The sequence below is a fragment of the Cervus canadensis genome, chromosome 5 (genome assembly GCF_019320065.1).
Source record: "Cervus canadensis isolate Bull #8, Minnesota chromosome 5, ASM1932006v1, whole genome shotgun sequence".
NCBI lineage: Eukaryota > Metazoa > Chordata > Mammalia > Artiodactyla > Cervidae > Cervus > Cervus canadensis.
In genome coordinates this window covers 20,253,582-20,397,760 of record NC_057390.1, presented here as the reverse complement: position 1 = coordinate 20,397,760, position 144,179 = coordinate 20,253,582, and the positions used below count along the sequence as shown (strand labels likewise).

The 144,179-nt window shown below is 40.5% G+C and overlaps 2 protein-coding genes, 2 non-coding genes and 1 pseudogene across 4 annotated transcripts; 2 read left to right on the top strand and 3 right to left on the bottom strand.

Annotated features, from left to right (window-relative positions):
- Positions 1-23,161: 23,161 nt before the first annotated feature.
- LOC122442739 lies at positions 23,162-23,268 on the bottom strand. The gene has a single exon (XR_006269735.1). It is a non-coding gene; the product is annotated as a U6 spliceosomal RNA (small nuclear RNA).
- Positions 23,269-31,099: 7,831 nt separating this feature from the next.
- Positions 31,100-69,768, top strand: HNRNPLL (heterogeneous nuclear ribonucleoprotein L like). Its single transcript, XM_043468364.1, has 13 exons — positions 31,100-31,652; positions 43,661-43,779; positions 49,360-49,597; positions 51,027-51,112; positions 52,862-52,958; positions 53,048-53,120; positions 57,354-57,425; positions 61,664-61,881; positions 64,646-64,767; positions 65,239-65,440; positions 66,100-66,157; positions 66,250-66,348; positions 69,046-69,768. Exons 1-13 carry the CDS (start codon positions 31,467-31,469, stop codon positions 69,099-69,101), a joined length of 1,626 nt encoding a protein of 541 aa, XP_043324299.1. The 5' UTR covers positions 31,100-31,466; the 3' UTR covers positions 69,102-69,768.
- LOC122441583 (male-enhanced antigen 1-like) lies at positions 47,297-48,095 on the bottom strand. The gene has a single exon (XM_043468365.1). The coding sequence runs from the start codon at positions 48,063-48,065 to the stop codon at positions 47,541-47,543; it is 525 nt and encodes a 174-aa protein (XP_043324300.1). The 5' UTR covers positions 48,066-48,095; the 3' UTR covers positions 47,297-47,540.
- Positions 66,567-66,673, top strand: LOC122442834. Its single transcript, XR_006269808.1, has one exon. It is a non-coding gene; the product is annotated as a U6 spliceosomal RNA (small nuclear RNA).
- A 33,189-nt stretch (positions 69,769-102,957) lies between the features above and the next one.
- Positions 102,958-117,441, bottom strand: LOC122441662 (annotated as a pseudogene).
- Between the last annotated feature and the right edge of the window lie 26,738 nt (positions 117,442-144,179).

The following is a 144,179-nucleotide window of genomic DNA, read 5'->3' as shown; positions in this document are numbered from 1 at the left end:
TATAAGCCTTGTTAAATAATAGATAATTACACTTTGGAATATTACACAGTTATTGAAAAGAATGAGTACATGCTTTTTGTATTGATTTAGAAAGATCTTCAAGATACATTAAATGAAAAAAATCAAGCTGCTGGGAAAATGTTTATAGTATTTTATTATTCATGTAAACAATGTAAGAGGACAGAGAATACATGTTGTCTTCTACCCGAAACAATTCTTTGTAAGTCTAAACAAGAAACTTCTAAAATCAATGACTTGTGCTATGGTTAGGGCTGGGAACCAAAGATCTGGGACTGAATGGAAGTGAGACTTTCTACTGTGTACATTTTTATGCTTGTTTGATGTTTGGAAAATGTGAATATATTATTAACATTAAAATAGAAATAAGAATGTGCTATCCTTTGTTTGTCTGTATATTATTGATTCACCATTAGTATGAATTCTATTTTTAGTTTAACAGTGATACATTTAGCATGAATCATGATACCACATTTCTTCCATTCTAAGATGTAATTTTTCCATGTATGAAAATTTCTGAAATGAGTAATTCCCTTCTCCTATTGCATATAAATATAAATACTTTACTTTGCTATTTGACTTTCATTGGATTTTTTTGTTTTTTGGGTTTTTTTGCTATTTAATTTTCACTAGACATTTAGGTTGCTTTCAGTTTTTTCTTTCATTTTTTCCCCATGAATAATTGTCTCACTCTGTTATTGAATCATTAACAATATTTTGTTTTGACAATCAGAAACAATACTATAGTATAATGTGGCAGTTAAAAATATGGGCCCTAGAGGCACACTGCCTGGGTTTGAATCCTGGCCCAAGTACATCTAGGCTGAGTAATCTGAGTAGTGATTTAGCCCAACTCAGCTGTTTGTGATGGGGATTACAAAACTACATGTTTCATATGGTTTAGCACCATACTTGGCACGTGGCATAAATATTCAGTAAATATTATTCACTTTGTAATGAAAATATTTGTGGATATATAAGAATTACTTCTATAGAACAGCTTCCTGTAAATGGTATTATTTAACCAAAGAGTAGAAACACTTTTAAACTGTTTTTTGTTTTTTTAATTTGAGAGATGATAGTATTTAAATATTCAATTTTAGGGTTTTTTCTTTTTACTACTTAGTTTGATGGAAGTTGTTTTCTTTTTTTAACCCCATATGTTTAACTGCTATTTATATTTCTTGTTTGAATTTGTCTATTCTTGACTTGTCCTTTTCCAACACAATATTTATCTGATTAATTTATATGAATTTTATATAATAGTGATGCTTTAACCTTATTATTTATGCATTTTCAAATTTTAACCTAATGATTTTTAAAATGAACTCAGAAAAAAAGGATCAGATGGCCTTCTAAATTAAAAATATAAAGATACTCAAACAAAAGAATATATGTTGCACATTTTTACAATATAAAACTTTGTAATAAATTGAACACCTCTGTATCCCCATTCAATTTGAGAAACTATTTTTTATGACACCTGTGTAAAACTCTCCAATCTTATCCTCCCTAAGCCCTGGGGTTGTCAAAGTTTGAATTTTGGTTCTTACTTTTTAAAATAGTTTTACCAGGTAATCCCTAAATAATGTACTGCTTGATTTTGTCTATTTTCAACTTCTTTTTTTCAATGTAGTCATACTGTATTCATGTTTCTGTAACTTGTTGCCTTGCCAGTTCTATTATATATTAGATTTCCATGTGTAAATCTATTTCTGTGTCACCTAATCTATTCTGTTGGTCTATTTGTTTCTGAGCTAACACCACAAAACTCTACAATAAATCTTTTTTAAAAACTTCTACTTATCTATTTTATTTCTGGCTGCTCTGGGTCATTTCCTCCTTCGGGAGATCTTTCCGACCCAGGGACCAAACCCAGGTCTCCCACATTGAGGGCAGACACTTTATTGTCTGAGCCACCAGCAAAGCCATGTCTTTGTTGCTGCTGGTAGGCTTTCTCTGACTGCGGAGAGTGGGGGCTACCCTCTCATTGTGATGCCCAGGCTTCTCATTGCAGTGGCTTCTCCTGTTGCGGAGCACAGGCTACAGGGCTCAAGGGCTTCAGTAGTTGTGGCACATGGGCCCAGTAGTTGCGGCTCCTGGGCTCTAGAGCACAGGCTTAATAGTTGTGGCACATGGGCTTAGCTGCTTTGAGGCATATGGGATCCTCCTGGATCAAGGATCAAACCCGTGTTTCCTGCATTGGCAGGTGGATTCTTTACCGCTGAGCCACAAGGGAAGCCCCTGCTGTGACTCTAACAATGTGGAAACCCAGTAGGTATTGTTTCCTTCTCTCAGATTAACATGGTAGTTAAGAACGCTGGCTCTGGAGTCAGAAAGACCAGGATTCTAATCTAACCTCAAGGGCTGGAGAATATACCTTTTGGGAAGTCTGCCCAGACCACAAGCCTCCTTCTCTGAGAACTTCCCCTAGGAGTGTGCCCTATACTCGTGTTTGCATTATGTGACTGCCTGACTGGACATATTCGATTGCATCAGAAGAGAAGAAGACAAGGTTAATTGGATTTCCTCTTCTAATGTTTAGAATTATGACCACTTGAATTTAGAACAAGTAAACTTGCAGGCTGGGGGGCAACTATACTTGGCCATGCACACGTAGAGAAGGAGAGCAAATGCCTGGGGCATACAAAAGAAGGAGACAGAGGAAGAAGATATACAGAGAAAGAAGCAAGAAACCTTGAGGAAGGAAGATGATATTAAGGAAGAAAGAGAGATGGGGATGAACTAACCACAAAAGTACCCTCATATGAATTCCAGGCATTTGTACTGCCTCTAACAGATTTCCATTTCTTGATTCAAGTCCATCTTGGTGCCTGATGTTATTTCCTGACTCTTGGGTTCCTGGTAACAACCCTCTGTTCTTAAATTTCCTTTTTGTGTAGGAGGGGGAGTTTTATTTAGCTCAAATCTTACTGGTTTCCATAGTGGCTTTTTTTTTTTCCCCCTTTCTTTCTTTTTTGGTTTACGTTCTTACCAACAGTGCACAAGGATTCTCTTCTCCATATCCTTGTCCCTACTTGTAATCTCTTGTCATTTTGATAACCATTCTAATAGGTATGGTATCTCACTGTGGTTTTGATTTGCATTTCTCTGATGATGTTCAGTATCTTTTCATGTATCTGTTAGTCATTTGCATGTCTTTTTTTTTCTTTTAATGTCTATTCAGATCTCCTGCCCATTTAAAACAATTTTTGGATAGGCTATTGAGTTGTGTTAGTTCCTTATATTTTTTGGATATTAACCCCTTATTAGATAGATGGTTTGCAAATATTTTCTTTATAAATTGCCTTTTCATTTTGTTGATTGCTTCTTTTGCTGTGCAAAAACTTTAGTTTGATGTAGTACCACTTGTTTATTTTTGCTTCTGTTGCTTGTGCTTTTGGTGTCATACCTAAAAAATCGTTGCCAAGACCAATGTTAAAGAGCTTTGTCCTTATATTTTCTTCTAGAAGTTATACGGTTTCAGGTCTTTTCTTTAAGTCTTTAATCTCCATCGCCATTCCTTTCTCCAGGAAGTCTTTAATTTATTTCAAGTTAATTTTGTGACTGGTGTAAGATACAAATCCAACTTAATTCTTTTGCATGAGATTACCCAGTTTTCTGGGCTTCCCAGGTAGCAGTAGGGGCAAAGAACTGGCCTGCCAATGCAGGAGAGATAGAAATGCAGGTTTGATCCCTGGGTTTGGAAGATACCCTGGAAGAGGTCATGGCAACCCACTCCAGTATTCTTGCCTGGAGAATCCTGTGGACAGAGGAGCCAGGCAGACTATAGTCCATAGGATTACAAAGGGTCAGACACAACTGAAGCGACTTAGCACACATGCATACAGTTTTCCAACACCATTTATTGAAGAGACTATCCTTTCCCCATTGAGTATTCTTGGCTATCTTGTAAATTATTAGTTGTGGGTGGGTATGTGCGTGCTAAGTTGCTTCAGTCATCTCTGACTCTATGCAACCTCATTAACTGCAGCCTGCCAGACTCCTCTGTCCATGGGATTCTCCAGGCAAGAATACTGCAGTGGGTTGCCATGTCCCCCTCTAAGGAATCTTCCCAACTCAGGGAACAAACCAGCATCTCTTATTTCTCCCTCATTGGCAGGCAGGTTATTTACCACTAGCGCCACCTGAGAAGCCCATTAGTTGTCCATATATGCATGATTTTGGGAGAAGGGGACTCTTGATTCTGTTCTGTTGTCCATTTTTATGATAGTACCACACTCTTTTGATTACTATAACTTTGTGATATCATTTGAAATCAGGATGTGTGATTTCTCCAGCTTTGTTCTTCTTTCCAGGATTGCTTTGGCTTTTGAAGATATTTTGTGGTTCATACAAATTTTCGATTATTTGCTCTATTTCTATGAAAATGTTACTGAAATTTTGATGGAGAGTGCATTGAAGCTGTAGATGGCTTTGGGTAGTATGGACGTTTTAATAATATTAATTTTTTGATCCATGAACACAGTATATCTTTCCATTTAATTGTTTCTTTCAATTTCTTTCCTCAAAGTCTTAGAGTTTTCAGTGTACAGTTCTTTCACCTCTTTGGTTAAATGTATTACTATTTAATTGTTTTTGATGTTTTTAGAAATGAGATTTTTTTCATTTCTTTTTCAGATATTCTGTTGTTGGTATATAGAAAGGCAATTGATTTTTGTATAATTTTGTAACCTGAACACATCATTTTTCCAAAGGTGTAACAATTACCATTTTAAACAGTATTTCATGTTGTATATAATACATAAAACACTCTCAAATTGTTTAAAAAAAATGTTGCTATGAATGTAAAGCTGGCAGTGTTCTGTGGGATCTTACGGAATTCTCAGATTCTCAGGAGATTAATTTGGAGATGAACTGGGCTAACTTGGGAATCAGTCTCTGGAGCTAGGTTGTTGACAACAATTTCTAGCCTTTTTCCTTTAAACCAGGGATCCCCAACCTCCAGGCCATGAACTGATAACTCCTGTCAGATAAGCAGTGGCATTAGATTAGAAATAAAGTTATGGAATAAATATAATGCACTTGAATTATCCCCAAACCATCTCTTCCACCCTCCTTCTGTGGAAAAATTGTCTTCTATGAAACCAGTCCCCGGCACCAAAAAGTTTGGGAACCACTGCTTTAAACACAAAAAATTCATAAACTTCATGGTAATGCAAGTCAAAACCATTGGGGAAATTTCATCACCCTAACATATTTCATCACCCTAACAAGTGAACTGGCAACCCACTCCAGTACTCTTGCCTGGAAAACCCCATGGACGAAGGAGCATGATAGGCTACAGTCCATGGGTCGCAAAGAGTCAGACATGACTGAGTGACTTCAGTCACTCACTCACCCAACAAATGAACCATATTCACTTTTACATGTTTAGTCCATATGTCTTTTAATGGTGATTGACACATACCCTTGAAATTACAAATTGGCAACACAAATACAGATTGCTTTTGAGCTATGAGAGATGCTTGCATAGCATTTGAGGGGTAACACCACACAAGAGGTTTCATTGTCTTTAAAAACTTTTCTGACACTTATAGCAACATTAAAAAAGATCATAATCTGGAGCTGCCCTGGTGGCTCAGTAGTAAAGACTCCATCTGCCAATGCAGAAAACCCAAGTTCCATCCCTGGTACGGGAAGATTCCACATGCTGTGGGGCAAATAACCCCGTGTGCCACAATTATTGAGCCTGTGCTCTAGAGCCTGGGAGCTGCAACTACTGAGCTTACATGCCTCAACTACTGAGGCCACACACCCTAGAGTCATTCTCTGCAACAAGAGAAGCCACTCCAATGAGAAGCTCATGCACATCAACTAGAGTATAGGTCCTGTTGCCCACAACTAGAGAAAAGCCTGAACAGCAATGAAGACCCACCACAGCTAAAATGAATAAATAATTTTTAAAATGTGCTTATTAAAAGAAACATAGTCTGTGTACACATCTCCTGTTGGAGATTACAGTCTCAGAGAACAAATGAAGATCACGGTTTGTTCACTACTGTGTACCTTGTACATAAAGGACAATATCTGTTGGAAAAGTGAATGAGATTGATAAAGATGGGCGTCTGACTACTGGAGACCGAGACCAAGAGGGAAAGGAAAGTTAGCTATTCTCCAAGCTTCTCTCTGACCTGACTAGTGACAGTCTTGCATGAGAAGGGGTATAAAGGGGTAGCTATAGGAGACCACCATGAATTTACTCAGTGTAACTCTCTGGAGTCCTTGTCCACTTCTGGCCACCTAAGGCTCTCATCTCCACTTATCTAGAGACCAGAGGAAGAAACACGGTGAGAGTTTTGAGAAGTCCTATTCTTTCACAGTCGCCAGAGATTCAAGAAGGTCTATAGCAGACCAGGGTAACAGGCTGGTCCACAAGAGTTGCCCTAGGGAGCACCCTGAGCAGTTAGGGGTCTGAGGACCTGAGGTAATTTGGAGACAGCCGGTTGTTAAATGTTTAGCCTCACACCACTGGGTAGAGGTCTGTGCTGGGACAAAGAGCTCTGTGGAGACTTCATGACTGAAAACAAATGGACAAAACCATCAACTCCCTCAGTGGTAACAGCACAATATCTTAAATGGCAGAGAGGAAGAAAACATATGAGCTAAAAGTTCCTCACCAAGGGATAAGACCAAACATCCTTCCAGAACAGTGACTAAGAAGGATCCTGGACACCCCCTAGATTGCAGGCTCTTCCCCTTACGCCCCAGCATTCTACAGTTCCTATCACTGAGCCAGTATCCTCTCAAAGTCACTGAGCATCTATCTACCCTCATTACTGAGTCATTCAAGAGACTTTAAAAGCCAAGACTGAGAGACTTTTGATCATTTAATTCAGCATTTTACAAAGTCTAACTAAAAAACATAGAGCTTTACAAAATCTCCTTGTAAAGTGGGAAAACGAATTTATTTATTTGGGCCCAGCTCCAGGGCATGTGGGGAAGAAAGGGGAGGGGTATCTTAATTCCTCTACCAGGGATTGAACCCATGTCCCCATATAGCAAAAGGAGTGAGTCTTAACCATCAGATGGCTAGGGAAATTCAGGAAAATGAGTTTGTTAGACCTGGCATTTTTGTATCAATATTTATAGAAAAAGGAGAAAAGTTTTTTAAAAATGGTGAGAAACACTGTTTTACACTAGAGTATAGATACTTCTATTTTCTGTACACCTCATGATTATGCTATTCTTGATCTGGTATATATTAGACTCTGATTGAGGAGGGACTATATAAATAAAAAAACTAACAAAAAATAAATAAGCAGGATGTTATTCTCAGTTCCAAAAAAGTCATCATTAAATTTGGAAATGGTGTCTTAGTAATAGTTCTGATAGGGGTGGGCCAAAGTTAAGTGTGTCTATTGCATTCATACTTGGAGCTTTTTTAAAATAGTGATTTCACATTTATATACGGCAATTCTGACCTGGTTACATCAAAGTGACTTTAAAAATGCACTGTTTCAGACCTGTGTCCTAAATGACCTTCTATCTTCACCATTCTACTCCCTCCTTAAACATTCAGCGTAAAGAAGACAGGAGCTTTGCCAATGACAGTGGTCACTAATGTCTTCATTCATAAACAACCATGACCACATGCTTTATACAGGTAGTAGGAGTAGAGGTAAATAAAGTCTATGCAAATTCTTTTTCTTCATCATATTTTTGGGGGTATGGTAAAAACAATTCTAAGCATCAGCTACCTCTTTATGGTTGAAAATACCCTTTTGCCAGCTGCACAATGTGAAAATACTACAGCATAGAATAGGAACTAGGCAGCAGTTCTATCTTTTGCAGTCAAGTTCCTCATATGCCTGACATGTGGTGGTTTTCTTCTGCAAAAGTAGTAGGAGGTAGAGTAGGAAAGCAAGAAGAAAAGAGGGAAGTCAGGAGAGTCATTCGTTAAATTAATATTTATTGAGCCCTACTATATTCCAACTGTTGTTCTAGGCACTGTTGATAGAAACAAAGCCAGGATCCTTGCAAAGATCCTGCTTTGAGCTTGAGTTCTAACGAGATAGAAATGAATAAAGTTTTATCACAGAGTATGTTGCACATGAGTATGGGAGCTATTTTTGCACAATGACAGGCTCACATTTAAGCCTACTGTATGCTTTTTGTAGCCATGTTTGGAACTTACTGTAGATATTAATTACATGTACCCACCAATGAGAACTCTTACAGAAATTGTGATGTTATTTTAAACTTATTTATTTATTTTTGGCTATGCTGGGTCTTTATTGCTGTTCAGGCTTTTCTCTAGTTGTGGTGAGTTGAGGTGTGCACTCTCTAGTTGAGGTGTGCGGGCTTCTCATTGTGGTGGCTCCTCTTGTTGCAGAGCACCAGCTCAGGCGTTGTGGCTCCCAGGCTCTAGAGCTGCAGGCTCAATAGTTGTAGTGCATGGGCTTAGTTGCTCTGCCGCATGTGGGATCTTTCTGGACCAGGGATGGAACCCATGTCTCCTGCATTGGGAGGCAGATTCTTTAGGTATATGTTTGGTTGCTGGCATTCAGGGAGCAGGAAAGGGACATGGCTAGGGCTTCTGTGGTTCAGCATATAGCTTCTTATACAATACACCAGTTTTCAAATCAATGACTTGTCCTTGCCCTGTGTGTGGCTTGGTCTCCAAGTTCAGAGCCTTTTGGGTTAATTTCTCCAGAGTACGAACATCCATTCTCCTGAGCAGTGGTGAGTAGAGAGCGGGAATATCTACCTGGCTGCTTAGAGTTGGAAGGGGACCCAGGACTAGGGATCCAACCATTTCCCACACTTGTCCTCCAATCCCACTAATTTTAAAGTCACATCTTCACTTCACCTTTTGTGGTACTTGCTACCTCCAAACACTGAGACTTTCAGTATTAGCTCATTCATTGAAATTCCCCTCTGAAATGCTTAGATTTCCACTTCCTCTGCTCTATTATCTTAGTTATTACTACATTCACTTTCCATCTTCTGTAAGTTTGTTGAATATTTTTGGTTTCTGTTTCCCCTCCAACTTGTATTTCTTTACTGTTATTTTATTGGTGCTTGAGAGGAGGAATAGACGTGTGGTCACTCTGCCATGTCTTTCTTCCTTTATCTAGTTAACTTGATTTTTAATCCCAGGCATTATGACAGTTAGCATCCCAATAATTGGCTGTAGTAATAAAAACTCCCAGGAAAGGTTTAACAGTTGAGCAGGTTGTTGAAGGAGCTTGAGTCATTTTTTAGTTGTTTTAAATATTCATTTATTTGGCTGTGCCAAGTCTTAGTTGTGGCACGTGGAATCTTCGACCTTCACTGCTGCTTTGTGAGATCCTTAGTTGCAGCATGTGAACTCTTAGTTGCAGGATGTGGGATCTATTTCCCTGACCAGGGATTGAATCCAGAACCCCTGCACTGGTAGCATGGAGTATAGACACTGAACCACCAGGGAAGTCCTTGAGTCACTTTTTAGTGAAAGAAACCCTGTGCAAACAGGCTCAAGCAAAACAAGAACTGGTTGGCTCATGCCAGTTGGGAGATTCAGGGAACTGAAAGAACAATTTTGGTCTAAAAGAGAAATTCAGAGAAATAATCTATTATATAGGAGGAACATAAGCTATCTATATTAATTAGTATACGTAAAATAAGTTAATAAATTCAAGACAAAGTAAACATGTCAGCTAGAAGTTTTGGAAGGAGACAAACAAGAAAAACAGGTAGGAATTGCAGAATTTCTATATTTTTGTGAACACAAAAGCAAGTGCAGTGAAGAACACAGTGGAAATAAGTCTGGTGTGGTTCAAGCTTCACTCAAGTGATATGTACGCTCCTTCCCCACAGTAGTTCTAGCAATAGAACATACTCTTTATCATAATGACAAAGACCACATGCACATTAAGTAAATAACTGTAGGGCAAAGTCATAGGTAGTCTCACTAGCTGAACCTTGGGGAACTATCTAGAGAGGAATTTTGGAAATGATTGGAAGTGTTTGACCGCAGATACAAGGGTAGTATCATAAAGAAAATAATTTGCTTGTGAAAAGGATTATCTAGACCCTATGGACTTGAGAGAGCTTCTAGGTAATTCCAACCTGGTATCTTTCTCCCTGACTTTGGTCAAAGTTAATGAAGACAATAAATCATGTGCTTGCATGTTCTAATTGTCTCAACAGTTGTTTCATTCACACAAATGCCTGAAGGAAATTCTAGGAATCCAGGATTGGGAAATAGTGAGACTTTTTACTCCTGCTGAGCTGGGCAAGGGCATCCGTGGTGGCTCAGACAGTAAAGAATCTGCCTGCAATGCAGGAAACTCAGGTAAATAAGTCTGGGACTGGAGCAATTGAACCTACTGCTTCAGAGCAGATGGTAGGAGAGAAAAAGGAGTTAACACGGAGTGGGCTTTAGATATTACTGGATCCAGGGGCTCAAATGATGTCATCAGGGCTGTTTCCCTACCTCCTAGCTCTGCTCATCTCTTGCAGTTTCATTCTGGGTTTCTCAAGTCCCAGATGTTTATGCTTCCAGCTTAGCAAATCCAGAAAAGAGGGAAGCCTTTCCCAATAGCTCTGACGAAAAATTCCTGAAGGTGATTCTGATGTTCTGCTGGGATACCGGTACATCTCTGAAACAAGAAATGACACTCAGGAAATGGGTAACTCTGGTTGGCCTCATCTGGCCACTTGTGCTCTCTTGTGATGATGGTCATGTGACCCTCAAAGCTCAGCCCCAACTAAGATACCTGCATTGAGTTCCTAACAGGAAAGAAGAGCTAGTCTAAGGGGAAGGAAACAGACTATTAAAAATAAATGATGTCCATTACAGATTCACTCAGTACCTGTGAAGTAGAATCTTATCCTGTGTGCTAGCAAGCATGGTCCCCAACAGAGATTATGTCATTTGACATAAAACATTCCAAGCTTTTAGAATAAACATGGAATTGACTTGTTCTAAGAAATAATTAAGTAAAATTTAACTTAGTGTGATGACCATAGTACCTGTAGAAAGGTTGCTATTACAGCCTCATTTATTAGGCTTCATAAATATGAGCTTAAAAACTTGCTAGCTGTGAACATGGAGACCATGGCAGCGGCTAACAGAGGAGGAATAATTTTAGAGGAGATAATATGCCCCTACTGACTTGTCAATGCCCAGACTTCAACCTAGTCTTCGTCTCAATGTTCTTATCAAGTTTTTAATCTGATTTTTTCCTGACTGAAAAAGAATATAATGGTTTCATGTGTGTAAATTATACCTAAAAATGGTTACTTATAAGAAAAAAAGAATTTTACCAACTTTTCTGAAGTATTTATTTTATAAAGTGAGGAATACCTAGCAAATATAAAACTGGAACTGCAAGATATTTTTTATTAATCAGATATAGTCTGAATGTTCTCATACCTATTAGCCTATGGGAACCAAAAGAGTCACATCAATAATAAACGCGTACCCAAAAGACTGCAATAACTTCCTCTCACAAAATCTTCACCAGTTAATTTGGGAGTTGTGACTGGGTATTTTGCACGCACTTAGGAATAAATCTGCTCATTTCCTGTCTTGTTCTAATCTCCTGGTGGAAGTCCCTTGTTCAAAATCTGCTTGAAGGAGTCACCAACCCTGTTGCTGGAACTCACCAGATAAATTCTGCTTTTTGTCTGCTGAATTCCACACAGCACTTATTGTACTTGCTTTGCTCCACTCATGCAGAAATGAAGACGATATCCCCAGTCCACTCTGTTCTTTGTTACTTGGGTCTGACAGATTCTTGTTCACAATCTGCTCTCTTTTCCTTTCTTTCTCAGTTTTCAAGTCACCCAAACCGCCAGCCAACACCTTTGTTTGTTTACAGATTCAAATATATGCCCCAGAACCATCATTCTCTTTGCCAAAGTGGAGGTCCACTGGATGGATCACCTGCTTTTCAGATAGAATGCTTTTCAGAATAATGTCATTGAGACTTCCAAAATTAGCTTTTAATCATCCCGTAGTAATGGAGCGGGGAACAGAATGGCTATGTAAATGATGACAATAGTCTTATTCTTTCCTAATCCTACAGTGGTTGAATAGCCTACACTCTTTGTTCTATGTTCTATACTGGCCGTGTTGCTCAGCACACATTCATAAATGGAAGTTCTATTTCTTGGGCTCATTTCCATTAAATGATAGAATGAACACTGTAAGTTCGGTTCATTCAGTTTCTCAGTCATGTCCAACTCTTTGCAATCCCATGGACTGCATCATGCCAGGCTTCTCTGTCCATCACCAACTACTGTAGCTTGCTCAAACTCATGCCCATCAAACTCATGACCATCGAGTCAGTGATGCCAACCATCTCATCCTCTGTTGTCCCCTTCTCCTCCTGCCTTCAATCTTTCCTAGCATCAGAGTCTTTTCCAAGGAGTCAGTTCTTCGCATCAGGTGGCCAAAGTATTGGAGTTTCAGCTTTAGCATCAGTCCTTCCAATGAGTATTCAGGACTGATTTCCTTTAGGATTAACTGGTTTGATCTCCTTGCAGTCCAAGGGACTCTCAAGAGTCTTCTCCAACACCACAGTTCAAAAGCATCAATTCTTGGGCACTCAGCCTTCTTTATGGTCCAACTCTCACATTCATATGTGACTACTTGAAAAACCATAGCTTTGACTATATAGATCTTTGGCAGCAGAGTGACGTCTCTGCTTTTTAATATGTTGTCTAGGTTTGTCATAGCTTTTCTTCCAAGGAGCAAGCATCTTTTATTTTCATGACTGCAGTCACCATCTGCAATGGTTTTGGAGCCAAAGAAAATGAAGTCTGTCATTGTTTCCATTGTTTCCCCATTTATTCTGCAAGTGTTATATGCTATAATCCCTAATACCTTTTTTTTTTTTTTTTTTACAAAATTGGGCATTGTCAAAATGTTTTCAGTAACTTTCTCATTGAAGTCAAACATATATTAAGTTCTTACTCAAATCCAGTGATGGAGATTGGTGATGGAATAATTCTGAGTTCACTTTTTTCTTGTATGAAGTTCCTTTCCTTTGAAATTGTGACAACTCTGAATGTGGACTAACTCAAGAAGCATTCTGCAGAATAAGAGTCACATCCAGTATTAATGAGTCATTGTGTCCTTCTTCCTCATCTGAATCACATATCAATTTGGCTTTATGAGTTTTTTAAAAATGATTTTGTAACCATCTAAATAAAGTTTCTTTTGATGATATGTTTGTAGTGGGGAGATAAACATTATTTCTAATAGTGAAATGTATCAATATAATAATCTTTAAAGATTTAAATTCCTTAGAAGATTTTGTAAATCATAACAGTCCTTAATTTTAACACTCTTAATATTTTCATTTCAAAAATATTAAAGAGAATGTTTAAAAGCTTCAGAAACTTCATCATCCTATTAAAAATGCTTTTAAAAATCTTCCAAATTTCCTTCCAGCTTTGTCTCTATGTGCATATGTTTTACATAACTGTGATCACAGAAATATATACTATATATGTAGTTCATCTAATAAGGATTCTCAACAAGAGGTGATTCCCACCCCCCCGGGAGACAATTGGAAATGTCTGGAGACATTTTTGATTGTCTTTACTAGGGGCAGGAGTGCACTACTGGCATCTCATGGGTAGAAGCCAGGGATGCTGCTAAACATACTACAAAGTATAGGCCCCTCTCAAAAAAATGAATGATCCAGTCCAAAATGTCAATAGTCCCAAGATTAAGAAACCCTTGTACATACACACACATTTGTATTATGCTTTTCAAAACTGTTAAATAATACATCCTTTTTTGTAACAAGATTCTCAGAGTTATTCCTCATTTTATCTATTTGACAATCATAATTTATGTAAATGATTCCCCGCTCTCAGATATAGATAATGTGAGCACCTTCATGTACATAGCTTTTAAATTTGTTTGGATTAAACCTAAATTATTATGAGTAAAACTACTTTGATAAATGGTATTATTTTATGGCTCAAACTTGGTATAGGGACCTTATAAACATTAACTTAGCAAAACACATTCATTATTAATAGCTTATTAATGAGAATTGAAGTTTGCCTTTAATTACAGTTTCTAATGCTCTGATTTTGTAAGTGGGAAGTAATGGTGCTGGGTGAAGATTTTATCTGACAGTTTCAGCCTTTGAATAGGCAATGTGATTTCAGGAGCAGAGGATTTCTCTTTCCCCATATTACCTTCCTCACTGTTTTATGAAATATCACGTAAGTCCATGGGAGGAAAAGAACCATGTGCCTTAGCCTTCTCTAAAATATAAGTACTTGGACTCCTCTCATGGTTCAGTGGTTAAGACTCCACGCTTCCACTGCAGGGTTTCAATCCCTGGTCAGGGAGCTAAGATCCTACATGCCACATGTTGGTCAAAAAAAAAGAAACACACACCTATATATATATACACACTGACATGGATCCAGAGAGAGCTGTGATGGTGTCTTATTCATCTTCGTATCTTTAGTGCCCACCACAACTTCAGGTTGAAAAGGTACATTATTATAAACATTTGTTGAACGGTCAGAGAGGGGTAAGAGCAGTAACACATGAAGTGACTAACTGAATGTGTCTGACTTTGCTGGGGCTGATGATAGCATATAAAGTTTGGTGTTCCCATAAAACCATTAGCATTCGTGTTATGATTCGTTCTTATACTTATCATTATACTTAATGATTTAAGAATTGTTGCCCTTGCTATCAGACTCTGCTAGAAATATCTGCTAAGGCTGGTGGTAGAAGCCAACATTTTAAAGATCTGGGAACAAATACATTCTTCTTCCTCTCCGCCAGGATGTAAAAGCACTCTCTAGCAAGATAACATTGGTTTTTGTTTAGCAGGGACACAAAGGCATTAAAAATTAATTAACTGATTGATGAATTTTTAATAACTAGGGAATACATATACACAGCACAAAAGCAGAAAAGTATAAAAGAATATATAAAATATTTTTTCAAATTGGGATTTCCAGCAATCCAGTTTCCCTCCCTGGAGGGTCTAACATGGATATGCTAGGTTTAGTCTAGAAACTGCCATAGACAACAGGTCACCAAATAAAGTACACAAGCAAAATATGAGTTTGCCTCTGTCATGTAACAGTCTGTAAGTTCATAGGGGTGGCGCTGCTCTACAAAAACCATTCCAAGACCAGGTGCCTTTAATTTGCTATTCTGCTCTTTTGGTGTTGTGCATGGTGAAAGCTAACTTGGCAGCACATCTGTACTCCAGCCATATAGGAAAAAGAAAGAAAGGTCATGAAAGTCAAACAATTTCTTTTTAAACCAATGGTGCAGAAGTTGCACCATCATTTCTACTTATATTCCACTGGTAAGAATTTTCTCATGTGGCCATGTTTAGCTACAAGGGATGCTGGGAAGTGAAGTCTTTAGCTAGGTGGCTGTATGCCTAGCTGAAAATGCAGAAGAGAACTGAATTTATAGTTACGAGTGTCTATAAATAAGAATTCTTTCCAAATGTGGCAGTAGTATCAACTGGATTATGAATCAATGAATCTGTCCCACTACTGAACTATGAAGTCTGGCATGTCAGAACTTGATCCCTCTAAAATACCAGGAGATAAACAGCAATCAGTAAATACTTGATGATTCTATCCATGTCATTTGTAGATTGTTTTCTTTAACCCATTCTTCTCTTTCTTATTTGAATCTCTAAGACTGTTGTTATTCAGTCGCTCAGTCAGGTCTGACTTTTTGCAACCCCATGCACTGCAGCACACCAGGCTTCCCTGTCCTTCACTATTTCCCGGAGTTTGCTAAAACCCATGTCCATTGAATCAGTGATGCCATCCAACCATCTCGTCCTCTGTTGTCCCCTTCTCCTCCTACTTCCAGTCTTTCCCAGCATCAGGGTCTTTTCCAATGAGTCAGCTCTTCACATCAGGTGGCTGTAGAGCTTTAAGAGCACTAGAGGTCACTCACTGGCAAGCCAACATTCCTTCTCCACTACAACAGCGGGCAGAGTTAATCTTTTAAAGTTGTGAAGTAGGGGAAATCTGTCTTTGGCAATCTTAGCTTTCTTTGCCCTTCTTCCCTGGGCATACAATACCCAAGGGGCCCTGACCATTCAGAACCCCACAGCATGGTACATACAAGACAGCTTTCCATGTAAGGTTGTGATTATAAAATTCCCTTCTTTGCTCACCCAGCAATTACCCCTTTATTACTCCACCTCTAGCTGGTTGATAGGTTTGAGAAATGTGGTATAAAAGGGTTGTTTAAGGAGTAGTTGAAATGTTACCACTTGTGAAAAGAACTCAATTTGATTAGGTAGAATGGTTGCCTTACCTAGTTTAAAATGACTAAAGTCTGTCTTACTGTTTGCAGGACAAAACCAAAAAACAAAACAAAACAAAAACCTCAAACAACCTCCCCCCAAAACCACAAAAACAAAACCCCCAAACATATACACATAAAATGTCTTCATTATAGATTACACATTGGAATTTGTGGAGAAACCATTTTTACAAATTTTCACTTCTTTTCTGCAAAAAGCATTGTACTATGGAAATAATCAAGCAGATTGACTTTCTTCTCCCTTCCTGTGGTCATTTTGGTGTCATTGGCAGAACAGCTGAGACCATCTTAAAACTGCTTTTGGACAAAGATAACTTGCTATATTAATATATTCTTTTCTCACTGTAAACATTACAAAATATAAATCAACTATACCTCAATAGAAAAGGAAAATCTTTATTACAAGAGTTGATTTGGTGATACATAAGTTGATTATATTTTTAGTTTTATTAATTTGTTGAAAGAATATTTAATATTTAAAAAACTACCGGTGACTCAGGTTCCAAAATGAGGATACATATTGGTCAATACTTGACCAAGATTCAATAATGGAAATGCTTATTCAAGCATTTATTCAAATGCTTCCCACATCACAGTATAGGTAGAAAATATTAATATGTGTATTGCACAATGATGTAAGGTGGAGCCATCTAACCTGGAGGCTCTGCCTGCACCTGGCCTAACCTAACTGCCCCCAGGGATTGAAGGGAATCATCTCAGCATACTCCATTCAATGGGCAACCTGGTTGGAGAGGATAAAATGCTATTCAAAATATAGCCTTCACATCAGCAGCAGCAGCATCACCTGGGAGCTTGTTAGAAATGCAGAATCACAGCTCTATCCCAATTTACTGAATCAGAATCTGCATTATTATAAGATTCCCAGGTGATTTACGTGCACATTAAAATTTGAGAGCACTGATCTAGAAAATAGTGGATAATATTACTAGACTGCTTGGAGGCAAAACAGATAATCATTAACATGTTTTTTACCTCGCAAGAAGTTGTGCATTTCCTGCCTGGGATCTGAGATTTGATCTTGTAACTTTTCTGGCAGCATGGAGCTCTCTCTATATATAGAAAGTATATATAGAGTATTATATATATATATATATGTATTCAGTATTCTGTGAAATGTGCAGCACAAAAATGTATGGTCTACTTAAACCAAACATTCTTTTGAGTATGGAAGATAAACAAGCTTGCACCTAACAGTCATCTCCTTCAAGCTTCAAATATGCTTCCTTATGGCAGAGGACTGGTAGGCCAAGATCACATTCTCTAGAATCTGTTGCAGCTCTTATATTATGGAAGTATGTAGGTTTCAACAAACCCTTTATGTAAGATTTGGAAAGCTGTTTCTCTGAAAGGTACAGATGTGGAAGCAATTTTTTCTTCTGTAGCAGAGTTACCAGAGGTGTCATTGTTCAGTCATTAGTTTTGTGAACATTAGGAAGCATGGGTGGTGCATCCATTTTGCTGGTTCAGATTGCAGGTGGTATGGTGTGATTCTGGAGCTTGCTGAGGAGGGGGCAGCTTCTTGATTCTGGTAGCTTCCAGACAGTGGCCGAAGTGCTGTAGTTCTGAAGATGTCAAGCTTCTCAAAAAGGAAGAGCATAGCTCTTTTGGTGTTAGCTCTGAGGTGTGGTTTTGAGAATTGCTCCCTTAATATTCTCAATTATTCTTGTCAAGTGTATTACTAACTGGAGTATATTCTGTTCTCTACAGCCTAACTTTGACTGATATAATCTGCTCAATTTGTTTTTAGGACCACGCATTTTTCATTGATTTAACAAATATTTATTGAAGGCCTTTTCTGAAACAAGTGATGAGATATATATATATACATATATTTTTTTTTCAGATGTGTCAAACAATAGTTTTAGATCACAGAAATTATATGTTGTTTTACAAATTATATTTCCAGCAAAGTAGTTCCATCTAAATAGAGCATAGAAATTAAAAGTTCCATTTCCAATCTAATCACCACAGATAGTTCATGTGTCCTCACTGGTATAATGAAAAGATTATGGGAATTTAGAGACAAAAGATTAGTCTTTCCGAACTTCATCTGACAAATGGAGGCAGTAAGGACCTGTCCTACCTCATAAGGTTTCTGTGAGAATCAAATGATGCCTTGTTTCTTGATGTAAGCCTGTAATGCTATGAACCTTCCCCTTAGCACTGCTTTTACAGTGTCCCATAGGTTTTGGGTTGTTGTGTTTTCATTTTCATTCATTTCTATACATATTTTGATTTCTTTTTTGATTTCTTCTATGATTTGTTGGTTATTCAGAAGCGTGTTATTTAGCCTCCATATGTTTGAATTTTTAACAATTTTTTTCCTGTAATTGAGATCTAATCTTACTGCACTGTGGTCAGAAAAGATGACTGGAATGATTTCAATTTTTTTGAATTTTCCAAGACCAGATTTATGGCCCAGGATGTGATCTATTCTGGAGAAGGTTCCGTGTGCACTTGAGAAAAAGGTGAAGTTGATTGTTTTGGGGTGAAATGTCCTATAGATATCAATTAGGTCTAGCTGGTCCATTGTGTCATTTAAGGTTTGTGTTTCCTTGTTAATTTTCTGTTTAGTTGATCTATCCATAGTTGTGAGTGGGGTATTAAAGTCTCCCACTATTATTGTGTTACTATTAATTTCCTCTTTCATACTCGTTAGTGTTTGCCGTACATATTGCGGTGCTCCTATGTTGGGTGCATATATATTTATAATTGTTATATCTTCTTCTTGGATTGATCCTTTGATCATTATATAGTGTCCTTCTTTGTCTCTTTTCACATTCACCATTGCAACAAAAAGAATAAAATACTTAGGAGTATATCTACCTAAAGAAACAAAAGACCTATACATAGAAAACTATAAAACACTGATGAAAGAAATCAAAGAGGACACAAACAGATGGAGAAACATACCGTGTTCATGGATTGGAAGAATCAATATTGTCAAAATGGCTATTCTACCTAAAGCAATCTATAGATTCAATGCAATCCCTATCAAGCTACCAACGGTATTTTTCACAGAACTAGACCAAAGAATTTCACAATTTGTATGGAAATACAAAAAACCTCGAATAGCCAAAGTAATCTTGAGAAAGAAGAATGGAACTGGAGGAATCAACCTGCCTGACTTCAGACTCTACTACAAAGCCACAGTCATCAAGACAGTATGGTACTGGCACAAAGACAGAAATATAGATCAATGGAACAGAATAGAAAGCCCAGAGATAAATCCACGAACCTATGGACACCTTATCTTTGACAAAGGAGGCAAGGATATACAATGGAAAAAAGACAACCTCTTTAACAAGTGGTGCTGGGAAAACTGGTCAACCACTTGTAAAAGAATGAAACTAGAACACTTTCTAACACCATACACAAAAATAAACTCAAAATGGATTAAAGATCTAAATGTAAGACCAGAAACTATAAAACTCCTAGAGGAGAACATAGGCAAAACACTCTCCGACATAAATCACAGCAAGATCCTCTATGACCCACCTCCCAGAATATTGGAAATAAAAGCAAAACTAAACAAATGGGACCTAATGAAACTTAAAAGCTTTTGCACTACAAAGGAAACTATAAGTAAGGTGAAAAGACAGCCCTCAGATTGGGAGAAAATAATAGCAAATGAAGAAACAGACAAAGGATTAATCTCAAAAATATACAAGCAACTCCTGCAGCTCAATTCCAGAAAAATAAATGACCCAATCAAAAAATGGGCCAAAGAACTAAACAGACATTTCTCCAAAGAAGACATACAGATGGCTAACAAACACATGAAAAGATGCTCAACATCACTCATTATCAGAGAAATGCAAATCAAAACCACAATGAGGTACCATTACACGCCAGTCAGGATGGCTGCTATCCAAAAGTCTACAAGCAATAAATGCTGGAGAGGGTGTGGAGAAAAGGGAACCCTCTTACACTGTTGGTGGGAATGCAAACTAGTACAGCCGCTATGGAGAACAGTGTGGAGATTTCTTAAAAAACTGGAAATAGAACTGCCATATGACCCAGCAATCCCACTTCTGGGCATACACACCAAGGAAACCAGATCTGAAAGAGACACGTGCACCCCAATGTTCATCGCAGCACTGTTTATAATAGCCAGGACATGGAAGCAACCTAGATGCCCATCAGCAGATGAATGGATAAGGAAGCTGTGGTACATATACACCATGGAATATTACTCAGCCGTTAAAAAGAATTCATTTGAATCAGTCCTAATGAGATGGATGAAACTGGAGCCCCTTATACAGAGTGAAGTAAGCCAGAAAGATAAAGAACATTACAGCATACTAACACATATATATGGAATTTAGAAAGATGGTAACGATAACCCTATATGCAAAACGGAAAAAGAGACACAGAAATACAGAACAGACTTTTGAACTCTGTGGGAGAATGTGAGGGTGGGATATTTCAAAAGAACAGCATGTATACTATTTATGGTGAAACAGATCACCAGCCCAGGTGGGATGCATGAGACAAGTGCTCGGGCCTGGTGCACTGGGAAGACCCAGAGGAATCGGGTGGAGAGGGAGGTGGGAGGGGGGATCGGGACGGGGAATACGTGTAAATCTATGGCTGATTCATATCAATGTATGACAAAAAAAAATAAATTAAAAAAAAAATGATGCCAAGTATGTGAAACTGCGTTATACACAGCAAAGTGCTACACAGTGCTGAGTGTTTATAATTAATAATAATAATTTTATCCTACAAGGGTTTCAACATTGGATGCTTATGAGAGCACCTTTAGAGAGAACTATTTTTGTTTGCCTAATTCTCAATTCAGTACAAATCCTGATTTTCATATAAAGGTATTCTGAAAGATAAATCATAGAGTGACTACTCATTTGGGGAGAGGAATTTTCTACTTCTGAAAAAAATCCACAATAGGAAACCTTTTACTAAAATATGCCTCTCTCACATTTAATACAATTGTTGCTTTACACATTTAATACACATCTTGGTACATTCAGTGCACAAAATAAGCTAATTGTTTAGTTGTTTGAAAAACAGAGTTATATCTTACAAATGATCTCATTTCAAATATGGGTGAAGAGCACATCAAATTATAAATCAGTCTTTGAGACACCAGCATAGTCATAATTTGCAAAGTTCACATGTTTTATGTGTTTCTTTTTCATGAGCTATGTGAAAGAGAAGCTTGATTTAGATCAAGAAATGTCTAGTTAGTTAGTGCCTCCTACCTACCAGGCAATGTTTTAGGTTTTAAAGACACAAAGATGAAAAAGACACAGTCATCTTCTATGTTACACTTCAGTCCAGTACTGTCTAAAGCTGCAGCCAATTGTACTTGTGGTCATTGATTACTTAAGTATGGCTGGTATGACTCAGAAACTGAACCTTATATTTATCTATTTAAATTAAATAGCTGTGCGTCACTAGTGACTGCTGTGTTGGACAGCATAGGTCTAAGCCAAACACAACAGCTGACCTGTGGTTCCTGAGGGTGTAGTGCAGGGGGGATGATGTATTGGCAAGACCCTTTTCTTTTGTCTTAAAATAAAGGTGGCCTATTAATTTTCTGGTCTTATAGGTGGGGTTGGGGAAAGTGGTGCAATGGTTTGGAAAAATAAACAGCAACAAGAGAAACAGTTATACAATTCTGTTTAAAATCTGTTCTATTTTATTAAAATGTCCCCTAACATATGACTGCAGCCATGAAATTCAAAGATGCTTACTCCTTGGAAAAAAAACTATAATAAACCTAGATGGCATATTAAAAAGCAGAAACATCACTTTGCTGACAAAGGTGTGTATAGTCAAAGCTATGGTTTTTCCAGTAGTCATGTTTGGATGTAAGAGCTGGACATTAAAGAAGGCTGAGTGCCAAAGAATTGATGCTTTTAAATTGTGGTGCTGGAGAAGACTCCTGAGAAGTTCCTTGGACAGCAACGAGATCAAACCAATTGATCCTAAAGGAAATCAACCCTGAATATTCACTGGAAGTGCTGATGCTGCAGCTCCACTACTTTGGCCACGTGATGTAAAGAGCTGATTCACTGGAAAAGATCCTGATGCTGGGCAAGATTGACGGCAGGAGGAGAAGGGGGCAACAGAGGATGAGATGGTTGGGTGGCATCACTGACTCAATGGACATGACTTTGAGCAAATTCCAGGAGATATAAAAGACAGGAAAGCCTGGCATGCTGCAGTCTATGGGGGTCACATAAGAGTCGGACACTACTTAGCGACTGAATAATGTTTAGAATGAAAGACATTGCCAGGCTAAGAAAGCTAGACAGCAAAGGTCAAAAAACTGAGGTCTAAAAAGTCTAGTTTAGGGACATCCCTGGTGGGCCCATGCTTAAGACTTTGAGCTACCATTGCAGGGTGCATGGATTCAATCCCTGGATGGGGAACTAAAGTCTCACATGCCACACGGTAAGGTCAAAAACAAACAAACAAACAAAACCGTCAAAAAATCTAGTTTATGTGTTATTGTTAGCATTTCTTGTCATTTTATATCGGCCATCAAAGATCAGAAAAGGATGAGGTTATTAGTAAATTCCTTATGAAAAATTTCCTTGATGGGGTGGGGTGGGCCATATCCAAGATATCTGTTAGATGAGAACTCATATTTAACAAAAAGGTATTACATGCTACGGGTCACAAACTATTGGGGTGATCTGTAGCACTTAATACCATTTTGTTAAATGTTAACAGCCACTGGTTAAATTTTTTAAAATTCATTTATTTTTTAATTGAAGAATAATTGCTTTACCATATGGTGTGGTTTTCTGCCATACATCAACATGAATCAGTCATAGGTATACATATGTCCACTCTCTCAAAAATACGGAATGCTTCGTGAATTTGCATGTTATCCTTGCTCAGGGGCTATGTTAATCTTCTCTGTATGGTTCCAACTTTAGTGTATGTGCTGCCGAAGTGAGCACCTGGTTAATTTTGCTTTACCTCTATTTTCATATGCAAGATGAATTTATTTTGATAAATTCTATTTATTCTAAACAGTGAACAGATGCTATGATTTTACTCTATTTATTACAGTTATTTTTAAAGATGTCTAAACACTATCAGTTCACATGAGTCAGACAGGAAGGTAAAAATAATGTCAATATTGTTGCTAAGACTAGGGGTAAGTGGCTATAACTGATAACAAGAATATGACCTGTCACTGTCTGGTCATATACCACATATCGTTCTAGGGTCAATGTATTCATTTTGCAGATTTGTCACAAATTACTGTTTTGTTTTTTTTTGAAGAGACCAAACACAGTGGCAGCTCCGGCCCAAAGCAGAATGTGCTGGGTGACAGCATCTGAAATAGAATACCATTGTGGTTACACTTGACTGCACAGTTAGGTAATAGTGCTTTGATGCACTTCCTGCAGGGCGCATCCTCCTGGAACGGTGGTTTCTTTTCACCAAAACTAACCAAATGTGGACTGAATTAAAGGGGTTAGTTTTGGTAATAGCACCATAGTGCTCATTCTTGGTGATCTCATACAAGGAAAATGGTATCACAAACAATATACTCTGGATTTGACAAACTTTCATAGGAACTATTAATAATTGAAATATTTCTGAATGGACTTTGTTTGAAGCTGGAAGTGAAAGTTGCTCAGTTGTGTCTGACTCTTTGCGACCCCGTGGACTATACAGTCCACGGAATTCTCCAGGCCAGAATACTGGAGTGGGTAGCTGTTCCCTTCTCCAGGGGATCTTCCTGACCCAGGAATTGAACCGGGGTCCCCTGCATTGCAGGCAGATTCTTTACCAGCTGAGCTACCAGAGAATCCCTTCATGTTAAATATGTCTTATTTAAAACACATCTCTAGGGTTACAATCCTTTGGATAATATTGTTCACAGGTAAGATGAAGGCTTTGATTTTTGCAGAAGCTAAGGCAGGAAACAAAATTTTGTGTATTCAGCAAAACAGCAATATTGAAAATTGAGTTTGGGCATAAAATCTTATCATTTGTATCTCTAGTTGTTCAAAGCAATGCATCCATCAGAAGATGGTGAGACTTTATGATTTCTGGGCCTTGTCTATAGAAATTACATTTTAAAATGAATACTAAAACAGTATATTTGTAATTTCCTATGGAAGCTAATTGAATTTCCTTATACCAGTGAAAAAGGTGATAAATCTATTTATGCCTTCCCAGAGTTACAGGTATAAGCCCTGTTAGAAATTAGTGAATGAATAAGTATCATGATAAGTGACTCTAAATTTGATCTGTATGTCCGTGGCAGTAAATAACACTTAAATCATCATTCTTCTTGATGAAAGTACTGGCTCTGGAATCAGATTCTTGGGTTCCAGTCTTGGCTTTCCAGTTTACTAATTGTGACTCTAGGGCAGGTCTCTTAACTTCTCCTCGACTTTCTTTAATTGTACCATGGCCACAGCAATAATAATGCCTCTGTTAGGGGGTTTCTGTCAGAACTTAACTGACATGACCCTTGCAGTGGTTAGCACAGCATACAGCATGCTAAGTGGCTGCTGTGATTACATGTATGTTAGATGTGCTTGGTGGGGCTTCCCTGGTGACTCAGATGGTAAAGAATCTGCCCACAATGCTGGAGACCCAGGTCATTGATCCCTGGATCTGGAGAATCCCCTGGAGAATCAATGGCAACCCACTCCAGTGTTCTTACCCAGAGAATTTCATGGCCAGAGAAGCCTGGAAGGCTACAGGCCATGAGGCCACAAAGAGTCAGACACGATTGAATGACTTACACTTTAGATGTGCCTTGTAGTCTCTCCTGAGTATATGCCTTGTTTCCTCAATTTAACTGCAAGCTTTGAGAAGACAGAAACCAGCTCATATAGTTTTCTAGTCCCTTCATCGTCCAGCAAAATATCTTATAAATTATTTTATATAGGTCAGCAATGAGATTTAAAACTAAAAGGCAATTTGGGGCTAAAGGACCTTGACTATCAGTTTCCTGAGACTGTCCATGAACTTCTCTCCCACTCTAGGATAACCCTGTAGTCCCCTGTGAGTTGTGTCAATGGGAATTCATGGCTGCTGCCTACACCAATCAACAACAGTCAATCCAATCAAGCAGACAATTTGTCAAAGGCCTGAGGCTATATGCACAAAGTAGTGCAAAAGAGATTCCAGTTGAGTTAAATAACTGATTATTTGCGTGAATTACAAAGTATTTCTGAGTTTTAAAGGCATTTCTGGCTAACCAGGAAGTGTGTAGTTTCTTTATCTCACCTAAGTTAAATTATGCAGAATATAATTTATGCCTTCCTTCTTTAGCTCTTCTCATGTTTTAGTGCAGGCTAATTAGCATTTTCTGTATCTAAGAACTTACTGTCGCTGAACAACTCATCTGCAGTAAGCTCAAAGGTCACTCACAGTGAACTTAAAAACCTATGTCTTTTTAAACATGCTTCCTGAGTTTTACTTCTCAATCTTTTAAAAAATATTTATTTATTTGGCTGCACCAGATCTTAGTTGTAGTACATGGGATCTTCAATCTTCATTGCCATATGTGGGATCTTACAGTTATGGCATGTGGGATCTAGTTCCCTGACCAGGTAGCGAACCCAGGACCCCTACATTGGGAGCACTGAGTCTCAGTCATTGAACCACCAGGAAATCCCTACCTCTTAAGTCATTTAAATTAACAGTTTGATTTGAGCTGTCCAAAGAAAGAATTAAGTTTAATACTAGTACATATTGACTCTAACCTACTATAAGTTAAGTAAACCATGAGTATAGTAGCAATGTTCAGCAAGGCTGGGTTTCCTTACCAACTGAGGGGTGTGAGAGCTGCATTTTAACTTGGTATAATCCATAGTTGGGCTTCCCTGGTGGCTCAGATGGTAAAACGTCTGCCTACAATGCAGGTGACCTGGGTTCAATCCCTGGGTTGGGAAGATCTCCTGGAGAAGGAAATGGCAACCCACTCCGATATTCTTGCCTGGAAAATCCCATGGGTGGAGGAACCTGGTAGGCTTCAATCCATGGGGTTGCATCACAGAAAACTAACCAATCTAATGACATGTACCACAGCCCTGTCTAACTCAGTGAAACTATGAGCCAAGCCATGTAGGGCCACCCAAGATGGATGGGTCATGGTGGAGAGTTCTGACAAAATGTGGTCCACTAGAGAAGAGAATGGCAAACCACTTCAGTATTCCTGCCTTGAGAACCCCATGAACAGTATGAAAAGGCAAAAAGATAGGAGACTGAAAGATGAACTCCACAGGTTGGTAGGTGCCCAATATGCTACTGGAGATCAGTGGAGAAATAACTCCAGAAAGAACAAAGACATGGAGCCAAAGCAAAAACAACACCCAGTTGTGGATGTGACTGGTGATGGACGCAAGGTCTGATGCTATAAAGAGCAATATTGCATAGGAACCTGGAATGCTAGGTCCATGAATCAAGGCAGGTGGAAATGATCAAACAGGAGATGGCAAGAGTGAATGTTGACATTTTAGGAATCAGCGAACTAAAACGGACAGGAATGGGTGAATTTAACTCAGATGACCATTATATCTACTACTGTGGGCAAGAATCCCTTAGAAGAAATGGAGTAGCCATCATACTCAACAAAAGAGTCCGAAATGCAGTACTTGCATGCAGTCTCAAAAATGACAGAACGATCTGTTTGTCTCCAAGGCAAATCATTCAATATCACAGTAATCCAAGTCTATGCCCTGACCAGTAATGCTGAAGAAGCTGAACAGTTCTATGAAGACCTACAAGACCTTTTAGAACACCCCCAAAAGATGTCCTTTTCATTATAGGGGACTGGAATGCAAAAGCAGGAAGTCAAGAAACACCTGGAGTAACAGGCAAATTTGGCCTTGGAGTACAGAATGAAGCAGAGCAAAGGCTAATAGAGTTCTGCAAAGAGAATGCACTGGTCATAGCAAACACCCTCTTCCAACAACACAGGAGAAGACTCTACACATGGACATCACCAGATGGCCAACACCGAATTCAGATTGATTACATTCTTTGCAGCCAAAGATGGAGAAGCTCTATACAGTCAGCAAAAACAAGACCAGGAGCTGACTGTGGCTCAGATCATGAACATCTTGTTGCCAAATTCAGACTTACATTGAAGAAAGTAGGGAAAACCACTACACGATTTGGGTATGACTGAATCAAATCCCTTATGATTATACAGTGGAAGGGAGAAATAGATTTAAGGGACTAGATCTGATAGAGTGCCTGATGAACTATGGTCGGAGGTTCGTGACATTGTACAGGAGACAGGGATCAAGACCATCTCCAAGAAAAAAGCAAAACAGCTGTCTGAGGAGGCCTTACAAATAGCTATGAAAAGAAGAGAAGCAAAAAGCAAAGGAGAAAAGGAAAGCTATACCCATTTGAGTGCAGAGTTCCAAAGAATAACATGGAGAGATAAGAAAGCCTTCCTCAGTGATCAATGCAAAGATATAGAGGAAAACAAAAGAATGGGAAAGACTAGAGAGCTCTTAAGAAAATTAGAGATACCAGGGAATATTTCATGCAAAGATGGGCTCAATAAAGGACAGAAATGATATGGCCCTAATAGAAGCAGAAGATATTAAGAAGAGGTGGCAAGAATACACAGAAGAACTGTACAAAAAAGATCTTCACGACCCAGATAATCATGATGGTGTGATCACTCACCTAGAGCCAGACATCCTGGAATGTGAAGTCAAGTGGGCCTTAGGAAGCATCACTATGAAAAAAGCTAGTGGAGGTGATGGAATTCGAGTTGAGCTATCTCAAATCCTAAAAGATGATGCTGTCAAAGTGCTGCACTCAATATGTCAGCAAATCTGGAAAACTCAGCAGTGGCCAAAGGACTGGAAAAGGTCAGTTTTCATTCCAATCCCAAAGAAAGGCAATGCCAAAGAAGGTTCAAACTACTGCACAGTTGCACTCATCTCACATGCTAGCAAAGTAATGCTCAAAATTCTCCAAGCCAGGCTTCAACAATATGTGAACCGTGAACTTCCAGATGTTCAAGCTGGTTTTAGAAAAGGCAGAGGAACCAGAGATCAAATTGCCAACATCTGTTGGATCATTGAAAAAGCAAGAGAGTTCCAGAAAAACATCTATTTTTACTTTATTGACTATGCCAAAGCCTTTGACTGTGTGGATCACAATAAACTGTGGAAAATTCTTCAAGAGATGGGGATACCAGACCACCTGACCTGCCTCCTGAGAAATCTGTATGCAGGTCAGGAAGCAACAGTTAGAACTGGACATGGAACAACAGACTGGTTGCAAATAGGAAAAGGAGTACGTCAAGGCTGTATGTTGTCATCCTGCTTGTTTAACTTATATGCAGAGTACACGATGAGAAATGCTGGGGTGGATGAAGCACAAGCTGGAAGCAAGATTGCTGGGAGAAATATCAATAACCTCAGATACGCAGATGACACTACCCTTATAGCAGAAAGTGAAGAACTAAAGACCCTCTTGATGAAAGTGAAAGAGGAGAGTGAAAAAGTTGGCTTAAAACCGAACATTCAGAAAACTAAGATCATGGCATCTGGTCCCATCACTTCATGGCAAATAGATGGAGAAACAGTGGAAACAGTGGCTGACTTTATTTTTGGGGGCTCCAAAATCACTAGAGACTGCAGCCATGAAATAAAAAGACGCTTACTCCTTGGAAGAAAAGTTATGACCAACTTAGCATATTAAAAAACAGAGACATTACTTTGGCAACAGAGGTCCATCTAGTCAAGGCTATGGTTTTTCCATAGTCATGTACGGATGTGAAAGTTGGACTATAAAGAAAGCTGAGCACCAAAGAATTGATGCTTTTGAACTGTGGTGTTGGAGAAGACTCTTGAGAGTCCCTTGGACTGCAAGGAGATCCAACCAGTCCATCCTAAAGGAACTCAGTCCTGAATATTCATTGGAAGGACTGATGTTGAAGCTGAAACTCCAATACTTTGGCCACCTTGTGCAAAGAGCTGACTCCTTTGAAAAGACCCTGATGCTGGGAAAGATTGAGGGCAGGAGGAGAAGGGGATGACAGAGGATGAGATGGTTGGATGGCATCACCGAGAAATCGACATGGGTTTGGGTGGACTCTGGGAGTTGGTGATGGACAGGGAGGCCTGGCGTGCTGCAGTCTATGGGGTCGCAGGGTCAGACACGACTGAGCGACTGAACTGAAGCCATACGTTGGATGTAGGCTTTGAGAACTTAAAATATATTCAGTATCACACAAGATATTTAGAAAGTTTGTACCAGGTCACTGGGCTCTGCTCATTGTTCCCAGTGCTCTGTCTACGTTTCTTCATCTGAGATTCCTCTTTGATACTTCTACTTTCACTTTATTGTAGTAATTAAAAAAAATAAATTCTAATTGTTTCTTGTTTCTACTTTATCAGTGTACACCTGCGGCACACAAGAATTTGAGTCTAGCTGTGCTGTGTTGTGAAGAAACTTGCAATTGGATCCTAAAATGACAGGCAGTGTGAATTATAAAGTACAAAACACTGTAGGTGAAAGCACTGTCAGCAATAAATAAAAATGGCTTTCTTTGGGAGGAAATAACTGGAAAGAGAATAGGCTGGGGGAGGAAATGATCCACACCATTAGGAAAGGAAGAGCCATATTTAGGAAAGCCTCTGAGGGACAAGGACATGTGAAACAAGTGAATTTTGGTCCTAGGCACTCCACCAAGCGTTCAAGTCACAGAGGGCAGTTAGGTTGCCTGAGCTTTGCCATTTCCTCTCCTGAAAGACACTGGACTTTTATTTCTCAAAGACCACTCATTCCGTTTTGCTAAGAGCATAACTTGTGTGCAGGGGCCTGTTCAGAAACTGGCTTTGCAAAGATGAAAAGAGCCCAGTTCCTGTCTTCAAGCGCTTCTCTGCCTTAAAACAGAACATCCTAATAGGTAGGTATAAAGGGCCCTATTACAAGATGAGAAGAACCTTGTGGAGGCCTCAGGTTTCCACAGAGGAAATGAGCTCTGTGTGGTCCAAAAGGCAGACACTCTTGATAAGCTTTCTTATCTTCCAAAAATAATAATCATGTTAAATACGAAACAAATAGATCGCCCAGAAAGGGAAGGATTGGGATGAAACTTTATATGGAAGTTTGAAATAAGTCCTCAGTATCTTCAGGAAAGAAGGGTGAAGACCCAGGAGTGCTAACTGATCAAACGGAAAGTCCCCCCAGTGGAGCGTCTTCCTCAGACTTGCACCTCAGGAAATGTTGACTGTTCTGGAACATCTACTTAGGGGAGGGGAAAGAGTCCACCCACTTGTATCAGATTTGAACATAACATGGGGAGAAGGCTAAGCTCTTTTCTCTCTTCACCCCCTGTAGTTTCAGGGCTGTGTGAGGTGTATGGGCAGGAATTTTCTCTTTTGAAGAGAATAAAAGCATTTAAATTAGCGGGAGGGTGGTTAACACCCGCAGCTCTGGGGCCACAGCACGCCTCTTCGTCCGCCGGGGTTCACTCCGCGCTTCACCTAGGGATGGCGCAACACCGCTAACGGCCGCGGAGCAGCAACGGTTCCCGCGCAGCGCGCGGCGGGCGTTACGCGGTGAGGACTCGCAGGCCAGCCGCAAGTTCAGAAGGGGCTGGGAGGGGGTGGGGGGACGAGGCCGGTCCGTGGGCAGCTTTTGACGAACGGTCCTTACAGCCAATTGGAAGCCTGGTCGGCTTTTCCCTCTGCCAATAGGGAGCGAGGCCCGGACTGGGGAGGGGGGCGCTTCCCGCGGGCTGCGGCTGGATTCGATCCCGGGCGGCTGCCTTGAAGGCGGGGGCGGAGGCTCGGCCTGGGCGGCGAGGAGCGGATTAGGGGAGGAGGGAAGACCGGAAGCCACGGTCGCGTCCCCATCCTTAGATTCGCTCCTCCGGGCTGGGAGCGGAGACGCAGGAGGAGGGAGAGGCTGGATGTCCGCCCCGTGATAAAGGGGAGCGGCTGCTCCGGAGCCTCTTCCCGGGGTGCCTCCCCATCCCGCCAGCCCTCCTCAGCCACCCGGCTCCAGGGCGCGGGGCCCCCGCGGACTGCTTGTCCGCGCAGAGCTTTGCTGGAGAGGCGCTGCCGGTGACGGGGACTGGCCGGCGGCGTCCGAGGCCCGCACCCCGCCGCCGCCCCCACCGGCCTGCCGGCCGGTCCCTGTGGCCGCCGCCATGTCCTCCTCCTCATCCTCCCCCAGGGAGACGTACGAGGAGGACCGGGATTACGAGAGCCAGGCCAAGCGCCTCAAGACCGAGGAGGGGGAGATCGATTACTCGGCCGAGGAAGGCGAGAACCGCCGGGAAGCGACGCCCCGGGGCGGGGGCGATGGCGGCGGCGGCCGGAGCTTCTCACAGCCGGTAACAAAGCGTGGCGGCCCGTCAGCTGAGTCTGGTGGCTCCCTGGGAAGCAGGGCTCCGCGGCTGGGACTCGGCCCCGGGGCCTCTCGCCCTCCTCGTTTTCCCTTTTTGCGGCGCTGACCAGGTCGGGAAGCGCCGACTCTTCTCTTTCGGGCTTTTATTCTTCGCCCTACCTGTTTCCAGCATCCCGAACGCGAGTCCGGCCCCGGCCTGGCCGCAGGCCCCGCTGCGAGTCCATTGCCGGCCCTGAACTTAGGGAGGGTCGCGGGCGGGGGGCGGCGCGAGGCGTTGCTTCCGCTCCGGGGGGGCTCTGGTGCGCGATTAGCCCTTTGTTAGTTTAACTCCTCAGGCTGTTGACGGGCGTCGGACAACTCTTCAGTCCCTAGCCCCCAGCCCGCAGCATCCACGCGCTGGTCTAGATCGCAGGATGGTGGCGTCGGTTCCGCCCAGGGATCTCTACGCCTAGGTGCTGAGGAGAGCCTCGGCTAAGTGACAGATTACGCTGTGGGGCTCACAACCCAGTTCCCCTCAAGGTTTAATTAAAATTTTTTTATTCTTGCTAGGCCTGGCGCCATGCTTTGCTCCCCAGTTTCATGGTTATTGCTCAGTACAGTTTTCGGCTCTTCGATTAAAAATAAAATGTGTTGGCAGGTGTTCGCGTACCGCTACTTTAAAAGGAATCTTAAATCTTCAGATTTTCCTGGGCAGTTTGTTCCCAATTTGTTCCATAAAACTGAACTCAGAACTGCATCAGACACACGTTCCGAGATTCTTGTTTTTCCGCATCAAAAAGCTTAGATAGAGTCAGAAGGAATGTGAAAATCGTTTCATCCGCAGCAAGTGGTAACTCAACTTCAGTTGAATGGAAACTTTAAGGACGTGAAGCAAAGCAAAAGTTTTTTTGCCATTTTTGGTGCACTTAAGCTGTCTTTATGACTTAGGTGTTCTTTAAACATGAAACACATTCTAACTGATTAGAAAAAAACTACACATGAAATTTTCGAAATTGCATATATGTTCTAATATCAGATTAAAGTGTTTTTCACCTTTTATAAGGCAAATTAGAAGTCAGAAGTCTTTCAGCTCTTGTTTGCATTTTAACATAAATTCTGGTCAGTAGAATTTAGAGTTTACAAAGAGTTTGCAAGACATTTAAAAAAGGAACTTTTTATTTCTCTAAATAGTTTTCTTATGGCTAGATACTGCTTTCAACTTCTGTGCTTAGCTATGTGGAATATTCAAAGTGTAACTTGGAAGTGTGAATAAAAGAAGTGCATTTCTTCTTAGGAAGTTTCAGTTCAGAGTCCATCGTGGAAACTGAAAACAGGAATGTTGGAATATTATAACTGATATTTAGATGCATTGAATCAGCATATTCTTTTGCCAAAAGTCTTGGTTGAGTTTTTGTGCGGTGGTGTGAAATGTCTCATTGAGTGTCTTGGAAAGATACTTTAACCAGTTTACAAAAAATTGTTGTTGAAAACAGATTAAATATATTAAGCCAATACTATAGATGTTGGGAAGAAAATAATGTATAATTAATACATTCAAAATAAATTGTATGTAGTAGTGGAAATAGCTCTGGGCAGGGCTTGGGGAGTCAGAAAATCTTAGTATACAATGTGTGACCTTGGTAAAGTCAGTTAACTACTATTCTGAGTTCTCTTTATAAAATGTGAAAGTTGAACTTCGTGCTTTTCGTACCTGAAGTTGTAATTCAGTGGTTGATCTAATGCAGCTTTTAAATTACCCAGGCAGGAACTAATGTATGTAGATGGAGTTATAAATTCAAATTTTAACTGCTTTTTTTTTCTTAGGAGAGTGTGAATTGCTTTTATTTAATAGTAGAGCCAATATTGCACTGTTGAATCTAATGAAGGATTATTTTTCCTGTTCTTAAACATTTTTCTTCATGTAATTTTGGATACTATTTTGAAATCACTGCAGCTGTGGAAACCTGTACATAATAAAATTTTACTAGGACAGGAATGCCCTGAATAGAAATTTATTGTCTAGTGCGTCATCATTCAGAAATATGGTAATTCATCTAACTGAGAAGGGTTTGACTGCACCTCAGCCTAGCCCCAGAAGACTTCGTGATCAAACTGTTTAGGTAAATGCAGATTAGGTACAATGATGGGTAACCTTTTCAACACTAGCTGGAAGATTGTAAAAGTGTGCAGTAAGACTTCAGAGATTTACATTGTTTGGCTTTTCATGGGTTTTCTTGATTCTTTAATAATAACTAGGTTTAAAGAGGATGTATTTGAGAAAAAGTTTATACAAATGCTCCTGATTTAAAGATGAATTAGTCATTGTAAATGATGTTTTTAAGGTATAAAAAGAAATAAGTTTGTAGTTTGGATATGAGAAATTAAGACACACTTCAGATTTGTGTCTTTTGGTGCTTTGAAGAGCGAAAACTCCCAGAGTGTTTTGCATTCTTTGGACTACATTTTGAATAAAGCTTATGGAAGTTCACGCTGTGTATCATGCAGTTACTTTATTCTTGTGAAGTAAATTGTGTTCTTAAATTTAGCAGGTATGACCTTCAAGATCATATTAATAGTAAATATCTTTATCTGCTTCTGTTCAGTTCGATTGCTCAGTCCTGTCCAACTCTTTGTGACTCCATGAACTGCAGCACGCCATGCCTGCCTGTCCATCACCAACTCCCAGAGTTTACTCAAGCTCATGTCCATTGAGCCAGTGATGCCATCCAGCCATCTCATCCTCTGTCAGCCCCTTCTCTTCCTGCCCTCAGTCTTTCCCAGCATCAGGGTCTTTTCAAATGAGTCAGTTCTTCGCATCATGTGGCCAAGGTATTGGAGTTTCAGCTTCAGTATCAGTCCTTCCAATGAATATTCAGGACTGATTTCCTTTAGGATGGACTGGGTGGATCTCCTTGCAGTCCAAGGGACGCTCAAGAGTCTTCCCTAACACCACAGTTCAAAAGCATCAATTCTTTGGCGCTCAGCTTTCTTCATAGTCCCTCACATCCATACATGACTACTGGAAAAACCATAGCCTTGACTAGACGGACCTTTGTTGGCAAAGTAATGTCTCTGCTTTTTAATATGCTGTCTAGGTTGGTTATAACTTTTCTTCCAAGGAGCAAGTGTCTTTTAATTTCATGGCTGCAGTCACCATCTCTAGTGATTTTGGAGCCCCAAAAAAACTTTTCAGAAAGCAGCTTGATTTCAGAATATTAGCTCTTCGCTTGGCAAAACCAGCTGAAGAATTGAATTGGGAGGTTAGTTAGAAAAAATTCTGGTTTTATGAAGATTGGTATCAATAAAAATTTATGGAGTATTAATTCACTTTAGAGACTTTTAAGTTTTTCTTTTATTCTGCTAGTGACTAAAAAGACAAATCAAAAATTGTTAAAGTGATTGGTGATGAGGTGAAAGTTAAAGTTTCTCAACTTTTAATAAATAGATCTGTAAGATGGCAAAATGTCGAGATAAAAATAAGGATCTAGGATTTCCAAACAGAATATTCTGTTTGCCTTACATAGAGAATCTCATTTGAATTTAAGATACACTATTATATTAAGCTTTAATGATCTGAATTACAGTGATGATAGGACTACTGTGATGGCTTATTGGGATGAATATAGAATGGGAGATGGGATGAAGTCACTTTGTTAGCTCCCACAGGAAGAGTTTAGACTGTGACAGTGAGCATAGTAATTACACTCTGGAGAATAAAAAAGTTCAAGGATGTGTACCTCAGAGGTAAGTGCCAGAGCCTCGAGGCTTCTGTAACAGTAATGTCCTGTGTCTTATTTAGCTAAGCTGCTGCAGTAGAGTGAGAATTTTAGGTTTAGTTTTGGGAAGTAAATGAAAAGTATAAGTAGTAGGTTCTGGGACTTCCCTGGCGGTCCAGTGGCTTGTGCTTACACCGCAGGGAGCTGGGGTTCAATCCTTGGTCAGGGAACTAAAATCCCGTGTGTCAGGCAGCAGAGCCCACCCCCCCCCCCCAAAAAAAAAAATTAGTAGGTTTTACTGCCTTTTGGTTTTAACAAGTGACTGTTCTTTCATGTTAGTACATAAAAGTGAAAAGTGAAAAGAGAGCCGTAAGCCCAACCAAAGTAGGTGTCTTGGCTCTGCTACCAGCATCCTTTGTGACTTAATCTCTTTGGAACTCGACTTGCTATCTATCACATGAGATGGTTGGATTAGATGATCACTGGGATCTCTTAGCTCATTAAAAAAGAAAATATTTGAGTCCTATCATGTGCTAGGTGCTGTCCTTGGTGTTGGGGCTATAATAGTTAAAAAAATTCCACATTTAAAAATGTGTGATTCTACATCATTTAGCACTTTATTTTCCCTCTGTGAAATGGAATACAGCTTTCAAAGTTTGCAGTTGCAGCCACAGCACCAACTCAGGTGAGCTTAAACAGAACAAAAAGGGGGCAGGTATAGGGAGTTTATTGGTCCATATAACTATGAATGCCAAGTTGTGGCACTAGTTTTAGGCATTTCATGATCTAGGGATTTAGATGAAGTCATAGGGACTAGATTCTGTCTCTTTCCATGTTTCAGCTCTGTGACTCTGTGATCCCATAGACTGTAGCCTACCAGGTTCCTCTGTGGCATTTTCCAGGCAAGAGTACTGGAGTGGGTTGCCATTTCCTTCTCCAGGGGATCTTCCCGACCCGGGAATCAAACCCAGGTCTCTTGCATTGCAGGCAGATGCTTTACCCTCTGAGCCACCAGGGAAGCCCCTATTTCCTCTAGGTAATAATAGAGTTAGGCCTACATTGTTTTCGCTAGCAAATAAAGAGAACACAGTCTGTCCCTCCATGTCTGTAACTATCCCCTCTGATAAGCCATTTTTTTAGTATCTCCCTGCTCCCGATGAGTCACTGGACTCCTTCTGGAGTTGGGAAGTTACAGCTGTGTGAGTAAGTACCAGTGGAATAATGTGGGACTGAGGTGTTCTGTTTAATTGTTTTTGTGTTTAACCAGAATGAGGAGGAGAGAGTTTTGGGTAGACAAAACCATAGGATTTCTACCACATGAGCAAAAAGGTAGATTATTTTTCAAAAAGTTATTTGACTTATATGACTCTTCATTTTTAATCTTTGTTATATGATCAGATGTACCTTAAACTTTGAGTAGGAAAATTAAAGGACTTCCCGTATTTGGGATCTGCTCTACTGTAAGGAAAGAAAAGACTGAGTGATGTGATTGACTTGAGGACCATGTACTAGTTAACTCCAAGCATGACGGAAGTTAAAAAAATACTTGCATCTGTCCCTTGAAACTAGTTGGTCCTTCACCTGTGTGAAGTATCCAGAGTAAAAGGGGGGCATAATCTTAAATATCTGTGCTCATTTCTTGGTACTATTTTGATAGATTTTAATGTATCCAGAAAACAATTACCAGGATAGAGAAGGTACTCAAGATCATAATCATAAGAGGAATGACAAGAATCTGGGGGATATTTAGCCTGAAAGGTAAACTTCAGAAATGTCTGTGATTTCAGAAATCATTACAAATAGAAAGGTTATGTAAAAGAGGGAAATGAAGATAAGCATGGGGGTGGCAGTGGTTAATATTTATTGAACTTTTGTTCAGTAACTACATCTGGCACCGTGCTCAACATTTTGTACTTGTCCTTTTTATTTGTTGTAATTTTAAGTGATGAGGATTTTGTTTTCTTTTTTTTCACAAGTGAAACAGGTTCAGAATGGTTAAGTAAGTAGTGTAAGATCACAAAGCCTGTAAATGTCCAAAGATTCAAACACTGCTCTGACTTCACAGGCCATTTTGTATAGGAAGTTACAGGGAGACAGATTTAGATGCGTCTTATGAAGAACTTTCTAAAAATGTAGTAGTCTCACAAGGTTTTTCCCTGTCATTGAGGGTGTTTAAGGAGAGACTTATAATCATCACTTGCAGTGGTTCTCTGCACATTTGGTTTTGGAGGATGAATTACTCAATTTGAGATTGTTCATTTTTAATCCTATATAGGAGGACAGAATATGTTTGGTGTTGCGCATGTGTTATGCATGGAAATGTTGGGAAAGCAAAAAAGCCTGAAGACATTGTGCATTGCCTTTATGAGTTTATAGTTTCACTGTATCGAGAAATACTAGTGGACCCTTCTCATTTCTCTCATTATGGAAGCTTCATTTGTACTCTACAGAGCTTCCCTTCTCTTTAGTTGAGCCTGGTTTTCAATCAGCAATAGTCAAAATTAGCACTCAGGGTTGATATTATTGGAGTTTGTCTTTGAGGTAGCCTTTGAGGAGGGGCTAGGTGTTTGTAACTGGTCTGTAGCTTGCCGTGAGGACCAAAAAATGCCTCCGTTATAGTTCACACAGTTTACCTAAAGAAGGGATTGAGGGATTAAAAAAGAAAACAAGCACATGTAAATTGAAGGCATGCCTCCATTTGCTGGGTTCTTATTTAGAATATTGTTTCTAGTCTGATAAATAGACCAGGAGAGAGCCTAGATAATTAAACATTTGAAGTGGACAGAATGAGCTTCTATATGAGAAACTCTTTAAGCTTTAGAAGACATAGTCAAAGTATTAATATGTGGATGGGGTAAACAGTACTGACTTATTCACCAATTTAAGATTCAGATGCATAGTATGATGCTTAAAGGAAGTATTTTTAGGGTAGCAAAAGAATGTCTGAAGATGATTTCAGATTTCTTATCATCAGTATATAGTATAAAGTGTTGATTTAAGAAAAATGTTAGTATTTGGGAGGGAAATGAGGGGTATAGTGAAAAATATAGTTTGAAAAGATATCTTTCATACATCAGTTTTATATTTGGAAACAACCCTAGGGTTTTTTGTTTGTTTGTTTTCTTTTTTAAATAAACTACAGAAAGGATGAGAAAATTTTAAGTTCAAGAAAAGGGTACTAATTTAGAGAAATGTCAAGGTAGGTAAACTCATGAAAGGCAGAGTCATTGAGTGGGAATAAGGGACATATATAGGGGTTATGAGATATGTTCTCAGCCTTGAGGTGGGATAATCATATCTGCCTCTAAATACCATGTTGATTGCATTTAATATCTTTCATATTTTAAAGAATGACTTAAGTTTTCATCTGTTTCACTTAGGAAATATAAGTATATAATAATAAAATCAGATCTTCTGAGAGATTTAAAAAGTGGTCCTATAGTCCATTTCTTTGTAAGGAGACCAGTTTGAAAAATACTCATTTTTTATGAGTTTATTTTCCAGATACTCGTTATCTATGTTTGGAAGGGAGGTAGGAAGAAGAGATGTGTTCTACTGATGGGGCAGTGTTACTAAAGTAGGTGTTGAGTTAATGAACATTTTTTTGTTCTTCATATTTTTTTGTAGGTCTTAAATGTCGTTCAGTCATGTCCGACTCTTGCAACCCCTTGGACTGGAGCCTAGCAAGCTCCTCTGTCCGTGCGATTTCTTAGGCAATAATATTGGAGTGGGCTGCCATTTCTTTTTCCAGGGGATCTTTCCCACCCAGGGATCGAACCCATGTCTCCTGCAATAGAACGTGAATTCTTTACCACTGAGCCACCTGGGAATACAACAATTTCCCAACTTTTAAAAAAGTGTAAAATGTTTAATTACATATGTCCTTCCTCTAGATTCAGCAGTTTTTAACATTTTACCCTTTGGGATTTTATCTCTATATACATACTTTTTTCCCCTATACTATTTGAAAGTAAATTGCAGATATCATGATCAGTTCAGTCGCTCAGTCATGTCCAACTCTTTGCGACCCCATGAACCGCAGCACGCCAGGCCTCCCTGTCCATCACCAACTCCCAGAGTCTACCCAAACCCATGTCCAATGAGTCGGTGATGCCATCCAACCGTCTCATCCTCTGTCGTCCCCTTCTCCTCCTGCCCTCAATCTTTCCCAGCATCAGGATCTTTTCCAGTGAGTCGGCTCTTTGCACGAGGTGACCAAAGTATTGGAGTTTCAGCTTCAACATCAGTCCCTCCAGTGAATACCCAGGACTGATCTCCTTTAGGATGGACTGGTTGGATTTCCTTGTAGTCCAAGGGACTCTCAAGAGTCTTCTCCAACACCACAGTTCAAAAGCATAATTTCTTCTGTGCTCAGCTTTCTTTATAGTCCAACTCTCACATCCATATATGACCACTGGAAAAAACCATAGCCTTGACTAGACGGACCTTTGTTGGCAAAGTAATGTCTCTGCTTTTTAATATGCTGTTTAGGTTGGTAAACTTTCCTTTCAGGCAGTAAGCGTCTTTTAATTTCATGGGTGCAGTCACCATCTGCAGTGATTTTGGAGCCCAGAAAAATAAAATCAGCCACTGTTTTCACTGTTTTCCCCATCTATTTGCCATGAAGTGATGGGACCGATGCCATGATCTTATTTTTCTGAATGTTGAGCTTTTAACCAACTTTTTCACTCTCCTCTTTCACTTCATCAGGAGGCTCTTTAGTTCTTCACTTTCTGCCATAAGGGTGGTGTCATCTGCATATCTGAGGTTATTGATAATTTCTCCCGGCAGTCTTGATTCCAGCTTGTGCTTCCTCCAGCCCAGCGTTTCTCATGATGTTTCTCATGATGTTCTCTGCATGTAAGTTAAATAAGCAGATTCCTATTTGGAATCAGTCTGTTGTTCCATGTCCAGTTCTAACTGTTGCTTCCTGACCTGCATACAGGTTTCTCAGGAGGCAGGTCAGGTGGTCTGGTATTCCCATCTCTTGAAGAATTTTCCACAGTTTATTGTGATCCACACAGTCAAAGGCTTTGGCATAGTCAATAAAGCAGAGTGATGTTTTTCTGGAACTCTCTTGCTTTTTCGATGATCCAGCAGATGTTGGCAATTTGGTCTCTGGTTCCTCTGCCTTTTCTAAAACCAGCTTGAACATCTGGGAGTTCACGGTTCACATATTGCTGAAGCCTGGCTTGGAGAATTTTATGATAGTTCATCCTTAAATACCACAGCTTTCCTAAGAATAAGGATATGCTTTTCATATAGCCATTACCATCATAATGGTACCTTAGACAATCAGTGGCTTCCCTGATATCTCAGTTGGTAAAGAATCCGCCTGCAATGAAGGAGACCCCTGTTTGATTCCAGGGTTGGGAACATCCTCTGGAGAAGGGATAGGCTACCCACTCCACTATTCTTGGGCTTCCCTTATGGCTCAGCTGGTAAAGAATCCTCCTACAATGCAGGAAACCAGGATTTGATCCCTGGGTTGGGATGATCCCGTGGAGTAGGGAAAGGCTACCCACTCCAGTATTCTGGCCTGGAGAATTTCATGGACTGTATGGTCCTTGGGGTCAAAGAGTCGGACACGACTGAGCAACTTTTGCTTTTACTTTTCAGATAATCAGTACTTCTATTATTTAATATCCTGTCTATAATTGAGTTTCTCCAGTTTTCCCTAAGATGACTTTCATAGCAATTTTTATCTATTATAAAATGAAACCTCACATATTGCATTTGGTTGTCTGTCTTTACTCTTCAGTCTGAAGTCTTCCTCCCTCTAAGTTCTGGTACTGTGTGAAGAGCCCAGACCATAGAGCTTATTTTACACTTCCACCATTGCCAGCTTATTTCTGAGGATCAAAGGAGACAGCGCTCTTATTTCTTGTAGTTTATTATTGTCTAATTATTTTTAGAGTAAAACTTGTTATTTGTATTTTGTGTTGTCTGTAAATTAGGTTTTTAGGTATTATTTAGAGCTTTCTTCCTGAATTATTGTCATCCAGTAGTATTTAAGAGCTTAATGATGATAATGTCCATTTGGTTGTTGAGTTTCACCGAGACAGTCTCATTTGTTTAGGCTGCTAATAGAATGTTGGTATACATAGGGTGCAATTACATAGGATTCATTTCAGACTTAGTGGCATGCAATCAATATTGGTTTTACCTTAGAAAAAACTCAGCATAAGCAATTCAAATGAAATTCCAAGGACTGAATTAATATTTTCAAAGGACTCAATTTTGACAACAGTGTCAGAGTAATCTCATGGTTACTTATATACTTAAATTAGATCTTTAGATTCTGACATTTTTAATTAGCTGCGCACAAGACTGTTATAGTATTTTCTAACAGCCTTTATAATAAAGCAAAGTTGGTAGGTCTTTAAAAATAGCCATAAAAAAAAAATAGCCATAAAGGGATTTAATTTTCTTAAAATGATTCTTAACTTTTAATGGTAAAATATGCTCTTTTAGATTAGAAGAAAAAACCTTTCTTCCCGTTTGTAGGAGAAAAACCTTTTCCTTTAATAGATTTTTTGGTTATATGTATGAATTGTACATGGGTTTCATTCCTTTCATTTTAAAAACTTTTCAATTGGAATATAGTTTATGTATAATATTATGTTAGCTTCAGGTGTACTGCATAGTGAGTTGGCTTTGCATACATTATGAAATGATCACCATAATAAATCTAGTACCCATCAGTCCCTTACAAAGTTATTATAATATTACCATAGTTTTTATGCTGTATATTACATCCCATGGCTTATTTATTTTATACCTGGAGGTTTGTACCTTTTAATCCCCTTCACCTATTTCACACTCCTCCCCTCCCAACATCCATTTGTTTTCTGTAACTGTGAGTCTGTTTTCGTTTTGTTTCGCTTGTAGGTTTGTTTTGTTTTTTAGATTCCATGTAAAACCCTTGAGCTCCATTCATATTGTCTCAAATAGCAATATATATATTTTTTTGCTGAGCCTTGGAGCATGTAGAATCTTAGTTCTCTGACCAGGGATCCAACCTGCACCCCTTGCAGTGCAATCACTGAGTCTTAACCACTGGATTGGCAGGGAAGTCCCCAAATTTCATTTTTATGGCTGAATAATATTCTATTATATATATATACACACACACACACGTGTGCACACACACACACACATATATACACGCATCACATCTTCTTTATCCATTCATCTGTTGATGGACACTTACGTTGCCATGGAGGTCATTTCTGAAGTGATGTAGGAGTGGTGCCCAGTGGCTTGTTGTATGTGTAAATCTTGACTTACTAGAACTTGAATAAGTAAGTGAGAGCCGTTTTCATTTTCAAGCTAATTCTCCTACATGGTCCCCTTTAAAATAAAGCATAAGACTGTATATTTTAAAACTTCTTGCTGGGCATACTCAAAGATGCACAGTATTTCACAGAAGCCCAGGAAGGCTTGTGTTTTCTGTTTATTTGTTTTTGGCTGTGCCCTTGCAGCTTGTGAGATCTTAATTCCCTGACCAGGCCCTGGCAGTGAAAGCACCCAGTTCTAACTACTGGACCAACAGGGAATTTCCAAGGCTTGTATTTTTGAGTCCTCCTTGTTCAGCAGGAGATGGTGGTGGTTGTTGTTCAGTTGCTGAGTCGTATCCGACTCCTTGCGACCCCATGGACTGCAGCACGCCAGGCTTCCCTGTCCTTTACCATCTTCCGGAGCTTGTTCAAACTCATGTCCATTGAGTCGGTGATGCCATCCAACCATCTCATCCTCTGTTGTCTCCTTCTCCTGCCTTCAGTCTTCCCAGCATCAGGGTCTTTTGTTACGTGTCAGCTCTTCGCATCAGGTGGCCAAAGTATTGAAGCTTCAACTTCAGCATCAGTCCTTCCAATGAATATTCAGGGTCAGTTTCCTTTAGGATTGACTGGTTTGATCTCCTTGCAGTCTCAAGAGTCTTCTGCAAAACTACAGTTCAAAAGCATCAATTCCTGGGCGCTCAGCCTTCTTTATGGTCCAATGCTCACATCCATACTGGTACTTCAGCAAAGATGGTACCTTGCATAAATTTAAGTTGTCAAGTATACTGAGTAACTTCAAATTATGGTGGAACTAGATAATCAGTTAAACAAGGTCAAAAGATGATATTAATCTATATTGCAGGAAAAATAGAGTGTATACCCTTACATTAATTGGGACTTTTTGTTCACTTTTTTGATTTGGGATTTTTATTTAAGTGTTTGCTTTTTAATGCAGAGTTGGATTTACTAAAAGATGCAATTTAGACTTTTAACTAAAAATTATTTTATCTTGCTAGGAGGCAGGTGGAAGTCATCATAAAGTTTCTGTTTCACCTGTTGTCCATGTTCGAGGACTCTGTGAATCTGTGGTGGAAGCAGACCTTGTGGAGGCCCTGGAAAAATTTGGGACAATATGGTAAGGCCAATAGGGACTTCATATAGATTGTGAAAACAGTACAGTAGAACAGACTTTGTTTTCTTGCTACAAGCCTTGATGCTTAGCCATAGAATATATTGTTTGCCTATGACTGTGTTTCTTTGAAACCTTCTGAGTCTTTCTGAGATTAATTTTTTATTTTAATTCTTCTGAGGTGAATTTTTGTTGATCATGATCCCATCTCACTCCTCAACCAGATTGTGTGTAACATTGATTATTGCATCTTTAATCTGATTTTCAAATGAATCCATGAGTCCTTCTTAAACACTGTTTTAAGCCATTGAATTAATTAACTATGCCCTTTATCTTCAGAGTTTCAAATAGTGGTACTTAAATACTGGGTTTTTTTTGTTGTTGTTTTAGTTTGTTTTGAACTATTTAGGAATTAATGGGCAATGAAAAGTGGGTAGACTAAGGGTAGGTATTATTTGCTTATTGTGAGTTGCTGTGATATCAGGAGTGGTCAGTGTTTTATCCTCGCTTATCTTCCTGTTGTGTTTTGTATTCACTCACGGTCTTCCTTTACAGCTGGTGTATACTTAAGAATACTGACTTACATGAAAAATGTGATTTGAAAAATGAATCTGCTGCCAAAAATAGACACTTAAAATTCTTTCTAAATTGAGATATGCTTGGCTGTTCTTTTCTTAGTATGGATAATATAGAATTTATTACTTTTTTTCCATTGATAAATACATTTGGCGTTTTTGTTATAGGCAACAGAGACTATACAGACTAAGTCATAATATATAAACAGGAGAGAAATTTCATTATATTTGCTGAGATCATTTGACTGCTTCAATTTTATAAAAATGTATGTGGAGTTTTGAGTATTGAAAGAAGATAGTGAGGGAGAGATCAGAGATTCCAACAGAGAGGAATTATTTCTTCAAAGGAGCATTAGTGGTGTTAGGTGATACCTTCTATCATGGCATCTTCTTAATTTCTTTGGTGACCTCATTGAGAGGTGAATGACTTAGCAAACTTATTACCCTTAACTTATGGACCTCAGAAACCACGGTTAACATTTTGTTTGTTGTTGGAGGTACAAATTGGAAAATCACACAGGCATAAATAAAAGTCCATTTCTTGAAGTATCACTAAGATGACTGTATCACTTCTTAGTCATTTGGAGTGGATATGGGAAGTTAAGTTTGTCTGAAGAGTTACATAGTATTGAAGCAGACTCTTTAGAGGATACTTAGACTTGGATGTTGACATTGATTCACCCAGTCACCACTTCCAGGTGGTGTGTTGTCTCATGGAGTTATAAAAAGACTCCATGAGACAGTGAGGTTATCTCTGGATTTTTATTTTCTTCTGTTCTTATTTATTTGGGGCTTTTTAAGTTATTTTTTTACAGCCAAGAAATACTGAAGCATTGTCAGAAAACAAGTTGGTGAGCAAATGAAGTTGGAGACTTTAGGGAAATAATTGTATTGATATTTTGATGTCAGTTATGACCATGAACTGAATGTTGGGGACTAAAGAAATAGAACTGTTTGTTTAAGGTTGTGATTAATTTGAATTACTTTTGAGTGGCTTGTCCATTTTTAGACTCTATACTGTTTGATATTTAATCTATGGTAATGTGTTCCATATATGAATTTTATTTAATTTGCATAGTACATGGTTCTGCCCTCAAGATTCATAGTTATGTGGATAGAAAAATTGTGAAATAATTGGAACAAATTAGTGTATAATTAAGAGCTTAATTGGCATAAATATGTACAATAGGAGTTTCAGTTGTGTGAAATGATGTTGAATAAGAGGTAGCTGCTACCAAAGCTGAAAGAAGTTTGAATAGCCTCCTATGAGGAGTTTGCTTCAAAATGTCACATTTATAGAAACTTTCCATATTTTTTTGTTTGTTGATTTATTTGGTGGTATATATGAGGGCAAATATAAAGATTATACAGAAACTGCTTGTATTAAAAAGATGAGTCACCAAGTTCAATATATAGTAAGTTTATACTTAAAAACTAGTTGTATAGGAAAGAAATTCAGAAGAAACTGTAAGATGTTAAAAATAAGTCAGGATAATTGCTATTTTTTATCTTTATTTAATCAAAAGAATATTTAAAAATATATCCTTATAAGTCTCTTTTCCTCCCTTCTCTCCTTCATAAAAGGAAAGAATACTAGGTAGTGATTAGCTATACCAGTTTGAATTTTAAAACAAAACTTTTGAGACCTGATTTATGTAGTAAATCTCTGATTCCTTTTGTTTTTATTTAAAAATTAGTAAGCATGTTTTAAGCTATAAGTTGAACATACCTACTCTACTAACCCTTTTATTTCTTGGACTTTTTATTTTTTCTCTCTTCAGTCTTCCAGTCTTTCTCATAGTCTTAAGTCTATGGACTTTTTATTTTTCTTGGACTTTTTATTTTTTCTCTCTTTGGTCTTCCAGTCTTTCTCATATTAGTACTTTGAACTTTTTTTTTTTTAAATTATGTGCCCCAGAATTTAAATGAATTATAAAATGCCTGTGACATTCTAATTTTCCATTCCCGTCTTTATATGGTACTACTTTTCCTGGGTAAGCTGTGTAACATTTAGCTCTGTGCTTCTAACTTATTTCTTATTTTAGCTATAGAAAGCATTTTTTTTTTTTTTTGCTACAAACAGATAAGTCTATTATAATAGGCCAATAAAGAATTTATTTTTTTGAACCTTTATGATTTTTCTGTCTTTCCAAAGACCCGAAGGACATTATTAACATATTTACTTGGTGATACCACTTAGCTTTAAACCAACTTAGATTTGTGAGAGGGAGAATATTTATTATTCTTAAATTTCTTTAGCATAGGTCTAATTCTGGTGTTTTCTATTTTTTTGTATACAAAACTTTAGACCCTCAACTAGGAGTTTGAGTTTCTAAAAGGAATGTTTCTCTCCTGAAATTTCTATCTTGCATTTATTGTTGGTAAAACTAATCCCAGGCGTTACTGTTTCTGTGTTTTATCCTTCAGTTTTGAATGATGTGGGCTGAAAGCTAATAAAACTCCTAGACCAACAAGTATTGACTGAATACCTGTCATGTGCCAGGCTCTTTGTTTCTAGATGCTGAGGATGTAAAGATGAATGCGGCAAGGCAAACAGTTTGTATGTAGGAACTGTAATCTTGACAGCCGTGCTCCCAGTTGTATAAACGAGGAAGCTGAAATTCTTAAGGAATTACATAATTTGCCAGGCTACAAAGGGGTCTGTTTCTTACTCAGAAATGACTTGCCAGTTTTTGAAGTGTAGTTAGTTCCTGGATGCCTGATTGAGAAGCAGTGCTGTCACTGACTACCTGACCTCATGTTATTTCTCTGGCCTTCTGCTCTTAGAAAAAGCACATTGATTGTATTTAAAAATATTTTTAAGGCCCTTGTTTCTGTGAATAGAGGACATGGTTCCCTGTTCTTATCGATGTGTTCTGATTTCTTGCTAACCTCCCTTCATTTCTAGTTTTTTTTTTGACATGTACACACTGCTTTATTTATTTATTTATTTTTTTGTGTACATAGGGTGCTTTATTCTCCACAGAGTGATACATGCTAAGGTGGGTTGGGCTTGGGCCGATGTCCCCATATGTACAGAACTGAATAAAGTGGGTCTCTGAGAAGAAGTCTGATTTGCCTTGATGTGGAGGGGAGCCGGGGAGGATGGAGATGGAGTGACAACCAGGATATGTTCAGTCCTGTGCTGGTTCTGGCCTGGGATGCAGGGAATTATGGCAGCTCTCAGGGTGGTCACTTCCAGGCAGGGGCAGCCTGCCGGGCTTGGAGGGCCTTATGTACCACATCTTCCCACTGGGCATCTGATATCTCATGAGCCCAGGCAGGAACCCTTGGCGCAGGCAGGCTTATGCCAGCCATCGTCCTTTTCACCAGCTCTACATGTTCTGGGTCCATGGGAATAGAGCTGTGGTTGTTCAGTGCTGTAGCTCCCTGCTCATATTCATCCTCACTTTCTAGTGGTGGGTCCGGCAAATGAAGCCCCAGGGCCTGGATCCGATCCTGGATATCAGCAACTACATCTTCTCCATCCCCCACTGGTGCTAGTTCCACCTCCTCTTGTTCAGGATCTTGGTTCAGAGGCTGGTAGGAGTAGCCAGCTGGTCCTGCCTCTGTTTCCTCTTGTTCTTCCTCTGGTTCCTCACTGCTCCAATCCCCAGTGCCTTCCGTGGGGCCCTGATGTGGCCCGAGTCCCTCAGTCTGATTGGGGAAGATACGTTTAGGACCCATGGTGTCTCCCCCTAGAACTACTGCTGCCATCGGGCAGGGGCCGCTCAGAGCCCGTGACCGAACCCGTGCTTTATTTATTTTTAACTGCATTGGATCTTCATTGCTGCACAGGCCTTCTCTAGTTGCAGTGAGTGGGGGCTATTCTGTGGTTGCCTTTCACGGGCTTCTCATTGCAGTGGCTTCTCTTGTTATGGAACACAGGCTGTAGGTCCACGGGCTTCAATAGTTGTGACTTTCTGGCTCTAGGGAGAGTAGACTTCAGAGTTGTAGCACAGGGATTCAGTAGTTGTAGCTGCCGGGCCCTGGAGCACTGGCTCAGTCAGTAGTTGTGGTTCACAGGCTTAGTTGCCCTGTGACATGTGGAATCTTCCCGGACCAGGGATTGAACCTGTATCCCTTGCATTGGCAGGTGGATTCCTACCCACTGTGCCACCAAGGAAGTCCATCCCCTTCCTTCATTTCTTTATTTTCATTTCATGTATTACAATATATTCTCCTTCCTGAAGAATATACAGTCAAAAGTAAATATTCTCTTGCCCATTTTACATCCATGATTACCGTATTCTAGTGAATATCATTTTATGGATTCTTTAATATTTAAAAATATCAGAATTTTAGAGGAAATTATTGTATGAAATTTCATCTCTAGTTGCTTCATCTTTTCATTTTTTGTTTTTAGTAAGATGAATGACGGTAGTCATTTCTTTTTTTTTTTTTCATTTCTTAGTGTGGCACTTATTTGGAAAAATTCATTTGAGGTGGTAGTTTCTGGGGTCCCGTCTGCTAACCTTCTGTTGATTTTTATCTCTGTTGATTTTTTATTTTTTATTTTATTGAGGCATGGTTGACATACACTGTTGTGTTAACTTCTGCTGTACCCCAGAGTGGCTCAGTTATACATAATCTTTTTCATATTTTTTTCCATTATGATTTGTTACAGGATGTTGAATATAGTTCCCTATAAGATCTTGTTGTTTCTCTGTTTATTTTTGTATCTAGATATTTTCTAATGCTGCTTATAAGTGGCAGCCTGAGGAATAAACTGGATGGGATTATTAGTAACTGATAACAGAATTGTGCTTGAGGAGGGCATGAGGTACATTAAAAGCTTTTAATCACAAGGGGAGCTTTCAAACATATACCATCTACTCGGTATACCACAGTTTATTTGGATAGTTTAAGAGTTTACTAACATTGGGTGTAGGTACTGAAGACTACTAGCCTGTATGATTTGAGACATTTTTAATTAAAGTCTGCTTTTAGTTGAGAAAAATGTTAATTAAACTTGCTATATTAAGGTATTCTTTCCCTATCTTCCTTTCAGCTATGTGATGATGATGCCATTTAAACGGCAGGCTCTGGTGGAATTTGAGAACATAGATAGTGCCAAAGAATGTGTGACGTTTGCTGCAGATGAACCTGTGTACATAGCTGGTCAGCAGGCTTTTTTCAACTATTCTACAAGCAAAAGGATCACTCGGCCAGGAAATACTGATGATCCATCAGGAGGCAACAAAGTTCTTCTGCTGTCAATTCAGAATCCTCTTTATCCAATTACAGTAGTATGTATTTTAGTAAGACAAACTAAATTAAACGTGATTTTGGAATTTGCCTTGGGTGACTAACCTGTAGTTTTCTTCACTGCCATATAGGTATTTGAAAATAGTGGGTTTAAAAAAAAAAGAATTATTAAAAGTAATCTTAGTTTTGACTATCAAGTTTAATGAACAAAGAAAGACATGGTGATCACTGAAGTTGTAAAAAGGTCAGAAGCATAGTTGTCATAATTAAATAGGCACATTACTTTTATTTACTACTCTCACTGTTAACTCTCTTTCTGATAATAAAGTATAGACAGACTTGTTGAAAATGATCCAGGAAATCTCTGTCACTGGTATGCAAGCACATAAATTAAGAGCATCTACTAGGTAGTGACAGAATGCCGTGGTACAGTAAGATGTATTTATCATTATAAACTGTTTAGGGATAACTTGTTAAAAACTTGTCTTCTTCACTCTTTCAAAAAGTAATGTTAGAATTTTGAAAGGATTCATGTCCTGAGCCAGATGAGTTTTCTACTTTATAATAATTGCATGCTGTTTAATAATAAACTAGTGATAAGGACACTTGATTTTTGTAATGAGTAAAATGTCATAATAAGAGGAGCTTCATTTAGTATGATTTCTAGTAAGAGTATATGATATTTGAACATAAACTTTTAAAGCATTAGATACTATTTAAATTTAGATAGATACTATGTATCTGTTTACTTTTGTGATCTGTATAGACTTATTAATAAACACCATTAATATATGTACAGTATTTGGTGTTTTGGGAAAAAGAATATAACTAGCACAAGTACTCTGATTTGTTTATTATATCCTTAGTTACCTAATGGTGTGGCTCTGTAATTGTAGGTACTCAAAAAATTTGAAAGTTGAAGAATTGTTCCTAATTTAGGGTTCTCTCTTAGATTCAGGCATCTTGTTTGGTGAAATTTAACTCTTTATAAATGATCTTCCCTGGGTCTTTTATCTATAGCCATTGTCCTTGAAAAATAAATACTGAGTTGTGCTACTCCTACTCTTTAATAAGTATTTTTTATTGTAATTTAAGTGATTATAATATTAAACATTTCAGAGTCACATTTGGGAAAAAATATAATTGGTTACAGCTTTGGTTTATTAATTGTATTATCAGAGATTCTTTTAGGTACTTAAAATACAAATTTGAGGATTCATTTAGAAGATTTTAAGTAATAATGCTTTTCAGATGTTTCATTGGAAGTTCTCTAATGTGAGTATATTGTGTAGGTGAAGAAATAACTTTAGATTTATTAAAGTGTAACAGTTTTTAAAAGTTTAGTTAGTGCTTAATAGAAATGACATCATGACAGGTTGGGTTTTTTTTTTTGTTAAACAAAATAGAGCTTAGCTTTATTATATTTCGTAATATAAGATGTGATGGAGTCTTGTTTTCTTTCCTTCCTAGGATGTTTTATATACTGTATGCAATCCTGTTGGAAAAGTGCAGCGTATTGTTATATTCAAGAGAAATGGGATACAAGCAATGGTTGAATATCCTTTATTTGTAAATTTTTTATTGATGTGTATGAATGCTGTGTAATATAGATCTTTTTCCTGCTTAATAATTTTGAGAACAAGTAGTGTTTATTATCCCCTGCCATCTAGTTGTCTTAGGTTTAAAAATAAGACTGCAGTACTCACAGAGAATTTTACTATTTTTGATAACTTCTACTGTTAAGTAATCTAGTGCTTCATCTTACCATTTGCTTGCTTTTTTAATGGGGAAAAAAAAACACTGATTATATGTATACTTGTATACCTTTTTGAAATTTATCTCAAATGGACTTTTCTGAATCTCTTTAAAATAGTTTGGAAGTATCAAAACGTTGGAATCAGTAGAATGTTTCTTTCCTTTTTTCATTGAATCTTTTAAATGATCATGGTTTATGTAAGACCTACTTTTCTACATTAAATTTGGTATACATTGAGTAAAACGAGCAAGCTGTATATATAGTACAATCCCATTAAAAAATAATTTAAGAAAAACATAAAACCCTAACCTATGTGTACATGTATATGCATAGAAAAAAGTAGGGATATATAATGGTAATATATATTATATATATTACTCTGGCAAGGTATTTTTGCCTTTTTTTTTTTAATTAGTTGGAGGATTTTTGCTTTTTTTTATTACCACTTTTGTGGTTTGATTTTTTTTTTTAAAGTAAATTTTTAAAGGCCAGTAAAATGAGGATAAAGACTATAAACTCAACCTTCTCAGAAATATATAAAAATCAAGTATTTCTTTTGTTATTATATTGATTCTTTGTAATATTCTTCCTACTTTATTTTTTTGGCCTTGCTGTGTGGCTTGCAGGATCTTAGTTCTTGAAGCAGGAATTGATCTTTCTCCCTTGGCAGTAAAAGTGTGGATTCCTAATCACTGGACTGCCTAACAGAAAGTTACCTGTTCTTCCTACTTTGAGAGTACAGTATTTCCTATTCCAAGATAGCAAGCTATAAAAAGAGGGAAGGGTTCTTGCTCTTGCCCAGTTGTCTCAAACCAGCACGGTCTGATCCGGAAATACAGCCTCTATATGTGCTGCCAGTGTTTCCACCAGTATGTGAAAGACATTGGCTTCATTAAGTTGACTAAGTGAACTTCCTTGAATGGATCATCCAGCACATGTAACTTCAGTTCAGTCGTTCATTTGTGTCTGATTCTTTGTGACCCCATGGACTGCAGCACGCCAGGCTTCCCTGTCCATCTCCAGTTCCTGGAGCTTGCTCAAACTCATGTCCATTGAGTCGGTGATGCCATCCAACCAACCATCTCATCCTCTGTCGTCCCCTTCTCCTCCTGCCTTCAGTCTTTCCCAGCATCAGGGTCTTTTCCAATGAGTCAGACATCTAACTTATGCAGAAATGATACTAGCTCTTTGTATATAAAATAAAAGTTTAAAGGCTTCAAAAATCTAAACAAAAAGATAGCAAGCTGGCCTTTGATAGGGAATGAGACCATGCTCCATTTTCCCCCTCCCACTCCCCAATTTATAATGTATTTCTGATGACCTATTCCGATGACCTAGAAGGATTAATGTAGATATTTTCGTTGCATTATGTTTTCTTTGGTACCCTTGATCTTATAACTAAATTCTCGTACTAAAAATTGTTAGAAATTTTATTTCATAAAGCATTTTCAGAAGTAAGTTATTTCTGACTTTTTTCAGTCCACTTCTTAGGGAGTGAATAATAATAAATTTTGGACACTTTAAACCAAATTTCCTTAATAGAGCTTATGTTTGAATCAGTCCTTTGTGCCCAGAAAGCTAAAGCAGCTCTCAATGGAGCAGATATATATGCTGGATGTTGCACACTAAAAATTGAATATGCAAGGGTAAATATTTTTTTTTCAACACTTTGCCAAAGAAGTTATTTATGCTTTGGATACACAGTTTGAACTTCCTTTCTTTTTAATCTTAACAGCCAACTCGTCTAAATGTTATCAGGAATGACAATGACAGTTGGGACTACACTAAACCATATTTGGGAAGACGAGGTAAGTATTTTATGCATTTTAGATGTACTTGACATCTGCTGTCAAATTTTTACATGCAGTTAGATTCCTTTTTCCTGACATGAGCTAGTTCATTCAAATGAAAATCTTGTTGGTGAAGCTTTTGTTGCAAAAGGCCTTGTAATGCTGGAAAAGAACCTTGAACATTAGTGCCCCCTTCTGGTATGTACTGAGTTAACTTATATTTAGTTCAACAAGGAGCCCACACATACAGGCACGCCCGCAGTTCAAGGACTTGCATTTCTCCAAGCAGCTCTCTCTCTTTGGAGGAGAGGAAACTGATTCAGAATATTCCTTACAAACTTCAAACTTGCACACTGCTTCTCTATGGAAAGGACTTTCCCCCCAAGCTGGACGAGGCATTAAGAAGGATAGAGGACTCCAGCAGGCTGACTCTACACTTCATCATGCACAACATCGGCATCAACAAAAAGCCCTCTGAAAAACTCAGACTTGCAATTCACCTTGACTGCATACTGCATGCACCATCACCCCAAGTTGTTAAAGGAGGACACTTAACAGTACTTCAGACTTGCATGGGATGAATACCATGATAGACTGTGCCCATTTATTCAAGTTGTATGTATATATTGGTTTGATTTCCCTTAAGGTTTCAGTTGTAGAATTTAAAACTTTTCACTGACGGATACTACATTTTATCTACAATGTTGTAAATCTTAATGCCCATTGCTGTAACTGTTAGCAGCTTAGATTCAAATTGTTAATCGAATCCTTAAAAGAGGATATAATCCTTAATAGAGCTATCTACAGGTCTTGGGAATTATAATGCTCAACCAATCCACACAGATATTAAAGATAAAAGAAATAGATGCATACTTGCTGCACCTAAGATTACTTTTTTGTTTTTGTTTTCCTCAATTGTGGACATTGAATAACATAATAATGAAAAGATGCATTATATGTAAAAGAAGATTTTCTGTGTGGTTTGATTTTTGTAAAGTGGCTGTTTATAAGTTGTCACTTTTTGTAACAATTTAAGAGTATCATTCATGTTAATCTGTGTAACTAGAAATTTTGACCTTTCAAATGTAGGTGAAAGTACCATGTCTGTTCAAGGTAGAATATATTTAAACTTTATAAATCTGAAAACAGGAGCATTTCATTTGAGATGCATTTTCACCTATAACTTATAAATGCTAGATTTCATGAGCATAGATTTGAATGATAAAATTGTTCAACTGACTGTGTGGCAATTCTGGAATATACAAATCAAAATGTGGATCTTGTAAAAACAAGGGGGCTGCAGTATTGGCTACATCTCAACTACAATATCAGTGTTTGAACCATGTGTTGGGAAACCTCACCAAGATGAGTATATCCATAGAAGTCAATTAACTAGGAAAAATTTCATGCATCCAAAATATATTGGTCAGTAGGAACTCCATAGTGCATGTACTCCTGCCAAAAAAAAAAAAAAAAGAGACAATGTGGTGATCCTTTGCATGTTCAAATATTTAGGATTTGGGGGTAATTGACCCCTTTAATTCTTAGTTCTCAGGAAATCATCTTGCCTTATGCATGGGATTGGAAACAAGTTTGATAAGGCAGCTTAGGCTGGACCCCACATTTTTTACTGCTCACAGAAATCTGCTTGGCCTGGGCTTGGTGCAGTTGCATACAGTACTGAAAAGCAAAGCCTTAGCACTCAAACAACAGAACGAGTGGTTGATGAGAAATCTCTCACTTCTGTCAGGTCACAGTCACCGAACATTGTTTTGTGTTTTTCTAAACTCATTTGAAATAGTAAGTTTGGTTACTTTTCTCTTAATGTTTCTTAAAATATTTATGGACATCCTTCTTATTTTAATAGTGCTTACTTCTGTTCTTTTAAAAGAGCTGAGTTTTACAAAACCCAGCTTAGATTAGATTTTTATACAAGAAATTATAGTCAGGAAAGTTTAGAAATGTAAGATAGAAATTTAAATAGGGAAATATAATTAAAGGAGGTAAAACAGTTAGCTGTTTGTACTTTGAAAGGGAAAAAATTCTTGTTTTCTGATTCCTTACAGATATTTGTCTATACAGCAAATATCATATAGCAGTTTATTTTTGTTTTTGTAGTGACTTCAGCTTCCATTGAATTGTAACTTTTTCTATGAAAATGAGAATGACTTTATAAATATAACCTCATTTCAAAAAGTTCTTTTCAGGTCAATTTACATTTTAGTGCAAAGAATTCTTAGCCTAGACTCCAGAGAATCCCCCCAGAAATGTTAAACAAAACGTGTGTGTGTGCATCTTTTGGGGGAGAAAGGTCCACAGCTTCCATCAGATTTCAGACCGAATCCATGAAAGTTTACAAACCACTGTTTATACATTGATAAATTCAGTGTTTGACTCTTCCTTATACTTCTTTATATGACCTTATGTTAGGTAGTGCATTCTTCCCATTATTGAAGAGAAATTATTAAAGAGAAATAATGACAATGTTTGGCTGAAAGATACCTTAGAGATCATCTACTCTCACTCCTTCATTTTATACATAAAGATTATTTCTATGATTATATAGCAAATTAGTGGTTAAGTTGAAATCTTAGTTGATTCCCAATTCAGTGCTCTTTCTTTTATAGCACACAGTTAACTGTCAGTAAAACCAAGCCATGAAGACTTTATGATGGTTTTGGTTTAAGATTCTTAGATCAGATAAGCACTTAAATTTAGCATTTGGTTGCATTCTTGAGCAGAGGAATGTTAGCAGAGTGGAATAGCAGACTGGATTGATAGAGTGAGACTTAAATGATAATACTGGGAAGAAGGAACTGTGAGTGTTTAGATTGGAGGAGAAATAAATAACTTTGGGAATATGGAGAGGATCATAATAACTTCTAAGCAATTGAAAGAGTTTTTGGAGAAAGACTAAGTATTGAGTAAGGCTGTGAGGCCCTAAATGGAGTAGAATATATTTAGAGGACAAATTTCTATACAATATAGAAATTAATTTTTTCATGATTTAGAACTAACTGAAAATGTAAGGGAAAGTAATGAGTACTTTGTTACCAGAGTTGGGTCAGCAGAGGCTAGGTGGTCCCAGTTGATAGTCTCAGGGATGATATGAAGAGAATTTATACACTGAATAAAAGTTGAACTAGATGACCTCCTAAGTCCCTTTCAATGCTGTGATACTTGAAATAAGTAATTAAAACAATACTTCTGTACCCTGAAGTGAAAATTAAAGTATTTCTCATCTCCCATTAACCTCATTTGTTTAGGTGACTAAGGATATGTAGAAAACCTTTCTCTTTGAATTTTCAAAGAATGACCAGACTCGTAAGATTCATTAAAAAAAAAAAAGAAAATCTTACTGAATACCATAATTTGATCAGCAAACTTTCTCAAAATATTACACAATGATTTTTAAAGTTTACTAACATAGGAAGTACTATTTTAGAAACTTAGAAGTAATTTTTTAAATTGTTATCTTAGATTTGAGGAAATTGGCATGCCTCCCCTAAAGATGTAGTTAGCATAAAAATTATCCTTTAGGAGTATTGTAGTACTCTCGTCCAATAATGTAGCCCCCTTGGTTAGCTTTAACTTGGCATATTTAAGCTTTGGGGGTGTTCCTAGTTCTGCCTGGTGTTAAGGTCTATAGACAATGGCCAATCCATGATACAGTATGGGCCAGTGATGTGAAAATCTCCAGCTCTCAAGTCAGTAGGTGTTTGTAAATATGTGTATATACATACAAAATACTCTGTGTTTACTGATTGTGAAACCATGTAATACAGGTTGTTGTTGGCTTATGCTGAACTTCTTGAAAGAAGCCCACTTTGAAAATGTGTTGCTGTTGAAGCTAATAGTATGCATCAGGTACTGTCTTTCAAAAGTACTGCACTTAAAGCTTGTTTTAAAGACATGTATTGGTAAAAAAACTTCTGTACAGTGTCAAGCTTTAGCATTGTGTACCTCACTTTCTGAAAAGTATCCATTCTTTCCTTAAATTCGAAAGTGTGATTGTATTTGGCGTTTGCCAAAAAGATATTTTCAAGTTAAGTGGAATTTGTTAGATAGAATTATTTTCTTAAACTTCTGGTGTTTGTATTTAAATTGGATATGAATGGATGTTTAACATTAACCAGGAATCACATTTCTCATGAATTGTAATGGATGTTTTGAATGGGTGTTTCCCATGTGAGAACTCTGTTAAGTACTTGAGTCAAAATTGTTAAAACCCTGTTTCTACTTTTGTGTCAGATAGAGGAAAGGGTCGCCAGAGACAAGCCATTTTGGGAGAACACCCTTCTTCGTTTAGACATGATGGCTATGGTAAGTTTGTCAAGGCAGAAGGAAGGTAGTATAGACAAACTCTTAGAATTTTTGCATTTCTGATGAAGAATGGCACAATTCTTGTCTCTCTTTTTTTTTCTGCTCACTTGAGTTGGTTTATGGGATCAGTCTCTTATTAATATACTCCAAAGGAGTTGTCCAAAATCCTTTGTTTTCTTAGGCTGTTGTTATATCACATAATCTTTAGGATAAATGAGAGCTCTTGTTTAGGATTGAAAGCTTTTTTACTGTTACATTTTGTTTTGTTTTGGTTTTGATTAGTTATGAGCTCCAGACTGTTAGAAGACCAAAAAGAAGTATAGCTCAGTAAGTGTATTTTCTTCCATTTCCAGCAGTTATGAGCAAAGAGGAATTTAGAGTAATAAAAGGCAGAGTGAATGGGATATTTGTTGAAAAGGAAACATGATTTTGGTTAGATCTCTAATTCTTTCAGTTCTACACTTGGTTAAATTTGTATTTAGTTTTTTTTTTTTAAACTTCTTAGTTTTAATGTTTGCTATGTTGATAAATTAAGATTATGAAACCTAGATTAATAATCTTCTCCAGGAAAAAGTTAGGTATCTGGCTGTGGTCTTTATAAGTAGATGTTGAGAATTGTTGATAAAAGTTTAAACTGGTTCTAAGTTCTGTGTTTTTAAATACTTTTTTAGTTGTTAGCAGTAGTTATTGACCCCACCTATTCTGTGGTTTAAAGTTGAAGTACAGTTAGCATTACTATTAAAAGTGGTAGAAAACAGAAATTGCTATGTTGTGTTCTTGGGATTTATTATTGAAAAGCCACCAGTGTTTCCTGTTGTTTGAAGTGTTTTCAAATAGTGTACATATTTGATGACCATTCTTTGCTGTGAGTTTTAGCTTAATCCCTAGTGTCTTTTTTTGAATTTGAGGAATTAATTACATGTGTGTGGATGTCTCTAATTGTTCATTTTTTATGGTAGTCTGTATTGCAGAAGAGATTTTGAAACAATATGTTATATCAAAACAGTAAGTGTAGTATAAAGTGAAAATCTTACTGCAGTCATTATAGTGTGTTCCTTGATCATTTTTCTTAGTTGTTTCTTTAACAGTAAATATTAATATGGTCATACAAGTAGTTCTGATCCTTCAGTAAGGAAACCCTGTTAGGTATTTACTGTGCATTGTATAATGGAGGGTTTCAAAAGAATGGCTCACCAAAGTTTGTAGTATAGTTGTAGATTATATAAATGTGTCATGGCAGTCAGCTTAAGGCCAAAAATTGGTTAAATATTCTGCCAGAGGGAGTTAGAAAAAAATCTGTGAGCATATAAATGAAGGACAAAGTACTACAGTAATGATGACACAAACCGTTTTCTCAGTGTGGCTTTTCAGGTTTGTCTTCACTTAATAAAATACATGAAAATTAATAAGAATATGTTATATGCCCTAGAAGAACTTTGTATTTTCTGAAAGCCTGTTGTGAAATTCTCTGTTGGTTTCATGCCAACAGAGAGCATGTGTGTATAAATTTTAAGATGTAAGCTTAAAGAGAGATGCAAAACTCTTTGGAATGATGTTTGTTAAATAGGGATCCTTCAGGTTCTGAAGAGTCCTGCTGAAGGATGGTTGTGGTGGGTTTGTGTAGGGGCACCTGCTCTGAGCTGTGTTTATTGAAACATTTGTCTCAGAGGAAAGTTTGCTGTTTTCCTAGGGAAGTAAGCAGGATGGGGGATAGGAGATAATGATGCATCAAGATTGCCTGAAGAGGGAAGTAGCATGAAGAAACTGGGGTAAGAGCAAAGATGGGAGTCAGTGCTCCTGATACTGAGCCTTTTTTACAGATGCTTCAAATCGTAGCTGTGTCCCTTCAGGTCAGCAGTTCGGCAAAGCAGGTTCATTTGCATTTTGGTGTCGTATCATAGGTGACTTTTCCTTTATAATAGCATGTGAAAAAGGAAAAAGTTTATTTAATAGATTAAACTTGTTCACTAGTTTATTATAGCAGTATAAATCTGTGCTTTCAGAATTCTTTAAATCTTTATTTGAAAGTCCAGCCATGTGATGTGCATGGTAGAAGCCCTCATACTTGAAAAGTGGCAAAAAATAATGTACAGATTTTAAAGTATTGAAGATGGGGAAGGCCTTCAAAGTGTTCAAAATGCCATTTATGTAGCATTTTCTCATATAAGTGAATTTTTTAAAAACAGAAGCAGCAATACTTTTTGCATGAGTTATTTAGAAAGCTTTTAAGAGACTTGTTTTTAGTCTTCTTAATATAGGTAATGATTTAAATAGTGTATATAGCATAATTTAACCCTGCTGGCTCAGTGTCATTACAAACATCAGATAATCTTTTGTACTGAATTTGTTACCTATGGCATTGGATCTAGAGTTTTTGGACCTTGGTCAACTTCAACAGAGTGGAAGTTTCCATTACCCATCTAACATACATTTTCCCACGTTCTGTGAAAAAATTTAGTCATAATAGTGTAGTGGCATTACTGTACAAGCAAATGGTAGTATTAGGGGAAGGGCTGGGTGTAGTATAATATATATGTGCATTTTTGCAGTAGGGGTAAGAATAATTGATATTTAACGCCACCATATGTGTAATAGTCTAAATTAGAGGCCGAAATACAGAGAGGCCGAAATACAGGTAATTACTTAACAAGTAACTCACCATGAGCTATATTGATTGTTTTGATAAACTAGATTATGGACAATAAGAGCAGTTGAAAACCTTGACCAATTTAAGGCAACACTGATGATGATATATTGATAAAGTATGCCTCCATAAAATTGCAGGAATTTACACTATATTTACATGTGCTCAGTGATAGTATTTCTGTGTTGTTATGAATGACAGCTATATTTAGAATATTGAATATTGAATCCACATAAGCTGTAGTAATGTGCTATGATACCAAAATATAGTAGTTCTTAGTAACTCACTCAGTAGATGACAAGTAAGTGTTCCTTAGTCTTACATAAAAGTGAAAGCTAGTGGCATTACATATTCTTTATTTCTTGAAAATGAGGGAAGGACTTGGGTTTTTGGATTGGTTTCTTGCACAGTAGGAAAATCTTTCTATGCACCCCAGAGTATGCTTCTATAATCACTGACTCAGCTCAGTCGGTAAAGAATCTGCCTGCAGGGCAGAAGACCCAGGTTCAATCCCTGGGTCGGGAACATCCCCTGGAGAAGGAAATGGCTACCCACTCCAGTATCTTGCCTGGAAAATCCCATGGACAGGGGTGGGCTGCAGTCCATGGGGTCACAAAGAGTCAGGCACAACTGAGTGACTAACACTTCACTTCAGGAGCGCTAAGATGTGTGGGTTTACATTTTTGAGTTACATCTCTCCATCTTCATTGCTTGTTCTCAGTTCTTATGCCTCTCTTCTTCCTGTAAATGTGCCCTCTGCCAGCTTTTAGTATCACAGTTTCTCTGGACTCCTTCATTCCCGTCTATTCCATTCAGTCTAGCTTTGTTTTTCCTTTTGCTTCTAGTCTTTTATGGATGGGAAAACTGAGTAAATTGAAGTTACTTAGAGCTACTCTAGAGTTAGCTAGTTGATTCTTAGTAAAGATTCTTAGAATGAGAGACATAGTTTGTGTGTGTTTCTGTGACAGCAGATTCAGATATTCAAGCATTATCTTCTTTTGGATTCTTGATGTTGCAAAAAATGGAAGTTGCTGAATAATGATAACCTCTGAGTGTGTTTGTGGGGGGTTATTAACTAAATAATAACTAGGCTTTTTGTATCCTAAATTAGAATCAGGAGAATACAATACTAGCCTTAAAGTACATTAATAGTAAAATATATTCAAGGGGACAGCTTCTTAGTGGAACTAAAGGTGTTATCTGTATATAGATTTCACTGAAGATTTTATTGTATTATTCCATCCTCCAAAAGATGTTGGCAGGTTTTTTTGAGTTTGATGTATAATTTATATATAGTGGCCCAAAGTTTTACACTGATTCCTTTTCATCCATCCTTAGCCTGATCTTACTTTTTTGTTAAAATCACTTTTTAAAAATAAGAACTTAAATCCTGGTGTATGCAGTTGTGTGCAGGTCAGTGTATATTGGATCTGGTACAAATAAATACAGATTTTTGTTAATTCCCACAGGTTATATTTGAATATTCATACATTTGAGTTTTCCTTGGATATGCATCAAGCTAGCTAATAAGAGTTTGTTTTTGTGTGTGGTGAAGTGTGTCTGCTAAAGTTTTATTTTGTTTTGTTTTTAATAGGATCCCATGGTCCATTATTACCTTTACCAAGTCGTTACAGAATGGGCTCTCGAGATACACCTGAGCTTGTTGCCTATCCATTACCACAGGCCTCTTCCTCTTACATGCATGGAGGAAATCCCTCTGGTTCAGTTGTAATGGTTAGTGGATTACATCAACTAAAAATGAATTGTTCAAGAGTCTTCAACCTATTCTGCTTATATGGAAATATTGAAAAGGTAAGTTTCATTTTTTTAAGAAATTATTTTTTAAAGTTTCATTTTATATTAACTTCTTTTGCTAGGATATATAATAGGAAAATCTGAAAAGGCTGCAGATACATGTGTCTTCTCGTATTTAAGAGCATGCAGGTTCTTTCCATAGTGATCCACATGAGTTAAAAATTCATTAGGTAGAAATTTAGAAATTGTTTTTTGTTTGTTAGTGATCAGAGTAGATTGTTGATACTAAAAATATTTTTCTATTTTTATTGAAGCATAGTTGCTTTACAGTGTTGTGTTAGTTTTTGCTGAATAGCAGAGTAAATCGCTAATATAAATAGAAGTCTAAAATGGTAAGTAGTTTAGTCAATTACTAGCATATTATAGGCATAAAGCCTATACTTTTAAAATCACTTTAGATATATTCTGGTATTTAACATATTGAACTGTGGAATTTTGAAAGAGCAGTTATTTTCTTGGAGCTTGGTTACACAAACATGTCTTAGCACTTGGCTGTCTATGAATTTTAGGAGAGTTCTAAATTGATACATCTGCCTCCCAAATGCTAGAGTTCTAGTATCTTCTGCAGGACAACATGCTTTTACCTCAAATCAGTATTTGAAACTGACCCACTTTGATAGACTGTGTCCAAAACTTTCTGTCTGGAGGCTTTATACTGAAAAAGTAGCAAGACATGTAAATTTCACATGCTTTGAAGATCTTTAAAATTTCACTGAACCTTATTTTCACTAGATAGCTCTGTGCTTTCCCCAGATCCGTGATGTTTTATTGATATCTCACAAACACTTAGAGTCCCTGTCACAAAGTATGTTCTAAACTATTTTTGAAAGAATCATGGAAAATTTAACTGGGGAAATGATTGGTAGTCTTACCAGTTGTTTGATACATTTGCTAATTTGAGTTTCAGTACTGTAGTATGTTGTTTTTTCCTGTTGTTTTAAGTGAATTTAGTATTGTTTTCACAGCAATAAAAGAAAGTACAGTGTGTGAGTCATAAGTGTATGTGGGGGGGCATGGAATTGCTACTCTAAGTTCTTAGTTCATTAATTCTAAAGCCCCCTTGATCTGAGACAGTAACTTGGAACATCTCTGATAAAAAGAGTTTCCGCTACCTATTTGACCATGTGAAAGAGAAAAAGAAAAAAAGAAAATTCCATATTTGGTTTAGGGAATAACATAAGGAATATTTCTGCTTGTATAACTAGCCAAGAATACATGGAACAGATTTAGCAGCATTGAGAAAAGTAGTTCAGAGTTTTTCATCTACACATTTATCTTATACATCTGGGTGTTCTGTTAAGGTCCAGGAACTGCATAATTTATAATTGACATGCTTTATTGTGTATTTTAACCTTCTTTTTACATAGTGTTACTTTTCTGTTTGTGCTTTTCACATTTGTAGACAACTGGAGTCAGGCAATTTAATCAACATTTTTAGAGCATTGTTTTTTTGTGTTGTGAACTATTGTCTCATTTAGAAATCAAAATCACTTTCTAATAAAAACAAAATTTTCTGTATGTTATTTGAACAATTCTGGTCTCTCCATATCTCGAAAAATTAAAAAATTTAAATGATACATTTGAAGCCATCATAGTCCTTTAAAGATCTATTTATGGTTAAGTTTCTTCTTTTTTTTTGAGATTTACCAGTTGAACTACATACTTCACATACATATTTGGTCACTATTATATTTGTAGAAATGTTATTGGATTAAATCAAGGGAGAGAAATTTTGCCCACAGGAACGCAATTGATTTCAAATAAAACTGGAAAGTCCCACTACAGCTGAGTTTTGTTCAAGTACAGGTGTAGTATAAAAATACTAGGATAGCCTATTAAAATTGATAGTTGCAGTGATAGATATAAATGCTATGTTGCAATTTTTTGTGTAAGTACTCTCACTATTCCTTGAGGTTAATAGGTTAGAACTGTGTTTAATATGTTATTAACGTTAGTAATACTTAATATTTAGGGACTTTCCAAGGCATAGGCACTATGCTGAAAGATAGTCATACTTTATCCCATCTAACCCTTATAGCATTATATACTAAAACTGGAATAATATGAGAGGATAAATATGGCTTCTCTCAAAGATGTTGTGAAAATGTGTATTTCCGATTTTTTAAACTGCCCCTACCTTGCCCAAGCCTTCCTACTGGAAATGCTATCTCAAGGTCATTTTGTATTACTTCTCATATAGTATCTTGTTTGTTACTAAGGCAATAAATAGCATGCTGAATAGTTGGTGATTATTATTTACTTTAACATTTCTGACCTTCCTACTTGAACATAAGCTTTAAGAAGAACATGTCTTAAAAAAAAGACCATGTCTGTTATGTTTGCCATTAAATCCCCAGTACATAGTACAGTGCATGATTATTAAAACATATTAGGTACTTAATAAATATTTATTGGATGAATAAATATTGATGAGTTCTGCCAAATGTTATCATTATCTCCATTTTAGAAGGAAATCTGTGGCTCAGAGAAGTGAATTGCCCCACATCACACAGTTAATAAATAACAGAGTTAGGGTAAGCCTCTGCTCTTCTTCAGTGTGTTATACAATAGAATTGCAGTCTTCTGTTTTAAACTATTGCATTTTGATAAGAGTTAAGAGTGTCCAATAGAAGAGCAGAATAAAGTTAAGATTCCAGGTGTTCTTCTTTACTTGCCATCAACCACTTATAATATCTTTTAGAAATTCTGTTACTGTTAAAGGGAATTAAATGTTCACCTTTTGGGGATTTTGTACTTACAGGTAAAATTTATGAAGACCATTCCTGGTACAGCACTAGTAGAAATGGGCGATGAGTATGCTGTAGAAAGAGCTGTCACACATCTTAACAATGTCAAATTGTTTGGAAAAAGACTTAATGTTTGGTAATTATTTATCTTAAGTGGTAAATTTAAAAAAACATTATCCTTTTTATCAGAGACATTAATTTCCATTTCAGAATATTTTAATGTACCTGAGGGCACATCTGAAACTAGCAGCTATAATGGTGTCATTTAGACACTTCAGATCATATAATTTAGATTTTGTGTATTACTTGTACATAGTTTCATAATCAAAGCAAAATGTTAAAATGAGCAATTTTTTGTTTTCTAACATGAAATTATATTCAGTAGGTTTTTCTAAGTGTAAGAGCGATTGATTATAACTCATACTAACTTTAAATATTAAATGTTAAAAATAGTGAATAGTAAGTATTTAAATTGTATTTAAATAGCTGCGTATGCCTTTTTTTGTTAGGATTGATGCAGGCATATATGTTAACAGTTTGAGACTGCCAACTGCTGCTTTTATCTAACAAAGGTATGTTCTATACCTCTTTGATTTCTAATCTTTAGTGTGTCTAAACAACATTCAGTTGTTCCAAGTCAAATATTTGAGCTGGAGGATGGTACAAGTAGCTACAAGGATTTTGCAATGAGCAAAAACAATCGTTTTACAAGTGCTGGCCAAGCATCGAAGAATATCATCCAGCCGCCCTCCTGTGTGCTGCACTACTACAATGTTCCCCTGTGTGTCACAGAAGAGACCTTCACAAAGGTGGGCACTGAATGCGAATTGTGATGTTCCTGTGGCTTATTTTAAAATATGGGACGTTTAACATCATTTTAAAGTCTCTCACTGTTCATCTTCTGCTTTTGATATTATTGGTATTTTTTTCACTAATTTGGTACTTAATACAGTTCATCCTTTGACCATTATACTTTTCTGGCCTCCATCCTTCATTGGTCTTCCGTTGTTTTGTGGCTCAATATTTTTGAGAGTTGGAATTAGAATTAGTCCTGCATTTATAAAGTTCTTTTACCATGTCCTTAAATCTCACCCATAACAGAACTTTATATATCCTGGCGTTTTCCCCTAACTGCAGGAAATGCTTCAGAAAAGAATTGATTTTTCCAGAACACCACTCCCCACCTTAGGTACTGAGTTAAACCCTGGTCAGCTGTGAGAATATGTTTCAGTTACAAGTCTTGGCTTTCTTGTATAGCACTAAAATTGTATACATAGTTTATAGGATACCACCATTTTAATTGATTTTCTCATGTAGCTTATTAATCTAAAAACATTTGGTTTAATTCATTCATGCCATACTCAAAACTTTAAATGCTACCATAAAGTTTACCTTCTTGGGGGGGGGGTCAAAAAAGGTAGGAATATTATTTTGGCCTTTTTAATGGAGTTTTACATTTCTTTGACAGTTGTGTAATGACCATGAAGTTCTTACATTCATCAAATATAAAGTGTTTGATGCAAAACGTAAGTGCACATTCCCTCTTTTTTTAAGTTTCCTGGTTAATTTGATGATAAGCAAATAAAAAGTGGATTTGTGTTTCTTTGTTTTGTTTTAGCTTCTGCCAAAACACTTTCTGGGCTTTTAGAATGGGAATGCAAAACTGATGCAGTAGAAGCCCTCACAGCACTAAATCACTATCAGATAAGAGTTCCAAGTAAGTAAGATTGTGTCATAATTATTCAGTGGGAGTTACTGTCAGAACATTGATGATAATTTAAAGATAGCATTTATTAGTTTTTTTAATATAGTATAATATAGAAGTTCGAATTTTAAAAAGGCATATAAATTCCACAACCCTCATAATTCTTATATTAGTGATCTTTTGCTGTGTAACAGATTATCACACATTTAGCAGCTTAAGACAGCAAACCTGTGCTCGCTTCGGCAGCACATATACTAAAATTGGAACGATACAGAGAAGATTAGCATGGCCCCTGCGCAAGGATGACACGCAAATTTGTGAAGCGTTCCATATTTTTTAAAAATAAATGAAAAAAAAAAAGACAAAGACAGCAAACCTTTATTTATCGTATTGTTTCTGAGGATCAGTAATGTGTGTACAGTTTAGCTGGGTGGTTCTGGCTCTGGTCTCATAAAGCTGCAGTCATTTAAGTCTTATGACTGGGGGCTGGATAATCCAGTTCCATGCTCACTCGTGTGTTTCTTTGTAGGGACAGTCAAAGCATGTTGACCATTTCATGGTAGCTCTTTTGTCTTTTGAATGAGTAAAAGAGAGATGAAAACAAAAGACCAACAAAACAGAAGGCACAGTGCCTTTCGTAACCTATTACTGGAGGTGCCGTGATATCACTTACGCTGTAATCTTGAGGTCACACCGACCAAGTGTGATACAGTGTAGGAGGAGGCTATACAGGGCTGTGCATACGAGGAGGTACAGAGCGTTGAGGCCCACTTGGAGACTGACTTCCATAAATCCTGTTGATCTTTTTAGAAGAAAGCAATAAATATATATGGTTAAAAGACTCAAATGGTACATACTGGTACAGAGTGAAAATTAAAGCTTTCTAAACCCCTAACCTTTCTGTCTTTTCCTTTTATTCTTCCTCCCCAGTATATATATCTACCTTTTTAAAACTTACACAAAATGGTTCTTCTATACATACTGTTATGTGCCTTGCTGTTTTCACTTAATGTGTCTTAGATTTGTTTCTGTATCAGTACGTGTAAAGCTACCCCCCCCTTCCCCCCCCTCCACAGAGTAGCTGTTTTTAGTAGTGATGTACCACAGTTTACTTGATTTATCCATTTCCCCTGTGATGAATACTGCTTGTTTCTAATTGTGTTTTTTCTATTACTATAATAAACATCCTAATAGTTGCATGTTTTATATTTGTAGGGCAGTTTCCTCGTAGAGAGCATAAAGGTTTATGTTTTGGTAAATGTTGCTAGATTGTCCTTGGAAAAGGTTACACGAGTTTACTACCTGTGGTGTATGAAAATGCCCGCTGCCCAACTCTCTTACCAGTGCTGAGTGTTGTCAGACTTTCGATTTTTACCAATATGATAGATGAAAAATGGTATCCCACATTATTTTAATTTGTATCAAATCAAGTGTCACTCTCTTTATGATGGTAAATGGCCTCTTTTTTACAGTGCAAAGAATATACTAGTATTTAACTTTTGAAGCTTTGTGCTACGTAATTTACTTAGCTCCTGGATCTATAGGGTGTTGAAACATTATCTTTCTAAATAAATAATAGGAGAATAACTAATATCAGTTTTATTAGGAGTGATGATGAATGGTAGTGGGGGGAAGAAGAATACACACTGAAGTATTTGTGGATGGAGTGATGTATCTAGGATTTGCTTTAAAATATTCCAGTACCCCAAAAGCGTATGGATAATAGGTAGATGAAGTAATAAGCCTACCAAATGTTGACAGTTAATGAAGCTTTGTGGGTGTTCATTATACTGATCCATGTATTTTTTCTTGATTGAAAATCTTCTTAGTAAAAAATTAATAAGTAGGAATACCTCCTCTCATTTTACCTTAGTCACAAAAATAAATAGTGAGGCTAAATTTTTGATGGAAGATTTTAAAAGACTTTATATGCATATTTGAGATATATTCAAAATATAATATATGAATTATAAACTCCTTGAAGACAGATAGTTTTTTTTAATCTTCTGCAGTGTCTCGCTAATACTTGCTGATATATATACTTTTATAGGAATTTGTTTAACACTAAAATTCTGGTACATTAAGATAACATAATTATTTCTTTGCATAATCAGTTGACGAAGAACTATCTCTGCTTGTTCTGAAAAGTTAAAGAAGAATGTATAAAATGAAAGTATATTTGTGTATTATACCACCCCTTCTTTTCTTTAGCAATTTAAAAATTTATATGCCCTGTTGATCAGATTTAATACTTAACTCTTAGAACTTTTTCAGCTAATTGATATCTTCTTTTACATTCAAATCTTATTCCATTTCCCAAACTATATTTGAATGAACTTTTATAGAGTGATTACCGTTGGTGATATTTTCTGCAAAGTGAATTTTGCAAATGGACTTAGATAAGCCTAATCCTGATACTGTTTATCTATAATGATTAATTCACTAAAAAAAAAAAAGAAAAAAATTTATGAGTGCATCCTATGTGTCAAATGATGTTTAGAACAACAGGAATGTAAAATGGACAATATTCCAGCCTTCATTTAGCTTACCTGATAGTAGGTATGAATGAACGTAATCTTCTCTTTACCTTACATAGAAATTTTCCTTCTTCAAATGCTATAAAAAAGTAAAATAATTTACTCTGCTAATTCAATTTTATCATGAAAGTTTGATGAAGGAAACTGTTAACTTTGTTTTTTAATTTTACAGATGGTTCCAATCCCTATACATTGAAGCTTTGCTTTTCTACATCATCCCATTTATAAGAAGAGACGAGCATGTTAGAATTTATGTTTTACCTTTATTACAATTTTAAAGCTACACTTCATTTAAAAAAGAAACTAAAATGGTTAATCTAATGTTGCCTTGCTTTGATTTAAGATTCTGTTCTGTAATAAATATTTTGCCTTGAGTAAATTTGTTGTACACTTAAATATTGCTTTCATTTTAACATAGAATATCATAATGTAGACTATCTACAACTTTCTTGTAGATTATACAAATATATGATTTCTAATCTTATTTTTCTTCCACAGTGAAAATATATTTGCATTCTTAATGCTAATTATCTGCAAGTATTTTTCCATTGTGTATGAGATTAATGCAGGTGAAAGTATTGCATTTTAATATTATAGAATTCCTATTATATGTTTAGATGTTTAAGTATGTTGCAGTTATTCATATTAAACATGTATTTATTAAGTATTTTAATCAAGTTTGAGAATAACATTGCATATGTTAAATTTTAAGTACTACAGATTTAGCTGATTTTATATTTCTCAAAGGCTAACAGACATGGATACACTTGTACAGTATGCACTCAAACTTATTTAAATTGGTGTATTTTTTTTTTTCTTAAGTCATTGTCCATTTGTATTGACATGCCTCTGTTTCTAGTTCCAGTTTGGCGATTTTATAAAGTTACAACAATGAGTTAATGTGTTCATCTTCATTTGTTGCATGTGACTTGATCTTGAAAACACATCTGGTATTTGGCATTGAAATTTTAATAGAAGTTATAATTAACAATTCCTCTTCTAGATAATCTGAGATCCATGGATGGGCTTTAGGGAGTCTAAACTCCCTAAATTTGTATGTAGAATTTGGGGTACTTGCATTTTTATTTTTTACTCTGAAATCCATCAGTAATATATGTATTTTTCTACATGGTACAAGGTATAAGGATCTAATTTTATTTTTATTCCAAACAGATAGCTATTTGTTTCAGTACCATTTATTAAACATTCTTTCTCCACTGGATCTGGTTTTTTTTTTCCTTTTTTTAGGAACAAAACATATACATAGGCAAGTAAGATGTAAGGACTGAGCATGGTATTGAGAGACTATACTTTAACATCTGTTACCAGGTTCATAGCTTTTTAATAATAGAAAACTGATGCAGGCATTTTATTTTCATCTTTATTAGAAGAGAGAATTTGTTTTATCTATCTTGAATAACTATGAAATCTATAGTTGGCAATAGCCAATCTCTTGATCCTGAGAGTTTTAAACAAATTTGTATATAGCAGTTCCATTTAGATCTTTTGAAAAAGCTTTATTTTGAATTTTAACAAAAAAGCAGTTTGCCTTAATCCTTTTAGAAATAATGCAGGGGTTTAAAAAAGTTTTAAGAGTTGTTGAATAGAAAGTTTTGATGGAAATGAAGCATACATTAACATTTCTCATTGCATTTTGACAACGGTGGACTAATGTCCCTTTTAGCCCTCTAGATGTAGAAATTTTAAATTGAATCTAGAAGCATTTTAGACCCTTATCATGGAACCCAGTAAGTTATGTTGAAGGTAACCTGTGAATGAACTTCTGTAAATGTATGGTACTGGGCTGTATACATAAGTTTACCTGACTTTACAATAAACAAAGCTTTTTTCCCTCTTCTATAAATACTTTTCTACATTTGTTGTAAAATTGAGATGTCTTAATTTTATTTATTTATTTATTATTATTATTTTTTGAGATGTCTTAATTTTAAAAGGTAACTTGTGAGTTTGTGTAATAGTTGTCTCCTTCCCTTGCCCTCTGAAAATTAAGATGGATGTCAGTGTTACAGATTATTTTGTGCCTAAGATTTTAGGAGACAAACCTGTGGATGGTTGACAGGGCTTATTTAATTTATATGTGCTTTAAGTAGTATTGACTTTACATATGAATTCTTTTTAATGCTTTCTCCCCACCAAAGTGACAAGTAGATTCTTCAGATGTGATTGGGGTGGTAGGCTGGACCTTGCTGGTTTATGCACTGGCATGTCAGTCCTCTTGTTGCTGTCAGTAATGCTTCTGACAGTTTACTTGGGTTCACCACTGTGTACGCTTTGGCGACACACCCTCTTCCCTTATCCTTAACAACAGTCTTGCCTTCGTGATCTTTCAACTTTTAAGAGAACATGCAAGAGCAGGTTCTACAGCTGCTCTTACTAAGAAATAGTAGCTTGGGAACTTCCCTGGTAGTCCAGTGGCTAAGACTCAGTGCTCCCAATGCCTGGGTTCAATCCCTGGTCAGGATACTAGATCCCACATGCCACAACTAAGACCTGATACAGCCAAATAACTAAATATTTTTTAAAAAGAAATAGTAGCTTTGAGTTTATTTTTTTAATACTGAAATTCCATTCCATAGCCAAATCCCATGAAACATTGGATAATAAATCTGTAGAAGTGAGTTATGGAATATAAGCTGCCTTTTAAAATCCCTACTTTCCTGCTGAAGGATTACCCTACCAAAGAAAAATTATTTGCAGTTGCAGCTGGCATGAGACTTAGCAGCATCTTAGTGATTTGATTGTCTAAACAGTATGTTTTCTAGGACTGAAGTGAGAGATGAGGGCAAGCATGACTGAATGGGGTCAATAATTATATTTCATGTTTTTACATTGTTCTCTGCAGGGATAGGTTGCTGGGTAACTGCTTCTTAGTAGTTATCAGTGATATTCTCTTTCTAGAAGAAAATTTTGAGTGTAGAACATTGTTCCATAGTTATCTACAGCATAGATTTGCTTCATTTAAAAAGTTCATGTGAACTAAAGTCACCTTAATTTAGACAGCATAAGGAAACTGCTGTGAGCATAGGCTGCTTTGATCATACAGTACTAGCTGTATTAGCCCACACTATTAATTGCTCTGGTAAATGGTTAAAAATAGTGGTTACCAGAGACTGGGAATGGGAAGAACAGAGATTTAACTGCTAGTGGGTATAGGATTTCCTTTGAGATAATGAAAATGTTCTGGAACTAGATAGTGGTACTAGTTAACTACATTGTAAATGTACTAAGTGCCACAGAATTGTACATTTTAAAACTGTTAAAATGGTGGTTTTATGTTATGTGTTTTTTACTACAGTGAAAAAAAAGGTCTGGCCCAGCAATCCTTCAGTTTAAACAAGGGCCTGTGCAGTACTTCACTTTAATGTAGCTAGTTAGATATGTTGAGAAAAGGGTGTGGGGATAATGTGGGTTAGTTGCACCCCACCAGCAGATGTAATCCCAGACCTGGCTTATGGTCTTATTATGCTGGCTGTCAGCTTTTGTTCTCCAGTCACCCTGTGGGTCAGGGTGGGTCACCCGCCAGGGAAGAGACGGCTCTTGAGCACCGTGAGCAGTTAGGCAAGCATTTGAGATGGGGAGAGGATGATTCCATGAGTACAAACTAGAATTTGTCTGTGTTCTTAAACCAAAATGATGCACTGGCTGCACAGTACAGGTTTTGCTGGGACTCTGCTATGTTTTGAGCTACCCTGATTTAATGAGTCTCAGCCTTCAGGAAGACATATTAGTGAATGTAGTCAAGTTTCCTTGAAGGTTAAGAGGCGATTTTACCCAATTGACCCAGTTTTATTTAGATTTTCACCCATATACTAACTATAGCTATTTCAAAGACTTGAAGAGGAATTTAGTGAGATTGATATTTATAGAAAACAATACATAGAAACAAAAACATATATATATAATATATAAATTCTTCAGAAAGCCTTTTATTTAATACTGTTACCAAATCAAATTTGGATCCACTCACACGCACAGTAAAACCAATCTATTGACACTGGGCTGTGGTGAAGGAAGGTACAGTGTTTATTGCAGGGCACAAAGCAAAGAGTCCAGGCAGCTAATGCTCAAAAAGCCCAAACTCCCCAATGACTTTCAGGGAAAGATTTTAAAAGACAGGGTGAGGGAGAGGGTTGCAGGGTATATGTTCAATTTATGGGCATTCTTCTAATTGGTTGCTGGTGAAGTAATCAAGAGTTAGCATCATCAACCTTGTGGTTTCAGCCCACCTGGGGTTTACATGCTTGTGGATAGCCTACAATTTTTCCACCTAGTGAGGGTTTCATTATCTGCAGAATAGTTCAAAGAATATGGCTCAGAATATTACCTATAGCTCTTGAGGGGAAACTAAAGGTCCTTGACATCGTTTAATTCCTGAACTATCATTATTTTGTCTTGCTTGACCATTTTCCTTTGTTTCTGTGTTTTCTCACTTCTCTGATTAAATTTATTGTTTGGAACTTGGGGAAGGCCTAGGAGGCTCAAGTTATTTTGCAAATAAGAGGCGTGCAGAAGGCAGGCAGGGGGGTCTGTCCCAGAAAGGTCTAGTTTGTTGTTTAGTTGCTAAGTCATATATGACTCTGCAACCCCATGGACTGTAGCCTGCCAGCCTCCTCTGTCCATGGAATTCTTCAGGCAAGAATACTGGAGTAAGTTGCCATTTCCTTCTCCAGAGGATCTTCCCAACCCAGGGATTAGACCCATTGCAGGCAGATTGTTTACCACTGAAGCCACCAGAGAAGCCTTGCTGGGTTACAAGATGAGAATGCAAATGCATTTTGTTTTAGGCACTTGTGTGATGCGTGATAAAACCTGAACTATTTCTGCCCAATACAGTATAGTAGGACTGATGCAAATGTCAATGACCTCAGTCATGGTAGAGCTTTTCTTGCTAGACTGTTATAAGTAACATCGATAGTACTATTGCCAACACAAAATCAGACTTGTCCTACAAAAGCCTCATGTGATTGTTTAATGCTATGATATCTCTCAGTAAACTGCTTATATTTGTGCTGAAATTACCACTTGACCAGAAAGACTAAAATAGTTCTGTTGCCTGTTGTACTTATTCCTGCTGTGTAATAACCCTTTGCTTCCTACAGTTTCTGTTCAAAACATTTTAGTCTCAGAATCAGTAAAACTTGTTATTTTCCTTAGTTTGTGTTTCTGAGGAAGGCAGAACTGCTCTGGGGTGTTGTTTCTGTTTTGTGTGAATGAAGACCACATGGTTTATAAATTCTAGAAAATGTACAGAGATAGCATCTTGGAGCCCCAGCCTCAACATACCTGCCACCAGGTATGACACATTGGAGGATTGGTCTGTAACCTAGAACTGTGTCATGGGCCATGATGCTCTTCCAGTGAGAAGCAGGTGAGCATGTGACTGTGTATAAAGGAAAGGGCAGAGACTGAGGTAGGAGAGACCTGATTCCACATTGATACAATGGAGAGTTTAGGATAGATGACATGATTTGCTAAAGAATACTATTTTAGGGCCTCCCTGGTGGTGCAGTGGATAGGAATCCACCTGCCAATGCAGGGGACACAGGTTTGATCCCTGGTCCGGGAAGATTTCACATGCCACGGAGCAGCTAATCCTGTGCACCGCGGCTGCTGAGCTCACATACCTAGAGCCTGTGCTCGACAACAAGAGAAGCCACTGCAGTGAGAGGCCCGGGCACTGCCACAAAGGGTAGCCACTGCTCGCCACAAGTAGAGAAAGCCTGCGTGCAGCAGCAGAGACACGGCACAGCCAAAAATAAAAACAGAACATTAAAAAAAATAGTTTTATTTAATCGTCGTATTTTTCCTGATTCTTTTTTGACCCAGCAGTTACCACTTTTGGAAAGGGGCTATTGTAATCAGTAAGGGGATAATATCAACTATACTTCAGTTTAAAAAAAAGGAATGATAACAAACAAAAGAGCTGTACTAGCTTTAGAGCTGCTTCTCCCACTGCACACAGGCAGAGAAGCTAATAGCCCTGGTGATTGCTCAGTATAGTCTTCAACCTGCCTGACCTGGGAACCTCACCAGAGTACATGGGATGCTGTGTAGCCCATCCAGTAGCTCTGCCTACAGTGGGACTTGAACCGAGAGCATAGCCCATGGCTTTCCCATTTGCAGAGCAAAATCGGTGGCTTCAGGGAGTTCAGTGCACACTTGCTGGATTCAGCTTCCCGAACAACAAGCCTTGTGGGTCCTGGCTGCTGTCCTGCTGCTCTGCAAGGGCAGGGAAGCGAACTTATAGCCCCATGTACTACCAGCCCCATGTACTATCCAGTCCCAGCCACCTCTTGAGCCTGACCAGAAAATCCAGGCAACAGGTGAGGCCCAACCTATAGCCACACTTGCAAACCAAGTGAGCAGTTCTACCCAGCTGTTGCAGGTACTTCCCATTTTCTGTCCTCAAAAGTAAAATTGTTGCTGAGTAAGTTTTATTCTTGCCTGAGTTACCCAGATAGGTTTCTTAAATTGATCATGTTAGGTATTCCCTAGTAATTTTGCTTCTTTAGCAGTTTTAATGAATAAAGGAGAGGATTAGGCCACCTAGCATTTTGCATTATGAATTCTCATGTGATGATCCTTATTTTTTTAAAAAAGTTTTAAATTGTAATTGACAATATTGTGCAAGGTTTACTGTGAGTTGTTTATAAATTCCAGTATGATTATCACCACCATAGTGTTAGGTTTGCCTTACATCATGAAGTGAATACCACAGTAAGTTGGTGAATATCCATTATATCATAAAAAGTAAAATTAGAAAATGTTTTCCTAGTGATGGGAACTCTTATGGTTTACTCTACTATATAATGTACAACAGTGTTGTATTTATTGTGCTGTACGTTACACCTGTAGTGCTTATTTATCTTATAGATGGAAATTTGACTTCCTTTGTGATGTTTTGACTGCCTTAATCCATTTCCTCTTCCCTCATCCCCTCCACATGTGACAAACCTTATTAGGTAAATTGGATTAGGTGAATTTTTCATCCCAACCTAAAGCTAGTTGAAGAGGTCGTTGCTAAGCAATAGGGGTCCTTTCCATGGGATTCCCAAATGTCACCAATCACCTGTTAGGTTGGGAGGATGAGCCCAGGATATGGGTTGGGTTGCTATGGTGCAGGGAAGGGGATAAATGTATTCGTACTTCTCAGTATTGGGTTTGGATATCTTAAAAACTGCACTTGCAGGGATCAACCTTTCTGAGTTTGAGGACCTACCATACCAGATCCTAATTTTTGAGACTTGGAAAAAAGCACAGGAGTTAGAACTTTTCTTTTTCCTGAAGCTGTGTGGCTTTGAGAAAAATCCAGACTTTTGTGGTCACACAAAAAATCTCACTGTCTAGAGGTGAAAAGGATTGAGCATAGGCATTTTAAAGAACAGCTCCATTAAATGGGAGAGACTTTACTAGGAAAACTGTGTCCCTAATGAGCTGTGTGACCGTGAGCAGGTCATTTTAAGGAACTTTAAACCTTAAGATTCTTTTTGTGTGAAGTGAGAACAATCATCTGACCTACTTAGCAAATGAAAAAATACATATGTACTTTTGGTGATGCTCATGAATCTTCAGGAAAGGTGGGGCACTTGGCATTTGAGAAGACCTCTGCATTTGTCATGGCATTGACTCTTGGGAAGGATGCCATAGGCCACTACAACTCAATCATTGCCGTTTCAGATCCATATTTAGCTGCTCCTTGGAGAATCTTTCAGCAATACAAAGGAATTTTATATAGATAAAAAGTTGTATAGCTCAGGTAGTAGAAGATCCAGCAAGTTGGTGATTTAAATTATTTCAACCTGTCTGGACAGTTTTTTAAAGACTTGGCTCACTATACATTGATGAAAGCCCTCCCAAATTCTAAAGGCAGGCACAGTTAAATTTAACTACTAGTTTAAAAGTTTATGATAGAACTTTACTTTTAATATTGGATATATATAAATTATGTATATTTGTATACCTGTCATAATAAATGCAGATCTCATAGGCAACCAGGATGTGGTACACACAAACCCTTTTTAGTGAATAGAACTGTAATACGGATTTTAATACTATATCTGATTTATTTATATCTGATGCGAAAAGCTGACTCATTGGAAAAGACCCTGATGCTAGCAAAGATTGAGGATGGGAGGAGATGGGGACAATAGGGGAGGAGATGGGGACAACAGAAGATGAGATCGTTGGATGGCGTCACCGACTCAATGAACATGAGTTTGAGCAAGCTCCGGGAGATGGTGAAGGACAGGGAAACCTGTCTTGCTGCAGTCCCTGGGGTTGCAAAGAGTCGGACATGACTGAGGGACTGAATAACAAATATTCTCTTGGTCAAGACCCCTCATCATTCTGCTGGGAAATTGCAAACGGTGGGAAAACAATTTAGTTCCTAATGACTATGTTTTCAAGAAACTCACTAGTATGTAGACTGCCTATTTCTGACTACTTCATGAAAGTATAGAGGTTGATACATTTCTACTCTGTGAAGTACCTTTACAGGACTTTGAAAGATGCCAACTAGATTATAGAAAACAGTGCCTTGCAATCTTAGTTCTGTCTGGATTTGACAGAATTTTTTTTTTTTTTTTTTTTTTGCAGATGGAGTATTTCTAGGTTGAAGAGTCCCCCCCCCCCCTTTTTTTTTAGTTTATTCTAATGAAGTAGCTCTTCTTTCACCGAAGTCCCCAAATTTATTCCATCCTTTAGCTGTCGTTTTTCTTGGACATTTCACATTCTGAGATGTGGTTAGCAGAGCTGTATGCCAGTTGTGTAACCACTCCAGTTCATAGAAAGCTCTTTTCCATTTTGGTTTCCATACCCTTAGAATGAAGAGTGCTGAGGGGATAGGAGTGGAGGCTTAGAGACTTAGGTTCATGGCCTCACTCTGTCCTTCATTAGCTATAGAAGCCCGAGTAAGTCCTTTAACAGTGGCCTGAGGGACTTTCCTGGTGGTCCAGGGGTTAAGACTCCACACTTTCATTGCAGGGGGTGTGGGTTCAGTCTTGGTTGGGAAACTAAGGTCCCATGAGTGTGGCCAAAATTTTTTTTTGAAAATGGCCTGGGCCTTGATTGTTTATTAATCTATAAAATGGAGCAGTTAACATCTCTTCTATGTATCTCATTTATCCATTTAGAACTAAATTGTCATAGAGTGGGGGATACTATGCAGTGATCCTGCTTTTTTTTTTTTTCCATTTGTGAAGAGATTATTACACTCTGAACTCCACAAGGGCAGGAATCTGTGTTTTCTCTCCCCTTTCTTTCAGTACCTCATCCAGTAGAGTCAGTCTCTCACATGCAGTTATCTTCACAGAGGAGAGTTGTCTCCACTCTCTCCAGCTTGACGTTGCCTAACTTTGTGACTAGGAGCAAGGAGCAAACATGCTTATCAAGGGGAAGATAATGGAAATCTAAAAGGAAGTTACAATACTAAAGACCACAGAATCAAGATGAAAAACTATCTTGACAGGCTGTGGCCCTGGGTTGGAAACAATAAGGTGAAGTTAAACAGATAAAAGTTCCTCATTTAAGTTTAAATGGCTAACATTTGGACTGCAAAGAGATCAAACCAGTCAATCTTAAGGGAAATCAACCCTGAATACTCATTGGAAGCACTGATGCTGAAGTTCCAGCTTTTTTATCATCTGATGAGAATAGATGACTCATTGGAAAAGTCCCTGATGCTGGGGAAGACTGAGGGCAGAGGGAGAAGAGGGCATCAGAGGATGAGATGGCTGGATGGCATCACTGATGCAATAGATGTGAACTTAAGTAAACTTGAGGAGATGGTGAGGGACAGGGAGGCCTGGCGTGCTGCAGTCCGTGGAGTTGCAAAGAGTTGGAAATGACTGGGTGACTGAACAACAGCTAATTTTTAATTGAGCATTTATGTATGTAGGACTCCTGCTAAATACACATGTAATTCTTAGGTAAGGTAGATATAATAAAGATGGGGTAATTCAGTAATTCAGTGTAACTTATCCAAGGTTGCTCAATCGTTAAGTGGTTGAACAAGGATTCCAACCTATGAGCGTTCCAAAGAACAAATACTTAACTGCTATTGTTGTTGTTCACTTGCTCAATCCTGTCCAACTCTTTGTGACCCCGTGGACTGCAGCATGCCAGGCTTCCCTGTCCATCACCAACTCCTGAAGCTTGCTCAACTCCGTAGAGTTGGTGATGCCATCCAACAATCTCATCCTCTGTTGTCCCCTTCTTCTGTCTTCAATCTTTCCCAGCATCAGGGTCTTTTCTAATGAGTCAGCTCTTTACATCAGGTGGCCAAAATATTGGAGCTTCAGTTTCAGCATCAGGTTTCAGTGAATACAGAGGATTGATTTCCTGTAGGATTGACTGGTTTGATCTTGTAGTCCAAAGGACTGTCAAGAGTCTTCTACAACACCACAGTTGGAAAGCATCAATTCTTTGGTGCACAGCTTTCTTTATGGTCCAGCACTCACATCCATACATGACTACTGGAAAAAAAACAGTAGAACACAACAAACTGTGGAAAATTCTTCAAGAGATGGGAATACCAGACCACCTGACCTGCCTCCTGAGAAATCTGTATACAGGTCAAGAAGCAACGGTTAGAACTGGACATGGAACAAAGGACTAGTTCCAAATTGGGAAAGGAGTACGTCAAAGCTGTATATTGTCACCCTGCTTATTTAACTTAGATGCAGAGTACATCATGTGAAATGTCAGACTGGATAAAGCACAAGCTGGAGTCAAGATTGCCAGGAGAAATATTAATAACCTCAGATATGCAGATGATACCGCATTTATGGCAGAAAGCGAAGAACTAAAGAGCCTCTTGATGAAAGAGGAGAGTGAAGAAGCTGGCTTAAAATTCAACATTCAAAAAAACGAAGATCATGGCATCCAGTCCCATCACTTTATGGCAAATAGATGGGGAAACAATGGAAACAGTAACAGACTTTTTTTTCCCTTGGGCTCCAAAACCACTGCAGATAGTGACTGCAACCATGAAATTAAAAGACGCTTGCTCCTGGAAGAAAAGCTATGAGCAACCTAGGCAGCATATTAAAAAGCAGAGACATTACTTTGCCAACAAACATCCATCTAGTCAAATCTATGGTTTTTCCAGTAGTCATGTATGGATGTGAGAGCTGGACTATAAAGAAAACTGAGTGCTGAAGAATTGATGCTTTTGAACTGTGGTGTTGGAGAAGACTCTTGCGAGTCCCTTGGACTGCAAGAAGATCAAACCAATCAATCCTAAAGAAAATCAGTCCTGAATATTCATTGGAAGGATTGATGCTGAAGCTAAAACTACAATACTTTGGCCACCTGATGCAAAGAACCGACTCATTGGAAAAGACCCTGATGCTGGGAAAGATTGAAGGCGGGAGGAGAAGGGAACGACAGAGGATTGGATGGTTGGATGGCGTCACCGATTGAATGGACATGAGCTTGAGCAAGCTCTGGGATTTGGTGATGGACAGGGAAGCCTGGCGTGCTGCAGTCCATGGGATCTCAGAGAGTCAGACACGACTGAGTGACTGAACTGAACTGAGCAGGCTAGACTAGACAGACCTTTGTTGGCAAAGTAATGTCTCTGCTTTTTATTATGCTGCCTAGGTTTGTCCTAGCTTTTCTTCCAAAGAACAAGCGTCTCTTAATTTCTTGGCTGCAGTCACCATCTGCAGTGATTCTGGAGACCAAAAAATCAAGTCTGTTACTGTTTCCATTATTTTCCCATCTATTTGTCATGAAGCGATGGGACTGGATGCTATGATCTTAGTTATTTGAATGTTGAGTTTTAAGCCAGCTTTTTCACTCTCTCTCACTTCATCAAGGGGCTCTTTAGTTCCTCTTCACTTTCTGCCATAAAGATGGTGTCATCTTCATATCTGAGGTTATTGATATTTCTCCTGGTGATCTTGATTCCAGTTTGTGCTTCATCCAGCTTGTTCTTCATCCAGCCCAGTATTTCACATGATGTACTCTGCATAGAAGTTGAATAAGCAGGGTGACAATATACAGCCTTGATGTATTCCTTTCCTAATTTTGAACCAGTCTGTTGTTCCATGTCTGGTTGTAAACGTTGCTTCTTGGCCTGCATACAGGTTTCATAGGAGGCAGGTAAGGTGGTCTGGTATTCTCATCTCGAAGTATTTTCCAATTTGTTGTGATCCACATAGTCAAAGGCTTAGCGTAGTCAATGAAGCAGAAGTAGATGTTTCTCTGGAATTCTCTTGCTTTTTCTGTGATCCAGCGGATGTTGGCAATTTGATCTCTGGTTCCTCTGTCTTTTCTAAATCCAGCTTGAACTGGAAGTTCTCAGTTCACATACTGTTGAAGCCTAGCTAGGAGAATTTTGAGCATTACTTTGGTAGCATGTGAAATGAATACAATTAACTGCTATGGCTCTCAGAATCCCTTGGGCCCGCCCCAAGATGTCCATGTCATAATCCCCAGAACCTTTAAGTATAAAATTGTCATGGCAAAGGAACTTTGTAGTTATGAGTAAACTTACTGACATCTAGAAGGGGAAATTACCCTGGTGGATTATACACCAATCTAATCACATATGTGTTTGAAAGTGAGAAACTTTCCTGTCTGCAGTGAGAGAGGGGACAGGAGAAGGAAAGATTTGGAACATACGAACTCTACCTGCTGTTGCTAGCATTGACAATGGGGGAAGGAGGCCACAAGCCAAGACTGTGAGTGGCCCCTAGAAGTGCTAGCTGACAGCCCGCTGGAGGGGGACCTCAGGGCTAGAGTTGCAGTGGGCTGAATTCTGCCAACGACCTGAATGAGCAAGAACATGTAGAAAGGAATGTAACCTTGCCAATGCTTTGATTTTACCCAAGTGAGACCAAGGGCAAACATCTGATCTATTGAACTTTATGACAATAAATTTGTGTTTAAGCCATTGCATTTGTGGTAATTTGTTATGACAGGAGTGGAAAACTAGTACTGTTGCATTCATTTTCCAGCAGAAACCACAGTCTAAATATGAAACCACACTATAATGAAGTTAAAACTAAAATAAGGGTAGAGAAGCATTAGTTTTCAGATCATGTCTTATTTTTTATATTGGCCAGACTATTTTTGGAATATTGGGTCAATTCTGAAAGCTGTGTTTTGAAAGTCATTGGCAAATTAAAAGTGCACCTAGTGGTAAGAGTGATGAGCCTAGGAGTCACAAAATTTTAACACTGTGGGACACGGATGCATTTTATACACGTCTAGCTTTGTCCTATTCCAGTGTCTTCTGAGTGTATTGATATATCTCATCAGGGTATATAATATAGTTTTTGTGCTTTTTTTTTTCTTCTGTGGCTTCAAAGATAATCAGACAAAATATAAAATACATGACAAAAGTCCATTGTAATCCCTACTCCTCACCACTCATAGCCTAGCAGGATCTTACTCTTTTTGTTTATATGTATATTAACCTATCGACTCTTGTGTTTATATTTCTGAGTGAACAATACCACAAGGTTTATAGATTATGAATCTTGAAAGACAAAATTTATTCTAAGATTCTACAGCTATTTTTTATACTTTAATGGCTTTTTTTAAATTTAGATTTTTTGGTTTGAGAATTTATTTTTGTGTACCGTGTAATATAGCGATCTACTTCAGTTTTTTTCTGTATGCATAACTAATTGTCTTAACACAATTTTCTGAATAATCCAGGTGGTGACATTTACTATACCTGAAATTCCTATAGTGCTTGTGTCTGACTTTGTATTCTCTAATTTGTCCCATTGGTCAGCTATTCCTAAGCCAGTGCGGTGCTTTTGTTTTGGTATCTGGCAGAGTACACCATCCTCATCCATCTTATTTTTCATACTTTTCTTTCAGTCCTGTTTCTTCAGTATTATTCTCAAGTATTCTTCCAGATTAATTTAAGGATTAACCTGTCAAGTTAAAAAAAAAAAGTCCGTTCTGTAAAGCAATTATCCTTCAATTAAAAAAAAAAAAATGTCCTGTTGGGGGAATTCCCTGGAGGTCCAGTGGTTAGGACTTCAAGCTTTCATTGGGGAGAGCCCGGGTTCAGTCCCTTTTCAGCTAACTAAAATCCCACAAGATGCTTGTTGTGGCCAAAAAAAAAGTCCTGCTGGAATTTTCATTAGAATTGTATTAGATTTATACACTAATTTGAGAGGAATCAACATTTTTAACGTTATAATATATTTACATTTATTATATAAATGTAATAATATAAAAATGTATTATATATTTATATTATTTTTTACATTGTTCTGTCCAGGATATTCAGGTCTCCTTTTCAGTCTTTCAGAGTATTTTCATGATATTCTTTATGTAGCGCTTATGCATGTCTTGTGAAACTTACACCTAAATGTATTATTTTTGATTTTATAAATTGAATCTATTTTCTTTCATTGTTTTCTAACTACTTATTGCTCCTATAGTGTTAGGCTATTGAATTCATAATATTTATTTTTTATTTTTCCATTCTACTGAACTCTCTTATTAATCCTGATTTTTATTTTATTTTTTTGGCCTTCCTGTGCAGCTTGTGGGATCTTGGTTCCCTCAACAGGGATTGAACCCATGCTCTTGGCAGTGTGAGTGCCAGGTCCCAACCACTGGACCACCAAGGAATTTGATCATTTTTCAGTTGAGGCTCTTGGATTTTTTTTTTTTTAAGGTGGGCAGTTATATCATCTGAAAATAATTACATTTTCTCTCTCAGCAACATTTAAACTTATAATTTTGTTCTTGAATTGTGCGATTGACTACTGACATTTTGAATCAGCTGTTTTGACATTACAAGACATTTTAACATAACCTTAACACAAATCACTAAATAATCTTTGTTTTTCCAAAATGAAATAGTAATAGCTGATGCTTACTGCATGCCAGGCAGGTTCTAAGCATTTTACATATATTAATGTATTTAATTCTAACAACAACCTTACAGTGTGGATATTATTACATTTGGTTCGATGTTGGGCAAATTGAGGAGCAGAGGCATCAAGCAACTTACTGAAGGTTGAACAAGGGGGTGTACTAGAATTTGATCCTACTGGTTCCCAAGGTCATACTCTTAAATTGCTTCTAAATGATTAAAACGAAAATTGATTCCTTAAAGTGGATTTCTTGACTTTTCTCATTATAAAAGTAAGACATGCTTATTACAGAAGGTTTAGTCAAAGAAAAAGGCACAGACAAAAGGAAAAATCATTTCTAGTTCACTGTCATTTTTGATCACTGTAGGGTATTCCATGGGATAAGATGGTAACATCTTATTATTTGGGTTTTCATATAGCTTTTCAGGCATCCATTTATTTGCTCATGATACTCTCTGAGCTGGAATTTTTTGGTCAAAAAGTATTAACATTTCAAAGTTTTACAGAGTTGCCAAATTGTACCTGTCACCCCAAGAAAGGTTGACCTGTTATACTGTTAATTTGATAGGTGAAAATTAGGTTAATATTATTTAAATTTGATTGCAATATATTTTCATGTATTTTAAACACCTTTATTTCTTTTTCTATTGGCTGTTCATCTTTTTGTTGATTTATAAGAGTTCTTTCATTCTTTTTACATTAGGGGCATTCTGGTTTACAAACATGTTGCAATTTTTTTTTTTTACCAGTTTGTCATTATAGAAGGATTATAGAAATAGTGATTTACACTTTCTTATGTATTTTCACAAACTACCAAATATCTTTTTATTTATTTAAAAAAAATTATTAGTTTTAAAATTTTGACTGAACTGGGTCTTCATTATTGTGCGTGGGTGCGGCAAGCTGGCCTTGTTCTCTAGTTTTGTTCAGTGGGCCAGCTTCTTGTGATGGCTTCTCTTGTTGCAAAGCACAGGCTCTGGGTGCATGGGCTTCAATAGTTGCAGCACACCAGGTCAGTAGATGTGGCGTGCGGGCTCTCGGGCATACAGGCTTCAGTAATTGTGGCACATGGGCTTAGTTGCCCCATGGCATGTGGGATCTTCCCAGACCAGGGATCGAACTGGTGTCCCCTGCTTTGCAAGGCAGATTCTTAACCACTGGACCACCAGGGAAGCCCTCAAATACTCCTTTTAAATTACTAATTGAGTGACCCAGACCCATCTTTCAGTATTACTCCTTCCCCTCCTTCCCTTAGACTTAACCCCTCAGCCTTCTTGGATGGGATGAAGGGTCAGGGCTGCCATTTAAGGCGTTTTTAGTTGTTAATTCAGAACTGTTTGACTTATAGAAAAATGATGTAGATTGCATATTTGTGCAGAAGATGAGCATGCTTAAATCCACGAGGACAGAAGAAGTCAGTGAATTAGAGATGCCAGCAAACATTAGGAAATGGGAAGCATACAGATAAATGGTAACTGACCTAGCCTATAGAGGAAAATGCCAACAGTCATACTAGACTGCACAGCAGAACTCTGAAAGGTTCGGGAGTTGGAGGCTCCAAGTACCTCAGATAGCTGGAGGGGAGAGGAGCTCATCACGGGATGATTTGTTGAAAGACTTTATAAGGGACAGTTAACGCACAGGGCCCTTCCACACCCTACCCTGCAAGATGACTACCTCTCCTTTACCCCAGAGGAAGAAAGGAGGTTTATTTTCTTAAGAAGTTCAACCTCAAAAAAAAAAAAAAAGAAGTTCAACCTCAGATGGTCCCCAGCTTATGATGTTTTGACTTGTGACTTTTCAGCTTTATGGTAGTGCAAAAGGAAACTCATTTAGTAGAAACTGTACTTCAAACGTTGATCTTTTCCCAGGCCATCAACATGCCCTATGATATTCTCTCACACATGAACTGCAAAGGACCCAGAAGAGTCAAAACAACTTGGAAGAAGAAGTACAAAGATGGAGAACTACAACTACCTGGTTTCAAATTTTACGATACAGCTATAGTAAGCAATACATATAGTAGCTCCAAATTGGAAACAGCCACAAATGTCCATCAACAAGTGAATGAATGAACAAATGGTGGTATGTCCATGCATAGTGTCACTTCTGCCACACCACAAGCCTAAGCAGGTTCAAGGGAAGGGTACACAGACCCCACTTCTCACTGGCAGAAGGGTAAGTCACAGTGTAAGAAGAGCATGTGGGATGAGAGCTACTGCTGAAGATGTCACAGTGTCCTTAGAAATACTAACACTTTTTAAAGCCTTACATCATATGTCAAGCTCAGAACACAAAGAACCATTGTCCCATAGCATGGTACAGGGCTTTTGTTTGTTGAAAGCCCATTAACTAGAACAGCTCTGCCTCTGCTTAATGAAAGCTCTTTTCTGAGAGGCAACAGAGTATGTGCTATCATAAATTAAGTGCTCTTCAAGAACTGTCTGAGCTCAAAGAAATGAAGTATAGGATCATGGACTCAGGGTCAGGTATGAAAACTGATTAGCTTGGGTCAACACTTATTGTGTTGGACTTCCCTGGTGGTTCAGACGGTAAAGAATCTGCTTGCAATGCAGGAGACCCGGGTTCAGTCTCTGGGTCGGGAAGATCCACTGGAGACGGGAATGGCAACCCACTCCAGTATTCGTGCCTGGAAAATTCCATGGACAGAGGAGCCTGGCAGGCTGCAGTGGATTGTTTAAACCAGATGCATAAGACATTTTAGGGATGACTGAGGAAATCTGAATGTGGATTGGTATTAGAAAAGATAAAATTTTATTTATATGGAACAGTAGTAATCGTTAAATTAAAAATCCAAGTTATATAATAAGGTCTGATTTTGGTACACAATATATAGAAATACATAGTTGTCTCTCAGTATCCCAAAGGGATTGGTTTCAGGATGCCCTTGTGCATAATAAAATCCAAGGATGCTCAAGTCCCTTATATAAATGATGTATTTGCATATAACCTATGCATATCCTTCTGTATATTTTAAATCATCTCTAGATTATTTGTAATATCTAATACAATGTAAGTGCTGTGTAAGTAGCTGTAAATGCTATGTATATTGTTAGCAGCACACAAATTCAAGTCTTGTTTTTTGGAATTTTTCCCCCTAATATTTTCAATCTGTGGTTGGTTGACTCCATGAATGTGGAAAGTGAAAGTCGCTCATTTGTGTCCAACTCTTTGCGACCCCATGCACTATAGAGTCTGTGGCATTTTCTAGGCCAGAATACCGTTCCCTTCTCCAGGGGATCGTCCCAACCCAGGGATCAAACCCAGGTCTCTCACATTGCAGGCAGATTCTTTATCAGCTGAGCCACTAGGGAAGCCCATGAATGTGGAACCCATGGATAAAGATCAATTTGTATATGCAAATTGATTGTCTAAACTGGAACACTTAGGAAAAATAAAGGAGAGCACAATTGATAGTTATGCTAGGACAATAGATATAGATTGGTTCTTCCCAGGGGAGCCACGAAACTGGCCATCCTAGAAGCAGCTGTTCTCAAATCTTACTGGACTGCAGAACTGACTGGGGTGGGTGGGTGGTGGGGTATGTAAAATAGTTTCCTAGACCCATTCTCAGAGATTCTGACTCAGTAGCCCTAGGGTGGGCCCAAGAATTGGCCTATTTCACTAGAGTCCGGGTGATTTTGATGCTGGGAATGGCACTTATCCTAAAGGAATGTTTCTGATGACAGTAAACAGGGATTGGTTAACCTTTGTAGACATATTTAACTGAATTCTGCTGTTTTTTTCCCTTCTTGAATTAATGGCTCAGCAATGCATCTGTTGTCTATTAAAAGAGACAGAAAAAAAATAAAAGAGACAGGAAATCACAGTGGTTAAATGAATGGCCTCTACAGTCCGATAGAACAGGTTTGAGCACCAGCTTTAGCACATATTAACTGTAGGAGATGGGTATGTTTCTTAACATCTCTAGGTTTGTTTTCTTTTAGGTAAAATAAGAATATTGATAAGGTTATGAGAACTAAATGAGATAAGACATTTAAAGCATACAGTACGTCTCAGTTAACAATACTGATGACTAGATCATTATCACCCTTACTGAACCGGCAGGGATTGCACGGGGCTGACCCTGGGAGTGTGTACCACTACCTCTCAAATACGGGGTGTCTCCTGGAAAGCACAGTGGGCTCCTCTCTCCTGACCCATGTAGCTGATTCATCAGTGCTTGGTGAACAGCTTTATCTGCTCCCTGACAGCCTCTGAGAAGTCTGTGCAACAGTCTTCAGCGTCTTTGGCATGGGAGTCCTACACGGCACAGTTGCTTCAATACTGTGCTTTGAAATCTTGGTTCTGGTTGCTGCAGAATAAAAAGCTGAGGACAGGAACCAGAGGGAAATTTGCCAGCCTTCTGAACTCAGCTTGTCCTTTCTGGGTGTGTTTCATTTCTTATCCAACATTAAGTCTAAGAAGGTGAGATTTTTGTGGCAACATAATGATGGCTAGCCAGTAAGGGAAGATGATTTCCTAAAAGATTCCTGCTGTTTTCTTAGCAGGTGGAAACTTGTGTCTGCTCCAGAGGCTGTGTGCGGTCATTGTCCTTTCTGGGTTCATTCTTTCTGTTCTTGAGACAGGAAACAAAACATCCAGAGGAAACAATTGGTAGTCTGTCCCTATTTGTACCTATTGGGGGGTGGGGGTTGGTTTTTGCTTTTGTTTTTTTTTTGCTTTGTTTTCTTTGTATTTCCATTCTGTAACATTATCACCTATATTTTTTGAAAAGTCAAGATGCATCAGTTGACACATGGCCTGATAAAATATTTAAAATAGGAACTGTCTTGAAAACTCTGGGGCTTCTGGCTGCTGTGAACACTTCCTCCTAGAGGACAGCTCTGTGCAAATACCTGTGAGGAGTTCGCAAGGGTGCCCTTGGTGTGTCCTACTTCATTTCATATAAGGCCCAGGGGCAATTTTATCCTGAAGTTTTAGGAAATTAAGCTTCTGTACCTATCACTTGCCAGGGTCTGGTTCTTTCTAAGGCACTTGAAGGGGACCTAGTGATATGTTTTTGTATAAATAGTAAAAATAAGACATTTTGTATTGCTTTCCATTAAAGATTATCTCAAACATTTTTTAAGCTTTAGGCCAGACAAATCTGCATCCACTCCTGACCAGGCTTTCCTTTCTGGCCACACCTGTTGTATTTCACCTTTTCATAACCAGATGGTAAGCAACCTCAATTTCAGGCCAAGACACAGTGGAATGCCAAGGTTCAAGTGCGAATGCAAGAACAGAGCAATATTCATCATTCCACTAGCTACTGGAGGACCACTCTGGCAGTCCAGCCTTAAGAATCCGCTTGGCCATGCAAGGGATGTGAGTCTGATCCCTGGTTGGGCACATAAGATCCCACATGCCATGGGGTAGCCAAGATCCCCCGTGCCACAACTGAGACCCACTGCAGCCAAATAAATAAGTAAATTATTTAAAAAGTATTAGCTACTGGATGTGGGTAAGACCACAAGCTGAAGCAAGAGCACCCTTCTAGAGGGAAGAGAAGTTATAGACTCTGGTCTGGTGCGAAGGGTTCTTTCTTCAGAGGAATGGGTGGCTAATCATTTACTTGTGTAAAAGTCTTTGAGAAAAATTAATGATCTACATTTAAATCCTTTTCATATTAAAATGTCTGGCGTGCTGCAGTCCATGGGGTCGCAAAGAATCGGACATGACTTAGCGACTGAATAACAACTTTATTTACTTTTTAATTTAATTTTTTTTCCATTTAGTTTTATTAGCTGGAGGCTAATTACTTTACAATATTGTAGTGGTTTTTGCCATGCATTGACATGAATCAGCCATGGATTTACATGTATTTCCCATCCTGATCCCCCCTCCCGCCTCCCTCCCCACCCCATCCCTCTGGGTCTTCCCAGTGCACCAGCCCTGAGCACTTGTCTCATGCATCCCACCTGGGCTGGTGATCTGTTTCACCCTTGATAATATACATGTTTCGGTACTGTTCTTTCAAAACATCTCACCCTCGCCTTCTCCCACAGAGTCCAAAAGTCTGTTCTGTACATCTGTGTCTCTTTCTGTTTTGCATATAGGGTTATCGTTACCATCTTTCTAAATTCCATATATATGCGTTAGTATACTGTATTGGTCTTTATCTTTCTGGCTTACTTCTCTCTGTATAATGGGCTCCAGTTTAATCCATCTCATTAGAACTGATTCAAATGAATTCTTTTTAATGGCTGAGTATATTCCATGGTGTATATGTACCACAGCTTCCTTATCCATTCATCTGCTGATGGGCATCTAGATTGCTTCCATGTCCTGGCTATTATAAACAGTGCTGCGATGAACATTGGGGTGCACGTGTCTCTTTCAGATCTGGTTTCCTTGGTGTGTATGCCCAGAATTGGGATTGCTGGGTCATATGGCAGCTTTATTTCCAGGTTTTTTAAAGAAATCTCCACACTGTTCTCCATAGCGGCTGTACTAGTTTGCATTCTTACCAACAGTGTAAGAGAGTTCCCTTTTCTCCACACCCTCTCCAGCATTTGTTGCTTGTAGACTTTTGGATAGCAGCCATCCTGACTGGCATGAAATGGTACCTCATTGTGGTTTTGATTTGCACTTCTCTGATAATGAGTGATGTTGAGCATCTTTTCATGTGTGTGTTAGCCATCTGTATGTCTTCTTTGGAGAAATGTCTGTTTAGTTCTTTGGCCCATTTTTTGATTGGGTCATTTATTTTTCTGGAATTGAGCTGCAGGAGTTGCTTATATATTTTTGAGATTAATCTTTGTCTGTTTCTTCATTTGCTATTATTTTCTCCTATTCTGAAGCTGTCTTTTCACCTTCTTATAGTTTGGCAAACAAAAAGATAAAATACTTAGGAGTATATCTACCTAAAGAAACAAAGACCTATTATCATAGAAAACTATAAAACACTGATGAAAGAAATCAAAGAGGACACAAACAGATGGAGAAACATACCGTGTTCATGGATTGGAAGAATCAATATTGTCAAAATGGACTATACTACCCAAAGCAATCTATAGATTCAATGCAATCCCTCAAGCTACCAAGGGTATTCTTCACAGAACTAGAACAAAATAATTTCAAAATTTGTATGGAAATACCAAAAAACCTTGAATAGCCAAAGTCAATCTTGAGAAAGAAGAATGGAACTGGAGGAATCAACCTGCCTGACTTCAGACTCTACTACAAAGCCACAGTCATCAAGACAGTATGGTACTGGCACAAAGACAGAAATATAGATCAATGGAACAGAATAGAAAGCCCAGAGATAAATCCACGGACCTATGGACACCTTATCTTTGACAAAGGAGGCAAGGATATACAATGGAAAAAAGATAACCTCTTTAACAAGTGGTGCTGGGAAAACTGGTCAACCACTTGTAAAAGAGTGAAACTAGAACACTTTCTAACACCATACACAAAAATAAACTCAAATGGATTAAAGATCTAAATGTAAGACCAGAAACTATAAAACTCCTAGAGGAGAACATAGGAAAAACACTCTCCGACATAAATCACAGCAGGATCCTCTATGACTCACCTCCCAGAATATTGGAAATAAAAGCAAAAATAAACAAATGGGGCCTAATGAAACTTAAAAGCTTTTGCACAACAAAGGAAACAACAACTTTAAAATGCCATTGCCTACGTGCTGTGTCTCAACCACCCAAAGGCCTTGAGGGTTTATCTCCTGCAGTGGAGAGAACCCCTAGTGGCTACTCCTAACCCCCGCTACTTTGCTAAGCCTGTGATTTTGGCCAAATTACTAATCTCCTCCAAGCCTTACTTTGTTCATCCTTATTTATTTTTATTTTTGGTCGCCACTGCAGAGCTTGTGGAGCTCTTACTTCCTTGACTGGGGATTGAACCTGGGCCCTCAGCAGTGAAAGCGTGGAATCCTAATTGCTGGATGACTAGGGAGTTCCCATTTTGTTTATCTTTAATATGAGGTGTAGGATTAGGGAGCCTTATTCTGAAACTTGAGTAATTTTATGGTATGCAAGTAGAATTTAGAGGATTTCTATAGTGATACGAGGATGTTTCCACTGGGAAATATGATGCACATGTTGGGAGGGAGATGGACATATGGAGAAAAATTGGACCATATGGGATAAGGAAATTAAAAATTATCTCCTCCTGCTAAGTAAATGTGCCAAATATGAGCCTCTCATCCTAAGAACTGTCTTTCTTTTAGCAAGTGAGAAGACATTATGAGCATTTCCAAAATTAAAAATATTCATGTCATGTCAAATGTGAGATGAGTGTAGGCAGTGATGTGTTAGGTTCTAGGAAGGAAATTTGTATTTAAGATGTGTTCTGGGTTATTTGGGAGACTACAGCTAAAATAAGACTATCCCAGATGAAACAATCAGCAAACAAAGCTGATCAGATATAACCATGAGCCAAAATTGATGATGAGCTGATTTAGTAAATCATGGTGCATCCATTCTGTGGAAAACTATCTAATTATCAAACAGAATGAATCACGTTTATATGTATTGACTTGGAAAGGTATAGAAGACATATTGTCAAGTGAAAATAAGCAAGTGTTGAACAATATGAAGGGGATGATCATGTTTTTATAAAAAGCAAAACTGAGACTCCAAATAGATAATTCTCTGTATAAGTGTAAAAGAAGCATGGAGGGATACACAGCAGCATCCTACCACCAGTTACTTTAAGAGGATGGGGTTGGGCGGAAGAGGAAGGGAGAATTGTTGTTTAGTCTCTTAAGTCATTTCTGAGTCTTTTGCCGCCCCATGGACTGAAGCCTGCTGGCTCCTTCTGTCCATGGGATTTCCCAGTCAAGATGGAGTGGGTTGCTATTTCTTTCTCTAAGGGATCTTCCTGACCCAGGGATCGAACCCATGTCTCTTGAATTAGCAGATAGGTTCTTTACTACTGAGCCACCTTATGTTTTTTTTTTTCCCTAATCTTTCTGTAATCTGAAATGTTTAAATTGTTATAATAAGTGTGTATTATACTTTTTACAAGTGTTCTTGTAAAACAAACAAAAAGCATAACCTTTGTTTCCCCAGGCCTCACCAGTGTGTGGGTGTATGTTGGTTCATATGGTTCAATCTTTTACTCTGCAGTATCCTCAGCTCTGTACTAAAACCCACCCAGTGGTTTCAGAGTCAGACTCTCCTGTTTAACACAGGAGAGACTTTAGCACAACCCTGGAGAAGGAAATGGCAACCACTCCAATATTCTTGCCTGGGAAATCCCATGGACAGAGGAGCCTGGCAGACTACAGTTCATGGGTTCCCAAAAAAGTCCGACATTAACTGAGTGACGGAGCAACAACAAAAGAACTTAACATGCCTGGTGGCTCAGATGGCAAAGAATCTGTCTGCAGAGCAGGAGACCTGGGTTCAATTCCTGGGTCAGGAAGATCCCCTGGAGAAGGGAATGGCAACCCACTCCAGTATTCTTGCTTGGAGAATTCCATGGACAGAGGAGCCTGATGGGCTACTGTCCATGGGGTCAGAAAGAGTCAGACACAACTGAGCGACTACACTTTTACTTTCAAGGCAGATGCCTGCTGCGAGGGGGCGCTGGCGGTGCTCAGCGCTCTGCCAGAGCCCTTTCCCTTTTGGATTCCCGACGCATCTTTGTTAGGGAAGGAGAAATGCCTTTCCTCTCACTTCCCCATCACCCTTTGCTGGGTGGTCACCGGTGGAGGGCCCACTTGGGCTCCTTGAGCAATCAGCCCTCCCAGTCCGGTCCCACTCTTCAGAAATGCCTGGGCCCTCGATGTGGGTTCAGCCTCCATGGGCATGTCCACACACAATGAGGGTTAAGTTGTGAAGTGAGGGGAAGTGAAAGTCACTCAGTCGTGTCTGACTCTTTGCGACCCCATGCACTGTATAGTCCATGGAATCCTCCAGGCCAGAATTTTGAAGTGAGTAGCCTTTCCCTTCTCCAGGGGAGCTTCCCAACCTAGGGATCGAACCCAGGTCTCCCTCATTGCAGACAGATTCTTTACCAGCTGAACCACCAGTTGTGAGGGGGAAGCAGAAACTCGGTAAAGGGCAAGATCTTGGGTCCAGATGGTGCTGGAAGGAGGTATGGAGACAGGGGACATCAAATTGTGCACAGTAATGCCAGCAACATCAACAGAGTGGAAGGAGAGTAAGAAAGGGAAGAGCAGCCGGCCCCGCACTGTTGGTCAGTGTGGGGCACATTCTCCTTAAATACCATCTCACTGAAGGGTCCATGTCAGATAAGACCACTTTGTGACCCTGATGGATGGAGACACAAACAAGACTCCTCTGGAATCATGTCTGACCATGATCAAAATCAAGAAATCGTCTAGACCACAAAAATGGCCACCAAATGCTACCCTGGGTAATATGAGTGACTCTGGCTTCTTTACCAATTACGGCTGTGGGCTTGCTCCTTCTGCCTTTTAGAATAAGGTACCAAGTGCTTTGGGACAACCTAGAGGGATGGAGTGGGGAGGGACTTGGGAGGAGGGTTCAGGATGGGGAGACACATGGGGAGACACGTGGGTGATTCATGCAGATGTATGGCAAAACCCACCACAATATTGTAAAGAAATTACCCTCCAATTAAACTAATAAATTTAAAAAATAGTAATAAGGTACAAATCCTAGAATCATCCCTGCTTCCTGAAAACATCCAACCTAGAGCAGAGCCCCACTTCCTTGAACCCTCCCCAGAATCACCAAACGCAAGCCTCCCAACCCTATCCTCAGCCCCTTTTAACACTGTCTTACTCAAAAGACGTGCCATTGTCCCAGCTGGACATGGGAGGGAATGAATGATGGGGGTGGTGATGTCCGATATAACAAGCCTTTGTGGGATAGGGTGGAAGGAAGAAATGCTATAGAGAGGGACACTTCCTGAAAGGCAGTCACACCTTGGGCTGATGAAGCCAACAAGAGAAACAGATCCCCTCAGAGTGCAGTCGTCAGCAGACTTCTAACCCTGAAGTCCGTGGACCATAACCCCTTCCACTTGTGTGTTGTTGTCAGGGCTTTGCCATCACACAGAGAAAGGCTCCTTCCAACGGGAAGGACAACGCTGAGCTCCGATGGTCAGTTCTGGCTTCTTCCACATCTTACTGTAGGTGAGTGACCAAGGTGGGCCATTTCACTTCAGCCCAAGGGCAACTGACCCCAAGGAGGAGAAAATAGATGATAGGTGTTCAGGGCTACATTGTACAATCACTCTTTCCTCACCAGCTCTACCTCTAGTGGTTGCTGAATTTTACGGTTAATGGTACCCCAGCAGACCTTCAAACTAGTGCATCTCTCGCCTAGCAAGGAGGTTTTGGATCTGGAGGGTCTTCCCTGGTGGCTCAGATGGTAAAGAAACTGCCTGCAGTGCAGGAGACCCGGTTTGATTTCTGGGTCAGGAAGATCCCCTGGAGAAGGGAATGGATATCCACTCCAGTATTCTTGCCTGGAGAATTCCATGGACAGTGGAGCCTGGCAGGCCACAGTCCATGGGGTCACAAAGAATGGGACATAACTGAGCGACTCACACTTTAACTTTGGAGCACTTATATTTCAAACAAAATTCATGGTGAGTTATAATGACACACACAAAAATTCCAACATGTACCATACTGCAGGTGGTATACAAGAGAGCAAAGTCAAGTCAACAGCAAGTTGCCTCCATGATTAGAATAATCAAATCAACCAACGTTTATGGGGGGACCTACTTTCTCTGAGGCTGGGCACTGAGGAATTAAAAGATAAATAGCTTACCTTCATTATCTAGTGGGGAAGCTGAAAGTATATCAACAAATCTAATGCAAAGTCATAGGAAATGTACCCAGATCACCATGGTGATGGGAAAAAGAGAATGATTACATCTATCAGAATGATCAAGCTTATAAAAGTTTGGATTTTAAAAGAAGAAAAGGATCTTGAGGAGTTCTTAATCTAGGCTTCAGTACATTGGCCAACAGCCAGGGGCATAAAGGTCACCTTCATGTCCCTCTCCTGGAAGTGTGTCCTGGACATCTTTTCTGGCCCTTCATGTCTCTGTCTTTCCTCTTAGTAGCTTGATTGAAGGATGGACTCAAAGAAGAGTCAACCACTGCTCAGCTCTCTTGATCCCAAAGGAATCTCATCCCCAAGGTGCAGAGGCCATAGGAATTGGAGAGGTATCATTATCACACTCTCAGCATCCTAATCCAGATACCAGAGAATGATGATCAGAAAAGGTGTTGCAAGTGTGAAAAGTGTAATTGTGATAATGCATGCAGCTTGCTGAAAGAGACTGGAGGGATTGGGAATCATGTTCCTTGGTCTAAGCAGTCTCTGCTAGATTTAATGTGGTCACGTTTTTTTCCTGTTTTGAGAATGAGAGGAAGACAGATGCCTACTTTATAAATATAAGAAAAACAGCACTAAGGTTTGTAGAGCACTGTTGATTCAGTGAGGGAATCCACTTAGCTTATTCAAACCACAAATTAAAGTGTGTGTGTGTGTGTGTGTGTGTGTGTGTACTCCCTTGCATTTTTTGTTCAGTGTCCTCCTTTGCAAAATGGGCATAATACCAACTTCACACGGCTGTGAGGACTAAATATAGTCTTTTTGTTGAAAGTGTCTTGTAATATAAATATCAGAAGGTCTCAGACACCCTGATGCCGGCTACTGCTAATTACACAGAAAATAAGCTAACCCTTTTCAAAGAAGCTCAAAAACATTGCTAAGTGCTGCCTGATCCGGCCTTCCATCATGTCAGCATCGTCGGTCAGGCATTATGTAGTGACATGGCCAGCAGTAGTGTGAATTTCAAACAATTGAATGAGAACCCTATTATTTGTCTAGCTCCTGTCTTCTTGTCTCAAAAGGGTCTTAATGTAAGGAATATTAGGCAGTTCTTGATCTGTAATGTAAGGAATATTAGGCAGGGGTGTGTGTGTATGTTTGTGTCTTAAGTCAATAATTTAAAATGTTAACACAGTTCCAAGATGCCTTGAGGGGAAAAATCTGGCTACAATTTCAGTGTGAAAGTGACACTGACATTGTAAAAAGAACACCCTAGGAGACAGTGTTTCCAGTGGTGCAACCCTGTTCCACCTGGAAATATTGGGTGTATATCCTAAAATCTTCAAGTGTCTGGAAAAGTGGTTTCCTTCTTAAAATGCATCATATCCTGCTCTGTGTGCAGGAATCTAACTATTTAGGAGACAGCTCTTTCCCTGATGGTGAGAATTCAGCCTGGGGTGGGTCACCATGGATCCCAGAGCTGCCTTTGGATTCTCCCTGGGAGGGAGTCGGGGGCTGAACACACGGTTCCTTCAGTAGAGAGAAAGAAAACGTCTCTTGAGAAATGGGAGTACTTTTCCAGCAAAGAAACTGCTACTGATTCAACATTCAGTTCCAGCTTCTATGTCAGATGCTGATGTGGAAAAGATTCTTGTGTTGTGGGAAATCTTGGGACTGATGACTACAACAGATTGCACAGAGACAATATTAAATAACGCTGAACTTTAAAAATACTGTGTAATAGTCAAGTATTTACAGATGAAATGATATGAGATGAGATTTGGGATTTGCAGCTGACTGGGGGTAGAGGATGTGGGGTACAGATGACATAGAACTAGCCATGTGTTGATAATCATTCAAAGTAGGTGATAGGTCCTTGGGGGTTCATTATACTATTTTCTCTACTGTTGTAAACGTTTGAAAATTTTCATATAAAAAGTTAACAAAAAACCCCAAAGGTATAACTTGTCTTGTTTGAATGAAAGCTCTTTTTTAAAATAAATAATTCATAGAAGTTGCATACTAAAATATATAACTAACATTATCGGTGCTCATTCTGTGCTTGGCATATAGCTTTATATTATGTACATATATTAATATAATGATGTTTTTTATGTAATGTATAGATATTCATATGTATTTAATATATATAATTTAAAGTATACATATACTAAATACACACCTCTAGGCAGTGTATCAATTCATCTAATTCTTGTCAACAGTCCTATGAGGTAAGCTGAATGTAAATTAGTGGCATTTACAGAGGAGGCAATGAGGTGATATGCAGGTTAAATACCCTACACAAGATTGTTAAGCAGATTTGAACGCCAACTCCCATCACCCACGCCCCCCTTTTCTCTATTTATATTTAAATTTATTTATTTTAATTGGAGGATAATTACTTTACAATATTGTAATGGCTTTTGCCATACGTCAGTATGAGTTGGCCATAGGCATACACGTGTCCCCTCTTTCTTAAACAGCACCTCTGGCTGTTGCCTGGGTTCAGGCTGTTCTGTACGTTGTCGCCAGCTTCCCTTACCAGTTTCTTTTTTATTTTTAAATTGATTTGGGAGGAGTGGGCGGTTGGAAAATTTTTTTACAAGACCGTTCAGCAACTCTGCTGAGCAGTCTGTCCTCCTTGGCCCCAGGCGCGGGGCTGGTGGGACCGAGACCCAGGTGCATTCAGGGGGTTGGGGGAAGGTTGGCTCAGAAGGCCGGTCACCCCGGATCCCCGCCCCGTCCCGGGACTCGCACCTGGAGCGGCGCGCTGGCTGCCTACTGGCGCCATCTGGTGGTCAGAAGCCCCATAGCGGCGCCTCCACAGGGCGGAGACGAGGCGGAGGAGGTGCAAGACCTCTAAACCCGCCCTTTAACTCTTGTCTGAACCGAGCAGGCCTCGGGAGGGCGATCTGGTCTCCCGCCACGGACACTGAGGGAGCGTTCTGCTCCTTCCAGGCCACCTTCCCAGCCCGAGGCAGGCTTCCCCTCAGAATTTGCTCCACCTTCGAAAAGGGAATACATTTAAGAGGGGGTGGTTTTGCCTAAGGACTCTTGAAATGAGCCCTTAATCATTTCCAAGTACTTAAAATTCATGTATTTATCCATGTAGGCACATGCCTATTTCTTTATAACCTCACCTCTTTCCAGAAAGGTCTATTAAAGCTGGAATTATGACATATAATTGTCCCCCCTCACGACAGTCATCTTAGTCTTGTGGAGAGCAAGTGTGATGACCCCTCAGGGCCCTGGCCTATGAAGTCAGCATCCGGCAGCAGTCTTGAGGACCTCCTGCACGGGTTCTGACACCCTGTGACTGGCAGATCGGCCCTCCCCGCTGGTGCTGGAGGAGAATGACACAACTGGAGAGCAGAACAGAGCTTTGGGGCCCTGGCAGAGGGCACAGTGCTCCAGAAGGTGCAGCCCCCATCAGAGCAAGGGTCTGGGTACCAATTCTCCCGCTCCCATTAGCCTGCCTATACAAGATGAATTCCCAGGACTTCACTGGCTTCCTGAACCGGAAGGCAGCCCTCTACGGCACAGGCTCCCGTTCCTATGGTCCGCACTGCTATAGGGCTAGGCACATCCTGAAGGAAGCTGGGCCCTCTTCAGCTCACAGGTCACAGGCCATGTGAGGTTCCACACCTCCTACTACATGAAGGAGGTCCTGGGTGCCACAGAGGTGGGGGGGAAACCCCCAAAGGTGGCCCCTGCTAGAGATACTTCAGTGACTGCTCAAGTCTATGGCGCCTTTCCTGGCCCAAGACTACTGGCCATCTACTTTACTTGTGAACACTGTGTTACTGTGCTTAAGGGCACCCCTCTCCATGAAAAGGCAGGTTCCTAACTGAAGGGTGAGGTCATTTATTATGTCACTCCATTAAAGAGGAGGACTGTTTCTCAAATCTGATCCTGCTGTCTGAGGATATTCCAGTGGGCTGCAGAGCCAGTGATCTCACTTTGCATATAGAGAGAGGATGTCAAGATTGCCAATGAGGGGACTCGGGGGGCAGGGCTGGAGGATGGTGTAGAAATGAGAGACCCAAGGGAGGTTCATGAAGACTTGTTTCAGACCCCTTGGGCAAGCATATAGGTCTCTCATACTGAGTGAATTGGGTTAGAACCTGTGAACTCTGGAGACAAATTGTCTATGTTGGAGGCAACTTCCATACTGACAGTGCCACTTGTTCTTAGCAAGGTCGAGAGAAAATCACCAGATGAGGGAAGGTGTGGTTCTACTCTTAAACTAGAGCTGGGACAGAAGGCTGTGCCCCCAGGTACCAGTGCAGTGTTGACCTGGTACCTGAAGTGAGAGCACCCAGAGCTTAGTGATGGAGTCGGGGATCCTTAGATAACCAGCCTTTCCTCTTTGCCTTTTTCTGATGCTAAACCTTGCAAGATCTAGGCTTAGCTTTTATTTAGGAAAACACGATTCCCTGTAACCCGTGGTTTTGATATGAGCCAGTACAGAAGCTGGTTAAATAGGTAAATGCCAGGTTTGTTTGCATTAACAGCAGCACAGCATCTCGGCCAAGGGATGTAATGATCTCACTGTAGTGTACTTATTCTTTCTTGGTTGTCAGCTGTTACTCTGTTGGAAGGAGATGGAGAGCCCTTGGGACTGGGTGAGCTTCAAGCACCCTTTTCCCCTCAAACTAAGTGAAAAACCTCATTGGCCCCCTTTATCTGAACTTTTTTACTTGATGAGAAGGCCTGGCAGAGGGACCACAGCATTGCTCTTGGTCTAGAGTAGAGCTCTAGGTCAGTCACTCCCTATCTCCTCTACCTGGCTTCACCTTGGTCCTGCTGGCCAGGGCAGGTTCCATCCCCACACAGAGGGCAAGTCCTGGTCCTTTTGACTAGAGGCATGTGCTTCTGTGGGATGGAGAGCCTAAAGAAGAGAGTGGAAGAGGTCAGCAGAATGCCCAACTCTGTACCCTTGACCAGGTTCCAGATGCTTCCTTTCCAGACTAAGGGGGCCTTGACCGCCCCCCTTGTGGCTAATGTGTGGCACAACTCTGGTCAAAGCATCTCTCTAAAAAGATGCTTGGTCCATCAGCATACAGCTAGCTAAAAGGTCATCCTGGATGACAGGCCTGGGAACCAAGAAACAGTTGCTGTAACTAAGGATGTTTAGGTTTAGGATAAAGAAGATATGCAAAGACCAGTCTCTCTTTTAAATATTTAGAATGTTCCTGGAAGAGAAGATTTTTTTTTCCTGTGTAGGATTTGAGGGCAAAATTGGGACCAAGAAATAAATTACTAGGAAATGGATTTTTTTGTTTGTTTCAATAGTAAAATTAGCCCCCATGGAGATATTCAAGGAGATGCTTCTGACGATGTGGTGTCTCTCTGGGAAGGAACATCCTTATGGAAAGCCATCCAATCCTCCCATCCCTTGTCTCAGCTTTTTGGAACAGTCCTGTTTTCAATATTCTCCCTGTGATGGTGACTATAAGCCATCACATGTCCCAGAAACTCCATAACCCTTTGAAAGCCTCTTGATTTTGGAAACAGAATAAAGATGTTTGGTCAAATATATTCTGATTATGGCTCATAAAATATGGGCAAGATTTTAGGGTTTTATCCAGCTCAGAAGGTCTGTAACTCCACATTTACCAGACAAGATTAAGTAATCACTTTTGATTATCTAATGACATAGTGGCAGAAGAGGAGCTAGAACCAAGGATCTGACTTCTCTCTGGATGTTATTTGAGACTTTTACAAACATGGCTCAAGAGGAGTCAGCTTTCCTAAACGAGATGCAAGAACCATCTCTTGGTTTGGAGCAAGCTCTGCCTGCTCCATCCTGTAGGTCTTTACTCATCTCCCTTCTTCCCGCTTAACACATCTCCATAATGATGGCTTTCACCTGTTAGCTCTCATGTGGCTGGCACAGTATGAGATGAGACAGAGTTCACTTCTGGACTGAACTGTGTTTTTCTGCAGGTGAGCTCTCATCTGTATTATATTCATCTACCCTTGGCAAGGACAAGCCCTGGTATAACCCAGTGTCCCTACACGAGCAATATATTTGGAGAGTCTGCTATTGCCTTAGAGGCTATAAGTTCGTGAGGGCAAGGAACACGGAATCATTACTCTGAATCTCCAGGCAGCTAATAAAGTATTACACCCTGTGGGCATTTGATAGCTATTTGCTATTTGCTTCTCTTCTCCCACATGAAAGCTTAAGATTCCACCATTTGGGGACTCAGTTCTACCCGGCCACTCCTCTTCCAAGCTCAGCTTTGGGAAATAAGGAATGTGTCTTCCCACATATGGCTCTTTTCAACTTAATGTGTTCATTTGAGCACCTAGAAACCATGGTGACAGGTGCCATAGAAATAGAAGGAGCAGGGAGGTAGAACACAGAAAGGGAGGGCCCAACACACCAGGGGGCTGGAAGCAGTGCTTTTGGGAGACCAGTGTTTATTTTGAGCCAGCGGGATTATTTATCATGTCTTCATGCACAGCCTCTCCCTTGGGAACGTAGATGCTGTCGCTGCCTTACACACTTACATTCTCTGGGTCTCTCGAGGAGGAGAGACGCTGCATTCAGTGTTTAAAGATACACGTCACCATCACTACGTCCTACCCTTGTGCCTCTTGTCACTTTTCAGTGCACAGTCATGCACCTTACTTCCCTCATTTGATGCTAACTGCGGGCAGATGTTAATAGTATTCACTCCTATTTTTCTGATGAATTTGAGGCTCAGACTACCTCGTCTAATATCACATGGCAGGTTAGTGGTCAGAGCTAACCTCCAGCTCTGTTTCCCTGCACGGGCCTGCCTCTGCTAAGATCGGGCTGTACAGTGATGGGAATTCAAAGCAGGCAGGACAGATGGCCAGTGCATTTTGGCCCGTGTCATTGAGGTTAGAATGAGCGGGGTACAGTGAACCATGGAGGGACAGCTGGCACTTCTGCATGAAGCCTGCAGAAAGCCGTGATTGGCTGCAGGAGAAATTTTGCTAATTTTATGCCCTGAGACAAAGAAAAAGGTAAGCCTTAAGTGGATCCCGTTTTCAAGGCTGATGGTTCTTCACCGGCATGAGCAAACTTAAGTGCTTTCAGCTTGATCTGCCTGTGCTAACCCTCTGGTCCTGAGAAAGGCCACACAGCTGTCTCTGTTCCTCCTCAAAGCAGACTGAGCCAAAGGCAACAGGAAATAAGAGTCCTGGGCATAGTGGCTGGGCATGTTCCAACCTCATATCCAGGACCCCGCTTTGTGCATGTCTGATGTAGTTAAACAGTGCTGCCTACAAATCCAGCCCCTTCTTGTCCTCATGTTACTGAGCAGCACCCTATGGGGGCTTTTCTGGGACAGATTTCCCTGTCCTTCTGCCTCTTCTATGATTTGCGTAAGCAACAGAATAAGTTCGTGTGTCTTGAGAATGAGTGGTGGATAAGTTTCTTTGAACCACCGTAAGGAGTTTTCATCATGGCTGAAGGTATTTTTTAACGTAGAAATTTCTTTTTCTATTTTAAGTAACCAAAGTCCAGTTTCAAGAATACATTGTCCAACAACTAAAGCACTCCCAGGATTTTTTTCTTATTCATACTGATTCTGCCCAGTTATCATCCAAGAGCCTCTAGAATGGCATTTGCTTTTCGGCAGGTATCTAGAATCTAGGGTCAAGAACTAACTCAGAAAACGGAGTTTCTTTTAAAAATTAAAAAAGAGTTTGATCAGACATGACCTCTAGTGCATCTGTGTTACTATGACACAGGGCTTGTGTACATCTTTTAGCAGAGTTCAGCCCTTCTTGTTGGTGGACAAGCTTTGTTACTTCTGCAGCAAGTTGTTTCGGAAGACCCCACTTCACTGGCTCTTTGACATGCAGCTGCATTATGTATGTGGTCAATCTCTGGAAAGGGCAGAAAAACGAAGAGTTTCAGGAGCTTTTCTATCAAATCATCTTGCTGTCTGCGAAGAATTGATACAACTCAAATGATGATGTCTTATCTCTGTTTAGCCAAACAGCATTGCCAGTGGACTTTCCAGTTTTGCTCCAGTTGTAATTAGAGAAATAGATTCCAAATATGTCTTCTCCAGTCAACTTATGGATGAACTCATATCCGGATATGATATTGCCCAACTGATCAGATCCACCTAGTTAGACCCAGTGTCCATAAGGCTGGAACAGGTAGTAGAAATCACGAGCCTAGATACAATAGCCAGGACAGGGAAGCAACCTAACTGACAGAAAAATGGATAAAGAATATGTGATACATATATACAATGGAATATTACTCAGCCACTAAAAGGAACAAAATTGGGCCATTTATAGAGCTATGGATGGACCTAGAGTCTGTCATACAGAGTGAAGTGAGTCAGAGAGAAACAAATATCATATATCAACATATATGTGGAATCTAGAAAAATGGTACTGATGAACCTATTCACAGGGCAGGAACAGAGATGCAGACATAGAGAACGGACAGGTGGGCACAGAGGTGGAAGGAGAGGATGGGAAGAACTGGGAGAGTGGCATTGATATATACACACTACCGTGTAAAATAGATAGCTAGTGGGAACCTGCTGTATTGCACAGGGAGCTTAGCTCGGTGCTCTGTGACGACCTGGAAGGGTGGGATGTGGGGGTGGTGTGAGGGAGGTCCAAGAAGGGGGGATATATGTATGAGTGTGAGTCACTCAGTCGTGTCTAACTCTTTGTGACCCTCATGAACTGTAGCCCACCAGGCTCCTCTGTCCACGGAATTCTCCAGGCAAGAACACTGGCGTGGGTAGCCATTCCCTTCTCCAGTGCATCTTCCCAACCCAGGGATCAAACCCGGCTCCCTGCATTGCAGGCAGGTTCTTTATGGTCTGAGTCAGATATATGTATACATATGGTTAATTTACTTCCTTGTACAGTAGACACTAACACAATATTGTAAAGAAATTATTCTAAAAAACAAAAAAAACCAAAAAACAAAAACCCAAAAAACAACCAACTCGGAAAGGAAAAGAAATCATAGGCCTGGAGTACCTAGTATAAGAGCTTTGCCAGACTATTGCCTTTTAGGCTCTTGAGTGAGTGAGTGAGTGAAGCCGCTCAGCCGTGTCTGACTCTTTGCGACCCCATGGACTGTAGCCTATCAGGCTCCTCAGCTCAGTCTAACTGCCCAGCCAACTCAGCAGCATGCCCCCCACGTAATGGGCCGCCCACTGCCTCTAGGCCGCCCACTGCCTCTAGGACCAGGAGATACTTCTGCTACCATGTGAGATGTCCAGCACTACAAAGTTGCCCCAGGTCCTCCCATTAATGAAGAGCTGCAGGTGATGAACCGCCAGGGCCTCGAGCCCTGGGCAAAGGCATGCACTCTGCGACCATCGCCTGGTGATCCTCGGAACCACCACTCCAATCTCCCAGGGGTGCTCGGCGCCTCCCACTAGTGCCATCATGCTGTGGCCAGCTCGCTGGAAGAGAAGAGGTCCAGCAGTGCCAGCCGGTGTTCACCATGAAACGAGTCGGCCTGGGGTCCAAGCTGCCATAGATGGTCCTGGGGAAAGTTTTCCGCCGGGTCGTGAAGGAAGAGCTCTGGGAGCTCTGTCTTTGTACATGTCTTGGGGAAGAACTCCTTGAACAGACCTTGAGCCTTTTGCACCACCATCAACCCCTGAGTGTCCATGTAGGCCTCACCACGTCCCGGGGGCAAGACTCCTAACCTGCCTGTGGTACCAAATCACCGGGAATCGCACCGCAATGAGGGTGCCACCATCTTGGAGAAGCACCAGACTAAGAGAAAGAGGATGGTGAGGGTGGGGATGAAGACGGTGAAGACGAAGGTGGTCTGCCTGAAGGATATGAGGAAGAAGAGGATGAGGCTCAAGATGAACCAGGACTCTGGTGTCTGTCTAGTTTGGTCTGATCTGTGAGATACCTCTGGGTCGTGGCAGAACCTGGAGCGTGAGGACACCGCGGTGTATTTCTGTACTGGGGTGCATTGATTGGAGATTTTCCTTTTGAAGGGGAAAGAGATATGATTTGGTCACCTGGTTTTGAGTGGAGTGACCACTGTAACTGGATTTTCCCTTCTGGGATGAGGAGTCCTTTGGTCACCTGGCACCACCTGAGTTGTGTTTGGAAAAATCCCAAGGCCGAGGCTCGTCTGTAGCCCTGTCTGAAACAATAGGTAGGAAATCTTCCATCCTTGTGCTAGGGAACTGTAGCCCTGGGAAGCCATTGAGCACTGGTTTATCTAGTTTTGCTTTGTCTGTTTCTGGTAATATCTACTGTGTGAAAGAACAACGGGGAAACTGAGGGCCTGAATGACACTTTTTAAAAAACTAGAGTTTCTAAGTATGGCTAATGTGGAACTAAGTTCACTGGCCTGGCTGCCCAACTTAAAAAACTTTGAAAGTTGGAACGTAGTGACAATATAATTTCTGGAGGCTTGGAAGTCCTGGCAGAGAACTGTCTAAATCTTCTTTACAATTTGAGTGGAAACAAAATCAAAGATCTTTCTCCCATGTCTTGGCTGTTGTAAATAGTGCTGCTGTGAACATTGGGCTGCACTTATCTTTTCAAATTAGGAAATTTTGTTTTGCTTTTCCCAGGTATATACCCAGGAGTGGGTTTGCTGGGTTACATTTGTTGTTGTTGTTCAGTCACTAAGTTGTGTCTGGCCCTTTCCAACCCCATGGACTACAGCAAGCCAGGCTTCCCTGTCCTTCACTATCTCCCTGAGTTTGCACAAATTCATGTCCATTGAGTTGGTGTTGCTGTCCAACCATCTCATCCTCTGTCACCCCCTCCCCCTCCTCCCCTCAATCTTTCCCAGCATCATTGTCTTTTCCAATGAGTAAGCTCTTTGCATAGTGGCCAAAGTATTGAAGCTTCAGCATCAATCCTTCCAATGAGTATTCAGGGTTGATTTCCTTTAGGATTGACTGGTTTGATCTCCTTGCCATCCAAGGGACTCTCAAGAGTCTTCTCCAAGACCACAATTGGAAAGCATCTATTTTTCAGCACTCAGCCTTCTTCATGGTCCAACTCTTACATCCATATGTGACTATTGGAAAAACCATAGCTTTGACTATACAGACCTTTGTAGGCAAAGTGATGTCTTTGCTTTTCAATATGTTGTCTATGTTGGTAGCTCTATTTTAAGATTTTTGAGGAACCTCCATATTGTTCTTCATAGTGGCTGTACCAATTTGTATTTCCACCAACCGTATAGGAGGGTTCCCTTTTCTCCACGTTTACTGTTTGTAGAACTTTTGGTGATAGTCATTCTAACCTGTGTGAGGTGATAACTCATTGTAGTTTTGATTTGCATTTCCCTGATAGTGACGTTGAACATCTTTTCACATTTGTTGGTCATCTGTATGTCTTCTTTGAAGAAATGTCTATTTAGAACGGTCTTCCACCCATTTTAAGAAATTGGGTTGTGTGTTTTTTGGTTATTGAGCTGCATGAGCTATTTGTATATTGGAAATTAATTCCTCGTCTGTTGCTTCATTTGCAAATATTTGCTCTCATTCTATGGGTTGTCTCTTTGTCTTGTTTATGGTTTCCTTTGCTGTGGAAAAGCTTTTAAGTTTAATTAGGCTCCATTTATTTTTTTTTATTTTCATTATTGTAGACAGTGGATTGAAAAAGATCTTGCTGTGACTTATGTCCAAGAGTGTTCTACCTATATTTTCCTCTATGAGTTTTATAGTATCCACCCTTACATTTGGGTCTTTAATCCATTTTGGATTTATTGTTGTGGGTGGTGTTAGGGAATGTTCCACTTTCATTCTTCCATATGTAGTTGTCCAGTTTTCCCGGCACCACTTACTGAAGAGACTGTCTTTTCTTCACTGTGTATTCTTGCCTCCTTTGTCATAGATCAGGTGGCCATAGGTGTGTGGGTTTATCTCTGGGCTTTCTATAGTTTGGGTGAATTCTGGGAGTTGGTGATGGACAGGGAGGCCTGGAGTGCTGTGGTTCATGGGGTTTCAAAGAGTTGGACACGACTGAGTGACTGAACTGAACTGAACTGAATCCTGTTCCATTGATCTACGTTTTTGTTTTGGTGTCTGTACCATATTGTTTTGATTACTGAAGTAATCAAGCTTTGTAGTATAGTCTGAAGTCAGGGAGCCTGATTCCTCCTGCTCTGTTCCTCAGAAAAAGTATTTTGAACTGCTGCAGTGAATCACATACTTAGATGCATTTGACCAGGAGGATAGGCCCTATAGGGTCCCGCTAGTTACAGACTCAGTCTTAAATCTGAAATGATCAAAGGTGACTGGAAAGCTATAGAATATGGCAACAAAGTGATTAAGGGACCCACTATTTAGGAAAAGAGGGATGGACCAATTTGGACTAGTTAGAGAGTAATTATAGGACCAAAAATCATGTTTTTATTTTCCAACTAGTTGACATTATTCAGTAAACTCTTTAGAATTATTTTTGCACCTGGTTTGTCTCTCTTTTTAAAAATTGTGGAAAAAGACACAAGATTTATTATCTTAAACATTTCTAAGTGTACAGCACTAAGTATATTCACACTGTTGCGCAACCACTCTCCAGAACTTTTTAATTTTGCAAAACTCAAACTCTGTGCCCATTAAACAACTTCCCCAGCCCCCTCAGAACTATCATTGTACTTTCTGTTTCTATGAATTTGACTTCTCTAGATGTCTCACATAAGTGCATTTGACTTTTTGTGACTGGTTTATGTCACTTAGCATAATGTCCTTCCTATTCCTTTATATTGCAGCATGTGCCAGGGTTTCCTTCTTTTTGAGGCTAAATAATATTCCATTATACATATATATACATTTTAATTATCCAGTCACCTGTTGATGGATACTTGGGTAGCTTCCACTTCTTGGCTATTGTGAATAGTGCTATTATGAACATGAGGATGCAAATATCTCTTCAAGATCCTGCTTTGGATTCTTTTGGCTCTATTCCCAGACATGGGATTGCTGGCTTGTCTTAGTTTGTTTGGGCTGTTATAACAGAAGATCTTATACTGGGTGGCTTACGAACAAGGGAAATTTATTTCTCAGGGTTCTGGAGGCTGGAAAGTGCAAGATCAGGACAAATTAGGTGTCTGCTGGGATCTGATTTTGGTTCATAGATGGCAGTCTTTTTGCTGTGTTCTCACATGGTGAAATGGGTGAGGAAGCTCTGTGGTGTCTTCTTTATAAGGGCACTAATCTGATCATGGGCTTCCTTGGTGGCTCAGAGGTTAAAGCATCTGCCTGCAATGCGGGATACCCGGGTTCGATCCCTGGGTCGGGAAGATCCCCTGAAGAAGGAAATGGCAACCCACTCCAGTATTCTTGCCTGGAGAATCCCATGGATGGAGGAGCCTAATCACCTCACTTCTCAGGGACCCTGGCTCCAAATGGCATCATAGTAGGGGTTAGGATTTCAACATATGAAAATTAGAGGGAAACAAACATTCAGTCCCTTACATGGATCATATAGTAATTCAATTTTTAATTTTGGGAGGAGCTACCATACTGTTTTACACAGTGGCTACACTATTTTTCCTACGAGCAGTGCACAAGAGTTCTTATTTTTCCATATCCTGGCCAACAATTGTTATTTTCTGGAGTTTTTTTTTTGGCAGTAGCCATCCTCGTTGGTGTAAGGTATTATCTTACTGTGATTCTGACTTGGTTTTCCCTGATAAATAATGATGGTGAGCCTTTTTTCATATGCTTGTTGGTCATTCATATATCTTCTTCGGAGAAATGTCTAGTCAAATCCATTGCCCACTTTAAAATTAGGTTGTTGTAGTTGCTATGGTTATTGAGTTGTAGAAGTTCTTTATATGTTCTGGATAGTGATCCCTTAGGAAGTATGATGTGCATGCACGCTCAGTTGAGTCCAGCTCTTTGTGACCCCGTGGACTGTAGCCCACCAAGCTCCTCTTCCCATGGAATTTTCCAGGCAACAATACTGGAGTAGGTTGCCATTTCCTTCTTCAGAGGATCTTCCAGACCCAGGGATCGAACCCACATCTCTTGTGTCTTCTGCATTGGCAGGCGAGTTCTTTACCAGCTGAGCCACCAGGGAAGCCCCAAGTATATTATATATACCAAGTGTGTGATTCGCAAACACGTTCTTTCATTCCATCCGTTGCCTTTTCACTGCTTTTTCACTGTCTGTTTCAACGCCTCAGACCCCAGGGGTCGCCATCCCTGAATCAGCCGGAAGAGGGCGCATCATTGCAAGAGCAGAGCTGGGGGGAGGATGTCAGGATCTACTGGGTTATGTATCCTGACTAATAAGTTCTCTATTTAAAGGTGCAGCAAAAATTATAGACAGTTTATTGAGGAATTTCAATAAACTTTATCTCCTTTGAAAACTAAAAGGAGCAATATATATGACTGATAAATGTATTTAAAACATTTTAATGTTTAATGTTTAAATGCTTAAGGAAATTCCCTAGTGGTTCAGTGGTTAGGATTCTAACTCTCTCACTGCTGAGGACCCTGGTTTGATCCTTGGTTGTGGAACTAAAGTCCCATTAGCTGGTGTAGACACGAGGTGTGGCCAAAATAATAATAATAAATAATAAAGCTAAACAAATAAAAATAATAATTTTATTACAAATAAACAAATAAAAATAATTTACTGACATATTGTGCTTCATAGGTGCCAGTCACTGCTCTTAATACTTTACCTATATTTAACTTACATGCATTTACTCACAAAAGCCCTGGGAAGTATTATTATCACTCTCCTTTGAAGATAGGGAAACTGAGGCACAGGGAGGCTGAGAAACTGGTCCAAGGCCCCACAGTTAGGAGGTGGCAGAGCTGAAATTTGAACTGGCAGTCTGGCTCTAAAGCCTGTGCTCATGGCCTTGGATAGTTTGATTTTTAAAATTTTAAAAGAAATATAGTTAATTTAAAGTATTATATTAGCTTCAGATATTCAGCATACTGATTCAGTATTTTCACAGATTATATGCCATTAAAAGTTTTTAGAAGATAATGGCTATAACTCCCTGTGCTATATAATATATATCCTTGTCACTTATTTGTTTTATATATAGTAGTTTGTCCCTCTTAATCCCATAGCCCTAATTTGTTTCTCCTCTCCCCTTCTTTCTCCTTCTTGGTAACCATTAGTTGTTTTCTGTATCTGTGAGTCTGTTGCTATTTTGCATATACACTCATTTGTATTATTTTTTAGATTCCATATATAAGTGATATTTCTCTTTGACTTATTTCACTAAGCATAATATTCTCTAGGCTCATGTTGCTACAAATGGGAGAAATTCATTTATTTATGACTAATATTCTGGTGTGTGTGTGTGTGTGTGTGTGTGTGTGTGTGTACCACAGTTTCTTTATCCATCGTCTGTTGATGGGCACTTGGGTTGCATCCATATCTTGGCTATTGTAAATTGAGCTGCTAGGAACATGGGGGTGCTGGTATCTTTTTGATGGATGGTTTGGTTTTTACCTGTGGAAAAAGTTTTTCCACTTCAACCAACTTGATCCAATAGGATATGTGTTATAAAGTCATTCCTTTTAAGATTCCATTTTCTCACTTGTACCTTCTGAAAAATTCACCATTGACTTAGGTGTTTGATGTAGGACTTGGTGTCACAGGGCCCTGGAACGTCACCCCGGGGCTCCCAAAATCACCTCTTAGCTCTGTTGTTCAGATGCCTGGGAACCTCACTTATAGCCAAACTTGAAAAAAAAATCAGAATAAATTAAAACACACATACACACAAGCAAAAAGACATAGACATATGGGGAAAAAACTCTAAGAAAGGATTTTAAAAAATTGCCATAATACCATTATCACATTCAATAAAGTTAAAATAATCCCTTAATGTCATCTAATATTAGAGTCTAATTTTTTCAGACTATTTCTGTTTTCTTTATTTCAAAACTCTCCTTTCATAGGTGTGTTTAGTTTTAGGTCTCAAGTCTTTTCTAATCTGTAAAATAATGCCTTCCTTTCAGTTTTTAAACATATTATTTGTTGGTGAAATTGGGTCATTTATCCTGTGCAATAACATGGAAGACTGAGAAAATCAGTTTAAGATGTTTTTGTGGCTCTCTGTGTCTCTAGGCGCTATTCCACTAGGGGTGTTCAGTCAAAATACCGTGTTTTAAAGTCACTTGAGATAATTCTTCCATATGTGATTATGAAATCAGTTTGATATACTATTAGTTTCATTTGTTCCAGTTTGTTTTTGATTGATGGGAGTTGCCTTTTCTAAATGTGATTTCATTTTACAATGCTGCAAGATATCTACATGGTTGAAAGTCAAAATTATAAAAAGATATGAACAGACAAGTATAGCTTCCATGACTGCTTTCTTCTACATCCAAGAGTCAATCTCTTCCTTGCCTTGGAGATGTTTTTGGTTTTTTAAAGTTAGTTTTGGCTTTATCCTCCCATTGTTTTTAATATGTGTGCATGTTTGTATTCCTCCTCGCTTCTTCTCACCTTGTATTTCTGGAGGCCATCCTTGTTCCTTTTTTTATAACAGCATAACATTCCACTGTGTGTGGGTTCCAGAATTTTCCAACCAGTCCAATACTGATGGACACTTGAGTTGTTCCCAGTCTTGGGAACAGCAGATAATGCTGCAGAGTGTATGTCATTTTGCAATTTTGGTTGTTAGGTTTGGGGTAGACTTCTGAAACTGTGATTGTTGGGTCAAAGGGAAAAGGCACGTGCAGTGTTGCTAGACATGACAAAATTGTTCTCTGTAAAGATTGTTCTATTTTCAGTTCCCATCAGCAATGTAGCAGAGTGTTTCCTTGGAACCTTACTAATAGAGTATATTGTCACACTTTTGGATTTTTATTTATCTGAAATATAAGAAGTGATATCTCAGGGTAGCTTAAATTTGCAGTTCTCTTGTGATGAGCAACAGTTCATTGGTTTTGTTTGCTTTTCTTTTTCTGTGCAATGCCTGTTTATATCTCATTTTATTTATTTTTTTATATCTCATTTTAAAAAATCAAGTTATTGGGCTTTTTCTTCTTCAAATTCTTTAATTGTTAAGGATATTAGCCTTTTGTCTATGATAGAATTTGCAGTTATCTCTCCCATATTTTCATTTGCCTTTTGATTTTAGTTAGGACTTTAAAGAGATTGCCATGGAGCCAAATTTATTATTGTTTTCTCTTATTAGTTTTGGATTTTGCCTCACTAGGATATAAAATATTTCACCCATTTTTCTCTGTTATTTGTATGGCTTCATTTTTACATTTATCCCTTTGACCCATTTAGAATTATCCTGGTGTTTAGTGTAAGAAATAGATCCAATTTTATCTTTTTCCTTATTGTTCTGCCCGTAGTCCGAATCCCCGATCGGGAAAGAAGACTCCTCGAGACAATGCAACTTGCAATAGGGGAATTTATTACTGACTCGAGCCAGGGCCTCCCGCCCTCACCAAGGGTGTGAGGACGAAAAGGCCCCGGACCCCAGTTCTCTTGGGTATTTATTGGGTATAATCAGGTAGTTGGTGCAAGCGGATTGGTTACACAGTTGCAAGGCAATTTTTGTTGGCCCAATCCTTGTGGGCTTTCAGCTTTCCCCTGATAGGTTCCCTTTTTCTTGCTAGGCACATGTTGATTGGCTGGCTCCAGGTGGCCTGATAATTATGTTACTCCAGGAAACCAGGCCTACTCCTAATCTAGGCTGCCTATCATGGCATTAGCCGTGACAGCCTCACACTTATGGGTGTCCACTTGTATGTAAATTATATCTCAATAGGGTTATTATAAATATATATGTATATATATATTTGGAACGATACATCTTATGCTTTGACAGTGGTTGATTCTGGATGGTAAGATTCAAAATATTCTCTATTTTTTCTCTATATGAATAGATATGCCCTATTCTATTCTCCTATATTTGCAGGAACTTCTTTCTATGTTATATACCTCATAAGGCTAGGATATTTATTTCTGAAAGATATAATGCAAGCCCAATAATGCAGTCCTGGAATGTGAATCAAGTGGGCCTTAGGAAGCATCACTACAAACAAAGCTAGTGGAGGTGATGGAATTCCAGCTGAGCTATTTCAAATCCTGAAAGATGATGTTGTGAAAGTGCTGCACTCAATATGCCAGCAAATTTGGGAAACTCAGCAGTGGCCACAGGACTGGGAAAAGGTCAGTTTTCCCTCCAATACCAAAGAAAGGCAATGCCAAAGAATGCTCAAACTACGGCACAATTGCACTCATCTCACACGCTAGTAAAGTGATGCTTAAAATTCTCCAAGCCAGGCTTCAGCAATACGTGAACTGTGAACTTCCAGATGTTCAAGCTGATTTTAGAAAAGGCAGAGGAACCAGAGATCAAATTGCCAACATCTGCTGGATCATCAAACAAGAAAGAGAGTTCCAGAAAAACATCTATTTCTGCTTTAGTGACTATGCCAAAGCCTTTGACTGTGTGGATCACAATAAACTGTGGAAAATTCTTCAAGAGATGGGAATACCAGACCACCTGATCTGCCTCTTGAGAAATCTGTATGCAGGTCAGGAAGCAACAGTTAGAACTGGACATGGAACAACAGACTTGTTCCAAATAGGGAAAGGAGTACGTCAAGGCTGTATATGTCGCCCTGCTTATTTAACTTATATGCAGAGTACATCATGAGAAATACTGGGCTGGAGGAAGCACAAGCTGGAATCAAGATTGCCGGGAGAAATATCAATAACCTCAGATATGCAGATGACACCTCTCTTATGGCAGAAAGTGAAGAAGAACTAAAGAGCCTCTTGATGAAAGTGAAAGAGGACAGTGAAAAAGCTGGCTTAAAGCTCAACATTCAGAAAACTAAGATCATGGCATCTGGTCCCATCACTGCATGGCAAATAGATGTTGCAACAGTGGAAACCGTGGCTGACTTTATTTTTCTGAGCTCCAAAATCACTGCAGATGGTCATTGCAGCCATGAAATTAAAAGACGCTTACTCTTTGGAAGGAAAGCTATGACCAACCTAGACAGCATATAAAAAGCAGAGACATTAATTTGTCAACAAAGGCCCATCTAGTCAAGGCTATGGTTTTTCCATTAGTCGTGTATGGATGTGAGAGTTGGACTATAAAGAAAGCTGAGCGCAGAAGAATTGATGCTTTTGAACTGTGATGTTGGAGAAGACTCTTGAGAGTCCCTTGGACAGCAAGGAGATCCAACCAGTCCATCCTAAAGGAGATCAGTCTTGGGTGTTCATTGGAAGGACTGATGTTGAAGCTGAAACTCCAATACTTTGGCCACCTGATGTGAAGAGCTGACTCATTTGAAAAGACCCTGATGCTGGGAAAGATTGAGGGCAAGAAGAGAAGGGGACGACAGAGGATGAGATGGTTGGATGGCATCACCGACTCAATGGACATGGGTTTGGGTAAACTCTGGGAGTTGGTGATGGACAAGGAGTCCTGGCGTACTGTGGTTCATGGGATCACAAAGAGTTGGACACGACTGAGCAACTGAACTAAACTGAACTGAAGCCCAATAATTTTTTTGGAAGAAGTTTGTCCATGGTTAATGTATATTAATACTTAGGAACCAAACAAGTATTTGAATGTTTACTGTGCACCCTGAACTATGCTATGTGCTGGGGGAAATTTTAGAAGCGAAGTCATCTAGACAAAGATATTTAAAGTCGAGTCAGTGAACCTCAGTGTGAGTAGGGGCCGTGGTAAAAGTTGAATGAGTGGTTTAGACAGACAGTGAAAATGGAGGGAGAGGTCTTCCTAGGCAGGGCTGGCCCTGGAGGCTTCAAAGAGGATGTGTCTTTTAGTTAGTTCTTGAAGGATGAATACAGTTCAGACAAGGATTAAAAACAGGCATGTGCAGGCAAAGATTACGTGTGAGGAGAGGGGAATGGGAGCCCTTCAGGACATTTGGGGCACCAGGTAGGCAGGGCTGGTCAGAGGGTCTGCCCTGAACCTCTAACACTGTGCACTGTGTCTGGGCACACAGCTCTCTGCTCCTGACAGGGGGTGAGCTGTCTTCAGTCTCCAGGGACTGGCAGCCTTTCAGAGGATCCAGTTACACACAGAACCCCTCCCCAAGGAGCTCGTTTCTGGTGGCGAAACTGCTTGCAGCTGCTGAAGCCTGCAGGAAAACGGGCTGTCACGGTTTGCATTTGATTTTTCTCCTTATCATTCCATTCTTTGCTGGCACCCATGGTGTGGGACCCTGGGTCTACCCCAGGACCCAGCCAGCCCGCGACGGGTGGGCACACAACAGCTGCCTGGCAGGGCAACTGCCCAGGCTCAGGTTGACTTCTGCTTTGAATGACTCTGAGCACAAACTTGCCTCCTCCTCTTCCTTAAGCAATGGCATATGTTGGGGCTGGGGGTCAGGGAGGTGGGGCGGACAAGTCTAACAGCCTAAAACAGCCACCTCACCACTTGTCTGACAGCCCAGCCTCAGTCCTTTGAGACTTAGCCTGAAAAAAGGCCCTCAAATTTTCAGCTAATCTTTTTGATTGTGTGTGTGTGTCTGTTGGGTAGGGGTGGGAGGTTTCTGCAGTTCACTGTCCTCCTTGACTCTCTGGGACCACTTTCAGACCCCACATACATTCCGTTTCCTCTGCACTCCCTCTCAATTGCGATTGGTGCCCTTCAGCATGTGTTTTCCTAATTCAGGACAGGGCAATAATTCCAAAGGGATTTCTTTAACTTCCTGAGATAATCCATTTCTGTTGTAACCAATCCTACTTATATGTAACCTAATACTCTCATGGTGAAGAAACAGAGAATCCCTTAGTGCCACCTTTATTCCATTAATTGCAGACCCTAATGTGTTCTTCTTGGAGAGCCACATGATGGGATGGACAGAGCGTGGATCTCAAGTCAGATGGACCCCTGGCTCTGTCACTACTAGCTGAATGACCTCAAGCAAGTGTTCTAGCTCTGAGCCTCTTTTTGCACCTCTTGGTTGTATGTGTGTGTTAGTTGCTCACGTCTGACTCTTTGTGACGCCATGGCCTGTAGCCTGCCAGGCTCCTCTGTTTATGGGATTTCTCAGGCAAGAATACTGGAGTGGGTTGCCATTCTCTTCTCCAGGGGATCTTCCCCACCCAGGGATTGAACGCGGGTCTCCTGCATTCAAGGCAGATTCTCAACCATCTGAGCCACCAGGGAAGCCCTCACCTGGTTGTGATGCTAACTAAATAACCAGGCAAAACTCATGGGCAGGTGCTACAAAAGGTTTTCTTTGGTATGTTCAGAAGCCCTCAGCCTTCTGTGTTTTGAGTTCCCTAACCTAATCCATCCTGTTTTCTGAAACTTTAATCAGCCCCCTGCCCTTTGAGTGGATTGCTATCCCTGAGGCACTGGCTCACCCAGCAGCCTCCTTTGAGCCTGCAAACAACAGAAATATTTGTTTCCTGGCACGGTTTCTATACCAAGAATGGTTTCTAGGCCTGAGGAGTCTGCCCCTGGGAGAGAGCATGCTGGACACAGTTCACAGAACAGGAGTGGACACAAGCGCCTGTGTACAATCTTGTCCTCAGTTACCTGACACCAGTCTCCAAGGGAATTAGCCAAAGACATCTCAAATGTCAGGGCACATATTTCTGTCTGAGGTTGAACTGTCTTCTCCCTCCACGGGCCTGTACTACATCCTTCCAGAATTAAGTGACCCAGCCTCCTTGTGGAATGGCCTATACAGAAAGCATGCCTTCCTGGGTTCTGGATGAGAACTGGGACAGTGCACGTGGGGGAGGTGAGGCTATTGTGAATTAAAGAGGGCACACACAGCTGGTCAGGAGCCAAGTCATTAATGTTTCTTTGATTTCCCTCTGGAGTAGTCAGGGACTGTTTTTCCTCTCACCTTTCCTCCTCTCCTTTGCATCTTGCAACTGTTTGATAATCAAGATGGAGGTACGTCCAAACAGGTACCCAAGAGCTCCCTGTAACCTTATTTCAGGGTCTCCTTTCCTCCTTTGCTCTTGAGAAGCCATCCTTATACTCACATCTTCAGGCTGCCCCCTGCTCCTGTCTCACTGTCCCCTGGGGCTGGTTTTAGCTGTGGTCCTACACGTAGAACTTCATTGCATCTCACTGTCTCAGCGCCGGAGTGTTAAAAAACTAATTTAATGAATGTTTCCAAGCTGAATGAGAGAAGACCAGAAGGTACTCCAGGTTCCCTGTTGAGTTCCCTGTTTAGATCCAGACACACCATCCCTGACTTGGTGATTCTGATGCTGGAACTTTCTCATGAAGTGGGAGATACTTTTGGGCCAGTGGGTCATTCAGGTGATTTTGTTAGGGGAAGCACACTGACTGAAACCGCCCACCCTGGCCAGGCACCATAGTAACCATTTGCATGAGTTGTTTTATGACAGGAGATCCTGATAAGGAATACGGAACTAATAAGCCACCACCAACCGGAAGAGTTCGGGAAAGGTCGAAAGGAGACACCGCGTGTCTGTCCACTTTCCAGAATCCCTCTCGCTAGCATCCATGTTGGCTGAGCAATGCGTGTGCCCCCAGGAAAGACTCTGAATTAGAATGATTGGCCAAAGACCACCCGGAAACTAATCCCATCACCATAAAACCCGAGACTGTGAGCCACGTGGCAGAGCAGTTCTCCTGGGTTCCCTTACCTCCTGCTCTCCACCCGGGTGCCCTTTCCCAGTAAAATCTCTTGCTTTGTCAGCACATGTGTCTCCTTGGACAATTCATTTCTGAGTGTTACACAAGAGCCCGGTTTTGGGCCCTGTAAGGGGTCCCCCTTCCTGCAACAATTTCACTAGATGCTGGATACCAAAGTTCTTCATAAATTGAAAACAAAATTGTGAGATGATCATGATGCTCGTAAGCAATTTCTGAATACTGTGTTTGGTGATTGGAACCAGTCCTGTAATTAAGTATGCCATACAAAGACAATCTGATAATCCAATGCATATTTAGTGATACTATTTTTTTGTTTCCCTCCAGCCCCGATTATACTTAGCCCTTGAGGAAGCCTACTGTGGTCCCCTCTCCGCTGACTGAGAATAAAAGCCACCTTTCTGTTTTCTCCAAACTCTGTCTCCATATTTTTATTCAGCTTTGGTGGGCAGAGAAGGCCAAGATTTTGGCCAGCAACAATTGGAGGTGTTAGAATCGTAATGGTTCACGTTGGCTGAGTGCTTCTTACTACAGTGTGGCCACACCAGTTGATGAAGCTTGATAAATACCAGCCACCTCATCGCATTTGCTACTCAGAACAAGTGTCTTCAAGGGAGACACTATTATTAGTCTATTTATCAATGGGGAAACTGAGGGTCAAAAAGATTGTCAACTGCTTGTTGTAAAGAGACAGAACTGGTGCTTAAACTAAACAGCCTCAAAAGCCCAGGTGTTTAAGCACCAAGCTGGGCTCCCTACCATGAATCTAAAGCAGTGGTCCTCATCCTTTTTAGCACTAGGGACTGGTTTCAAGGAAGACAATTTTTCCACGGACCAAGGTGGGGCAAATGGGGATGGTTTCGGGGTGATTCAAGCGCATTACATTTATTGTGCACTTTATTTCTATTACTACATCAGCTCCACTTCACGCCATCAGGCATTAGATCCCGGCAGTTGGGGTTTGAAAGGGAAAGTGAAGTCACTTAGTCGTGTCCGACTCTTTGTGACCCCATGGACTGTAGCCTACCAGACTTCTCTGTCCATGGGATTTTCCAGGCAAGAGTACTGGAGTGGGTTGCCATTTCCTTCTCCAGGGGATCTTCCCGACCTAGGGATCAAACCCAGGTCTCCCACATTGCAGGCAGATGCTTTACCTCTGAGCCAGCAGGGGTTTAAAGGACCAGAATCATCTTGTATTCGTTTTCCATGAAATCTCACCTCTCTGCCCCTCCCCCTTTGCCTTCCTGCCCTTCTCTCCCATTTAGTCTCCCTCTTTGTTGACAGTCTTTTCTCTATCCTGCCTGAATGCTTTGTCTTCAGGGGTCTCTGTATGCTGCTTTTTGCCTGATCCATCCATAATTAACCCAGAAATTTATATTTAATTTTTTGGGGCTCTTTCTCAGGCTAAAAAAAAAAAAAAACAATAGGTTTTGAATAGTATTTGTTTTCTGAATGGAGGACTGGCATCACAGCCCCCTTCAGATGCTGATGGTATTGGGCTGAGGTGGATACTATGACTAAGCCAATGGTTGCAGGAGCCCAGAGCAGTAATCCTCTTGAGGTTGGATAAGTGAGCCACACTTATCCAAGGGACGTCCAAATCTGAGCCTGGCTATTTCAACTCTTCTCTCCCACTCTGATTCTGAATTCCCTGGATAGGGGACAGGACATTGGCTGTTATTTTGAGGTCCCCAGTAATACTTAAGGTCAGGCTCTTTGGGAAATGCTGGACTGAAGGAGTAAACCTTGGTTCTCTCATTTTCTTGCACCTCCAGATCACCTATTCCAGAATTTCCTTTTGCAGATCCTGAGGCCAAGGGTCCCAGGATCAAATGTGGGGACACTGCTCTAGAGCACATGTCCCTAAATTCGAGCCTGCATCAGAATCCCACCGCCCCCCCCACAAAGCTTGTTGAAACACAGACTGTGGGCTCCTCTCCCAGAGGGTCTGACCCAGTTGGTTTTGGGTGAGTCTGGGGGATTTGTACTTCTAATAAATCCCCAGGTCACACTGATGCTGGTGGTCCTGGGACCACACTTTGAGAACTACTGTGCTAGATCATTCCACAGCATTAAAAAGTAGATTGACCCTCAACCCAGACCAGAGACCTTTCTTCACTTCAAGCTAAAATGTCTAACAATAGTAACTCTTGACCGGCCAGAGCTTTCTCATAAATTACCAGGCTCCTTAAGTACCTCTGTTCTCAAAAGGTGCGGCAAGTGCTCTCTTTGCTGTCAAAACCAGGTGCTGGGAAACCTGGATCCTAGGATTCCATTTACATCCCAGACAACAACATCGTGAAAGACCAGAGGGAAGTCATCTACCTTTCTTTGGCTTGTTCTCTCCCCATCTGCAGACTGTGACATCTTTAGGAGGTAAAATGAGAGAGCCGAGTAAAACACATTCAGGAAATGTTTAAAGCTCAAGGTACAGATACTGGCCATGACCCTGAACCATTGACTGGGGAGGTGAAGACTGGCTGCCGGGTCTTGGTTTTTCACTTAATTGTGGCAGTCGGTGGTCCAGCTGCTATTTCTTCATCTGAGCTAAATAGAACTAGACCCTGAGTGGAGCCTCTGCAAATTTAGCTGCTTTAGTGCATACTTGTAGCTTGCAAGTTGCTTTAAAACTGTCTTTAGCATTCATTCTCATTGCTATTTTTGTTTGTAAGTTCTTCTGTTTATAAGGGGAGAACTCTGTGCCAATGGCTCCTGCCTGGGTGTGACCGGTAGGCTGTTAGGCAGCAAAGGCTAAAAGTGGGAGACGGGGTCAGAGTTCAGTTCAGTTCAGTCGCTCAGTTGCGTCTGACTCTGCGACCCCATGGACTGCAGCACGCCCGACTTCTCTGTCCATCACCAACTCCCAGAGCTTGCTCAAACTCATGTCCATTGAATCGGTGATGCCATCCAATCATCTCATCCTCTGTCGGCCCCTTCTCCTCCTGCCTTCAACCTTTCCTAGCATCCGGGTCTTTTCAAATGAGTCAGTTCTTTGCATCGGGTGTCATTAGAGTACATAAAATATAAACAGCTGTTGTTCTTACTTAGTTGCTCAGTTGTATCTGACTTTCATGACCCCATGGACTATAACCCTCCAGGCTCCTCTGTCCATGGGATTTCCCAGGCAATAATACTGGAGTGGGTCGTCATTTCTTTTTTCCAGGGGATCTTCCTGGCCCATGAATCTCTCCTGCGTTGGCAGGCAGATTCTTTACCACTGAGCTGCCAGAGAAGTCCATAAACAGCTATGAACATTAATTTTTATAATAGTTAAGGACTGACTGATAGCAAGAGAGACTATTTAGCCTTAATCACTAGAATTACAAAAGAGCCGACATGCAGTTGTCTTGTAATTTTCTGTTTACATGTCCACAGTTGCACTTAGACTACAAGGCACATTTGGGTGGGCCCATCTTTATATTTTCACTGATGTTGGCTCGCTACTATTAGAGTTGGCATTTAATAATTACTTGTTGAATTATAGAATGCCATGGATGATAGCTGTGAATTAGCTTAAAAATGTCACCTTTTGTATAAATCAGTTTTACCTTCACTCTCTTTTGTAACAAGGCAGGGATAAATATTTTAATGTTGAGTGACTGAATAAAACAATGATCGGGTGGTAAATATAAACAGCTGTTGTTGTTTAGTCATTCAGCTGTGTCTCTTTTGTGACCCCATGGACTGTAGCCTTCTAGGCTCCTCTGTCCATGGCATTTTCCAGGTAAGAAAGAGACATATGGGCAAAAAATACACCAGTATCCTCTTGGCTGGGCTGTTTTGGGCTCCACATAGGTCCCTAGTAGTTTAGCCCAATTTCGATGGAGACTAGAGGAATGAGACCAGGGTCATCAGCTTGACTCACAAAGGAGCCCCTTAGTTTTGCTTTGCCCGGTGGCCTAAGCTGCATTGTGAAACCAGACCCAGGTCAAACCGGTCTTGGTAGATGATGGTGTGAGCAACACACTTGCCATCTGAGATCCTCCCTTGGGGTGATCCTTTATCTTCCTACAGGGGCCAGAGTCACGGTCTACATCCCAGGAGCATGTTCCCATCACACAAATAACCGCATTCCATGGGTCAGCTTTCTCCCCCCATTTAATTCGTCAAGGGGCCCTTCCCATGGTATTCTGCTCTGCTCTGCTCTTTCGACAGTGAGAAGGACCTGGTTAATGGTTAACCTGGTAAAAGGGACTGGTCTCTAAGAGGTAGAGACTCTTATGATGAGACCGTCAGACCTAAGGAGAGCCTGAGGAGAAGGCATTTCTGGGAAAATGGGTCACACATTCCCTCCTTCTATAAGTTAGTTGTTGATGTGTTCGATTCCAGTGCTGCAGAGGATTAAATATAGACACAGACAGATCGAGAGGCACACATATACACACTTGTACACACACACACACACTTTCTGCTTTAGAACCTTATAAATGGAGGAAGCCTTATAAATGTGTAGGTCATTACAATAAAGGCAACAGGTAATAAGAACAATCATTTTCTGTTTAAATAATGATTTGCATCAATAGCCTCTCTTGCCCCTCTTTTGTTCCCATTAATCTCTCTTTCCTCTCTACCTTTATCTGATTGTGCTTTCCAGCTCCTGGGCCTTACACAGAATGGCAGTTCCTAGGAAAAGCAAAAGCAAGAAGAACAATAGCCTTTCAGTGGATTCTTGTTTGCAGGAAAATACCAGAGACTGGAAGGGTCATGTGAGTCAGGGAACCATGGCTCTTGGCAATTGAAATCCTTGTCATCTGAAAAAGAGAGGTCAGGTCTGCGCTGGAGCTCAGCTGAAAGCCATGGGGTTACCTAAGGTCTGGGACCCGGCGGCCAGGAGCCGGGAAGGGAAATAACTGGGTGGGGCCTGGGCAGCAAAGGCTCCAGGAAGGACTCCGCTTCTTATCTCTGCTCTGCCGCGTCCTGCCTCTGATTTCAGGAGTCACACACTGCTTCTCTGAACCTTGGTTTCTTCATTTACAGTGTGACTGTAACATGCACTCTACCAAATGCAGTTGTTGTAAGGCTGAAAATGCTCATTTCAGCAGAACTCATGTTTCTTGGTTCCCTGGAGAATTGGCACATACCTGACACCCCCTTAAACTTGAGAAGTGACTCAGCGATTTCCCAAAGGGCCTTGCAAGGAAGCAAACAGCTTTATCAGGCATCTGCTCTGTAGCGATGTATGTGATTCAGTCTAATGATCTCAGCCACCCTACAAAGAAGATACTTTCTTCTTCCCTAAACAGATGGAAGAATCAGAGCTTGGGGGAGTTGACTGCACCATACCTGGGATCCCTCGGAGACTAGAACTCAGGTCTTTCTGACTCAGCATTTATCCATTTCCCACTGTGCCTCACTGGCTCACACTTTGGATACAGATGGATATAGAAATAAAACCTAGGCTTCTCACTAGTCATCAGGAGCCTGTACACTCAAGTAGGTCACAGAGAAATGGGAGAAGAGACAGTGGGACCTCTAGAAGACACCCACCTTAGGGCTGTTTTGTGGAGACAGCTGAGGGCCGGTGAGAGGCCTGTGTCCATCCAGTGGGTATCACTTCTTTCTCTGTCTCTTTCCTTCTCCAATATCTATTTAGAGAAGATCGGGAGTGTTCAGGGTGGTATGGCCATGCACTCCAGTATCTATTTAGGATGACCCCAAAGCCAAGGGTCCACAGAATACATTTTCCTGCCCCACACTGGGCTCTCAGAGCTGCCTAACTGCCCTCCATCAGTCGGGCCAGGTGGAATGGAACCTGATTGGGGAACAGCTTGGAAGCTGAGTGGGGGTGAAGGGTCGGCAGTGGCAGGCTTCGCTCTAACTCCCTTTCATGGCAGGCTGCCTCCTCCTCCTGGCCTGCTTTCTGATATCCCTAAGGCCTCTCCAAGTAGGGAGAGTGGAAGGACAGAGTGGATGTGGCCAATCAAGAGATGCCACCCTCTAATCAGGTCACCCCGGCAGCCCCCTGTCTAACCCAGTTGGCGCTGAGCCTCTTGCTTGGGGATCATTTTGTTCTGTAGCAGTAACGCTGACCTAAGCTAGGCCACTCCGTCCAGAACTTTTCTTGATCTAAAGCAACTCTCCCTGGGAGTTCTGTCTTGCTGGCAGGTCTTCAGAAGGCGGTGGTGCCGTTTAGCCAGGGGAGTCAGCAAATGGCCTTTCCCCCAGCTTGGTCCGCTTAGATAATCTGCTGATGGGTTTTCTTTGAGTACAGAAGGATCCAGATTTCCTAGAGATGTGTGAAAAAGAGCCTCAGTTTATCAGAGACGGCATCAAAGTTGCTATATAGAAGCTCGTGATATAAAAATCACTTTGGATTTTATGACCAGTTAGGAAACAAAAACTTTTAAAGTGAACATTTATAACAGAAACAAAAGCTATGAGGGGCCAGAAATAAATCCAATGAGATATATGTATAATCTCTATGAAGAAAATTACAAAACTTCACTTACTTAGGTATTCTTTGCTAGAGAGATGAGGCGTGTTCATGATATGAAGGTTCACTGTTAGAAGATTTTAATTCTCCCTAAATTAATCTAGAAATTACAAAAATCCAGACAGGATATTTTGTGTAACTTGATAAGATGATTCTAACCTTGCTTCAAAAAAGCAAAGGGCCAAAATACCTATGAAATTTTGGGAAAAAACCAAGATGAATGACTTGCCTTATCAGACTTATTAAAGTGGTGTGGTATTAGCCCAGAAGGCGACAAATAGGCCTGTGGAACAGAATAGAGGGCCCCCAGGCAGATTCCTATGCATGTGAAGGCTTGATATATGACAGAGACAGCGTGCAAATCTGTAGAGAAAGGATGAATTATTCAAAGAATGACACTGGGAATTCAGTAACCCATGTAGAAACGCAAAACCAAACACAACCCATTTAACTAGAAGTGAAAAATGTGAAAAGCAGAAGTTTAGGACATCTAGGAGAAAATATAGAAAACTCTCAGGATCAGAGAGTAAACAATAATACCTGAAAACACAGAGAGGACAGACTATAAAGAATAGCAATAAATTTATCAGCATTAAAGTGTAAAGACAAGTATGACCTGGGAGAAGATGTTGGCAATGGGGCAGCTATAAGGGGTGCTTGTATATAGAGAGCTATAAGGGTGCTCTCTCCCTTTAGGAGAGAGGCACCTGCCAGGTGTGTGATTGGTGACAGCATGTAGCTGCCGCACCTTCAAGATCCACCAGCGTTCAGGCCGAGACCGTGCTCTCCCCGGCCCAACTGAGCATGGTGGGGGGACTCAAGCTGAGCCATTCTTGCCCAGCATTGGTTTCCTTTAAAAGGCAAACTTTCTTCTGAGGCTTTCCATTAGCTGGACGGAGACCTCAGAACTCCCTGCAGGCGAAGTTTCTTTCTACCCAATCCTCCTTTCTTCTCTCTTCCATCACAGGTAGCAAGATCTGCATCAGGTTCTGAAGGCTCTTCCCAGCCACTCCTGCCCTTTTTCCCATTACCTTTCAGAAGCATTGAAACTGAAAAAAGTTAACGTGTTAGTCGCTAAGTCATGTCCAACTCTTTGCGATCCCAATAATTGTCTTCACTTCTAATTCCTTCTTGGTGTCTGCTTCTCAGAGGGCCTGAACAGACATAACCTATAAAGTCGTAGAGGACTGCGACTTTCCTGGTGGTCCAGTGGTTAAGACGTCACTTTCCAGTGCAGTGGTGGAGGTTCAGTCTTGGTCGGGGAGCTAAGATCCCACATGTCTCACAGCCAAAAAACCCAAAACATGAAACAAGCAATATTGTAATAAATTCAATAAAGACTTTAAAAATGGTCCACATAAAAAAAAATCTAAAAAAAACAAGATTGCTATTCAGAATGTGTGTGTAAAAACAAGTAAACTACAGATTGATGAGGTAAAAAGAAACAACTCCATAGAAATGTAGGCAAAAGATAAAAACAGGCAATCCATTGAAGAAATCTAAAAAGTTAATACATACATGAAAAGATGCCCAACCTCACTACTAGTCAGGAAAATGTAAATTACAGGAAACCAGTGCTATTTAATACTAAGATAGCCTGCCAGGCTCCTCTGTCTAGGGGATTTTCCAGGCAAGAATACTGGAGTGGGTTGCCGTTTCCTTCTCCAGAGGCTCTTCCAGGGATTGAACCTGCCTCTCCAGCTTGGCAGACGGATTCTTTATCACTGAGCCACAGAAGAAACTTTTAATACTTATAAGATTGGTAAAAACTAAAAACATTTGCTGAAGTATTGGGGAAGATGTGGAGCTGTGTGCTCCACATGTGTGCTGTTGGTGGGAGGGTAAACTCATGCGACCATTTTGGACAGTATAGTAATTACTCATTTAGAAATGATGAGGAAGTGCTTACCCATCTTTAGACTTCCCCACATGTGCATAAGGAGACACACAGAAGAATACTTTGCAGAGGAAAAGAACCCAGACAACCTAAATGTCCAGCAAAAGAAAAATGGATGAAAACATTGTGAAATGGACATTGCTAAGGAATATCATACAGCCATAAAAATAAATAAACCACAGCAAATATTTCTGCACTCAATGGAAGTGGCAAACTGACTTTTGACTGTGAAAAGTCCTGACTATGTATAGTTTATTTATTTTAAAAAGCTAAAAGAAGAAACAGAGAAGGGGGTGGAGAAAAAGGGACTTGTTTATCCTCTCGTCTACAGGAACTAAGTTGGCAAATAATTTGATGTGCTTTATCCTGGCCACACTAACTGCTGAAGGAGACTAATTATGATTTTGTAAATCTTTCCTCTACTAAAAGCAGACACAGAAAAGGGTCATTTGTTAGCGATATTTTTTCTCATCAATCGCAGCAGATGTTGAAGTTGCTTGAAGTTGGAGGTAGTCACTCAAATGTCTGCCTTGAGTGGGCCTGGCATTCAGGAGTACAAAGGGAAGGAAGAGAGTGGGGAGGGGGTTTTGGGGGGAAGCGGGGAGGAGTGGGAGGGCTGGGGAGCTGCCCCCTCCCCCCACCCCGACCCAGGCCCTACTTTCCTGCAGCCCGAGGCTGACAGCCCAGCTGCTGCCTCATGTGCGCTGTCCTGGAATTCTTATGATGTCTCAGGAATCTGGTTCTGGCCCGTGATGAAATTACAGACTGCGGTGTCCAGCCTCACCGACGTGACCGGGGAGGGGGAACCTCTCTTCTGCATGCCTGCTTTGGTAAACCTCCCAGGCCTCTCTGCCAGGGCTTTGTCCCCAGTTGCCTTCCTGACCTGGGACTGACTGACGAGCCCTGGGCTGTTTACCGGCCCCTCCCGTCCCCTAGGAAAGTATCCCTCCTCGGCCTGTGTCCATAATAGCTAGTAAGCACTCAGAAAGCAAAGCAGAGCAGGTCTGAGGCCCAGAGAGTTTCCAATCAAAGGAGTATTATTTTTAAAAATCCTATTCAGAAAATGTTCTTTGAACTTTATAAGGTACTTGGGGGACAACACAAAAGAAGATCCTTTTAAATAAAGGATTAAAAAAATCCCTTTTAAGTAAAAATTTAAAAATAATTGAATTATAGTTGATTTATAATATGTTAATTTCTGCCGAACAGCAAATTGATTCTTTTTTAAATATTCTTTTCTATTATGGTTTATCATCAGTTCAGTTCAGTTCAGTCACTCAGTCATGTCCGACTCTTCGCAACCCCATGGAATGCAGCAAGGCAGCCCTCCCTGTCCATCACCAACTCCCAGAGTTACCCAGACTCATGTCCATTGAGTCGGTGATGCCATCCAACCATCATCTTCTGTCGGCTCCTTCTCCTCCTGCCTTCAATCTTTCCTAGCATCAGAGTCTTTTCAAATGAGTCAGTTCTTTGCATCAGGTGGCCAAAGTATTGGAGTTTCAGCTTCAACATCAGTCCTTCCAATGAATATTCAGGACTGATTTCCTTTAAGATGGACTGATTGGATCTCCTTGCAGTCCAAGGGACTCTCAAGAGTCTTCTCCAACACCACAGTTCAAAAGCATCAATTCTTTGGCTCAGCTTTCTGTATAGTCCAACACTCACATCCATACATGACTACTGGGAAAACCATAGCTTTGACTAGACGGACCTTTGTTGGCAAAGTAATGTCTCTGCTTTTTAGTATTCTGTCTGGGTTGGTCATAACTTTTCTTCCAAGGAGTAAGTGTCTTTTAATTTCATGGCTGCAGTCACCATCTGCAGTGATTTTGGAACCCCCAAAAATAAAGTCTGTCACTGTTTCCCCATCTATTTGACATGAAGTGATGGGACCAGATGCCATGATCTTAGTTTTTTGAATGTTGAGTTTTAAGTCAACTTATTCACTGTCCTCTTTCACTTTCATCAAGAGGCTCCTTAGTTCTTCTTCACTTTCTATCATAAGGGTGGTGTCAATTGTATATCTGAGGTTACTGATATTTCTCCTGGCAACCTTGATTCCAGCTTGTGCTTCATCCAGCCCAGCATCTTGCATGATGTACTCTGCATACAAGTTAAATAAGCAGGGTGACAATATACAGCCTTGATGTACTCCTTTTCCTATTTGGAACCAGTCTGTTTTTTCATGTCCAGTTCTAACTGTTGCTTCCTGATCTGCATACAGATTTCTCAAGAGGCAGATCAGGTGGTCTGGTATTCCCATCTCTTAAAGAATTTTCCACAGTTTATTGTGATCCACACAGTCAAAGGCTTTGGCATAGTCACTAGAGCAGAAATAGATGTTTTTCTGGAACTCTCTTGCTTTTTTGATGATCCAGTGGATGTTGGCAACTTGATCTCTGGTTCCTCTGCCTTTTCTAAATCCAGCTTGAACATCTGGAAGTTCATAGTTCATGTACTGTTGAAGCCTGGCTTGAAGAATTTTGAGCATTACTTTACTAGTGTGTGAGATGAGTACAATTGTGTGGTAGTTTGAGCATTCTTTTGTGTTGCCTTTCTTTGGGATTGGAATGAAAATCGACCTTTTCCAGTCCTGTGGCCACTACTGAGTTTTCCAAATTTGCTGGCATATTGAGTGCAGCACTTTCACAACATCATCTTTCAGGATTTGAAATAGCTCAGCTGGAATTCCATCACCTCCACTAGCTTTGTTAGTAGTGATGCTTCCTAAGGCCCACTTGACTTCTCATTCCAGGATGTCTGGCTCTAGGTGAGTGATCATGCCATCGTGATTATCTGGGTCTTGAAGATCTTTTTCGTACAGTTCTTCTGTGTATTCTTGCCACCTCTTCTTAATATCTTCTGCTTCTGTTGAATATAGTTCCCTGTGCTGTATAGTAGGACTTTATTGTTTATCCATTCTGTATGTAATAGTTTGCATCTGCTAGTCCTAAGCTCCCAGTCCATCCCTCCTCTGCCCTTCCTCCCCCTTGGCAAGTACAAGTCTGTTCTCTATGTCTGTGAGTCTGTTTCTGTTTGGTAGGTAAGTTCATTTGTGTCGTATTTTAGATTCCACATATAAGTGATATTATTTGGTACTTTTCTTTCTCCTTCTGACTTAGTTCACTTAGTATGGTAGTCTCCAGTTCCATCCATGTTGCTGCAAATGGCATTGTTTCATTCTTCTTTTAATGACTGAGTAAGATTCCACGGTATACATGGACTGCATCTTCTTTGTCCACTCATCTGTCGGTGGGCACTTAGGATGTTTCCATGTCCTGGCTGTTGTGAGTAGTGCTGCTGTGAACACACAGGAGTGCGTGTATCTTTTCGAATTATAGTTTTATCTGGATATTTGATCAGGAGTGGGATTGCTGGATCATATGGTCTATTTTAGTTTTATGAGAAACCTCCATGCTGTTTTCCATAGTGGCTGCACCAACATACATGTCACAAGATTCCAACCTTGTCCTCACAGCAGGTGAAGCTCAAAGGAGACAGGCCTGTGATCAGGCAGTTATAAAAGGATGACATAAGGACTGGCTCGAATAAGAGCAGGGTGCTGGTACCCACTGGGGCCGGATGAGAGATGCTGGTGCAGTGGTATTGGGATAGGAAGAAGAGTGTGGTAGGCAGAGTAATGGCCTACAGAGGTCCGTTTCCTGATCTTCAGAACCTGCGATACCTTATAAGGCAAAAGGGACTTTCCAGGTGTGATTAAATTCAGGATTTTGAGATGGGGAGATTATCCTGGATTATCTGGATGGGCTCAGGATAATCACAAGGATTCCTGAAAGATGGAGGAAGGCATTTCATCAAAGTCAAAGGGTTAAAGATACTGTGCTCTTGTCTTTCAGGATGGAGGAAGGGGCCAGGAGCCAAGGAATGCAGGCAGCTGGAAAATATCAAGGGAACTGATTCCCCCCTAAAGCCTCTGGAAGGAACCACAGCCCTGCTGACACCCTGATTTTAGCTCGGTGAGACCCATTTTCCACTTCTCACCTCCAGAACTGCAAGATAATTAACTTATGCTGTTTTAAGGCACTGAGTTTGTACTGATTTGTTACAGTAGCCGTAGGAAGGGCTTTCCAGGTGGTGCTAGTGGTTAAGAACCTGCCTGCCAATGCAGGAGACATAAGAGATGTGGGGTCGATCCTTGGGTTGGAACGATCCCCTGGAGGAGGGCCTAGCAACCCACTCCAGTATTCTTGCATGGAGAATCCCATGAACAGAGGGGCCTGGTGGGCTATAGTCCATAGGGTCACAGAGAGTTGGACACGACTGAAGGGACTTGCACGCACAGACACAGCCATAGGAAACTAATATAAGGTGAACAGGTTCAAGAATGATTTAGTAGGGACTTCCCTGGTGGTCCAGTAGTTTTAAGACTCTGTACTTCTAAGGCTCAGGGCAAGGGTTTGATCTTTGGGTGGGGAACTAAGATCCCACATGCCGCATGGCAGGGCCAAGAAAAAAAAAAGATTTAGTAAATAATTTGATTAGAGAGAGGAGGGGAGAGAAAGACCTCCTGGGGATTTCCGGGTGAGACATTAAGGTGAATTGAAGTCCTGTCCCTTGTGCTAGAGTCCACTGGGGAGGTCTGAAGGGAGAGAGACTGGCCTGGAGACGGGGGTTGTCCATGGGGGCTGAAGTCCTGGGCCCCATGAGATAACCCACAGAGAGTGACACTGTTGGGGGAGCTGAGGACCTGATCTTGGAGGGAAAATCTCTTTTTGGCAGAGACACAGAACAGAACACACCTCCAGCAAGCGAATTCTTTTTTGTTCTGTAAACATTTCTGTTCTGTGTCCCCTCTTCTCCCCAACCCCAGGGCTCTTATTAAACCTCCTGTCGAGTCCAGATGGGCAAATTTCAGTTCTGCACACCTAGATTCTCCCTTTTATCCTGGTTCATATCCTCCCAGATACATAGGGGTTTAAGACGTCCCCGGTCTCCAGCTCCCACACTTTCTTCTTGCAGAGCAGCCCTGCTCTTCCTACTCGGGGCCATCAGGGTCTGCACAGTCTGCCTGGCAGCAGTGGGCCTGTCTCCTCTCTCTGGTTGTCCGGCTTGGATTTTGGCCCCATCAGAAGGAGGCCGCATTCCTAACGCTGCTCCTGGCATTTGAACCTGAGCTTTAGTGTGACTGTTGCAGAGTTAGGGCACGTTGCTTTTGTACATACTGTTCTCTCTTGCCTGGAACACCCTTCTGGAAAATACCACCACATCAGCCTGATTCAACTTTCAGAGCATTTCTGCAGGTGTTTTGTCCAGTGGAGACAGTTTCCTTGCCTTCTCATGTGGACTGTAAATGACTGTTTACTGGCCCACGTTCCTCTTCTTGACCATGAGCTCCTTGTGAGCATGGACTCTGGTTTACTTAGTTCAGGTTTCCCAGCACCTAACAGAGTCCAGGGTTCAATAAAAGCTTTTGCTAAACAGAACCAACCCTTCTCGATTGCGTCTGTCCGCATCTGACAGCTCAGTGAGCCTGCACGACTGACAGGCAGCCCACTAATCAGCAACAGGTGAATAGCTGTGCTGAAACCCACATGCTTCCTTATGTAGCAGCCTTCCTGGTTAGCCAGCTCCAGGCGTAACACAGAAACCCCTGTGGCCTCCTCTTCTTCTTGTGCCAGGTTGCCAGCATCAGACATCTGGCTTCCCTTACAGATACCTGTCTCTGGCCTCACATATCTTGCTTGACAACGTGAGCCAGGCAGGAAGCAATTGCCTCTGTCTTGGAATGTTCTGGCAGGCCCAGAACACACACACACAGAGCCAGATGGAATGTGTGGCGGGGGTAGAGAGGGCAGCTAAAGGGTGAGGGTAGAACCGTGTCCAGGGCGATAATATTCTATTTTCCCTGGGGATTGACTGGGGCGGGGGGGAGGTCGATGTTGAGAAATGCTGGGGTAAATGAACCTGAAAAATGAAAAGGAACCAGGGCAGCCTGGGAGCCATCTGCACAGTTGCTGCCTGTCTCGTGCCGTCCTCCGAGTTCTGGTTTCCAAAGGGAAGGAACCAACTGCTGCAGGTCTTAAGGACACTTCTCGGTTGCCTGGCCAATCCAGACAGCTCAGAGGGAGCCAAATGCAGCCACAGCTCTTTTTTTAACTGTGCTGCACTTCCCCAGCCTAAAAAAGAAAGATCCAGGGGATCCAATTACAAATTTGACCCAGGTACCTTCTCCTCACCGGGCAAAGTTAGAATAGTTGACTCAACAATATGCATAATAACGCCAGAAGCCTTGAGCTACGTGTCACACAGAGCTCGATACAGAGATCGATAAGTAGTGAAAAGGTGAACAATTTAAGTCTCTTATAGCTCAGTGGGACTGCATTCTGCTCAGGAGCAGCTCTCAAATGAGCTGGTAGCAGCATCAACGGAACAGGTTGCTGGCCCCGCCCCTACAGTTTCTGCTGCTCTCCGTCTGCGGTCAGGTCCAGGTCGAGTGTCTGTGGTTATAACAGGTTCCCCCAGGAGATGTTGGTGCTGCTGGTCCAGCGACCCCTGCCTTCAGAACTGCTATTTTCCTAACAGCTAAAGAAACTTGTTTAGAGAGAAGTTGAAACAAAAGGACAAAAGCAGTAACTCAGTTTCCTTAGAGAGGTGTGTGTGTGTGTGTTCTTAGAAAAACAAGAGGGTAACATTGGCTTTTAAGGTCCCCTCTAGAAGACACTGGGCTTTGCTCATGGCTCAGTGGTAAAGAATCTGCCTGCCAATGCAGGAGATGTGGGTTCAATCAGACACAAAGTACTGGGTGAAAACCTCAAGGCAGCTGCAGATAGAACATCTCTGGACACTTCTCTCTGCCCCTTGTATGGTAGGTCATGGTCTTCTAGAATTATCCAAGGCCGAGGAGAAATGGCTTTTGTAAAGCGGTACCCTGGGATTCACAACCTTTTCGCCTTTGGGCTCCCATGGTGTCCCTCCCACACAGCGTCGATGTACCCAGCATCTGGGTGCGCAGCCAAGTGCGGATGAATCTCAGGGGATGGTACATCTAAGATGGCAGGATTTGGAGGTCAGAAGGCCCAACTTGTATTAACCAAAACTATTACTGTTATTTCCAAGCCTTTCTAATCTCTGCTCCTCTCTGCTCACCTGGCCCTGACTTGTGAATCTAGTGTCTTCTAAGTGCATGTGCACGTGCTCAGGGGCTAAGTCATGTCCAACTCTTTGCGACCCCATCGGCTGTAGCCTGTCAGTTTCCTCTGTCCATGAGATTCTCCAGGAAAGAATACTGGAGTGGGATGACATTTCCTTTTCCAGGGATCTTCCCGCCCCAGGGATGGAACGCGTGTCTCCTGCATCTCTTGCTCTGGCAGGTGGATTCTTTACCACTGAGCCACCAGGGAAGCCCAGTATCTTCTAAAGCTGACCTTAAAAGCCAGTGTTTCTCCTCCTTGTTCTTCCAAGAATGCACACATACTTCTCTGTGGAAACCGAATTATTGCTTTTGTCCTTAATTTCCTGGATGAATCAAGATAATTTTCCACTTGGGCTCCATCTCTTCCCTTTGATCATTCTCCCAGAGGCTGGAACAGCCTTAGTTCCTTCCAGAGACTTCCTGCGTTGGATTCTGCTATCTCTTCCCTAACCCAAGATTACAGCATCAGGCTCAGCTCTTCCAGAGAATTCTCATCCCTCCCCCAGTGAGCAGCCTTACAATGGTCATGGCCTACTTTAGACCACTTTGCAGTGTAAGGAAGTCTCTCTCTCTCTTCCCCCTGAGGAAGATCTCTCAATTTCTAGGCAATAACTTCCTTAAATGCAACCCCTCTGTATCCCCACCCTTTAGGCCAGATTAGAAATTTGGTGGAGGGAGGAGGGTTAGAGGGGTGAAGATCTTTTGCTAGTGAAATATTCCTCACAGGAAAATTCAGATCCTTGCTTTCATCCCTTCATACTTAAAAAAATGTGATTTAGTATTAATGTTTTTAGTACTTAGGGTGAGATTTCTTAATCGGTTTTGTACTTATGGTCTCCAAAGGTCTTACTTGGACTCTGACCACTACTGCTGAACCAGCAAATCTTGTGACTACAGGCTGTGTTTTAGTGAGAGGAACTTGACACATTGCTTTGCAGGCTGTTTTAATCTTGTGCTGTGTACGTTCTGTCGCTCAGCTGTGTCTGACTATTTGTGATCCCATGGACTATAGCCTACTAGGCTCCTCTATCCATGGGATTTTCCAGGCAAGAATACTGGAGCATGTTTCCATTTCCTCCTCCAGGGCATCTTCCCAATTTAGGGATGGAATCTGCGTCTCCTGCATTGGCAGGCAGAATCTTGAGCACTGAGCCAACTGCGAAACCCTGTTTTAGTCTTATGCTGGTCAAATATTTGTTGAAGGAGAGAATGAATTATGCCCCTCTGATTCCCTGGGCCTTTGGTTAGTTGTACAGTGGGATTTGTAATAACAATATCATACCTCACATAGACTTTGTCTCAGAAAATACTGAAATTAAAAAAATATTTTTTGACATTGGAAAAGGCAAAATCTGCAGAATGTATTTTGACCTCCACAGAGAAAACCTCAGTACCGACACACTCTTATTGGTGTAAAGAGAGTGATCCTCCTTGATGGAAAAGACATCTGTCAAAGGTCAGGGCCTGTCCGCCCTTCTTTTCTAACCCAGAGCTTTGCGTGGGTTGTGTGTTGATGGAGCTCTAATGCTGCTTACCTCAGATCACATGTGTCAGTCATTAGGAATCACTCAGGAGGTGACTGTGCAAGCTGGGCTGGCAGAGTCCACAGTTTGGTTCAGGTCTGATTCAAGAACAAAGGTCTTCATGCCACCTGAGCAAATACCAAGAACTGGTCACTGCTGTGGTACCATTTGCAGCTTGCATCTGAGGGTTAGGAAATCCAGACTCGAGGCCAGAGATGTCATTCTGGCTGCACAAGAAGGCAGTCACTGATCACTACATTGTATACCTGTAACTTACATAATATGGTACATGAACCAGATTTTAATAAAAAAAAATAAAGAGAAGGAGGTCACTTACAGATGCTGCAGCCAGTGTGGGAATCCAGCTGGTGACTGACCCAACACACAAGAGCCACTCACAATGCAGGGGGACTCCCCTTGCCTGTCCTTCAGCTCCAGAGGAGACCCTTCTCGGGGTCACCAAGCAGTTTTCCTGAGAACTACTGCAGAAACAGAGTGGTGCGTGGCGGAGACTCCCACCCTGGGCCGCTCAGAGTGGTCAGCCTGGGCCAGGCCCCCAGGGTTTGGGGCTCCTTTGTTCATGTCACACGCTTGGCAACAGCAGAGCAAAGGTCACTGAGGCTGGGTGCCCACCCTTCCCGCTTCCTGCCCACCCAGGGGGTCAAGGACCGCTGCTCCCAGTAAAGGGCTTGGCAGAGAGGAACAGGTTGAATTCTGGAAATTAAAATCCTTTTAAAAGGTCCACCTCATTTCGAACTCAAGGTGGGGGATTTCTGTGTGCCCAACTAGGAATACGAAGGCCCAAGGAAAGGCTGGACAATCCTTTTTTTTTTAGTTAAAAGTGAACCAACTTTATTTTATTTTATTTATTTTTTAATTGAAACAGAATTGCTTTACAGAATTTTGTTGGTTTCTGCCAAATATCAACATGAATCAGCCATATGTCCCCTCTCTCTTGAACTGGGAAATCCTTTTCTTTAAAGGTGTTTAAGGCAAAACCAATTCTCTGTACTTTTGCCAGGGAGTCGCTCCTCAGCCCAGGACTTGTTTTTTGCCCTGATTCGGTGAGCAGTATATGTTCATCCTCCCCTTGTCCCCACACTCAGGGCACACCCCGGAAGTTGTCTCAGGGCACACCCCGGAAGTCTAGGGGGAAGGGGTTCCTCTGAGACGCCGCTAATAAACTACCCAGATGATTGTTTGTGCTGCTGGCAATTATGATGGTATTTCTCTGCTGGGGGGAGACTGAGGCTCTCAGGTGGGAGGCGGCTGCTGAGGCCCCACATTGCAGGTGCAGCAGAATGGGGGCCCAGCCCGCCTCTGTGGGAGGAGGATCCGCCCAGTCAGGGCTTCATTCCCAAGTGCACAGGAAGGCTGTGGGAACCTACACAATGGGCTTCTGGCCAGAGAAATGTGTTCCTCTTAATATAATGAACATGTATTGAGTGTTCACTCTGTGGTAAGCTCTGGTCTAAGCCCTTGACATGCATCAGCTTCATTATCAACTCTCTGAAGCGGAGGCTATTATTATCACTCCCTTTCACCGATGAGAAAACTGAGGCACAGAGAGGCTAAAGTCATTTGTTTGAGGTCACCTGTGCAGGCAGTGCTGGAGCCATGATCTGACCCCAATCAAGTCTGACTCCAGAACCAGCGCTCTTAATGTTCATATCCTGCTGTCTCACGCCCTTCACTGTTTGGGTATGAAGACAACTATTTATCTCACACATTGTTTACACCTAAGAAGGGTTACATACAGGATCACGTTTGATTTCTTTCTACAACAGCCCTAAGGAGGTGAGTGGGTTGAATGATATTGTCCCCATTAGATGCTGAGGAGACAAGACAGAGCTCAAGCACACTTAGCAACATCACCTTGCTAGTTAATAATAAACTATGCAGGGCTCCTGATATTAAGAAAAAAAAAATTAGTAGCACTGGGTTTAGTTGCAGCACTTGGGATCTTTGATCTTTCTTTAGACATGTGAGATGTTTTTAGTTGTAGCATGTAGGATCTAGTTCCCTGAGGAGGGATCAAACCCAGGCCCCCTGCATTGGGAGTGCAGAGTCTTAGCTACCAGACCACCAGAGAAGTCCCCAGGGCTCCTGACTAAAGGAATATTTGGTCTGGTTGACCCACAAGGAATTAATCCACATGTTGGATTAGGAGCAAATCCTGCCCTACATGGGACTCAAGGTGTCTGGTGATTTATGACCCAGGCCTTACCTATCATGACCCACTTAGAGAATAGAATAGATTAATTGCTCAAGGTGCTGAGGATTGCAAGGGCAAGACAAGGAGGCCTGGCTCTCCTCAGGGGATGGGTGTTGGCTGCCAGGCCACAAGAGGAAGAGCCCTGGAAGGTGTCTCAACAGTGGCACAGCAGTGCCTGGTCCGAGTGCTGCCAGCGCTCTGTGGGAGTGCCTTGGAGAAGTGGACAGTGTCCAGTCCTTGTCTAGAGCACCGTGTCTCCTGTGGTCACTCTGACATGCTCTCCGAGACCCTGGTATTCATCCCCTGACACAGGAGCACGTAAGGATCTGGCCCCCATCAATAAGGAGGGTCCCTCTGGGACAGACAACCTCCCTGGTGGCAGCGTCACTTGGCCCAGTGTGTGAATTGCTTTTGTTCTGGGCATCTTCTCTCTTTCAGCTGGCCCTGGGCAAGGCATTATCTGAGTAACTTCTCCAAAAGAGCCTTCTGGATGCCTTTTCTCAGAGCAGGGCTAAGGGCTCACCAGGCAGTAACCATCTGTGACCTTCTAAACATGGGGGTAGAGCTAGAAGAGACCTCAGAAACTGCCTCTTTATTGAGAGGCCAGTTGAGTGAGTCAAGACATTTGCTCAGGACCGCTGGGAGGGCTCGCAGCAGAGCTGGAAGCAGAGCTGGAAGCTCGCTGGGCTCCTGACTCCAGGTTCAGCACATCTCCTGCTACCTCCAAGAGAGACCAGGGAGGAGAATTCCATTGGCTTTGCCTGATGCTTGCTAAAGGCTGCTCAACAGTTAAAAAGAAGAGTAAGACTGTCTTTGTACTCACATTTCCATATCTGCTCTGCACCTGCAAGTCCCTGCTGTCTGATTAAAAAACTTTTTAAAAAACTATTTATTTTTTAAAAAGATATTTGTTTGTTTGTTTTTGGCTGTGCTGGGTCTTTATTGCAGTGCCTGGGCTTCTCATTGCAATGGCTTCTCTAGTTGCAGAACACAGGCTCTAGGGTGCACAAGATTCAGTAGTTGCAGCTTCAGGGCTCTAGAGCACAAGCTAAATTGTTTTGGCATTTGGGTTTAGCTGCCCCTTGGCATGTAAGATCTTCCTGGACCAGGGATCGAACCTATGTCTCCTGCTTTGGCAGGCAGATTCTTAACCACTGGACCACCATGGAAGTCCCCTGCTGTCTGATTTGATGGAGACTTGGTATAGAATGGGTGAGAAGGCATGAGGAAACCCCACACGATAGAGCCAGGAATCTGTCTGCAGGACGGAGAGATGTGGGAAGGATCAAGCAGGTGGGCAGGTATCAGATGCCTCCTCTCCTTGGGCCAGCAGCACTGCTACCTAATGCTGCCCAGGCTTCTGGCCCTGTCAGCCGCCCGCCCTTCTGCTCCCTCTCCCCGCACCCCCAGGGATGATGCAGCCAGAGGCCACAGGAGAACCTGTCAGGCATGGAACACCAAGTAAACAGCCCCGAGGAATTTCTCTTACTTGAATTTCAGCTCATTTACTTGGGAGCATCTGTCCTCCCCTCTGGTTGGGGGAAGGGAGAGTAGGGGTGGGAAGGCTAGGATTACAGTGTCCTTCTGCCCAAAGGAGGCTTCTGGTCCAGAGAGCAGTGGTTCCTGACACTTCCCATTGTATTTGCTGGAGGGCCTCCTGCCCCCAGGTGCCCGACTTCTGCTTTTCAAAATTATAGTTGATATAAAATATTATATTGTAACAATAGTATGTATACAATACTGTAATATATTACAATAACATTTACACAATATTATTTTCAGACATACAGTATAGGGAGTCAATATTTTTGACAGATTATACTCCCTGGTAGCTCAGCTGGTAAAGAATCTGCCTGAAATGCAGGAGACCCTGATTTGGTCCCTGGGTCATGAAAATTCCCTGGAGAAAGGATAGGCTACCCACGCCAATATTCTTGCTTCCCTGGTGGCTCAGGCAGTAAAGAATCCATCTGCACTGCAGGAGACCTGGGTTCGATTCTGGGTTGGGAAGATTCCCTGGAGAAGGGAGTGGCTACCCACTCTAGTATTCTATCCTGGAGAATTCCATGGACAGAGGAGCCTGGCAGGCTACAGTCCATGGGGTCACAAAGAGTCAGACACAACTGAGAGACTTTTACACACACACAACAACATACTCCCTTATAGGTTACTAAGAAATAATGACGTATGGCTTAGGAAACTCAAACAGGGACTCTGTATCAACCTAGAGAGGTGGGATGGGGAGGGAGGTGGGAGGGAGTTTCAAAAGGGAGGGGATATATGTACACCCGTGGCTGATTCATATTGAGGTTTGACCGAAAACAGCAAAATTCTATGAAACAATTATCCTTCAATAAAAAATAAATAAATAAAAAATAATGGCTATAATTCCCTGTGCTATACAGCATATCTTTGTTGCTTATCTATTTTATGCATAGGAGTTTGTATCTGTTAATCTCATACCCCAAATTTGTTCCTCTCCGCCCCCCTTCCCTTCGGTAACCACAAGTTTGTTTTTTGTATCTGTGAGCCTGTTTCTGTTTTGCATATACTTTCATTTGTATACTTTTTAGATTTGTCTTTGTCTGCCATTTCATTAAGCATAATATTCTCTAGGTCCATCCATATTGCTGTAAATGGCAGAATTTTATTCATTTTCACGGTTGAGTACTTGATATATAGATTAAGAAGATGTGGTGTATTTATGTGCTGCATCTTCATTCATTCATATATTGAATGGCTTGTGGACGGCGTCCATGTCTTGGCTATTGTAAACATTGCTGCTGTGAATATGGGGTTGCATGTATCTTTTCAAATTAGTATTTTTGGTTTTCCTGGACATATACCCAGGAGTGGAATTGCTGGGTCATGTAGTACTATTTTTACCTTTTTGAGGAACCTCCATACTGTTCCCCAAAGTGGCTGCTCTAATTTACATTCCCACGAACAGTGCATGAGAGTTTCCTTTTCTCCACATCCTCGTCAGCATTTTTTATTTGTGGACTTTTTGATGATAGTGTTGCAGTGAGAAGGAAAAAAGAGGAATGAGTTTTTTCTCTTTCCCTTTCCTGAGAACAAAGAAGATAAAGAGAACAGTGAGAAGGCCTGCACATTCCTAGTGTTTTTACTGTAACTGCTCCTAACTCAGCATTCTGAAACCAACTTTGCTTTTCTGCTCCCTAACTCTGCAGGAGCTACAATTCACAATTTTCCTTTGACTCTATGCTAGACACATCCTGTGTCTGGTGTTTGCCCTTACAGTACCCTTCCCCTTGTAGTTATCAGAAAGAAGGTGAGAGCCATCAAACTGCCAGATTCAATTACTGGGTTCCTGACTGCAGTCTCTGACTGTCTTTGAAACAATGCAAGAGAAAGAAATCAAGATCCTATCACCTTTGTTCCTCATCAACGACTCCTGACTTTGAGCCCTTGCCTTATATAAGCCCCTAGACTCCTCATAGAGTCGGGGTACAGTTCTTGAGGCATGAGCCTACTGTGTTTTCCTTTCTGCATCTGAGAATAAAATCCACCTTTCTATTTCCTCCAGACTCTGTCTCCATATTTTTTATTTGGCTTTGGTGGGCAGAGAAAGCCAAGATTTTGGTCAGCAACAGTAGCCATGCTGTTGGATGGTATCACTGACTCAATGGACATCATGAATATGAGCAAACTCTGGGAGATGGGGAAGGACAGGGAGGCCTGGCGTGCTACATTCCGTGCGGTTGCAAAGAGTTGGGTACGATTTAACAACTGAACAACAACATTCTGAACTTCTGTCTGCTTTGAACAATGCATTCTGCCCAAATTTTGTTTCAGGCGAAGATCCTGTTGCTGAAATATTTTGAGACACACTAATCTAGTGAGAAGATATAGGAAGGGAGAGAGCTCGATTTTAGGCAAATACCTGTCATTGGTTTTGGAGTGACCTTCATTAAGGCTGCTCATCTCTTGGTCAGACCTTGGTCATTTTTCCACTTGGAAGGGAAGAAGTCTCACCTGGGCTGTGTCCTATCTTCCTTCATGAGCACGGGGTCAAGGTCACGGTCTGGGCAGGCTGTCTTTCTTGAAACCTTTCTCAGCCTTCTATTTGTGCTTTCAGGCCAGCCCCAAGGCTCCCCCACCCACCTGCCATCCCATCCCTAAAGTCTTTCTTCAGTTCAGTTCAGTTCAATCTCTAAGTCATGTCCGACTCTTTACGACCCCATGGACTGCAGCATGCCAGGCTTCCCTGTCCATCACCAACTCCCAGAGCTTGCTCAAACTCATGTACATCAAGTCAAGGATGCCATCCAACCATCTCATTCTTTTTTTTTTTTTTCCATCTCATTCTCTGTCATCCCCTTCTGCTCCTGCCTTCAATCTTTCTCAGCATCAGGGTCTTTTCCAAGGAGTCAGTTCTTCACATCAGGTGGCCAAAGTATTGGAGTTTCAGCTTCAACATCAGTCCTTCCAATGAATATTCAGGACTGATTTCCTTTAGGATGGACTGGTTGGATCTCCTTGCAGTCCAAGGGACTCTCAAGAGTCTTCTCCAACACCACAGTTCAAAAGCATCAATTCTTTGATACTCAGCTTTCTTTATAGTCCAACTCTCACATCCATACATGACTACTGGGAAAACCATAGGTTTGACTAGACGGACCTTTGTTGACAAAGTAATATCTGCTTTTAATATGCTGTCTAGGTTTGTCATAGCTTTTCTTCCAAGGAGCAAGCGTCTTTTAATTTCATGACTGTAGTCACCATCTGCAGTGATTTTGGAGTCCCCCCAAAAGAAAGTCTGTTACTGTGTCCATTGTTTCCCCATCTATTTGCCATGAAGTGATGGGACTGGATGGTGTGATCAAAGTCTTTCTTACATGGGATCAAAGGTGTGACACTAACTGAAAAGAATTTTTAAAATGACTCAAGATCAAGGTATTATTATGACATAAATTGACAAGGAAGTGGAAAGACTGGAGGAGATGGTGGAGAGGGCAGGAAGGGAGGGGGAGGAGAGATCCCAAGCCTGTAAACACTCCCAGGGCTACTTTTAGCAATTAGCATGTACTGTCTAGTCACACACGCTTCATAGACTCAGTAGAAAGGGATGCAGAGAGTGTGCAGCAGCCTCTGCTGGTACTAGTTAGGTGAAGTACACTAATTAGAATGGGGTGGGAAGCCAGAAAGCACTCATCTGATTCTGAATGAGGCTCATTGAACCAATGGGAAGCTTGCTGTGGTAACACACCCTGTTGGAAAGGTCAAATCAGCTAATGGAAGCTTCAGGCAGATCAGGAGTGTACTCTTAGATTCAGCCCAAGACTGACTGGTCTCCAGAAAAAGGACTGGCACCTTTGCTGACTGTCAAATTCCCAAATGCAAGCTTGCTCTCCAAATTCCATGACGAGCTCGATAGCCCCACCTCCCCTGAGGGCCTCCTTGCTGTTCTGTGCAGTTATCTATTAAAGGAAAGATGACTTTTTGAAACAACATTCCCTGTGTGGTAGGTGTTCAGGTGGGGGAAACTTAAGTGATTTGGGGAGTCATGACGATGAGGAAGAAGATAAAGATAAAATGGGGGCAAAAAACACACCGAGATTATAAACAGATCAGAAAATCTGGATTTTTAGAAAATGATTTTTGAAGAATATCTATTCTCCCTAGAGTAGAGGATATGGGAGAAAAAAAACAGACCTAACCTTTCCATTAAGATTCTTAGGAACAGATGGGTTTCATCCCCAGGGGACGATAGCATAGTAATTCAACTCCCTTGTCCCCACGACTAAAAATAGGATGATTAGAGAATGGAATCTTATCTGTCATCTCAGACAGCCAAGCCTTATCGCTGGACTTGGGAATTCAGCAAGCAAACACACACTTATAAAGGCAAAACGTTGGCCCTTTGTAAATATTTTGACTGTTATCCACCCATTATTAAGGCAGTAAGGTTGAGGACCACAGGGTTGAGGACACCCATGGAGTCCTCTGGCTGACTGTTGTCTGAGTGGGTCAGAGAGTACATGCTTGAAACGACTCCAAAATCATCTGCCCTCTCTCAGACCATCTGTCCATGGGTCTCTGTATCTTCAGCAGCTGGTGGCCAACTGCACGTCCTCCAGAATTTCTCAGGCTGTATCTCCAGATGCCTTCCTCACTGTTTGGAATGTCATCCTCATCTCACAGCCTGTTCTCTGCATCCAGGGATCTCTCCCGTGGCCTTCACTGCATCTACATAATGTGCTCATGTTGCCAGAGCAGTGAGAAGACAGCCAGCCGTGGACAGGTAAAACTGTCACTTCAACAGTTTCTCAGATGTGGCAAAATTATTCCAGCAACAACAGAACCCAAAGAATGTCTCCATGGGTGCTGGTCAGGGGGACACGTGAATCCTCACAGGAAGGGCTCAAAGATTTCTGCAGGGTCAAGGCCAATACTGTGGTCATGGGGCAGTAAAAGACTGTGCCTAGGCCTGAGTCTTTGGCTCAGATGGTAAAGAATGTGAGAGACCTGGGTTCGATCCCTGGATTGGGAAGATCCCCTGGAGGAGGGCATGTCAACCCACTCCAGTGTTCTTGCCTGGAGAATCCGCATGGACAGAGGAGCCTGGTGGGCTACAGTCCATAGGGTCTCCAAGAGTCGGACACGACTGAGCAACTAAGCACAACATAACAACAGGCCTGGAAGAAGGAAAAGTGGGGGATACAGACAAATCCTGTAATGCCTTGGACTGGGCCAGAGGAAGATTACACACCAGCTTGTGATTTTGTGTGTGTGTGTGTGTGCACGCACATGTGTGCATCTTTATTTTTGTAACTGGAGGATAATAGCTTTACCATGTGGTGTTAGTCTCTGCTGCACAACAAAGTGAGACATATATGTA

Bases quoted from the DNA above. Each gene is read 5' to 3' on its own strand.
- HNRNPLL (XM_043468364.1), top strand. From the start codon at position 31,467: ATGTCCTCCTCCTCATCCTCCCCCAGGGAGACGTACGAGGAGGACCGG. The intron at 49,598-51,026 runs GTATGTATTTTA...TTTCCTTCCTAG, and splicing joins CTCTTTATCCAATTACAGTA to GATGTTTTATATACTGTATG. The intron at 66,158-66,249 runs GTAAGTGCACAT...GTTTTGTTTTAG, and splicing joins TAAAGTGTTTGATGCAAAAC to CTTCTGCCAAAACACTTTCT.
- LOC122441583 (XM_043468365.1), bottom strand. From the start codon at position 48,065: ATGGCAGCAGTAGTTCTAGGGGGAGACACCATGGGTCCTAAACGTATC.